At 42.0% G+C, this 121,896-nt stretch overlaps 1 protein-coding gene across 12 annotated transcripts; it reads right to left on the reverse strand.

Moving 5' to 3' along the window:
* Window positions 1-23,911: 23,911 nt before the first annotated feature.
* On the reverse strand, window positions 23,912-121,548 carry mlip (muscular LMNA-interacting protein). 12 transcript variants are annotated; one of them, XM_073056708.1, is made up of 16 exons: window positions 121,388-121,545; window positions 109,978-110,028; window positions 88,699-88,851; window positions 83,013-83,396; window positions 77,922-79,634; window positions 72,266-72,334; window positions 63,233-63,304; window positions 63,056-63,142; window positions 62,891-62,950; window positions 55,994-56,038; window positions 50,459-50,503; window positions 49,279-49,407; window positions 44,279-44,509; window positions 36,184-36,237; window positions 33,086-33,244; window positions 23,912-24,899 (listed from the first exon to the last, which is right to left on the reverse strand). In XM_073056708.1, the coding sequence occupies exons 1-15, from the start codon at window positions 121,502-121,504 to the stop codon at window positions 33,095-33,097; spliced, it is 3,360 nt and encodes a 1,119-aa protein (XP_072912809.1). In that variant the 5' UTR covers window positions 121,505-121,545; the 3' UTR covers window positions 23,912-24,899; window positions 33,086-33,094. The 12 variants fall into 12 exon arrangements, with proteins under 12 accessions (XP_072912809.1, XP_072912813.1, XP_072912814.1 ...); XM_073056712.1 differs by lacking the exon at window positions 121,388-121,545 and adding an exon at window positions 121,181-121,287; XM_073056713.1 differs by lacking the exon at window positions 121,388-121,545 and adding an exon at window positions 120,998-121,125.
* Window positions 121,549-121,896: the final 348 nt, after the last annotated feature.

Raw genomic sequence — 121,896 nt, forward strand, 5'->3', positions numbered from 1 at the left:
AAAATTTTATCATTTTTGATTTTGCCCTGCTGTTGGTTGCTGAACTTGAATGCAACTGAGCACTGGTCGGTCAGCAAGGTGAACCTTTTGCCGGCGAGATAGTGCCTCCAGTGCCTAATAGCTTCCACTATGGCCAGGGCTTCTTTCTCCACTGTGGAGTGCTGAATTTCAGGGCCCTGAAGGGTATGAGAGAAGAACACTACTGGCCTGCCTGCCTGATTGAGGGTAGCAGCCAGCACGAAATTGGAGGCGTCACTCTCTACTTGAAAGGGAATGGTCTCGTCCACCGCATGCATGGTTGCTTTGGCAATGTCCCCTTTAATGCGGCTGAAGGTCGCGCGGGCCTCGGCAGAGAGGGGAAATGTGGTAGACTTGACCAGGGGGCGGGCCTTGTCTGCGTAATGAGGGACCCATTGGGCGTAATAGGAAAAGAAGCCTAGGCACCATCTGAGGGCTTTGAGAGTGGTGGGAAGAGGGAGTTCTAACAGGGGGCGCATACAGTCGGGGTCAGGGCCAATGACCCCATTTTCCACGAGACACCCAAGGATAGCGAGTCGGGTGGTTCCGAACACGCACTTGTCCCTGTTATAAGTAAGGTTCAGGGCTTTAGCCACTTGGAAAAATCGTTGGAGGTTGGCGTTGTGATCCAGCCAGTCGTGACCACAGATGGTGATATTATCCAGATAGGGAAATGTGGCCTTCAGTTGGCACTGGTCCACCATCCGGTCCATTTCCCTCTGGAAGACAGAGACACCATTTGTGACACCGAAGGTGACGCGCAGGAAGTGATAGAGCCTGCCGCCTGCCTCGAAGGCGGTGTAGGGGCGGTCCTCTGGGCGGATGGGGAGCTGGTGATAAGCGGATTTCAGATCTATTGTCCAGTACACCGTGTACTGAGCTATCTGATTGACCATATCCGCGATGCGGGGTAGGGGGTACGCGTCAAGCTGCGTGAACCTATTGATGGTCTGGCTATAGTCCATGACCATCCTATTTTTCTGCCCGGTCCAAACAACAACCACCTGGGCCCTCCAAGGACTTGTGCTTGGCTCAATGATCCCCTCCCTGAGCAGCCGCTGCACCTCCGACTGAATGAAGGCCCTGTCCCCCACGCTGTACCTCCTGCTTTTAGTTGCCACAGGTTTACAGTCGGGGGTCAGGTTGGCGAACAGCGGTGGGGGAGGGATCTTGAGGGTGGAGAGGCCGCAAGTGGTGTCAGTAGCGCAGCTGTCGGCATGGTGCTGGGTGGGATGTATGGGTCGGTGTGTGTGTGTGGTCAGTAGCGGGGTATATGACGAAGTCCCACAAAACTGAGGATTCCTGACAGTGAGTGGTGGGAGGGGCCCGTCATATGCCATAGTCACACTTTTTAGGTGGCCCTGGAAGTCCAGACCCAATAGCACAGGCGCGCACAGTTGAGGCATGACCAGTAGTGCAAAGTCCCGATATTCTGTGCCCTGCACCACCAATGTCGCTACACAACCCACCCGGATGTCTGTGGAATGTGACCCAGAAGCCATGGTGACTCTCTGGCTTACCGGCCGTGTCACGAGTCCGCAGCGTTGCACCGTGTCCGGGTCAATAAAACTCTCAGTGCTGCCTGTGTCAAACAGGCAGCTAGTCCTGTGACTCTCCACCAGGATGTCCATCATTGACCTTGCAAGCTGGTGTGGGGCACTTTGGTCGAGGGTTACGGAGGCCAGAGTTGAACTGCCGTCTTGGTGCCCGGTAAGCACAGGTGGGTCGGGGGCGTGGCGAGGTGGCGCCGACAAAGATGGCCGCCCCCATGCCTTGCACGAGGCGGGCAGGCAAGATGGCGGCGACCAAGATGGCGGCCCCATGCCTCACACACAGCGCTGCCCGACCCCGCTCGTGGTTCAGACTTACAGACCTTGGCGAAATGGCCCTTCTTCCCGCAGCTGAAGCAGGTCGCTTCTCGGGCCGGGCAGCGTTTTCGGGGGTGCTTTTCGAGTCCGCAGAAGTAACACTGCACGGGCTTGCGACTGGCAGCAGCTGTGGTCGGTTTCGGGGAGTTCGTGGAATCGCGACTGGCAGCGGCATTGGTGAATTCGCTCGCGGGAACCGGCGGCGGCGGAGTCTGCAGTGTCCACGGAACTGGCAGGGAATCACGCGGCTGGACAGCGTCGGCGTTGTGCAGAGCAGCCTCCAGCGTGTCGGCCGTCTCGATCGCCGAGCGCAAGGTAAGATCAGCATTTTCCAGCAGCCGCTGGCGCACGTACACTGACCTGATCCCCGTAACGAAGGCGTCTTGTACCAGGAGCTCCGCATGCTGTTCCGCCGTCAGTCCCTTGCAGTCGCAGGCTCACATGAGTGTCTGTAGGGCTTGGAGAAACTGCCCGCTCGACTCGTTGGGTCGCTGTCGCCGTGTTGCTAAGCGATGTCTTGCGTAGATGGTGTTCACCGGCCGCAGGTACTGTCTTTTGAGGGTGTCCAGTGCCCCTTGATAGGTCGGTAAGTCCCTGATAAGGGAGAATACTTTCGGACTTACTCTAGATAGTAATATTTTGTACATTGTGGCAGGCTCAGTCACTGGAATCTGTTCCAAGTATGATTGGAAGCGTGCAAGCCAGAGTTCAAAGGCAAGAGCTGCTTCGGAGTCTTGAGGATCAAGGTCTAATTTTTCCAGACGTAAAATGCTTTTCATGTTTTAAACTTCCAGCCAATAAAATTGATGCACCATCAATAACTCTCCGAGACGTGAGGCGAGATAAAGGCTTTTATTGGCTGGAAGAAAGAACACGCCTCAATTGACCACCATACTACATCCTGGAGACTGAGACCAGTGCTCAGGCTCCAATCGCCTTTATACCGGGGTCCGTGGGAGGAGCCACAGGAGCAGTCAGCAGGGGGGCGTGTCCAGACAGGTATATGTAGTTCACCACAGCTATCACAAGAAAGCAGCATCTATCATCCAGAATTAGAATCAGGTTTAAAATCACTGGTATATGTTGTGAAACTTGTTGTTTTGCAACAGAAGTACATTGCAATACATAATAATAAAAAACTATAAGCCACAGTAAAAAGTATACAGAATATTAAAAAAAATTAAATTAAATAAGTAGTGAACGAGAGAGGAAAAAATAGTAAGGTAGTAAGGTAGTAAGGCTTTAAAAATCTCTGCTTCTTTCTCAATAAAAGAACCAAGCAGCATCCAGTGACACTGTGATCTCTGTCTCGGGCCAACATCAGACTGTCTTTCAAGAGGATGAATCCTCACAAGGCAACAAGTCCCATTGGTGTATCTGGTAAGGATCTGCAAACCTGTGCCAGCCAACTGACTGCTGTGTTCAAAGACATTTTCAATCTCTCATTGCTATAGTTGAGACTTCCCACCTGCTCCAAAAGGGCAACAATCGTTCCAGTGCCCAAGAAGAGCAGGGTGAGCTGCCGTCATCACTGTCATCCAGTAGCATTCACATCTATGGTGATGAAGTGTTTTCAGCGGTTGCTGATGGCTAGAATTTACTCCTGTCTCAACAAGGACCTGAACCTATTTCAATTTGCCTATGGCGGATATGATCTCATTGGCTCTTCACGCAGCTTTGGTTCATCTGGACAATACAAATATCTATGTCAGAATGCTGTTTATTGAATACAGCTCAGCATTTAACACAATCATTCCTACAGTCCTGATCAAAAAGCTTCAAAACTGGGCCTCTGTACCTTCCTCTGCAACTAAATTCTCTACTACCTAACCAGAAGACCATAATCTGTGTGGATCGGAAGTAACTTCTCCACCTCGCTAACAATCAACACTGGCACACCTCAGGGATGTGTGCTTAGCCCACAGCTCTAATCTCTCTACACCCATGACTGAGTAGCTAGGCACAGCTGAAATGCCATCTATAAATTTGCTGATGACACAACTGCTGTTGGCAGAATTTCAGATGGTGACGAGCGGGTGTACAGGAGCAAGATATATCAGCTAGTTGAGTGGTGTCACAACAACAACCGTGCACTTAACATCAGCAAAACCAAAGACCTAATTGTGGACTTCAGAAAGAGTAAGACAAGGGAACACACAACAGTCCTCATAGAGGGATCAGAAGTGGAAAGAGTGAGAAATTTCAAGTTGCTGGGTATCAATATCTCTGAGGATCTATTATGGCCCAACATATTAATGCAGGTATGACAACATCTATAATTTCACTCAGAGTTTGAGTAAATTTGGTAGGTCACCAAAGACGCTCAGAAATTTCTACAGATGTACTTTAGAGAGCATTCTAACTGCATCACTGCCGGGTATGGGGTGGGGGGTGGGTGCAGGCTACTGCACAGGATTGAAATAAGTTGCAAAGAATTATAAACTTAGTCAGTTTCATCATGGGCACTAGCTTCTGCAATATCCAGGATATCTTCAAGGCGATGCCTCAAAAAGGTGACATTCATCTTTAAGGAACTCCATCACCCAGGACATACTCTGTTCTCATTGCTACCCTCAGGAAGGAGGTACAGGAGACTGAAGGCACACACTCAGTGATTCCAGACAGCTTCTTCCCCTCTGCCATCTGATTTCTGAATGGACTTTGAACCCATGAACACTACTTCACTAATTATTTATTTTTAGTTTTGCACTACTTATTTAATTTAACGGTTTAATATAAACATACTCACTGTAATTCATGTTTTTTCTATTATCTATTGCATTGTACTGCTGCTGCGAAGACAACAGGTTTCATATGCCAGTGATATTAAACCTGATTCTGATTCTGATTCAAATGATGAGTGTGACACAGGACTGGCCAGCCTTGAGATTTACAAGATGAAAAATAATAATAGACAAGCAACATGGCTTATGTCAGATGTGAATGACAAAATAACTAAAATGGAGTTGTACACTGGTTTGGTTGTTTTGGTCATTCTACAAAATGAATCACAACTTTCACCTGCCAAACAGAGTGATCCTCCTTGTTAGGAAAGTCATTATACCATAAGAGTAAGAAATCCTCCACAGGGGTTAAATCTTTAGAACTGAATAGGACAATTTAAATTTTACTACGTTGTGGATGTGAGTATAATATATAATAGTTGTATTATATAGTATACTGTGTATATAGTTGAGATGCATTCTATATTGTTAAAGTTTATAGCTAAGCAGGAGGATGTGTTGTGTGTTTAATATTTCAGTGGTACTTAAGTAATATTGTAAATGTATTGTTTGAGAAAACATTCTTGTTCTTTAAATAATTCTTTACAGTTATATGTATAAATATGTGAATTCCATACATTATCACACTACCACATAATACATGTACACCTCACTTAAAGTAAGCACGAAGTTAAGCTCACACTTTGGACTCCCATGTCTTCCTTTGAATTAGTTTGATGAACTTGCAAAACCTAACAGGGAGCATCCTAACAAGCTGCATCACTGTGTGGTACAGAAACGGCACTGCAGTGAACCGGAACAGCCCAATGAATCACTGCTGCCAGCCTACCCACCAGCAGGGACTTATATACAGAAAGCTACTAGAAAGTGGTCAGTAACATCATGAAGGATCCCACCCACTATGCTCATAGACTGTCTGTCTCACCCATCAGGGAGGAGCGTATTTAGCATCCATGCCAGGACCACTAGACTCAAAAACATTTACTTTCACCAAGCAGTAAGTCTGATCAACACCTCCACCCACTAACTCCACCACTACTCTATTATTTTCCGTCAGTCACCTTGTATACAGTCTTACGTCACTTTATTGGCATACAATCAATCTGTGAATATAAGCTCTCTTATGTATTTATATTCATTGTGCTTTTTAAATTATTACTGTGCTCTTTACCTTTCCTGTTTTTTTGTGCTGCATCGGATCCGGAGTTACTAATTACTTTGCTCTCCTTATACTTGTGTACTGAAAATGACATTAAACAATCTTGAATCTTGTAAGATTGGGGTTCAATTCCCACTGCTATCTGTAAGGAGCCTATATGTTCTCCCTTGTATGTGACCACGTGGGTTTCTCTGAGTGCTCCAGATTTCTCCCACATTCAAAAGATTGGGGTTAGTAAGCTATGGACAGCTCCTTCGGCCTGCTCTCTGCACATTTATTTGGCCCTTCTGGCCCTTTGAGCCACACTGTCCAGCAATCCCTGACAACTCAAATTTAACCCCAACCTAATCAATTGACAATCTGAAATGACCTATTAACCAACCCAGTACATCTTTGGACTGTGAGAGGAAACCAAAAGACCCAAAGAAAATCCATGCATTCCATGGGGAGGACACACGTAGGCTCCTTACAGAGGATGCTGAGATTAAACTCTGAACTCCAGCACTCTGAGTTGTAATACAATCATGCTTACTGCTGCACTACTGTGGCACCCTATTCTCGATGCAAATAATGCACTTCACTGTATGTTTCAATATGCATGTGTCAAATAAAGCTGTTATCTTTGAAACTCTTTACACTTAAGAAGTATAAAACTGAGAAGGAGGCAGAGGGAGAAGGGGAGGGAGATGGGGAGACAAAAGGAAAGGGAGAGTGGGAGAGAGACAGACAGAGGGAGAACAGTCAACAGATGGAGGGAGAGGAGAAGGTGCGGAAAAGGGGGAGAGAGAAAGGGAGAGGAAGAAGTGGGAGAAGAGTGGAAATGGGAAAGCTGTTAGACAGGATAATTCTTTAGGCATGGAAGATGTTCACAGATCCTGAATAAATGTAGACCCCTCTGTTATACCCTCTGTCATGTCTCTCTATCGTAAGAGCTTGCTTAAAGTGATTTTGCTGTAATATTGCAGACTTGTCTTTGATTCAATGAAATCAGATGTTAACCAGGATGTACATCAAACCCTGAAATAAATGTAATTCTATTGGTCACTCAAGCCAGTGAGCCCTTGGGTTGTATAATAAAGATAATAATAAAGATTAGCTTTATTTGTCACATGTACAATGAACTATGTCATTTGCATCAACAACCAACACAGTCCAAGCTCTGAAGGGAGTGTATCCCACATGGGGAAAGAAAGCTATCGGAAGATAGAGAGAAGATTAAAGATCCACTTTATTTGTCACATGTACATCAGAACATCAAAATATACAGCAAAATGCGTCATTTGCATCAAAAACCAACACAGTCCAAGGATGTACGGGGCAGCCCGCAAAAGTCGCCATGCTTCTGCTGCCAACAACTCTCCGCCCTAGTTGTACATCTTTCAAATGTCAACAGAAACTGTAGCACCCAGAGGAAACCATGCCCATACAAACTCCTTACTGACAGTGACGGAAGTTGAACTCTGACCTTACAGCTGGCAATAGAGTAACGTTGTGCTAATGGCTACTCTACCATACCACCCATCAATGGGTCCACATTTACTCTGTACTTATTACTGAATGACAAATGAATTATCTGGCTTCTTGGCAATAATCCAATACCTGTAAAGAGAAGGCTCCATGTTCCATTTAGCTATTTTTCAAATATTTTATTGTTGCAAATCTCAGTGGAGGCTTTGATTCAGATCTGGAGACTTTCATCCTATGTGAAAGCCAAAATTGGTTTTGGTGCCTTTACTGTGTTAAGCTGATATTTCAATTGAAGTGCTTGAATCATGTTAAATAACCTTTTTTTCTCACCAATGCACTTGTTTAATGAGACGTCACAGAAAATTCAATCAATGCATTTCAGATGAAGACAGAAAATCTATCCACATAGCACAGTCATAAATGGGAGCAATCATTTGTCAGTGGAGTACCTCATACAATTCCCAATAATTATCATCTTAACAGAGGCACAAATGGGAAAAATCATTTGTCAGTGGGAGTATCTCATATGATTCCAATAATTGCCTTCAGGCTTAAAAAATTATGACCTTTCTCATCAGAGACATGGGAACTGTTAACCCTGAACCATTGATTCAAACTTAGTGAAAGTATATCGATGGACTTCAGTTCCATCAAGTCCATGGGTCAAAGACAAATGTTGCAAGTGATGCAGCTAGTGGAGATGCTGCTTCACATCTCCAGTAATCTGGACTCAAACCTGACCTTGGGTGCCATCCACATGGAGTCTGCACGTTCTCTTGAGAAGCTTCCACCCACTTCTCAAAACATGTGGGTTGGTAGGCTAATTGGCCACTGTAAATTGCCACTTCTGTGTTGTGGTGAGCTGTTCAATTGGGACCAGATTTACTACCACTGACTTGTACACTCCTTTAAGGTCTCTACAACACATGACCTCGGAATTATTTGTTTATTTATTGTTTGCATTTTTATTACTTACTTGCACAATTTGTCTTCATTTGCACATTAGTTTTGCACCTCCTCAGTGGTGGGGAGGGATGGAGTTGGCTGAGTTTGCAACCTGCTGCAGCATCTTCTGATCTTGCACGTTGGAGACCCTGTGCAGGCAGTAATGCAAGCAATCAGAATGCTCTCCACAATGCACCTATAGAAATATGGGGACAGCTGATGGGAAAGTAGAGAGAATTAAACAGGATTAGTGAAAATGGGTGTTTGAAAGCTGATGCAATGTTTGCTGAAGGGCCATTTTCTGTGCCATATGACTCAACAACTCTGAGGTAAACAAATTACTCTGACAAAAGGCTATCAGTCTGAAACATTAACCTTTTCTCTTTCCACAGATGATCCTTGACCTGCAACTACCACCAGTTAAATCCCCAATATCTGTATTATCTGTAATTTACAAACTTAAACTATTCTTGTGGGATCTATTGTCTACTGCTACTTGCAAGGTGATTGTACATATTTGATGGCCATTGGATATTAACAGCAGTTATCATTATAGAACATAGATCATAAAACATAGAACAGTACAGCACAGTGCAGGCCTTTCACCCTATGACGTTGTGCTGACCCTTTAATCTACATCCAACTCCAATTTAATCCTTCTCTCCCACATACCATCCATTTTTCTGTTCAGAGAAGTATATCCCGCAGTTGAATAGTTTATTGAAATGGTTGGCCTCACAATCTACCTTGTTATAACCTTACATCTTGTCGAAAAGGATCCAATGCTTTCCCAGTGTATATGACGAATAAACTCTTCTTGGGCTTCCAGCTAGATAAAGGTATCAGGGATGATGTCTGGGCATGTCTAGTCCGATGGTATTTATACCCCTGTAGTTCATAAGACCATAAGATCATAAGATATAGGAACAGAAGTAGGCCATTTGGCCCATTGAGTCTGCTCCGCCATTCAATCGTGGGCTGATCCAATTCTTTCAGTCATCCCCAATCCCCTGCTTTCACCTTTGATGCTCTGGCTAATTAAAAATCTATCTATCTCTGCCTTAAATACATCCAGTGACCTGGCCTCCACAGCCGCTTGTGGCAACAAATTCCACAGATTTACCACCTTCTGACTAAAGTAATTTCTCCACATCTCAGTTCTAAAAGGACATCCTTCAATCCTGAAGTCGTGCCCTCCTGTCCTAGAATCCTCCAACATGGGAAATAACTTTGCCATATCTAATCTGTTCAGGCCTTTTAACATTTAGAATGTTTCTATGAGATCCCCCATCATTCTCCTGAACTCCAGGGAATACAGCCCAAGAGCTGCCAGACGTTCCTAATATGTTAACCCTTTCATTCCTGGAATCATTCTTGTGAATCTTCTCTGAACCCTCTCCAATGTCAGTATATCCTTTCCAAAATAAAGAGCCCAAAACTGCACACAATACTCCAAGTTTGGTCTCACAAATGCCTTATAGGGCCTCAACATCACATCCCTGCTCTTATATTCTATACTTCTAGAAATGAATGCCAACATTCCATTAGCATTCTTTACAACCTGCTCAACCTGGAGGTTAACCTTTAGGGTATCTTGCACAAGGACTAACAAGTCCCTTTGCATCTCTGCATTTTGAATTCTCTCCCCACCTATATAATAGTCTGCCCATTTATTTCTCAAAAGTGCATGACCATACACTTTCCAACATTGTATTTCATTTGCCACTTCTTTGCCCATTCCCCTAAACTATCTAAGTCTCTCTTCAGGCCCTCTGTTTCCTCAGAACTACCTGCTTATCCACCTATCTTTGTATCATTGGCAAATTTAGCCACAAATCCATTAATACCATAGTCCAAATCATTGACATACATTGTAAAAAGCAACAGTCCCAACACCGACCCCTATGGAACTCCAATGCAAACCAGCAGCCAGCCAGAATAGGATCCCTTTATTCCCACTCTCTGTTTTCTGCCGACCAGCAAATGCTCCACCCACGCTAGTAACTTCCCTGTAATCCCATGGGCTCTTATCTTGCTAAGCAGCTTCATGTGTGGCACCTTGTCAAAGGCCTTCTGAAAATCCATGTACAACACGTTTACTGCATCTCGTTTGTCTACTCTGCTTGTAATTTCCTCAAAGAATTGCAGTAGGTTTGTCAGGCAAACTTTTCCTTTCAGGAAACCATGCTGGCTTTGGCCTATCTTGTCATGTGCCTCCAAGTACTACAAAATCTCATCCTTAACAATCGATTCCAACAACTTCCCAACCACTGATGTCAGGCTAACAGGTTTATAGTTTCCTTTCTGCTGCCTCCCACCCTTCTTAAGTAGCAGAGTAACGGATGCACCATCAATAACTCTGAGATGTGGGTTAAGGTAGGCTTTTATTGGCTGGAAGAAAGCACAAGCAGCAAATGACCATCACACAACATCCTGGAAACTGAGGAAGGGTCTGTGGCTCCAATTGCCTTTATACCGGGGTCTGTGGCAGAAGCCACGGTCTGTGGGAGGAGCCACAGGAGCAGTCAGCAGGGGGGCGTGTCCAGACAGGTATATGTAGTTCACTACAGTAACATTTGCAATTTTCCAGTTATCTGGTACAATGCCAGAATCTATCGATTCCTGAAAGATCATCGTTAATACCTCCGCAATCTCTCCAACTACTTCCTTCAGAACTCCTGGTGCATTCCATCAGGTCCAGGATTTATTCACCCTCAGACCATTAAGCTTCCTGAGCACCCTCTCAGTTGTAATTTTCACTGCACTAACTTCACTTCCCTGACACTCTTGAATGTCTAGTATACTGCGGATGTCTTCCACTGTGAAGACTGATGCAAAATATCCATTCAGTTCCTCTGCCATCTCTGCATCACACATTACAATATCTCCAGCATCATTTTATATTGGTCCTATACCTACCCTCAATTCTCTTTTACCTTTTATATACTTAAAAAAAGCTTTTAGTACCTTCTTTGATATTAGTCACCACCTTCCTCTCATAATTCATCAGTACGTCCCTCCTGATTGGTTATTCCTCATCCAATCAGGTGATACTCTCCCACTTTGTTTACAATCGAATTCCAGTTCTTAATTAGAGTGAAACTTTTGTTTTTATTAAAATTCTTTTCCTCTAGTTTCATTTCAGTAGTTACTTTTACCAGGCTGCCCCAAAAGCCATTGGCACGGCATAGAAGTTTTATGTTGAATGCAATATTCTGCTACCACTGATTTCTCCAGGTAACCCAAACAGATACACCTCCTGTGTTCCTTAATGTGAGTTTCTACCGTGTAGATAGATAGATAGATAGATAGATACTTTATTCATCCCCATGGGGAAATTCAACTTTTTTCCAATGTCCCATACACTTGTTGTAGCAAAACTAATTACATACAATACTTAACTCAGTAAAAAATATGATATGCATCTAAATCACTATCTCAAAAAGCATTAATAATAGCTTTTAAAAAGTTCTTAAGTCCTGGCGGTTGAATTGTAAAGCCTAATGGCATTGGGGAGTATTGACCTCTTCATCCTGTCTGAGGAGCATTGCATCGATAGTAACCTGTCGCTGAAACTGCTTCTCTGTCTCTGGATGGTGCTATGTAGAGGATGTTCAGAGTTTTCCATAATTGACCGTAGCCTACTCAGCGCCCTTCGCTCAGCTACCGATGTTAAACTCTCCAGTACTTTGCCCACGACAGAGCCCGCCTTCCTTACCAGCTTATTAAGACGTGAGGCGTCCCTCTTCTTAATGCTTCCTCCCCAACACGCCACCACAAAGAAGAGGGCGCTCTCCACAACTGACCTATAGAACATCTTCAGCATCTCACTACAGACATTGAATGACGCCAACCTTCTAAGGAAGTACAGTCGACTCTGTGCCTTCCTGCACAAGGCCTCTGTGTTGGCAGTCCAGTCTAGCTTCTCGTCTAACTGTACTCCCAGATACTTGTAGGTCTTAACCTGCTCCACACATTCTCCATTAATGATCACTGGCTCCATATGAGGCCTAGATCTCCTAAAGTCCACCACCATCTCCTTGGTCTTGGTGATATTGAGACGCAGGTAGTTTGAGTTGCACCATATCACAAAGTCCAGTATCAGTTTCCTATACTCCTCCTCCTGTCCATTCCTGACACACCCCACTGTATCCCATCTTGCTGATATATACAGCTCCATGTTCACAGGGAATCCTGTAAATACAGCTGACCCGGGTCCCAGGTCATCTTCGACCTGCATAATCTGTGACTTGAGCTTTCTTACGGGTTTGTGGATAATATTAATGTGGTACTTCTTCAGGATCCTGGTGATCATTCAAGAAACCAAGAAGATATAGGGAAGACTAGCAGTAGAAATGGGTTCCTCCTTGTTGTTAGGTTTCCTGGTTTTTCCATTGGGCCTTTTAAGGGCCTAATTAATTATCTTCACCTTATAGTCATTCTTTTGGAATGTCATGCGTTATCATCTTATTTTCTTGGGGAGACTGTCTGGGTCCGAAGTTTTCACCTGGCTAGTCGAAGTGGAAAGAACCACTCTATGTTGGGAGGTGTGATGGTGGCTGTTATTGCTGAGGTATAAGTCTGTGTGATTGGGTTTCCAATAGATGACATGTCCAAGGCTACTGTCTGGTTTCCATCATATTATAATGACCAGGGGACAGGAGGCAACCATTCTTTTCCATCTCTATCATAAATTGAATGTTTGGATGTTTACTGTTCAGATGCTCATGGAACTGTTGGAGTCTCTGGAATCCATGAGGCCACACGACGAAGGTGTCATTGACGTATCTGAAGAAGCATTTGGGGCATAAGGGCGATGAACTCAGAGCCCTCTCCTCAAAGTCCTCCATGTAGAAATTAGTAATAGCCAGTGACAAAGGCAATCCCATGGCCACTCCATCCACTAATTCATATTAGCTCCCCTTATAGAGGGAGTATGTCGATGTAAGGGGATGTTCAAAAAGGTCAATGGCACCCTTATCAAACTTGACGGCAGGAGGACCAAGCTGTCCTTAATGGTAACGTTCGTGAACAGGGACACCACGTCGAAACTGACCATTATGTCCTCTGGGTTCAGCTGGATGTTGGTTATCATTTTAACAAAGTTGTGATGTGATGCTCACAGCCCCCAATAAAGGGAGACATCATGGTCGTTAAATACTTAGCAAGGTAGTAAGTCAAAGAATCAATCCCACTGAATCTAAGCCACCTTGTGTATCTTAGGGAGCTCGTAAAGTCTTGGTGGTACTGGCGCCTGAATCTGAAGTGTCTTCAATATGTCTGCTGGCAGTCTGGACTTCTTCAGTAAAGCGGAGGTCATCCTCACAATCGAATCCATGGATTCCCACTGTAGAGCTTGTAGGCAGGGTCATCCAGAATCTGTTGTACTTTCTTGTGGTATTCCTCCAAGAACATTGCATTTTCTTTGTCCTCTGGTAAAATCCTGATGGCTGGATTTCGGAGTAATATTCTGTTTTGGCAAACAGCCCTTTTGAGGGCCATGCAGACCTCTATCCTTACCTCTTCCACAGTATCCGGTGGTAGATTTAAATTGCTTGCTCTACTCTGCCAATGTAGTCGTGATAAGGTACAACTCTAGAGACCGGAGCAAAGTTTAGCCCCTTGCGATGCCTGTTCCAATCATCTCATCGATGCTTTGCCCAGGTTGATTGATGATATCCTTCCTGGTCCAGTGGTGGAATGGCTGCACTTTGTTTCAATAGTTCGTTGTTTTTCCTGACCTGCCTTATGGTGTTCCTTTGTGAAACCTGTTCACCCTGGTCAGTGGTTGGCCTGTCGAGGTAGTCCCAATCACTAGGAGACAAGAGTGCTGAAAATTCCAGGTGAGGAGACAGTTGTCTGTTTGTATTGATGTCCAGAGAGGATATAATGTAATGGATACCCCTAATGAACATACATCCAAACATTCAATTTATGACAGAGATGGAGAAGAATAGTTGCCTTCCATTCCGGACATTCTAAAATGATAGAAACCAAATGGTAGCCTTGGACATGGTGTCACAAAACTACTGTGCCACGTCAGATCACCTTAAACCAGCCCACCAAGATCTGGAGGATTCTGTGGTCTAACGTGATGACATTGTTATGTAAAATTTTTTTAGCATACTTTTGTGTTTAGGTTTTGGAATTCAATAAAATGTGTTACATGTTTCATTAAATATAAAACACTCCACTTCATTTTATTTGCAGAAATCTACACAACTATTAGATGTGCCGTGATCTTATAACATGACAGGATAAGTCTGAAAAGCAGAATGGTGTATTCCTGCACCAATGTATATTCCTGTCTCCACTAATGTTGGCAGAATCTCATCGTACTCAGTGTCAGCAAATCAAAATAATTGACTGTGGACAGGGGAAGTCGAGAGAAACACACTAGTCCTCATTGATGGGCTGGGGTGAACAATGGCAAATTCCTGGCTGTCAGCATCGCAGAGCATCTATCCTGGCCCTACACACAGATGCAGTCACGAAGGAGGAACGTCAGCAGCTATATTTCATTAGCAGTTTGAGGTGATTCAGTATGTTGCCAAAGACTCTTACAGATTTTTATATATAAATGATGAAAAGCATTCTGACTGGTTGCATCACCACCTGATATGGAGCCTTCAATGCATCGGTTGGCAAGAGGCTGCAGAGGGCTGTAGACTCAACCAGCTCCATCACGAGCACAACCCTCCTCACTTTCAAGGACAACTTCAAGAGGCAGTAACTCAAGAAGAGGCATTCATCACTAAGGACCCTCACCATGCAGTTATATGACTACTTCTCGCTCCTACCATCTGAGAGGAGATACAGGAGCCAAACTATGTCTTTTGCTCCACCATCAGGTTTATGAACAGCCCTTGAAAACTACCTCAGTATTCCTCTTTTTCACTTTTGTCTTATAACTTGTCATAACTTTTATTTCTTGCACTGTACTGCTACCACAAAGCAGCAAAATTCAAAACATATCAAAGTTCAAAGTAAATGTATTATCAAAGTATATATATGAGATTCATTTTCTTGCAGGCATACTCCACCACACCAACTTGAATGTTTTAGCAGTGTGCAAAAGACAGCAAACTGCACAAAAAAAGTAATAAATAAATAAGCAATAAATATCGAGAACATGAGATGAAGAGTCCTTAAAAGTGACTCCATAGGTTGTAGGAACATTTCAGTGATGGGACAAGTGAAGCTGAGTGAAGTTCAAGAGCCCCTTGGTTCAAGAACCTGATGGTTAAGTAACTGTTCCTGAACCCAGTGGTGTGAGTTCTGAGGCTCCTGTACTTTATTCCTAATGGCAGCAAAGAGAAGACAGCATGGCCTGAGTGACTGCTGTCCCTGATGGTCAATGCTGCTTTCCTGCGAAAGTGCTCTGTTCAGATATCCTCAATGACGGGCAAGGCTTTACCTATGACGGATTGGGCTGAATCCACTTCTTTTTGTAGGATTTTCCATTCAAGGGCACTGGTGTTTAAATACCAGGCTCTGATGCAGCCACTCAACATACTCTCCAACATACACATATAGAAATCTGTCATATTTTTGATGTCATTCCAAATCTTTGCAAACTGCCAAGTAGAGGTGCTGCCATGGTTTCTTTGTAATTGCACTTCTGTGCTGGGACCAGAACAGGTCCTCTGAAAAGGTAACACTCAGGAATTCAAAGTTCCTGACCCTCTCCACCTTTGATCCTCCAATGAGGACTGCCTCATGGTTCCTCGTCCTAAAGTCAATAATCAGTTCCTTGGTCTTGCTGACATTGAGAAAGAGGTTGTTGCTGTGGCACCACTCAGCCAGATTTTCAATCTCCCTCATCTCTGCTCATTCATCACTACCTTTGATTCAGCCTATGATGTAGTGTCATCAACAAACTTGAATATCATATTGGAGTAGTGCTTGGCCACTCAATCATAAGTGTAAAACGAGCAAAACAAAGAGCTAAGCAGACAACCTTGTGATGCACCTGCATTGATGGAAACTATGGATGAGATGTTGTTGCCAACCTGAACTGACTGGGGTCTGCAAATGAGGAAATTGAGGATCCAGGGAGGTATTGAGGCCAAGGTCTTGAAGCTTATTGAATAATTTTGAGGGGATGATGGCATAGGATGCTGATCTGTAGTTAATAATGAGCATCCTGATGTATGTATCTTTGCTGTTCAAATGTTCCAGGGTTGAGTGAAGAGCTAAAGAGATGGCAAAGCAGTGGACTTGTTGTGCTAGTAGACAAATTGTAGTGGATCCAAGTCACTTCTCAGGCAAGAGTTGATATATTTCATCATCAACCTCTCAAAACACTTCATCACTGTGGATGTGAGTGCTGCTGGACAATATTCATTTAACCAGATTACCACATTTTTCTTAGGCACTGTTATAAGCAAAGCCTGCTTGAACCTCTAACTGCCAAAGAGTGAAGTTAAAGATCTCAGTGAACACTCCAGCCAGTTACTCAGCACAGGTGTTTAATGTTTGGCCAGGTGTCCTGTCTGGACTGGATGCTTTTCGTGGGTTCACCCTCCTGAAGACTGCTTGCATGTCAATCTCAGAGACTAAAATCACAGGATCATCAGGAGCTGTGGGAGTTTGTGATGATTTGACAGTCAAAGTGAACATAGAAGGCATTGTGATCATTTGGAAGCGAAGCCCTATGGTCACCTATGTCGCTTGATTTGAATTTATAAGAGGTGATAGTATTCAAGCCTTGCCACAACTGTCAAGCATCCTTCATTGATTCAAGTTTAGTCTGGAATTGCCACTTCACCCATGAGATGACTTTCTGGAGATTGCCATCTCTTGTAACTTTCTTGGCCACCAGACTTGAATGTCTCTGATCTGGCCCTCAGCAGATTGAAGATCTCATGGTTCATCCAGGGCTTCTGGTTGGGGAAGACTCTGAATGATTTGTGGGAGCACACTCATCAACAACTGTTTAATAAAGTCTATGAGAACTACTGTGTATTTGTTTAGATCCACAGATGACAGATTAAAGACAGCCCAGTCCACTGACTCAATGCAATCCAGTAGCCACTCCTCTGCCTCCCCTGACCATCTCTTTATTATCCTTATCTCTGGAGATTTGCTCTTTAGTTTCAGCCTATATGCAAGCAGAAGGACAGCCAAGTGGTCAAATTTCCCAAAGTGTGGTCTGGGCATGGAACGGAAGACATTCCTTATCTTAGTTTAACAGTAATCTAGTGTGTTGGGTGCTACAAGTTAGATGCTAATGGTAATTGGGCAGAGATTTCTTCAAACAAGCCTGATTGAAATCCTCGAATATGATTTGAAATGCATCGGGATGGACTAAGGTTTGTAGATGACATCATTCAGTATTTCAAGTGCTTGATTATAGTCGGCCACTAGTGTCATGTAAACTGTGGTGAATATCATGGATCAGAACCTCCTAGGTAAACAAAACATACAGCACTTTATCATCAGGTGTTCAAGGTTGGGGGAATGCAAGTGCAACAAAATCACCACATCAGAGCACCACTGAGAGTTTATCATGAAGCACATATCTCACCTTTTGCCTTATGTGTGTGGTAATAAATCTGATTGTTATTCTGATTACCTCTGAGTTTGGCAGACTGAGGAGCCTACCTGCTTCAAGGAGGCTTTAATTATACCAGAACCTCAGAAGAACGTGGTATCCAGCCTCAATTACTATTGTCCAGTAGCTCTTACATCCACTGTGATGATGTGCTTTGAGAAGTTGATGATGAAACATATCAACTTTTGCCTAAGAAGTGACTTAGATCTGCTCCTATTTGCCTCGTGTCACAACAGGTCCATAGAAGGTGCCATTTCATTGGCTCTTCACTCAACCCTGGAACATCTGGACAGCAAAGGTCCATTCATAAGGATGGTCTTCATCGACTTCAGTTCAGCAATCAATATTAACATAAAAACTAATCATTAAGCTGCAAGATTTTGGCCTCAATATCTCCTTGTGCAATTGGATCTTCAATTTCCTCACTTGCAGACCCAAGTCAGTCCATACTGGCAAAAATAGCTCCTCCACAATCTCCATCAGCACTGGTACAGCAAAAGGTGGTGCGCTTCATCCCTGCTCTATTCGCTTTACACTTAGGACTGTGTGGCTAAGTACAGCTCCAATGTCATATTTAATTTTGCTGATTATATTACTGTCATTGGCTGAATGAAAGGTGTTGATGAAGCAGCATGTAGGAGGGATATTGAAAATATGGCTGATTGGTGCCACAATAACTTCCTCTCTATCAATGTCAGCAAGACCAAGATTGGATTATTGACTTCAGGAAGAGGAAACCATAGGTCTTTTTGTCAGTCCTCATTGAGGCAGCAGAGGTGGAGAGGGTCAGCAACTTCAAATTCCTCAGTGTTACTATTTCAGAGGATCTGTCCTGGGTCCAGCATGTAAGTTCCATTATGAAGAAAGCATAGCAGCAACTTAGAAGTTTACATAGATTCGGAATGACATCTAAAACTTCTGTAGATGTATGGTGAAGAGTATATTAAGTGTTCACATCACATGCTGGTATGGAAACTACAATGCCTATGAATGGAAAAGCCTACAAGCTGCAGTGTATACAGCCCAATCCATCACGGACAAAGCTCTCCCCACCGCTGAATGCATCTACATGGAACACTGTCGCAGGAAAGCAGCATCCAACATCAACGACCCCCACTATCCAGATCATGTTCTCTTCTCACTGCTGCCATCAGGAAAAAGGTACAAGAGCTTCAGGACCCACACCACCAGATTCAGGAGCAGTTATTACCCCTCAACCATCAGGCTCTTGAACCAGAGGGGATAGTTTCACTCAACTTCATTTGTTCCATCACTGAACTGTTCCCACTGTTCTCAAACGCATCTCCTCCATTTCCCACACATCTGCTCTCACCCCATCCGCTCGCCACCCCACTCGGGATAGGGCTCCCCTTGTCCTCATCTACCACCCCACCAGCCTCCAGGTCCAACGTATAATTCTCCGTAACTTCCGCCATCTCCAATGGGATCCCACTACCAAGCTCATCTTTCCCTCCCCCCACTTCTGCTTTCCACAGGGATCGCTCCCTACGTGACTTCCTTACCCATTCATCCCCCCATCCCTTCCCAACGATCTCCCTCCTGGCACTTATCCTTGTAAGCGGAACAAGTGCTACACCTGCCCTTACACTTCCTCCCTCACCACCATTCAGGGCCCCAGACAGTCCTTCCAGGTGAGGTGACACTTCACCTGTGAGTCGGCTGGTGTGGTATACTGCATCCGGTGCTCCCGGTGTGGCCTTTTATATATCGGTGAGACCCGACGCAGACTGGGAGGCTGTTTTGCTGAACACTTACGCTCGGTCCGCCAGAGAAAGCAGGATCTCCCAGTGGCCACGCATTTTAATTCCATGTCCTATTCCCATTCTGATATGTCTATCCATGGCCTCCTCTCCTGTCAAGATGAATCCAAACTCAGGTTGGAGGAACAACACCTTATACACTGGCTGGGTAGCCTCCAACCTGATGGCATAAACACCCTGACTGTTCTCCATCTCCCTCTGGTGCTTCCCCCCTCCGCCTTTCTTTCTCCCGAGGCCTCCCATCCCATAATCCTTTCCCTTCTCCAGCTCTGTATCACTTTCGCCAATCACCTTTCCAGTTCTTAGCTTCATCCCACCCCCTCTGGTCTTCTCCTATCATTTCACATTTCCCCCTCCCCCCACTACTTTCAAATCTCTTAATATCTGTCCTTTCAGTTAGTCCTGACAAAGGGTCTCAGCCCGAAATGTCGACAGTGCTTCTCTTATAGATGCTGCCTGGCCTGCTGTGTTCCACCAGCATTTTGTGTGTGTTGTTTGAATTTCCAGCATCTGCAGATTTCCTCATATTCCCACTGTGGACACACTTTCAAAGACTCTACAACTTAATTTCTCGATATTTATCTGTTATTTATTTATTTATTTATTTTTTATTATTATTTTGGGGTTTCATTTTTTCATTTTGCATTTGCAGTTTGTTGTCTTTAGCACATTGGATCTCTGTCCATCCTGTTGGGACATCTTTCATTCATTCTATTGGTGTACCTTTTATTTCCTGTGAATGCCTATAATGAAATGAATCTTGGGGCTGTATATAGTGATATATATGTACTTTGATAGTAAATTTACTTTGAAAAATGAACTTTGAGTCCCATCCCTCTTCTCTATTACCCAACAAAGATTTCAGTCATCAGGATCTAACAGCTGAAATCCATTGATACCCACCATCTCATGACACTGTATCCATTCCACATTTGGACATCATCTCTAATATTTTGGTTTAGCAAACTATTGCTTCCACTCATACCCCACAACCACCATCCCCAGTGCTCCCTCCTTTGTCAGTATGCTTTGATATCCCAGGCAATTTATAAGTACAGCCTCCTGTTATCTTGTTATACTTTATCACATCAGACAGACAGAAACAAGACTGAAAATAGCATGCGGCGATTAGTCACAGCACCAACATAGACCTGAAAAAACTAATGAGGGACAATTACATTTTTAAAAAAGGCCAATAGCTCTTAAACAATTTTTACCAATTTTGTGAAGCAGATAGTTTTCAGGTTTCTATGCACCGACTATGTTGCGTAACTTCAATGATGAAGTATGCTTTACCACCATTTAAAAGAGAATAATTGATTACTTTGCATCCAATTCCTCACTGGTGCCTAGAACTATTTGGCTTTGTTTCAAGGTATCCACTGTGATTTTCATATTGTCTACCTCAAGTGCTGTATTGTAATCTCATTTTCCAGGCAAACATTCCACAGCCTGATTAACAAATGCAAGCGAAGAGGGAGGAGTGGTGGTTGGTGGCACTGGCTGTGAATGGTGTGGAGATGTTGGGCTATAGTGCAGCTGACAGGAAGGTGACAGTAACTCAAATAACCTTGCTTTACAACAGTGGAGTGCAGAAGAACATCTCTGAATGCACAAATTGCTGAACCTTGAAGTGGATATGCTACAGCAGAAGAAAACTATGAGCATGCCCTGAGTGGTTATTTTATTAGGTACGGGAGGTATCTAATAAAGTAGCCACTGAGTGTATGTACTGTATATGAAAAAATTTTATTTGGTTTGCTTGCATATAATATCTGCAGTCCTGAGACCATGCCCACTGGAGGCTTGAGGATTGTCCTGGAATTAAAGGACTGTGTATGTGAATAAGTGGGAGAGAGGAACGGGGCTTGCTTTTGCTGTTTGGTAGGTGATACAATTACTGAGAAATTCAACTATTGTCAATGGCACCGAACATGTTCTGTAATTAGAGTCATAGAGTAACCCAGGATGGAAACAGCCCCTTCAGTCTATTATTTCCATGATGCCACCAAGAATCAATACATACTGATATCATTTACCAGCACTTGGTCATAACCGTTATGCCCTGATGATACAAGTATTCATCAAGATACCTTTCAAATGCTGTGAGAGTGCCCTCCTCCACTATCTACTCAAGCAGTGTGTCCCAAATTGCAACAATCCTCTGGCTGAAAAGCAATCTTCACATTCCATCTAATCCTCTTACTCCTCACCTTCAATCCATGCCTTCTGTTTTAAGGCATCATCCTTACACAGAACATAGACTATTAGAGTCACAGTACTGTTCCTTCAGTCCATAATGTTGTGGCAACCTTTTAACTTACTCTAAGATCAATCTAGCCCTTCCCTCGAAATAACCCCTCATCTGTTCTTTCATCCATGTGCCTATCTAATAGTCTCTTAAATGTCCCTAATGTATCTGTCTCTCCTACCACCACAGGCAGCGCTTTCCATGTGCCCACCACTCTGTGTAAAGCATCTTTCTCTGACAGCTCCCTGAACTTCCTACCAAACACATTAAAATCATGCTCCCTGAAATAAACCACTTCCAGAAAAAGTCTCTGGCTGTCCATTTGATCTATGCACCTTATCATCTTGTACACCTCTATCAAGTTGTCTCTTGTCCTCCATACTCCAAAGACAATAGCCCTGCCTTGCTCAGGCTTTCCCCATAAGTCATGCTCTCTATTTCAGGCAGCATCCTGATAAATCTCCTCTGCATCTGCTCTACGTCCTTCCTATAATGAGGCAACCAGAACAGAACACAATATTTCAAGTGCGGTCTAAGTTTTATAGAGGGAGAGTTAAGGGGAAAAGTTTCTCATTATTTTCCCTATTGATGCCCATCTTGATTTTGTACACCTCTGTCAGGTAACCCCCCCTCCCCCCCACGCCTCCTCTGCTCTAGGGAAAACTAGTCGAATCTGTCCAGACACTTTGCTAATGAAGTGATCTATCAATCTATTGATAAGGCTCTTCTGCAGCCTCTCCAATGCATTCACATACTTCCTACATTGTGTCTATGCATTGTATTCTCCAAAATTCATTCCACTGTGGAATTTCAGGAGCAAAGTAAAAAGAATGACAGAAACTATACAGTCTCTTTATAACATTTTTATATAGAATAAATTTCATAGTAATTGTACCGCAGTGTAGCGATTAGTGTAACATTATTACAACGCCACGGCCTGGGTTCAACTCTGCCACTGTACATAAGCAGTTTTGTGCATTCATCCTGTGACCCTGTAGGTTTCCTCTGGGTGCTCCAGTTTCCTCCACGTTACAACAATATACATATTAGGGTTAGCAAGCTGTGGAAATGCTATAGAGGGCTGTGGAAAGGAAGATTAGATTATTCTTGGAGTAGGTTAAAGGGTTGGTACAATATTGTGGGCTGAAGGGCCTGTGCTGCATATTACTTCTTTCTTCTTTTTCCCATTCTCACTCTTCTTTTACACAATGGCTGTTTGCTTATATATAGTTTTCCATAAATTCTGTTGTATTATTTTCCTTTAAATGCCCACAAGAAAATGAATCTCATGGTAGTAGATGGTGACTTTGAAACTAAATTTATTTTGACTTGACTTCCTCTATGTTCTATCTCAGTGGCAACTTTATTAGATATCTCTTGTACCTAATAAAGTGGACACTGAATGTGCATATGTTCATGGTCTTCCTGTGCTGTAGCCCATCCACTTCAAGGTTCAACATGTTGTGCATTCAGAAATGCTCTTCTGCACACCACTTTTGTAACATATGATTATTTGTGTTACTGTTGCCTTCTTGTCAGCTTGAACCAGTCTGGCTATTTTCCTCCAACTTCTCACATTAACAAAGCATTTTTTCCCACAGAACTGCTGCTCACAGGATTTTTTTTTGTTTTATTTTTGCACTATCATGAAAATCCCAGGAGATCAGCAATTTCTGAGATACTCAAACCACCCCATCTGGCACCAACAATCACTTCATAGTCAAAGTCACTTAGATTATATTTCCTTCCCATTGTAATGTTTAGGCTGAACAACTGAACCTCTTGACCATGTCTGCATGCTCTTATGCATTGAGTTGCTGCCACTTGATTGACTGATTAGATTTTGCATTAATGAGCAGGTGCACCTAATAAAGTGGCCACTGAGAGTGCATTTTATGTTCTATGTTGGTGCTGGAAGCATGGTGACATCTGCAGTTGCATCAAGCGCATCCTTGGACTGTGTTGACCATTGACACAAACAACGCATTTCACTGTATGTTTCAATATACTGCATGTAATAGATGAAGCAAATCTAATCAACCCGTGTTTTTAGGATCTACATTGATAAAGCAATAACACAAATGCATAAAAAATTCAAAACTCTTAACCCCATTTTCAAATGTTGTGAGTAATATTCGACTTTATTTTCTTCAAAAGCATTAAAAATTCATACATAAAATAAGATGTAACATTTATTGAAAATTATCTGTAGATATCTATGCTGGAAATAGATTGAGAGTCATAGTTTCTAGTTTAGCCTCAGGTCAGACAGCACAACATCAAAAGCAAATATGCAGTGGAACATGTGACACAAATATATTGGATGGCCGAATAATTTCCCATTTACTGTACCTGATCTCCCCAGGAAATCAGCAGATGTAGAAAGTGACAACAAACAATGCTAATCTCCTGATACTGATCCTGGGAATGAAAGGGTAAACGTATGAGGAGCGTTTGATAGCTCTGGCCCTGTACTCGTTAGAGGGCAGATCTCATTGAAACCTATTGAATATTGAAAGTCCTAGATAGAGTAGACGTGGAGATGTTGTTTCCAATAGGGGGAGAGTCTGGGACCAGAGGACTCGTACTCAGAATACAATGTTGTCCCTTTAGGACAGAGATGAGGAGATATTTCTTCAGCCACAGGGTAGTTCATTGCCACAGACATTTGTGGAGACTAAGTCATTGAGTATACTTAAATTGAAATTTGATAGGTTCTCAATTAATAATAAATACAAGGTGATGGGGAGAAGTCAGGAGAATGGGGTTGAAATGGACAATAAATCAGTCATGATTGAATGTCCGAGCAGACTCAAATCTGCTTCTATGTCTTATGTTCTTATGGGCTTCATACAGAAAATGTGCAACTGATTACTTTTAACTAACAGCACTGAATGTTTATATTCTAAATGCCATCAGAGAGCTAATTTAAAAGGTTTTAGATTTACAAAATAAACAATGTTATCATCACCTGATTTTTGTGGCTGAAATGATGGCATTTCATAAACTGTTAGAATGCTTTAATACATATTTACAAGAAGCCCTTTTAGATGACATTCAGCTGAAACTTGGTAGTGGGAAATGAGTTGCAGCAAGTTATCAGTCTGCACCTGAGGGAGGAAAAAATCAGTGGTTAGTCACTAATAGCAAAACCAGCAATTCATTAAAGATTTCTCAAAGCTATCAGAATGATGCTTATTCACCTCCATAGATATTCCCTGACCTGCTGATTTCCTCCAGCATTTTTGTGTGTGTTTCTGTGGATTTCCAGCATCTGCAGAATTTTTTGTGTATATAAAGAAAGCCAAGCCAGCACCCTCTCCCCTCTGCACTATAAACATCTAGCACTGTGTCTTAGTTCCACATACTGTACATTCTTTCACAGCTGCATTTCTTGTTGATGTACAGTGTCTTGAAGGTTGAGATATGATGCGCTGGCATTGCAGAAGATTCATATTAATGAAGGAATGAAGGGTTAATGTATAAAGAGCATTTGATGGCTCTGGGCCTGTACTTTCTGGATTATAGGAGAAGGAGAGGGAATCTCATTGACCTTCCTCATCTCATGAGGAAGGAAATACTGGCTTTGGGGGCGGTGCAGAGGAGGTTCACCAGGTTGATTCCAGAGATGTGGGGGTTAGACTATAAGAGATGGAGTTGCCTGGGACTGTACTCGCTGGAATTCAGCAGAATGAGAGGAGATCTTATAGAAACATATAAAATTATGAAAGGACTAGTTAAGATAGAGGCAGTAAAGTTGTTTCCACTGGTAGCTAAGACTAGAACTAGGGGATATGGCCTCAAGATTCGGGGGAGTAGATTTAGGATGGAGATGAGGAGGAACTGCTTTTCCCAGAGGACAGTGAATCTGTGGAATTCTCTGCTCAATGAAGCTGTGGAGGCTACCTCAGTAAATATATTTAAGACAAGGTTGGACAGACATTTGCATAGTTGGGGAATTAGGGGTTATGGGTAAAAGGCAGGTAGGTGGAGTTGAGTCCATGGCCAGATTAGCCATGATCTTATTGATTGGCAGAGCAGCCTCGAGGGGCCAGTTGGCCGACTCCGGCTCCTATTTATTCTATTCTTATGTTCTTATAAACCTACTGAATACTGAAAGACCTAGACAGAGTTGATGTGGAGAGGTTATTTCCTATAGAGGGGGAGTCTAGGACCAGAGGGCACGGACTCTGAATAGAAGGATGTCCCTTTAGAACTGATATGAGGAGGAATTTCTTTAGCCGGAGGGTGCTGAATCTGTGGAATTTGTTACCACAGACGGCTGTGGAAGCTTGAGTATAATTAAAGTGGATAAAATAGGCTCTCGATATGTAAAGGTGTCAAAGGCACTGTTCCCTCTAAACTGCATGGGGTCGCGGCCATGAAGTAAAAGAAATGCTCCTGTGCTCATAGCCTTTTTTTGCCACACAGCTAGCATTGGTCACAGCTAGAATAAGTTTACGAAATGTAAAAGATTTTCCTTGTGGTACTGTATTTCATTATACCCTCAATGAATAAATTAAAACTATATGATGTTTCAATTTATATCCTAAATATTTATAGTATGAATATTACAAAAAAAACACTTAAGGTGTGACCCAGTTTTCAGACCGTGTAAACATTTCCTGCTCAGAGCAAGGTTAGTCTGCGTAGCCATGAAAAAAAAGTTAGAGAGACTGTTGGAAGGGTTATGGGGAGAAGGTTGGTGAAAATTGTTGAGAAGGAAAATAAATCTGTCATGATCAAAGAAACTCCAGCAAATACAGGGCCAGTATCACAACAGCATAGTGGTTAGCAGAACTCCATGACAGATCAGAGTGTCAGAGTTCAGAATTCAATTCCAGTATCCTCTGTAAGAAAGTTTGTATGTTCTCCCTGTGTATGCAGGGTTTCCTTTGGGTACTCTGGCTCTCTCCCACAGTCCAAAGACGTACTAGTTAGTAGTTACTAGTTAGTTATGAACCTCCTCTGGACCCTCCCCAATGTCAGTACTTCATTTCTTTAGATAAACTGCTCAGTTTGGAGGCCAAAGGCTAATTAGCAACTGTACATTGTCCCTGGTGTAAATTGGTGGCAGAAGAATCTGGGGTGGGGGGGATGAATGTGGAGAGTGTTATGGTTGTGAGAGATGCAAGTGGAAAACAGGATTAGTTTTGTTTACTAAAGGCCTGTTGTTTCGGTATGGTATGACTATATAACAAGGATAGCTCTGTAACAGCCTGCAAATGGAAAGACACATTCCTGCATTCCATCCACACATTCAGGCAATAGGACTGGCATCCAGTAAACCGGACCTATGTCGACCTTGTCACTTACATTTACACATTGTTATTTCACTAGTAATAATTGCAGAGCTTCCAGCAGGAGAACAGAATTTCAAATGAAAAGCATTGACATACACTGGCTGAAAATGACAAAATTGTTTTTCAAAGAACTGGGGTTGAAATCTCTTGGAGAGCGGGGCTGAGCAAGCGCTCTTGCATAAGAGGGAAGAATTTTTCCACCGTAAGAGAAAATGAATTAATGGATGCATGACAGCTTGGCACAGCAACTGCTCTGCCCGTAACCTCAAGAAACTGCAGAGAGTTGTGGACACAGCTCAGCAACCATGGAAACAGCCTCTCCTCCATGAACTCTGCCCAGACTAGAAAGTTTACAGATGCTGGAAATCCGAAGCAACACATACAAAATGCTGATGAAGGGTCTCAGTCCGAAACGTGGACTGTTTGCTCTTTTCCATAGAGGCTGCCTGGCCAGCTGAGTTCCTCCATTGTTTTGAGTGCATTGCTCTGTCTACATTTCTCATCTCCTCAGTAAATCAAAGACCCCATGCACCTTGGACATGCCCCCTTGCCCCACTCTCCCATCAGGCAGAAAATACAAAAGCCTGAAAGCACATACCAGTAGGGTCAAGGACAGTTTCTATCCATATTATAATAATCTTGTTTGTTAAAATGGACTCTTTTCCTTACAATCCACCTCGTTATGATCTTGCACAATATTTTTTAACTGCTCTGCATTTTCTGTGTAACTGTAACACTTTATTCTTTACTGTTATTGATTTACCTTGTTCTAGCTCAATGCACCATGTAATGATTTAATCTGTACAAATAGAATGCAAGACAGGCTTTTCACTGTATCACAGCACATGTGACAATAATAAACCAATTCCAATTCATTAGAACTAGACACGAGAATACTACAGCACAGTACAGGCCCTTCGGCCCTCGATGTTGTGCCGACCCATATATTCCTTAAAAAGTACTAAACCCACACTACCTCGTAACCCTCCATTTTTCTTTCATCCATGTGCCTGTCTAAGAGGCTCTTAAATACCCATAATGTTTTCACCTCCACCATCATCCCTGGCAAGTCATTCCAGGCACCCACAACACTCTGTGTAAAAAACTTACCCCTGATGTCTCCCCTTAACTTTGTACATATGCCCTCTGGTGTTTGCTATTGGTGCCCTGGGAAACAGGTACTGACTATCCACCCTATCTATGCCTCTCATAATCTTGTAGACCTCTATCAAGTCCCCTCTCATCCTTCTACGCTCCAAAGAGAAAAGTCCCAGCTCTGCTAACCTTGCCTTCATTGATTACTATATTTAAACTTAAGCTAGGAGTGCACAGACATAACTTACCTCACCATTGTAATCTAACTAATTATTTCATAGGCTGTTGTTCCAGAAATCCAGAAGAGAGCCTGAGTCAGACAGAGTACTGGCCATGACACTCGCCATGCTACACCATTGCCAGATGGAAGGAAACACCAAAATGGCATGAATGAGCCATGTAAAGTGTGGACAACTAACATTCTCTTCCCTTCCTGGTAAGAATCATAGAGAGAAACACATGGAAACAGGCTTTTCAGCCCAACTGACCATGGTGCCCACCAAACTTGTCTCATTTGCCTGCATTTGGCCCATATCCTTCTGAGCCTGGGGTTCGCAAGCTGGAGTCCACAGACACCTTGGTCAGTGGTAGGATCCATGACATAAAAGCATTTGGGAACCTCTGCTTTAAACCTTTCTGTGCATGTATTTATCCAAGTATCTTTTCACTCTTCTTGCCCCAGTCACTTTTTTGGCAGTCTCATCCATATGGGCTCCACCTTGTGCGTGAAGAAGTTGCTCTCAGATGTCTTTAAAATCTTCACCTCTCACTTTAAACCTATATCCTCCAGTTTCCCTTTCCCCGGGAAAAATACATTGTGTATTCTCTTTATTTATATCCCTCTGTAAGGCCACCCCTCAGTCTCCTCCGCTCAGAGGAAAATGACATAGGTAAAATATTTAAGGGAAACATGAGGGGAGCTTCTTCACTCAGAGAGTGGGGGGAGTGTGGAATAAGTTGCCAGAGAAATTATGTTTGTGGGTTTGATTGCAATGTTTAAGAGAAGTTTGGATAAGTACATGGATGGGAGGTGTATGGAGGGCTGTAATCCAGGTGCAGGTCGATGGGACTAGGCAGAATAATAGTCTGTCATGGACTAGATGGGATGAAGGGCCTTTTTCAGTGCTATAGTGCTCTATGACTTTCAGAATCTAAATCTTCTCTGCACTCTTTCCAGTGTAATGTTATCTTTCGCATGACACCAAAACTCTACATGATATTCCAGGTGCAGTCTCACCAATGTCTTGTACAATCTTAATGAAATGGATAGCAGCTTAGGAAAATCAGAATGATTTTTCTACTTGGAATTCATAGGTCAAATGTGTGCTGACATGGTGCTTCATTACTGAAGAAAAGTTGTGTTGCTAACGTCATCAGTGATGTGGCACTGATTGACATAACCTTACATCGACGGGGATATGATGGAGATAAGATGGTTACCATCCATTGTCATATACCCTCTACTATTTTGATGAACATGAGGAAACAGTGGGATGTTTGGTTACAGTATCAAAGACAGATGATATTCCATTGAAGACACCGTAATTTTTTTCCAGTAATGCTGCCAAGATCTGTTTCCCTCTTTCATGTGACTCATGTAGTTAATTCATGGAAAATATCTGAGAGTCAGGATTCTACAAGTCCACTGGAGGATGGAGGCCCAGAGTTGGGTTGGATGTGTGTGTGTGTGTGTGTGTGTGTGTGTGTGTGTGTGTGTGTGTGTGTGTGTGTGTGTGTGTGTGTGTGTGTGTGTGTGTGTGTGTGTGTGTGTGTGTGTGTGTGTGTGTGTGTGTGTGTGTGTGTGTGTAAAAAAAATAGCTTGTTTTGCTGTTGTTTTGTTGCTGCTTGTACTGTTCTGTTGAGCATTGTAGACGTGCTACATTGATGCTAGAATGTGTAGCTGTCCCCAGCACAGTCCTAGATTGTGTTGGTTATTAATGGAAATTATGCATTTTACTCTATGGTGTGGTGTGCAGAAGAGCATCTCTGACACACAACACATCAAACCTTAAAGTGATGGACTACAAAAGCAGAAGACCACAAACATCTTATTAGCTACAGGAGGTATGTAGTAAAGTGGCTATTGAGTCTATATGAAGTGAACATTATAATCTACTTAACCCTAGTCTAATCACAGGACATAAGAACATAAGGACAATTTACAATGACCACTTAACCTACAAACTGGTACGTCTTTGGACTATGGGCAGAAATCAGAGCAGCCGTGCTCGTGGAAAAGATGTTCAAACTTCTTACATTCAGCATCAGAATTGAATTCTGAACTCTGACACCCTGAGCAGTAATAGTGTCATGTCAACTGCTACGCTACTGTGACACACCCATCTTGGTGCAAGTTAAAAGGTGTGTACAACATCATGTGCCGCAGAGCCTGTGTTAGGCCGTAATGCTCCATGTTCTATGTTCTTTTATCATATGTGTATTCTGAACATGCCAGCCATTACACAGGCTAATAAGTTTCATGTGCTGGTAACGATCCCCATTATGCCATTTCAAATTGTCCTATCTCAGACATTCCATTTGTTCTACACATCACTGCCCCCACCTTCTCTGCCACTGAAAACTAACTTACATCTCTCATGCTCCCAGTTCTGATGAAGGTTCATGAACCTTCCACAGATATTTTCTGACCTCTAAGCATTTCCTGTTTCTGATTATAGGCAGACCATTCTCCGGGGCCCAGGCAGAACAATGTACCCCTTCTTTGAATTAAGAGTTGTGTTCCATTCATTGTCCTAAACACCCCACTATAGGAAACATATTCTCCGCTTTCACTCTATCTAAACCTTTCAATATTTGATAGGTTTCAATGAGGTCCCCCCACCCCCCCCCATTCCCCACTCCCCAGTCTTCTAATCTCCAGGGTGTACAGGCCCAGAGCCATTAAACACTCCTCATATGTTAACCATTTCATCTCTGGGATCATTCTCATGAACCTCCTCTGGACCTTCTCCAATGCCTCAAGTTAACCTTTTGGAAAAGCCAAGGAATCCTACAGAAGAACTCCAAGTCACTTTGCACGTCTAATATTTCTGTCAGAAGGTTGAGTGATGTATGCAGCTTATTATTTTATTCATTTATTCATTCATTTTTTAGAAATACATTGCAGAACAGGCCCCTCTGGCGCATTGAACTGCACTGCCCTGCAACCCACCAATTTAACACTAATCACAGGGCAATTTACAATGACCATTTAACCTCCTAACTGGAATGTCTTTGGACTGTGGCAGGAAACTCGAGCACTCGGAGGAAACCCATGCAGTCTCAGGGAGAACAGACAAACTTCTTATAGATGGCACTAGACTTGAACTCTGAACTCTGGTGCCCATGCTGTAATAGCACTGCACTAACCGCTACATTACATGGTGACTTCCTACATGTGGACACGGGTAAGATTTGATCATCTACCTCCCTCTAGCGGAAAAAAGATCTATTCTTTCCCTTCAGGATTGAAAAATAGGTCCAATTTATCGACTTTACACTCCATATCCATGGATTCATCAAAGATTCATCAGCAGCTGAAGGTATTTCTTTGAAATGCTACAACATGAACTCATTAGAGTTTTCACCCTTTCACTCTGAGGGAATATGTGAAGTTGGAAAAGGATAACTTTATCCCTGCTGATGAACTTTAAGGGTAGAGCAAGATAATTCGAGAGAAAGAAGGTTAATAGCAGAGCAGCTGAAGACCTTTGACACTGCAAAGTTTCCAAGCAGCTCTGCGGTACACACAGCCAATTAACATGAGAACTTTGTGGCAGATTCTGTTGAAGTCTCAGGTCAGACTAAAACACAAAAGGGCCTAGACAATTTCACTTCTGAACAGAACACCAGAGGCTTCAATACTTTGAGCAGATTGTCTATTATCTTACAATGGAAAAGTCTAGTAAGAACCTTCCACAGACCTTAGTCAAGTAGTCATACAGAAATAGGCTAGTCGGCCCACCATATTAATGCTGACCATTGTATCTACGTATACATATTTCATTTGTCTGCATTAGGACTGTACCTTTTGCACTTTACCTATTGAAATGACTATCAAAATGCCTCTTAATCTGCCTCCACCACTACTTCTGGCAGCCCACTCTACATATCTATCTCACTCCATATGAAAATCATTCCCTTCAAATCCCTGATAATTTTCCCCTCTCTCTCACCTTTTGTATTAAACACCCCTACTATCTGGGGGGGGGGGGGAGTCTGACCACCTAGCCTATCATAAAAACATGAAATATGAAATTCCTTTGACATTTTTGTTAATCATACAAACATGAGAAAATTTTCAGCTGCTGAAAATCCAAGCAACACACACAAAATGCTGGAAGAACTCAGCAGGCCAGGCAGCATCTATGGAAAAGAGTAAATAGTCAATGTTTTGAGATCAGACCTTGAACTGATGAAGGTCTCAGCCCGAAACATTGACTATTTACTCTTTTCCATAGATGCTGCCTGGCCTGCTGAGTTCTTCCAGCATTTTGTGTGTGTTAGTCATTAGTATGTTTCAGTAAAGGGTGGCATGGTAGCGCACCATGGTTTGCATAATGCTTTACAGCACCAGCAACACAGGGTCAATTTCCTCTGATATCTATAAGGAGTTAGTACATTCTTCCTGTGACTGCTTTGGTTTCCTCCTACAGTCCAAAGACGTACAGGTTAGGTTGAGCAGGTTGTAGACTTGCTAGGTGGCACTGGAAGCATAGTGACACTTGTGGGCTTCCACCAGCATATCCACGGACTGTGCCAGTTGTTGACACAAGGATGAATTTCACTGTACGTTCTGTTGGAAGAACCAGAACTTGTTTTCTCAGCCAGCATTCTTTTCAAATGATCAAGGGTACAAGTTCACCTTATAGCTTGCCGTGTCGAAGTACAAATCTCACCTTTGATCCTCATTTGACAGCTCGCTCTTTTCCTTTTTCCAAAGTCTCCAGGTCTTCCCGGCCACGTCCACCGTAATCCTTCACCAATTTCCCAGACCCTCTCTCAGTGCCAGGCCTCTGAAGCAGAACCTTATTTGGTTTCTCTGTTGCAGTCGGAAGCTACGGCAATCACAGTCAAAAGAAAAGAATTACTTTTCCCGCAGAATACACTAATTCAAAATGAGTGAGAGTGAAAGAAGATGAAGACTCTGCCGGCAATATTTAGGCTTTTCTTTCTTCCCTGCCAGCTTCAAGGATCAACTCCAGCCACCAGATTGTAAGGTGGCCTGAAGAGCGAATGAAGGAGGATCTCATTGAAAGCTATCGAATGTTGAAAGGCCTGGATAGAGTGGGAGTGGAGAGGATGGTTCCTATGGTGGGGGAGTCTAGGACCAGAGGTCACAGTCTCTGAATACAAGGTTACCCCTTTAGAACAGAGATAAAGAGGCATTTCTTTAGTCAGAGGGTGGTGAATCTATGGAATTCCTTGCTACAGATGGCCTTGGAGGCCAAGTCATTGGATATAGTTAAGATGATAGGTTCCTGATTAGTAAGGACATCAAAGGTTACAACAAGCAGGCAGGAGAATGGGGTTGAAAGGCATAATAAATCAACCATGATGGAGTGGCTGAGCAGACCTAATGGGTCAAATAGCCTAATTCAATCATCTTAAAATATTGCCCCCAGTACTAGTTATAATAACTTCCGATCAACAGGAAATGCTAGTCTTTCAAATGTTGCAGAGAGTATTTCAAAAGAATCAGGCTATTGTTCTCCTCTCTGTTCTGTCATTAATAGGCACCTGATCTTGTGAGAATGGTTATATGATTACGAAAGGTCTGTTTATATCACAGCCAATATGCGGAAGTTATCCGGATGAAAATTTGAAATTCTAGGATATTGACAATTCGATGAGTCCAGAGATAGAGGGTAAGTCCAGGCCTGAAACTGGAAGTTGGGGATCTGATATGTGTGAACCTTAGAGTCTGGTCCCAACAACTGTAGGCCCGAAGCTGGCCTGTCCTTGGGTTAGAGGCCTCTGTCTGTGAGGGGGTGGGAGCATTGAAAAGGGGCTCTTTTTTGCTGTTGTGTTGTTTTTGCTGTTGTTGTTGCTACTTGGGTTATTCTATATTGTGTGTTGTGTTGCATTGCTCTGCTAAGTATTGTGAGTATGCTATGTTGGCATTAGAATGTGTGGTGACACTTGCAGACTGTCCGCCAGCACATCCTTGGGTGTGTTGGCTGCTAATGCAAATGACACACATTTCACTGTATGTTTCTAAATCTGAATATCTTTCCACTTACATTACAATTAATGATTAGAAAGGAAATTGTGTTTAAAATGCCAACAGTGTTCAGAAAACAAATTGCTTTATAATTTCAACTCAAATTTATTTGAATATTGCCAAATTTAAATCCACCATGGACCAGTTGCGATGAAACAGTTACAGTACATGAAGGCTAAAGAAAATTTTTCCATTAAAAATAGTCCTTGATGTACTTAACAGTGGCTTAGTAGCCTTTCATTTGAGAGAATTAAATCTAATTCACCACCTGTAATGCAAGGTTCCAATCACCAAAGGTGATATTAAAATCTACACAGAATAATTTACCAGTTTCAAGTAGTCATTTTCTTTTAAAATCATAAGTAAAAACTTTTCAAACTCTGAAAGTTTAAATTTCAGAGCCTTCTCAAAGGTGCAGTTAGCAACAAATTCTCATGGAAATGATTTCTCTAGCCACTGTGCTCAGTTTGCAGGTAATCCTGGCTTCTAGTTGAATAATTTTGTAACTTAATACAAATTGCACAGAATCACACAGATTCTGCACCATGCATAATTAACAGTTAAAATTGCATTAAAAAGGCACAGAAACTCCAGTTTGGTTTCTCAAAAACCCATCTTAAATCCTTCATCAGAAAGGTGAAGCCGCTTTTGGGGTACTTTGTACATTTTTGGTCGCTCTGTTACAAGAAAGATGTTAGTAAACTAAGAAGCGTGTAGATTTACCAGGATATACACTAGAGATTCTGCAGATGCCGGAAATCCAGAGTAACACGCATTAAGTGCTGAAGGAACTCAGCAAGTTAGGCGACATCTATGGAGAGGAATAAAGAGATAAACATCGGCTCTGTATTCCTATCCAGCAATCTACCAAAATGTTGCCTGGACTTGGGGCCAGAGTTCTAAGGAGATGTTTCATAGTCTAGAATTTTATTCCGTGGACACTGGAGATTGAGAGGTTACCTGATAGAGGTTTTTTTGATCATGAGGGGCATAGACAGGGTGTACACACATTGTCATTTTCCCAGGGAGGGGGTGCTAAAAACAAAAGGCACAAGTTTAAGATCAGAGCAGATTGAACAAATTCAATCTTTTTCTAGATTCTCAAGTTCCGACAACATTTTTGTAAATGCTCTAGACTCTTTCAAGATTATTGATATCTTTCCTGTAGGTAGGTGTCCAAAAATGCACACATAACTCCAAATAAATCCTCACCAATGCCTTATAGAACTTTGACATAACATCCCAACTCCTGTACTCAATGCTCTGATTTAAAATGGCTGATGTGCCAAAATCACCCTTATCTCCCTTTGATACCACAATCAAGGAATTATGGATTATGCTTTTTTTTTAAACTACAAATGGTTGTAGAAAATGTTAACAGAGTAACTTACAGTAATCTGCTCATAGTAGTCTCTACTGATTTTTGAACCCTAGAGCAATAGGTCCAGGGTACAAGTTAATTGACTGAGCAGGAACAGGCTTCTTCACATAAGGTATTTGGAATGAGCTGTCAGAAACAGTGACTGAGGAGAGAAGATTGGAACATTTAAAAACCACCTGGATAAGTACATGGATAGGAGAGGTTTAGAGGGCCAAACACCAGCTCGCTGGGCAACAGTTGGCTGCACGGGTTGGTCTTAAGGGCCTGCTTGCATCCTGTCTGACTCAAAACCCTTAAAAAGTAACCCGAATGTTTGAGAATTAACTGAAAGCACTTCCAGACTGCCAAATAAAGTACAATTAATTTCTGTTCATACAGATCAGACACTTTACCTCAGTGTTGCCTAGAGCTTCATTCTCATGAATTGTTGTTATTGAGTGCCGCGGCTTCACCACATAAAAAGAGAAAAACACAGGGAAAGTTTTGAATACATTATTCACTGATGTGACTGTAGGGCACAGTAAAACTTTGTATATATTTACAAGGCAGTGTTGTGATTATTTAAAGTTACAGTTCATTCCTTTAAGGTTATTAGAACAGAGAGATTAACAAAACTCTGGGGGCGGGGGGGGGGTTCAAAGTAGGTTAGCAATGTTAAAACAGAAGGTAGAAAACATTAGTGAATAAGATTTCTACTAGCAGTCAACTGAATATTTCATTATTCTGTATAATATATCACTTGTGTTGCATAGTTTTAGCAAATTACTTTAAGCAGTGTGTATGCTGTCTGCTTTGGTGAGCTGAGATGTGGAATTGTTAATATATCCACAATAGTTAAGCAACTTGTCAAAAGAGTATCATATCATCACACAGTTCCCACTACAAATATATACATACATAGAATGACATCAAAGCTGCACAGTTTGCAAAATACTAACTTGTAATCTGGACCTGCTGTTCTAGGATACAAAAAACGATATGCACCACAACAGCATGCTGTTAAAGCTCAGGGTGTCGTAGTTTCAACACCTCCTGTCTGTAATGAGTTCCTCCCTGTGAACGTATGGGTTTCCTCAGGGTGCTCCAGTTTCCTCCCACATTCGAAAGACATAATGGTTAGTAGGTTAATTGGTCTTTGTAAATTATTCTGTTTTTAGGCTAGTGCTAAATAGGTGGGTTGCTGGGCAACATGGCTCATTGGGCCAGAAGGGCCTGTTCGGTGATGTATCTCGTAATAATTAAAAAATAAATTTAAAACTCTTCAGTCAAGACAGTGTTCTATGTTAAGAACGGACTAATTTACCCTGGAATCTTTTTCTTCTACCACTTGTAGTGTTTTTTAATGCACAGTCCATAATTCCTTGATAATGGCGTCACAAGTAGATAGGATCATAAGGAGAGATTTTGGCACATTGGCCATCAGAAATCTAAGTACTGAGTACAGGAATTGGGAAGCTATGTTGAAGTTGTATAAAATGTTGGTGAGTGCCAATTTGCAGTACTGTGCGCAGTTCTGTTCACCTACCTACAGGAAAGATATCAATAAGTCACAGAGTCATAGAGAAGTACATCACAGAAACAGGCGCTTCAGACTATCTAATCCAGGCTGAAACCATTTAAACTGTCTACTCCCATCAACCTGCACTGGGACCATAGCCCTCCATACCCCTATCCAAACCTTTCTTAAACTTTGAAATCAAGCTCACATGCACCACTTCAGCTGGTAGCTCATTCCACACACACACACGACCCTCAAGGTGAAGAAGTTTCCCCTCATGTTCCCCTTGAAATTTTCACCTTTCACCCTTAACCCATGATCTCTAGTTCCAGTCCTGCCCAACCTCAGTAAAAAAAGCCTGCATGCATGAATCCTATCTATACTCCTCATAGTTTTGAATACCTCTATCAAATCTCTTCTCAATCTTCTATATTCTAAGGAATACAGTCCTAACCTGTTCAATCTTTCCTTATAACTCAGGTCCTCCAGACCCAGCACTATCCTTGTCCATTTTCTCTGTACTCTTTCAACCTTGTTTACATCTTTCCTGCAGGTGACCAAAGCTGCACAGAATACTCCAAATTAGGCCTCACCAACAGCTTATAGAACTTCAACATAACATCCCATCTCCTGTACTCAGTACTTTGATTTATGAAAACCGATGTGCCAAAAGCATTTTTTTTTACAAACCTATCTATCTGTAATGCCACTTTTAATGAATTAGGGACTTGAATTCCCAGATCACTTTGTTTTACCACACTCCTCAGTGCCCTACCATTCACAGTGCAAGACTTACCCTAGCTGATCCTACTGTCATGCAAAACCTCATATTTGTCTGCATTCCATCTGGCATTTCTCAGCCCATTCTTCCAGCTGTTGCAGATCCCTCTGCCAGCCATGATGGCCTTCCTTACTGTACACCATACCCCCAATCTTGGAGTCATCCACAAAAAGGAGCTGGCACACCACTAGTCATAGGCCTCCAGTCAGAGAGGCAATCATCTATTGACACTCTCTGGCTTCTCCCACAAAACCAGTTGACTACCTCATCTTAAATGCCAAGCGGCTGAACCTTGTTGACCAGCCCCCCCATATGGAACCGTGTCAAATGCCTTGTTGCCACTTTCCACTGCCTTGCCTTCCTGGTAACTTCCTCAAAAAACTCTACAATATTGGTTAGACATACCTACCATGCATGAAGCCATGCTGACTATCCTTGATCAGTCCAGTTCTATATAAATACTGATATATCCAGTCCCAGGCTTAGAATACCTCTTAATAACTCCCACAACTGATATAATTTCCCTGGTTTCTGTTTAGAGCACCTGGTACATGTGCAGGTCATTAGCAGTAGGCAGTTTAAATGGTTTTGGCATGGACCAGATGGGCCAAAGGGCCTGTTTCTGAGCTGTACTTTTCTATGACTCTAAGTTACAGTGAAAAGCTTGTCTTGTGCACTGTTCTCACAGATCAAATCATTCCACAGTGCAGTGAGCTAGAAGAAGGTAAAACAATAACAATGCAGAATAAAGTGTAAAAGCGACAGAAAGAATGCAGTGCAGGAAAACAATAAAGTGTATGACTATTATAAACCAATTCCAATTTCAATTCACAGTCACAACACAGTATTACAGCAGGAATAGAGGCTGTTGCTTTGCTTCAGAGAAGCTCAGAAAATAGATTACACTCATATTATTGATTTAACTTGGGAACTTATTGAATTTAATGAATTGAATTGAATTAATGAATTTAATGCTGATGTGTAAATACATTGCCTGTCTGTAAAGTCAATTCCAAAATTTCAGATGTGTAGCTGAACTGTACTGAGCAACACACACAATGCTGGAGTAACTCAGCAGGTCAGGGAGTGTCTATGGAGGAGAATAAACAGTTGATGTTTCAGACCAAGACCCTTTATCTGGACTGCAGCTTATGAGCAGACAATGGTGCCAATGGTGACTCCTTTGCTTTCATCTTTGGAAACAGCTCTATTTCCATCTTCAATATCTCTATTTTCCCCTTCCAGGGTTCTTTTGAAGACCCTGACTTGAAGTTACACGCTGACTTTGGTTCTTTGCAAGAATGGGACCCACTCTCAGGGTTTCACAATTGGCCGTTATTCGATATGCCAAGGATGCGGCCTAAGAGATTAGCTCGCCTTCGGAGTTCTGGGATCTCATGGTTCTGGAGATGGGAGGACTGAAGGTCGGTGTCTCTGCAGGAATCCAGGGTGCTGTGGGAGATGGAAGATCGAAAGCAGCCAGCTGGCTGCTGGCTATGTGCCCAGAGACCGGAGTTCTTTGGGTACAGAGCTTGGAAAAAGCGACGCAATGGACTTTTAACATCGTAAATCTGCGAGTTGTTTGTCATGTTTCCCCTCTCGCTGTGAAATGGAGACATCTCTTTCTCCCTTATTAGGGAGCAAGAGAGCCTGTGGTATGTCAAATACCGGGTGAACGTGTAGTCTTTGGGTTACCACAAGTCTGTGTCTTTATTGATGCTTTGCTGCATGCTTGAGTGCTCGGTGGTGGGTGCCAATGCTGTTTTTTGGTAGAGGAAGGGGGATTGTTGCTTTGCTGCTGCTTACACGTGGGAGGGGGGAGCTGGGGGGGGGGGGCTTTGGGGTTCTAATGTTTAACTCTCATTCATTCTTTGGGGGTATTCCTCTGTTTTCATGGATGTTTGTGAAGAAAAAAAATTTCAGGATGTATATTGTTTACATTTCTCTAACATTAAATGTACTTTTGAAACCTTTGAAGGAAGAGAACAGAAGCCAGATTGTACTGCACTGCTGCCACAATACAACAGATTTCACATCATGTAAGATATTATAATAAAACTGATTCTGATTCTGAACTGGAACTATACATAATGGATGCGAGTGTTAGTCCTCAGATGCCCAGTGCCCAGGAAGATGATCAGGAACAGCTTACTTGTTACAGGACCTCAAAATATATATAGTGAGAATTTATATAGTGACAAGATGGGGCGGAGCTAAGATATTAACAGAGGGCAGCTTCTTCAAGCTCACCTGCAAAAACAGTTTAATTTCTGCACTTTAATGTTTCTTTTCTCCTTCTCAAGGTGGATGAGGTTCTGTTGGAATCTGTGATCTACAGCTGCACTCAAACTATGCTTCATTACAGTGATGGTTCCCATCATCGACTGGCCAATTTTTGATATCCCAAGATGTGGCCTGGAGACGTGCATCTTTGGAGTGAGGCCTTGTGGCCCAGTGGATAGGCCGAATTCATGCCTGTGTTGCCGACTGATGTCATGGGAGAAATGGAACATCATGAACAGTGGATCAACTGTCATAAGCCTCTGTAGTCGGGTGATATCTTGTTGGTGGGATCCCGTTTGGGTAACCTCCAACCTGATGGCATGAACATCGATTTCTCAAACTTCCGGTAATGCCCCCCACCTCCCCCTTCATGATTTTTCATCCCCTTTCCCCTCTCTCATATTATCTTCCTGGCCACCCATTGCCTCCCTCTTGTGCTCATCCCCTTTTTTCTTTCTTCCATGGCCTTCTGTCCCTTTCACCAATCAACTTCCCAGCTCTTTGCTTCAACCCCCCCCCCCCCTCCAGGTTTCACCTATCACTTGGTGTTTCTCTCTTCCCCCCTCCCCCCCACCTTTTAAATCTACTTCTCAGATTTTTTTCTCCGGACCTGCCAAAGTGTTTAGGTCAGAAATGTCGACTGTACTTTTTTCATAGATGATGCCTGGCCTGCTGAGTTCCTCCAGCATCTTGAGAGTGTTGCTCAGATTTCCAGCATCTGCAGATTTTCTCTTGTTTGTGATTTGATCCCCTCTGTTCTGAGGCTGTGTCCTCTGGTCTTAGACTCCTCCACCAAAGAAAACATCCTCTCCACATCCACTCTATCAAGACCCTTCAACGTTCACTGGGTTTCATTGAGGTCACCCTTCATTCTTCTGAATTCCAGTGAGTAAAGGCCCAAAGCCATCAAACGCTCTTCATATGACAAGCCTTTCAATCCTGGAATAACTTTCATGAACCTCCTTTGAACACTCTCCAATGTCAGCACATCCACTCTTAGATAAGGGGCCAAAAACTGCTCACAGTACTCCAGTGAGGCCTCACCAGTGCTTTATAAAGCCTCAAAATTATATCCATGCTTTTATATTCTAGTCCTCTTGAAATGACTGCTAACATCACATTTGCCTTCAGCACCAATGACTGAACTTGCAATTTAACATTTAAGGAATTCTGCACAAGGACTCCCAAAACCCTTTGAACCTCAGATTTTTGAATTTTCTCCCCATTTAGGAGATAGTCTATCCTTTTATTTCTTCTACCAAAGTGCATGACCGTACACTTCCTGACACTGTAATCCATTCACCATTTCTTTGCCCATTCTTCTAATCTGTCTAAATCCTTCTGTAGCAACTCTACTTCCTCAAAAATACTTGCCTCTCCACCTATCTTCATATTGGCCACAAACTTTGCCACAAAGCCATCAATTCTGTCATCCAAATTATTGACATATAACATAAAAAGAAGTGGTCACAGCACAAACCACTGTAGACTACTAGTCACCAGCAGTCAACAAGAAAAGACTCCCTTTACTACCACTCTTTGTCTCTTGTTTTATCTACGCTAGTATCTTTCCTGTAATACCATTGGCTCTTAACTTGTTAAACAATCTCATGTGTATCACCTTGTCAAAGGCTCTCTGAAAATCCAAGTACACAACTGCTTGATATTTCTTCAAAGTATTCCAACAGATTTGTCAAGCCATCTTCTCCCTTGAGGAAACCATGCTGACAACAGTATATTTTATCATGTGCCTCCAAGTACCCCAAAACCCACATCCTTAAAAATCAACCACTGAGGTCAGATTAACTGGCTTATAATTTCCTTTCGACCTCTCTTCCTTCTTGAAGCGTGGAGTGACATTTGCAATTTTCCATTTCTCTGGAACCATGTCAGAAACAATTGACTCTTAAAAGATCATTAGTGATCTTTCTGATTACTGGTTACTAATGTCTTCACAATCTCTTCAGCCACCTCTTTCAAAACCTGGGGTATACACCATCTGGTCCAGGTGACATATCTACCTTCAGACCTTTCAGCTTCCTGAGAACTTTCTTTCTACTATTGGCAATTTCATAACCTTCTGAACCCCTGACACTCTCGAACCTCCAGCATTCCTGTTGGTATCTGCCATAGTGAAGACTGATGCAAAATACTTATTCAGTTCATCCACCATTTTCTTGTCCACCATTACTACCTCTCTAGCATCATTTTCCAGCAGCGCGATATCCTCTCTCACCACTCTTTTACACTTTATGTTGGCTTTAACTTCTCATGTTAGCCATGGTTGTGTCTTCTTTCCTTTAGAATACTTATTCCAGTTAAAAAGTTAGTAAGTAGTGGGTATGCTGTGTTGGTACCACAAGCATGGTGACACTTGCAGGTTGCTGCTCTCCACATCTTCCAACTGTGTTGGTTGTTGATACAAACAATACATTTCACTGTATGTTTCGATGTTTTGATTTGCATGTGACAAATAAACCTAATCTTTAATCTCTAGTTGTTGTTGTCTCTTTCCTTTTATCTTTAAATAAGCTGCTCACTGAGAAAGTTAAGCATGTTTTGTTTCCTCCTGCCTTTGTAGAGCTTGTCTGGTCCTCTTTTTCCCTCCTACAACCCAAAGACAACTCAATTGCTTAATTGGCTTCAGTAATTTAACCCTTAACGTAGGGTAATGGCAAGAAGAGTGGGGAAGTTGATGAGCAAGTCTGAAAGAAACTTGCAGAGAAATTTGAAGAGGGTGAGTGGAATCATTGGGATTGCTCCTGTGGGTAGAGAGTACAGACTCAATGAGCCAAATGGCCTATCCTGGGCCTGTTATTAGCATGAAATGAGATAAGAATAATGCATCCCATCCCATCTCCAAATCTCTGGCTTTCACCGAGCTGTGAATAACCCTATATCAAAATAAGCAAGACAGCTGAGCTGGCAAATTTGGTCTCTTGGCTAAACTCAGCACAAGGAATTGTTTACCATGGGTTTATCCACTGAATGGGAAAGATAGTCTTCGGCTGATGTGGTCTGACAGTGGTGAATCGAGTTCATGCTTCAGTACGGTAACAGTTCAAGCCTTCCAAATTAAGATAGTGCCATAGAATCATAGAGCACTACAGTACAGAAACAGGCCCTTCAGTCATCCAGTCCATGCTGAACAGTTATATTGTCTAGTCCCATCAACCCATACTTAGGTCATAGTCCTCCACACCCTTCCCATCCATGTAGATACCCAAACGTCTCGTAAATGTTGAAATCAAACCCACATCCACCACTTCCTCAATCACAATATGCTCTGAGTGAAGAGGTTCCCCTCAGATTTCCCCTAAATATTTCACCTTTCACCCTTAACCTATGATCGCTAGTTCTGTTCTCACCCACCCTCAGTGGAAGAAATCTGCATGTATTCACCCAATCTATACCTTTTGTAATTTTGGATACGTTTCTATGATCTCCTCTCACCCTCCTATGCTCCAGAGCATAAAGTCCAAACCTATTCAATCTGTCCTTGTCACTCAGGTCCTCAAGTCCCAGCAACATCCTTGTAGATTTTCTCTGCACTCTTTCAAGCTTATTGGTATCCTTTGTGCAGGTAGGTAAAGAGAACTGAAAACAACATTCCAATTTGCGTCTTATACGGTATTCTCCTGAGTTTTCAACACACAAATTGTTTCATCGATATTGACAGAAAGAGGGAAACCTCTTTGTTATTTTTCAATGCCTCAATGCTGTAATTCAGTGACCAGTTATGAAGAAAGAAGTATCCCATATCAGCATGCAGTTGCCAAAGAACAAGGAAATTGAAACCTATCAACTAACACAACTGCAAGTATTTGAGAGGTGTTAAATCTCCACCTTAATCATAACCATGCATCAAAATCAAGTGAAAACAACACATCATAGCTTAATAAAGAATTATTGATCAGCATCTCACCTTTATATAGAGAGAATGAAGACTGCGGGAAAGGTTAGAGGTCATGTAGTAATTACATGGGGCAATGGGAGAGAAGCGAATGTGTGATCCAGAGGTTAGACAAGTGACAGGTGAGAGAGACAGAGGTACAGATTGGAGCATGTCCTGGGAGCACGACATTGTCTGGTACATTTCATAGCACACACTGGGACGCGAGACAGACGATAGGATGGCAGATAGTGGGAAGAGACACTGTTGAAGAAAAGCAGAGAGTAAAATAGATGGGTTAACATTACAAACAAAAAAAACTGCTGAGTTACATTCTGGAGGTGAAATTTCTACAGGAGGTAACTTTACCAAATGAAAAACAATGTGAAAATATTTTCATATCAATTTTATTAATTACCAACTGGAATACACTCAATGGCCACTGTACAGCTGCTCGTTAATGCAAATATCTAATCCGCCAATCTTGAGGCAACACCTTAACATAAAAGCATTCAGACATGGTCAGGAGATTCAGTTGTTGTTCAGACAAATCTCAGAACAGGGAAGAAATGTGGTTTTGACCATGGAACGATTGTTAGTCCCAGACGTTGTAGCTTGAGTATCTCAGAAACTGATCTCCTAGGAGGTCGGAAGGGAATGGACAGACTTTTTCAAACTGACAGGAAGGCAACAGTAACTTAAATAACCATGTGTTTCGACAGTGCGTTGCGGAAGAGTATCTCTGAATGCACAACATATTGTACATTGAAGTGGATGGATTACAGTGGCAGAAGACAGGTACAGGAGGTAACAAATAAAGTGGCCACTGAGTGTATGTTCTATGCCTATTCATCCATTTACAATGCTGATAGAGTTGAGAGTCAGATGTTAAATTGGGAAGAAATCTGATCTGTGACTTTGACCATGGAATGATTGTTGGTCCCACAAGGGTGGTTGAGTATCTCAGAAACTACTGAACTTCTAGGATTTTCACATACAACAGTCTCTAGAGTTTACAGAGAAAAATTAAAAAAATTAAAAAAACATCCAGTGAGCGAAAACACCTTGTTAATGAAAGAGGTCAGAAGAGAATGGATTGACTAGTTCATGTTGAAAGGAAGATGGCAATAACTCAAATAACTATGTTACTACAGTAGTGTGCAGAAGAGCACCTCTCAACACACAATACATCAACCTTTGAAGTGGAAGACCATATTGGGTTTTATTCCTGTACCTAATAAAGTGGCCACTGAGTGTATTTTTATGAAGAAAATGATGATGCAGTATAAAGACTGTCAATAGAGGTGTCAGTAGGCCTCCAAATGTAATTCAGAAAACAAATTGTAATGATAAACCTGAACCAGTGCACATAAGGACAAGAGATTCTACAGATGCTGGAAAACTAGAGCAACACACACAAAATGCAGGAGGAACTCAGCAGGTCAGGCAGCATCTATGGAGAGGAATAAACAGCCAACATTTCAGGACAAGACCCTTCATCAGGACAGGAAAGGAAAGGGGGCAGAAGCCAGAACAGGAAGTGCAAGGATTACAAGCTGGCAGGTGATAAGTGAGACCAGCTGACGGAGAAGATGGGTGCGTGGAGAGTGGCGGGGATGAAAAGAGAAGCTGGGAGGTTATAGGTGGAAAAAGTAAAGGACTGAAGAAGAAGGAATCTGACAGGAGACGAGAGTGGACCATGGGAGAAAGGGAAAGAGAAGAGGACCATGGGCAGGTGAGGGGAAGAAAAGGAGTAAGAGAAGAGCCAGAGTGGGGAATAGAAAAGGAGAGAAGGTGGAGGGGTGAGAAGTTAGTGAAATCGCTGTTCATATTGTCAGGTTGGAAGTACGTGAGGATATTGAGTGGAACACACAGTACATTAGAGTTCATTACACACTTCATTAGAGTTCCAAATTGACCACTGTTAAAACTATAGAGGCATGCAAAAAAGTTCAAATCTGACTACTTTGGAAGAGCATAATAAAGAGAAGCATGTTACACTGGAACCCCTTTAGTACTGCCAACAAAATTTGGATCTGCATAGCACACAGCAAGAGTGAAACGTGGTGCAGTTAATGGAGTCACTACTTCAGAGCAGCAGAAATCAGGGTTCAATCCTGTCCACCGACGCTGTCTGTGTGGAGCTTACACTCTGTCCCTCTGAACACATCTCTCTTCTCGCTGCTGGGTGGCACAGGAGCACAGCAGTTAGCATAACGCTTTACAGTGCTAGTGACCGAGGTTCAGCTCCCACCGCCGTCTGTAAGGAGTTTGTACATATTCCCCATGACTGTGTGGTTTCCTCTGGGCTGCTCTTAAAGAAGATCTTAAAATCTTCAGATTAAATCTAAAGATCTTAAGAATTTTTTAAAAATCGAAAAGAAGAGTAAAATCATTAATATTCACCAGCTTGCCAGCTTATCAACCATGGGCATGTTGATCACTTTGGCCAGCCAATCAGAGCACTTACATCACTAGTGCTCATCCAATGGGAGTGCAGTATAGGGAGCCCCACTTAGAGCCAATATGCTTAACAAACTTCATTCCTGGTAATTGTTGGATTAGACTGTATAAATGTAATTTTTTGTAGTTTTAACTTTTATTGCCTGCTTGTATTTTATATAACTACTGTACCTATGTACATGTGACTGTTTAGTATGTTTCCAAGTGGTCACAGCATGTATATGTAATTGTTCAGTGTGTCCCCCTAGTGGTTGCATTTGTATGATTCTGGAAGATTCTCTGGTGTTCCATTATTTGAATAGAGGGTATCTGATTGGTTTACTCTTATCTACAAATTTGAATGAAATGTTTATCATCTGTGGTATAAAAAGAGCTGAATAAGTAGGCTCATCATCTTTATTCTTCTTTAGTCTTTTCATACAGATTTTTTTTTAAACAGGGTATTCTCAAAGAGTGTGAACCTTTACAGAAGAGTCTACCATGGACATTGAATAAAAGTTACCAGGGTAGAACATAGAATGGTATAGTACAGTATAGGCCCTTCAACCCACAGTTTTCTGCCAACCTTTTAACCTGTTTCATGGTCTATCTAACACTTCCCTCCTACACAGCTATAACCCACCAGATTTCTTACGTCCATGTGCCTTTCTAAGAGTCTCTTAAATGTCCCTATTATATCAGCCTCTACCACCACCACCCCTGGCAGTGCGTTCCAGGAACCCAGTACATCCCCACTAAACCTTCCTGCACTCAACTTAAAAGAATGTCCTCTGGTATTGGCCACTGCCACCTTGGGGAAAATAAACATTGGCTGTCCATGTACTATTGTTCAGGGAAAACCCTGAACATCCTCTACATAGCACCATCCAGAGACAGAGAAGCAGTTTCAGCGACAGGTTACTGTCGATGCAATGCTCCTCAGACAGGATGAAGAGGTCAATACTCCCCAATGCCATTAGGCTTTACAATTCAACTGCCAGGACTTAAGAACTTTTTTTAAAGCTATTATTAATGCTTTTTGAGTTAGTGATTTAGATGCATATCATATTATTACTGAGTTAAGTATTGTATGTAATGAGTTTTTGCTACAACAAGTGTATGGGACATTGGAAAAAAATGTTGAATTTCCCCATGGGGATGAATAAAGTATCTATCTATCTATCTATCTATCATGCTATCTATTCCTCTTATAATCTTATACTCCTCTATCAACTCACCTCTCATCCAATTTGCTCCAAATATAAAAGCCCTAGCTCAGTCAACCTTCCTTCATAAAACATCAAGAATCAAGATTCAAGATTGTTTATTGTCATTCTTCTGTACACGAGTGTAAAGGAGAACAAAATGATTGATACTCCGATCTGATACAGCATTAAAGAAAAACACAATAAATAAACAAAAATGTACACAATAAATATATGCTCTTTAATTTAGCTTCTTCATAAGATATATTCTCTAATCCATGTTCTTAAGCTGTGGAGGCCAATTCTTTACGTATATTTAAGGCAGAGGTTGATAGATTCTTAATTGCTTAGGGCATGAAGGGATACTGGGAGAAGGCAGAAGCTTGGGGCTGAGAGGAAAATTGGATCAGCCATGATGAAATGGTGAAGCAGACTCAGTGGGCCAAATGGCCTAATTCTGTTCCTAATCTTATGGTCTTATGATCTTTTGGTAACTTCGTGAAGGATTCCACCTACCCTTCTTATGGACTGTTTGTCCCATTCCCATCAGGGAGGAAAGCTACATTCCATTCACACCAAGATCATCAGACTCAAAAACAGGTACTTTCCCCAGCAGTAAGGCTGATCAATACTTCCACCTACTAACTCATCCTCCTCACTCCAACTACATTACTTTATCATTTCCTGTCAGTCACCTTATGTACAGACACTCCCTGTACCTAGCATCAGTTTATGGGTATGCAATCAATCTCAGTAAGTAAGCTATCTTATGCATTTATATTTATTATGTTTTTTGTGCTGCATCAGATCTGGAATAACAAATATTTTGTTCTCCTTTACACTTGTGTACTGGGAATGACATTAAGCAATCTTGAACATACTATTTTTCGATCGCAGCACTTCTTTAAATCCGTCTTCAATTACATTGGGTTGAACTATAGATTTGAAGAACAATCCTTTCAATGTTTTTGCCATTCTGGTTTTGTATTGAGTTTTAAAATCACCAACAACATACAGTTAATAATACAGCAATAAATCTGAAGATGCAAGTTGGCTGTATGTCACCTTTGAGATGATGACAATTTAATGGCAAGAATTTTCAAAGGAAAGGGCAGTGATACAACACTTTTGACTGAGAACAAAGTTGTTACTGTTGAGTGAATAACAAATTCAACCATATAATCCATACTTTAACCACCCGGCTCCAATAAGGTTTGATTACTCTAATGCAGAATTTTGGATTCAAAATGCCTCCATGTGAAAGCAGGTGAAAAGCAGGGAAAATACGTGAATATTTTATACCTTCAAAAAGCAATTCAGAAAAATTTACCGTTAATAATGACTCAGGTTATCAAGAGACAATCTTGGCTTTTATAGGCTACCTACCTCTTTGATTTCACTATTATTGGTTTCATCGGTGTGTTGTCTGAAAGGATTGGAACAGATGTCGTCCACCTCGAGCATCGAAGGTACCTTCTGTAGAGCAGTGACTGGACGAATTACACCAGGTCTGGTCTAGGTAAAAGATTAGTACAACACCAGTGTACAGTTGCTTTGAAAAGAGTAATTGAAACCGGTAATAATTATGAGAACAAACTCTAAGATCTCACTTTCAATTTATTAAAGCATTTTCAACTCTATTTTAACAGAAACATTAACTGTCATTTGAGGAGGAAAAACAATTATATGTAAATTTTGAACCAAGACCATTAGGATAAACTTTACGATGAATACATGAACACCTTCATGTTCAGGAACAGTTCAGCCATCACTTCCTGAACCAAAGTGGATAAATACACTCACCTGAAAACTGAACTGATTTTACAACCTACAGACTCTCTTTCAAGGGCTCTACAACTCATGTTCTCAATACAATTCATTATTTATTGATTTATTATTATAATTATTTTCTTTTTCTTTTTCTATTTGCACAATTGGGTGTCTTTTGCACATTGGTTGTTTGTCTTTGTTGGTGAGTAGTTTTTCATTGATACAATTGTGTCTCTTTGTATCTGCTGGGAAAGCCCATAAGAAAATGAATTTCAGGATAGTATACAGTGACATATATGTATATATAAGATAAATTTACTTTCAACTTTGAATATGCAGGTCAGAAATTTTAGGACATAAAAGAACAGCTAGAACTTTTTTTTTGTCTTTGATTCCAATATCAGCAGTGCTACTTGTTTTTCAAAATGCTGGGTTGCGGACTGTATGTGGGTGGGGGAGGGGAGGAATGTGGCTTGTTTTGCTGTTGTTGTTTCGTTGCTTGTTGTGTTCTGTGTTGTTCTGCTGAGCATTGTGCACTATGCTGCTGCCAGAATGTGTGGTGACACTTCCAGGCTGTCCCTAGCACCCCTCTGGGTGTGTTGATTGTTAATGCAAAAAACACAATTCACCGGCATGTTTCCACATACATGTGATAAATAAATGAAATCTGAACCTGTATGCAATACATATTATGAGCTGCTGCTGCAGCTTATGATGCCAAATAATTATTTAATAGAGACTTACAGGACACAGTAAAACTTAAGCTGGCAGCTGTGGCTGCTATAGAAACACTTACAGGTTGATTCTCTGTGGTCTTGGGAGATGGTAGATGGAGATTAGCCTGAATGAGAAACACCAAAATATCCAATGAAGCCATGCCTGCTTGTAGAACAACACACTGCACAGAATAAATAAGAGACTGACTGAAACAAAACACTTGAATAAAAAAAAACTTTGTTTGACCAATCAAAAGGTTGCTGGCAACACTTCGAAAGTAATTCAGAGTTGCAATATAGAACTGGATGTACACCAGGAGATGAGCTGAAGTTGATCTACCTGAGTAGGAATTTGGCACAGATTTTACATTCTCAGTTCATGAGATTACCAGTGAAATTAAATTTTGATATTAGAATGGTGGCTACAGGAAAATTTAATTAGTAACAGACTAGGTTGTGATTACAGAACGAAATGATTACCTACAGGTCTAACAGCAATTAAAAATTTCTATTACAACAATGGGTGCATGCCTAGTGAAGTTCCTGGAACTTGGGTGTCATCACTGCTGCATTCCACTTTTCTACTTCTGTCTGCGCTTCCCTGTTATCACATTGCCACAATCCACATCTCTATTTACTAGTTATTGGCCCTCACTATTCCTTCCCTTACAACACAATTGGTATTAGTTTATTGTTGTCATATACCACCTATAATGCCATCTATAAATACCTTCTATAAATTTGCTGATGATACAACCATTTTTGGGAGAATCTCAGATGGAGATGAGAGGGCGTAAAAGAGCAAGATATACCAACTAGTGGAGTCGTATCGCAGCAATAACCTTGCACTCAACGTCAGTATGACAAAAGAGCTGATTGTGGACTTCAGGAAGGGTAAGACAAAGGAACACATACTAATCCTCATAGAGGGATCAGAAGCGGAGAGAATGAGCAGTTTCAAGTTCCTGAGTGTCAAGATCTCTGATGACCTAACCTGGTCCCAACATATCGATACAGTTATAAAGAAGGCAAGACAGTAACTGTACTTCATTAGGAGTTTGAAGAGATTTGGTATGCCAACAAAAACACTCAAAAACTTCTATAGATGTACTGTGGAGAGCATTCTGACAGGGTGCATCACTGTCTGCTATGTGGGGGGATGCACTATTGCACAGGACCGTAAGAAGCTGCAGAAAGTTGTAAATATAGTCAGCTCCATCTTGGGTACTAGCCTACAAAGTACCCAGGACATCTTCAGGGAGTGGTGTCTCAGAAAGGCAACGTCCGTTATTAAGGACACCCAGCTCCCAGGACATGCCCTTTTCTCATTGTTACCATCAGGTAGGAGGTACAGAAGCCTGAAGGCACACACTCAGCAATTCAGGAACAGCTTCTTCCCCTCTGCCATTCCGTTCCTAAATGGACATTGAACCTGTGAACACTACCTCACTTTTTAATATATATTATTTCTGTTTTTGCACAATTTTTAATCTATTCAATATATGTATACTGTAATTGATTTACATATTTTTCTTCTTCTTCCTCTTCTATATTATGTATTGCATTGAACTGCTGCCGCTAAGTTAACAAATTTCACGACACATGCTGGTGATAATAAACCTGATTCTGATTCTATTTCAACATTTAGTGAAAAGCTTGTCTTGCATATTGTTCATACAGATCAATTCAGTTCAGTGCTTTGCAGTAGTACAAAATAAAACTATAACAGAATGTAGACTGAATGTAGCAGCTACAGAGAAAGTGCTGTGCAGGCAAACAGTAAGGTGAAAGATCATAACAAAGTAGACTGTTTTGGTTTCATTTAATTTTATTTTATTTAGAGAGAGAGTGCAGAACAGGCCCTTCCGGCCCAGCAAGACACTGATTTAACCCAAGCCTAATCATAGGACAATTTACAATGACCAATTAACCTACTAACTGAACTGTTACAACCTGATTTACAGCTTGGAGATAGTTTGGCTGATTCAGCGCTCCACGGTCTCCGAGAGGATTTCAGGAGGCAGAGGCAGCGTGTGTGAACCTTTGGTGAGAAGACTATGGGACGGGGCATGAGCCAATGTTGTACTCGATTTTGCCAATTAAAGCTTCCATTGTTCGCTGGTTAAATCAACGAGAGAGACTGAAACATCGAGGTGAATGGGGAAGGTGGGCGCCAGATGCCTGCCTTTTGATCGCTTGTGGGATCACTCTACTGCTGGAGAGGAAAAGGCCTGCCACTGTGCCCAGACAATGTTACCCAGGTTTTCTGCATTTTAGATATGGACTTGGACTACAGACTTTTTTACAGTCTTATAATTTTTTTACATCGTGTGTTTTTCACCTTATCTTTCCTGTTCTTTTGTGTGCATGGAGGAGGAATTTGGGGGTTGATGATCATGCTCCCATTCTTTTTATTCTTGGTTTTGTGGCTATCAGGAGAAGAAGAATATCAGAGTTGTATCCTTTGATAATAAATTAACCTTTGAACTATAGGCGGAAAAGAGAGAACATGGAGGAAACCCACATATGCTTGGGAATAATCAGACAAGCTCCTTACAGATGGTGCTGGAATTGAACTCCAAATTCCAGTGCCCCAACTGGAATTTGGGGAATTACTACAACAGTGTTGTACTAATTGCTCCACCACCATGGCGTTTTGGTTTATTATTGTCACACGTACCAAATACAGTGAAAATTTGGTCTTCCAAACTGTTTATACATATCAAATCATACAGGTAGAATAAGGTAAAATGAGAGTCCATCCTATCATACAAGGACACTGCACATTCTGCCTGTGGCTGTGTTGGTTTCCTTGAGGTGCTCCACCTCCCCCCTCCGCATCCCAAAGACGTGCGGGTTTGCAGATTAATTGGATGCTGTTAATTGCCCCATGTATGTAAGTAAGAGATAGAATCCATGTGTGCACGAGAGGGGGGAGGTCTGTTTATAAGGCCATAAGACATAGGAGCCATTTGGTCCATCGAGTCTGTTCCACCTTCCATCACGGCTGATCCTTTCTTCCCCTCCTCAGCCCCGGTCCCTGGGCTTCTCCCTGTAACCTTGCCCAATCAAGAACCTATTAAGCTCTGCCTTAAATACACCCAATGACCTGGCCTACACAAATGCCTGTCATACCAAATTCCACAAATTCATCACCCCCTGGCTAAAGAAATTTCTCCACATCCCAGTTTTAAATGGACACCCCTCTATCCTGAGTATGTGCCCTCCTGTCCTAGACTCCAGCCACCATAGAAAACATCCTTTCCATATCTACTGTGTCTAGGCCTTTCAACATTCGAAACATTTCAATGATATCCCCTCTCATTCTTCTAAATTTCTGTGAGTACAGGCCCAGAACCATCAAACGTTCCTTGTATGATATACCTTTCATTCCCAGAATCATCCCTGTGAACCTCCTCTTGACCCTCTCCAATGCCAGCACATCTTTTCTAAGATGAGGAAGCCCAAAACTGTTCACAATACTCAAGGTGAAGCCTCACCAATGACTTATAAAGCCTCAGTATCACATTCCTGCTCTTGTATTCCAGACCTCTTGAAATGAATGCTACCATTGCATTTGCCTTCCTCACCACTGACTCATGCTGCAAGTTAACCTTTAGGGTGTACTGCACAAGGACTTCCAAGTCCCTTTGCATCTCAGATTTTAGGATTTTCTCCTTGTTTAGAAAACAGTCTGCACATTTATTTCCTCTACCAAAGTGCATGACAATGCATTTTCCAACATTATATTTCATTTGCCACTTTCTTGCCCATTCTCCTAATTTGATTAAGTCCTTCTGCAGTCTACTTGTTTCCTGAACACTACCTGCCCCTCCACCAGTCTTTGAATCATCTGCAAATTTGGCAATAAACCCATCTATTTCATTAGGTAAATCATTACTAATGGCTCTCCACCGCTACCTCTTTCAGACCCTAGGGTCTGGGTGACTTATGTACCCTTACCTCTTTCAACTTTTTGAGCACCTTCTCCCTTTTAATAGAACTGTGTTCATTTCTCTTCCCTCACACACTTCAACTTCTGGCACACTGCTAGTGTCTTCCACAGTTAACACTGATACAAAATACTTGATTAGTTCATTTGCTGTCCCCTTGTCCCCCATTACTATTTCTCTGGCCTCATTTTCTAGCAGTCCGATATCCACTCTCATCTCTCTTTTATTTTTCACATACTTGAAAAAACTTTTACTATCCACTTTGATATTGTTTGCTAGCTTGCTTTCATATTTCATCTCTTCTGATGATCCTTTTAGTTGCTCTCTGTAGCTTTTTAAAAGCTTCCCAATCCTCTACCTTCCCGCTAATTTTTATTTAATTACGTGTCCTCTCTTTTGTTTTTACATTAACTTAGACTGTCCTTGTCAGCCATGATTATACTATTTTGCCTTCCTCATTTTTTCCCAGAAACTCACAGCATTGCTGCTCTGCTGTCATCTCTGCTAGCATCCCCCTCCAACTTACTTTGGCCAACTCCTCCTCATACCACTGTAATTTCCCTTACTCCACTGAATTACTACTATGTCAGACTTTACTTTCTCCCTATCAAACTTCAAGTTGAACTCAATCTTATTGTGATCACTGTCTCCTTGGGGTTCTTTTACCTTAAGCTCCTAATCACATCTGGTTCATATGACACCAAATCCAGGATTGCTAATGCCCTAGTAGGCTCAACAACAAACTCTTCTAAAAAGCCATCTTGTAGGCATTCAATAAACTCACTCTCTTGAGATCCAATACCATTCTGATTTTCCAAATCAACCTGCATGTTAACATCTCCTATGACTATCATAATATTGCCCTTTTGACATGTCTTTTCTATTTCCCGTTGTAATCTATGGTCTACATCCCAGTTACTGTTGGGGGGCCTGTAAATAACTGCCATCAGGGTCCTTTTACCCTTGCCATTTCTTAACTCAACCCACAAGGATTCAACATCTTCTGATCCTATGGTACATCTTTCTACTGATTTGATGCCATTTTTTACCAACAGAGCCATGTCACCCCCTCTGCCTACCTTCCTATCCCTCCGAAACAATGTGTAACCCTGGATATTCAGCTCCCAACTACAACCATTCTTCAGCCACGATTCAGTGATGGCCACAACATCACACCTGACAATCTGTAATAGTACAACAAAATCATCCACCTTATTTCTTATACTTCATGCACTGAGTCATAACACTGAGTACTGTACTTGAGGGGAATGTGCGAAGAATAAATATTTGGAGATGCATTAGGCTCAGGGTATCAAAGTTCAGAGTTCATTTCCAGCATCCTCTGGAATAAACTTTACATCCTTCCTGTGAGCACTTGGCCTTCCTCCAGGTGCTCCCATTTCCTTTCACAGTCCTAAGACATACCAGTTAGTAGGTTAATTGGTCATTGTAAATTGTCCTGTGATTAGGCTAGGGTTAAATAGGTGGGTTGCTGGGCAGTGTCACTCTTTGGCTGGAAGGGCCTGTTCTGCGTTGTATCTCCAAATAAATTAATTAATTAATAAAATAGGATTGGTGCCGGTTTGCTTTGGAAGAATAAATATCCTGAATGACACAAAATTTGTCTGCTCACAGCATACACCCCATACAAAAAAAACTCACATATTTGGTTTCTCTTCCAGCTGACTTCGGTATGGGACTGATAGGCTGGAAAGGAAAAGGTATTCAAGAATTACTTCATGGCTGAAGTGGATAGTGGAGTACACACAAGAGATTCTACAGATGCTGAAAATCCTGATCAACACACACAAAATGCTGGAGGAACTCAGCAAGTCAGGCAGCATCTATGGAGGGGAATAAATAGCTGACATCCTGATGAAGGGTCTCAGCCTGGAACATTGACTGGTTATTCAGTTCCATAGATGCTGCCTGACTTACTGAGTTCCCTCAGCATTTCGTTCTTCTCTCTACGCCCATGACTGTGTGACTAGGCACAGCTCAAACATCGATAAATTTGCCAAATACACAATTGTTATAGGCAGAATCTCCAATGGTGACAAGAAAGTGTACAAGAGTGAGACAGTTCAGCTGGTCGAGTGGTATCACAACAACAACCTTGCTATCAATGTATATTTCAGGAAGGGAAAGTCGAGGGAACATACAGCAGTTCTCATCAGGGGATCAGCAGTGGAAAGGATGAGCAGTTCCAGGGTGTTAGCATCTCTGAAGATCTATCTTGGGTCCAACATATTGATGCAATTATGAAGGAGGCATGAGGTGATCTAGTATGTCACCAAAGACTCAGATTTCTACAGATGTAACATGGAGAGTATTGTAAATGGTTACATCACTGACTGGTATGGAGGGGCCAAGGCACAGGATTCGAAAAAGCTGCAGAGGGCTTCAAGCTCAGTCAGCCTCTTCAGCATTGAGGACATCTTCAAAATGTGATGCCTCAAAAAGCCAGCATCCATTGTTAACGATTCCCCTCACCCAGGACATGCCCTGTCATGACCTTGGCTCATCTGTAGAGTACTCTGAGGGCTCTGAGTTTTTTGCTGGCGTGTTTCTTTTGTATTCTCTGCATTTTATTTATTTTAATTATCTGGATTGTTGTGCTTCAGGTTTTTTATCTGTTATTGTTAGGTCTTCTCTAGCTTACACTTGAAATTGTCCTTGGATACTTCCAAATAATTCTCCAAGACTTTGCTGTTGTCCAATTAAGTATCCTTGGGTGTATATACCTTATTAAAATGGTCAGAGATAGATAGATAGGTAGATACTTTATTGATCACAAAGGAAATCAAAGTGTCACAGTAGCATTACAAGTACACAGATATAAATTTTGGAAACAAAGTAGAAAGAATAGAAAATAAGCTACCACTAACAGTCTAACAGGAGGGACGGGGCAGTTATCACTTCCCCAGCTACAGGTTGGCTCATTATAGAGCCTAACAGCCAAGGGTAAGAATGACCTAATATAGCGCTCTTTGGAGCAGCGCAGTTGTCTTACTCTATTACAAAGTGCTCCACTGTTCAGCCAAGGTGGCGTGCAGAGGGTGAGAAACATTTTCCAGGATTGCCAGGATTTTCTGTAGGGACCTTTATTCTACCACAGCCTCCAGTGTGTCCAGTTTGACTCCTATAACAGAGCCAGCCTTTCTAATCAGTTTATTGAGCCTGTTGGCATCACCTGTGTTGGTGCCATTGCCCCAGCACACCACCGCATAGAAGATTGTACTGGTGCCAACAGACTGGTAGAACATGTGAAGAAAAGGCCTGCATACTCCAAAGGACGTCAGTCTCCTCAGCAAGTAGACACAACTCTGGCCGTCCTTGTACACAGCCTGTGTTGGTGCTCCACTCAAGTTTGTCATCCAGATGCACCCCCCAAGTACTTGTAGGTCCTTACCACATCCTCATCCTCACCACCAATAGTAACAGGGAACACTGCAGACTTAGTCTTCCTAAAGTCCATCACCATCTCATTTGTCTTACTGATATTGAGCTGCAGATGATTCAGTTTGAACCATTCAAAATTTGAACCATGAAAAATTCAGAAAATTTTTGCAGATGACAAAACTCAGTGTTGTATCTAAAGTCCGAGGTATACAGGGTAAACAGAAAGGGAGCTAGTACAGTCCCCTGTGAGACCCCAGTGTTGCTTATAGCCATGTCTGACACACAGCTCTGAAACCACACAAACAGTGGTCTGTCAGTCAGGTAGTTCATTATCCTGGATACAATGGAAGTACCAACCTGCATTGAATGGAGCTTTCCCCCCAGCAATGAGGGCTGTACGGTATTGAAGGCACTTGAGAAATCAAAAAACATGATCCTCATAGTGCTGCCGTGCTGATCTAAGTGGGAGTAGGCTCTGTTCAGTAGGTAGATGGCAGCAACATCAACTCCAATGTATTCCTGCTAGGAAACTGCAGGGGATCAAGGACAGATCTGACCAGAGGTCAGAGGTGAGTCAGGACCAGCCTCTCGGGAGTCTTCATAATGTATGAGTACAAGTTATTTGTAACTTGTTATAATTCTGGGATTTTATCAGCGGAGCACAGATTCTTTCATGCCCTGTGTTGTCGATGCACAAATAAATATCGATTCAATCAAAGCACGCACAGGAGTGAAGGTTTTAACAGCTGTATTCACATTGCAACAAGAGAGACAAAGCTATACACATGTGTAGACAACAGATCAATACATGGTGCTAATAGGAGGATCATTGCTCTATTAGCATTGATCATTTACCTTGCCCCTTTAGATTAATGCAACATAAAACTGCATACGTAACAAAAACTTCAATTTCCCTTTCACAAACCATATTCTAAATAAACATGCTTTCACAATAACAGTCCGTAACTAACTTCACAGTTCTAAATGTTCAGTCTTTTGAGTGACACTGTTTCTTTCAGGATAGTGCCTCTGGGCCTGTGGAGTGGCATAAGGGTTGGCAAGCATCTTGTCAACGATAACTTTCTCATCGCGCCTCTGGACCTGTAGAGTGGCATGAGGTTTGGTAGGTGTCTTGCCTAAGACAATGTTTTCAGATTCCAGTGTCATGCTGCTGTCAGTGACATCATCACTGAGAGGTAAGTCCAGTAACTGTAATACATCCATCTTGTTGGATGTAATTGATTCAGGTGTGTTCTTCGGTTGAGTATCTAGTATCTGGTCCACATGACATCCCCATGTCTGATCTCCAACATCCAACATCCATCAGTGGTCCAGTTAATGAAGCTATCCTACCGGCTGTCCGCTTGCTTTCTTGGTAATCGTCCTGTCCAATCTCGAAGCTCCTTGCTGCTTCATTTAGCAAATGACTGAACTGTTTATTTTGTACTTCCCTCATGAGGTCTATGTGAGAACTTAGATTCCTGCTCATGAACAGCATTGCAGGTATTTGGCTTGTCATTGCAGGAACAGAGTTCTGACACACAAAAAGGAAGTTGTCCACCTTGTGCTGTAGAGAAAAGCCTTCGTTGTCCACTGCTTTAATGGCCTTACTGAAGGTTTGGATAAACCTTTCAACTAACCCATTCATAACACCTGTGTAGCACTGGCCTTGTCACATGTGACTAGTCACCGCACTCTTTGAGAAAATCAAACTACACTAGACCATCAGAAGAATCCAGGTAACGGAAGGAGGCAGTGAATAGAAACCACACACTTCTGGAAATAAAGTTTTGTTTATAAGAAAAATAAACAATATGTACAAAATATTCACATGAGTAAGAACAATTAAAAATTCAAACATTCTGTTCAGGTTCCAAATCTTAGCTATCAACAAAAGCCAAATTCATGTTTAGTTAGAATCCATGATATTCATTAGAATAACCTTTGTCACTCCAATTTCTCTAACTAATTAGATCTAGTGTTATTCCCTGTTTAAAAGTTTATAGACTAAACTTTCCTTTTTACTTATCCCTAGTTAGTTAGAAAACCAAATATAATTCCTATTCTCAAGCATTATAGTTAACTTGGCTCCTAAGGTAGTCATAGCCGAAGGGTGGTAGTGGGGACGAGCTCCCACTGCGAAACAAATGCTCTTCATGGTGTGCGTCTCAAACAGCCTCTGACAACTAAATCCAATTCCTGGCCTTCACGTGTGGAATAGTTCTTATGCCAGATGGAGCTGTTCTCACTGACAGGAGAAGGGGCAAAGGCGAGCAACTATCGCCTTAAAATCAGTTGCTCTGGGCAGATGGGGTTCATTAACCACGGATGGTAGCTCATATAGGAGAGGGAAAACTCCGATTACAAACCTCCGCTGCCTTGCGGTTATACCCGCTCACGGGAAAGGCTTTGGGAGTAAAGCCACAGCGATCAGAAACATGGAGTCCATGAATGGCCCAGCAAAATCGATATGCACTGTTTGCCATGGTGACGATGGCCACTCCCACGTGTGTAACAGTACCCATGGGGTGCATTTTGAACCTTTTGGCATCCGGAACAGCTTTTGACCAAGTTTTCAATTTGTTTTTCTATTCCTGGCCACCACACATAGCTCCAGACGAGACTCTTCATCTTGACTGTACCCAAGTGTCCTTCATGCCGATTTTCTAACACCCTGGTGCACAGTTTTGAGGGAACCACAACATGAGATCTACACATCAGCATTCTTTGACATACTGACAGTTGGTCTCGTCTCACTGAAAACTCTGGAAACATGGGGTTACAGTGAGCTGGCCATCTTTACATGGTGATGTCATACCTAGCCCTTTGACAAAGTCAGCTCATTCCTTGTTTCGCTTTGTATTTTGGAATTTGCTACTAGCAACTGGTCCACCAACGTGGTGTGGAACACTCTGCTTGGTCAGAGAATGAAGAACTTTTTCTTCAGTTGCCAGTAGCGAAAGATGTGACAATCCATCAGCATTGCCGTGTTGTTAGGTACCCTTGAACTCTATGTCATAAGAATGGGATTCTAGGAACTGTGCCCAACATTGTAACCGGGTAGCAGTCATCACTGGAATTCCCTTCCTGGGATTGAAAATGGACACAAGGGGCTGGTGATCTGTCACTAGCATAAACTTTTGTCCGTAGAAGTAGTGGTGGAACTTCTTTATTCCGCATAGAAGACTAAGGGCTTCTCAGTTGATCTTTGAGTTGTTGCATTCTGTGCTTGTCAGTGATCTTGAAGCAAATGTAATCAGGCATTCAGACTGATCTTTCATAACGTGACTCCAATGCCATAAGGGGATGCATCGCACACCAGTCTGATGGGCAGGGATGGGTTATAATGGGTAAGCAGTTCATTGGACATTATCTTCCTGTTTCCTTGAATGCCTTTCCACATCTTTCTGACCATTCCCACATTGCTCCTGTATGTAACAGTGCATCCAATGGTTGCAGCACTGTAGCATGGCCCAATCACTCCACTCAACCTTGGAGAGAATTCCAGATGCCTCCAAGCTCTGAAGTTTAGCGTTCATTTTAGGATGTAGTGAGTAAAGCACTGGACACACTTCATGGTATCTTGGTTTAGCTGTTTCTTCCAGTTCGATTCTAGCCTCGTACCTTTAAGGTTACCAGACCCCTTCTCAAACACCTTCTCATTAGTATAAAGCTGCCGTGCCAGTCTCTGATGAGTGTGCTACCATTTGGGCTGCCATTGCCTGTTGATGTCATGCTGAGAGCTTTGACTGGGTGCCAGTCTATTTTTCTCTGCCATTCATATCCAAAAAATTGCTGGCCCTCCACTTTTCAATACACGTGTGACTTTTTCTTTGAACTAACAATCATCTGCATCATGGGAGGATTTGCCCCATTGATAACATCTATGGCTTTTTGCACCATTCAGGGCCATTTTGTGCATTTCACATTCTAACCTCCTTTTCTGTAGTTCTGCTGCATCCTTTGCTGCAGTCTCTAATGATATTATAATGGTCAATGTCCATTCTAAGTTTAAGTCTCTTTCGGATAATAGCTTTGTTGAGTGCTTCGACTATATATGCCACATACAAGCCTGTCCCTTAATGCATCAGAAAGTCACAGTACTGTGAAAGTTTGTGCAGTTCTGCAATGTATTCAGAAATGCTTTCATCTTTTGACTGGTTCCTTTTGTAAAATCTAAACCTCAGCTATTACCAGCAGTTCAGGGCTCAAGTGACTTTGTAAAATTGTATAAATTTCATCTTTTGTCTTGCTTGCTGGCTTGCTATGTTGTATAAGAGACTGCACGTTCTTGGACCGATTAAACTAAGTGTAGGGGCTTTCTTTCACTCCTCCACATTGTTCACGTTACAATACAGTTCCACCCTCCCAATCTATTACTCCCAGCCTTCAATAGTTCTATCAAATTCATCAACTTTCCCAATTGAAGCCATCGGCATGTTATTTTCATTTTAAATTCAGCGTGTCTTTCGTCGTTACTCACGCGTTCCTTTGTTAATGTCTGTGACAGCTTTCTATTATCAAAATATTTATACTGCATAGAACTTTGAGGTTAGTCTTCTTGCAGGCAGCCACAAAATAAAGAAACACAATAGAGCCCATATAAAATAACCCACGCAACAAAGTCTGTTAAGCACCCAATGGGCAAAAGAAAAACAAATGGTGCAAACAATTGTAAAAAGTAAATAAATAACACAGAGAACATGAACTGCAGAGTTCACAAAAGTAGATCTACAGCCACAGAGCCAGGTTAATGAGTGAAAACTGTCCAGGAGCCAGATTTGTTGGCTGAAAACTCAACATGTTAGGAATAGCTTCTTCCTCTCCCAACATCAGATTTCTGAATGAACTTTGAACCAACCCATGAACACTATCTCACTATTTTTTGCTGTCTTTTTGAATTACTAATATATATATATAAAATATATGAATAAATAATATATGACATAATATATACTTCCAATTGCAAATATAGTGATTTTATGATTGCACTGTACTACCTCTGCAAAACAGCAAATCTTATGACATACGTATGCCAGTGATATTAAACCAGATTCTGATTCCAATTGTAATTTTCTGTAAATAATGTTTCAGTACAAAGCAACAGCTCAGCAGTTTTACCTCAGTTCTGTATATCATGCAATATCACTCACGTACTTTGTGGGCTTCAGAATCCAGTGGTCTCGGCGGGGATCTGAGACTGGAACCTGTGCAGTGCTGGAATAGAGTGAAATGGAAAGATATGGTTGAACAATCATGCAGATTTGATGAGGAGAGGACAGGAGAAAACAAAGTAGATGTTTGCTCAATTTATTATCTTACCGATGGCAATGGATCCTCCAGTACTTGCTCAATAGTGGCGTACAGTTCCTCAGACTGCTGCCTGAGACTTCCAGGCTCATAAAGGAACTGTGCAAAGATAATCAATGTTATACACAGTGACTGTAAAAGCAATAAAAATAAAGCAATTAATGGTGATTAACAGTCTATAAATCCTACTTGCGAATGCATTTCCTTTGATGTGCTTTGTGTTGTAGTTTCTCCCAAGTCATTGACTGCTTCATCGATGGCCTATAAAGATTCAGGATTGTTATTCTTCAGTATAAATGAGAACAAAATTATTGCTACTCCAGATCTGATAGAGCATGAAAAACACAATAAGCATAAAGAACTCAATAAAAGAATCACAATAAATAACCTGATTGAAGTTTCCTACAATTATGAAGAGATTGTCTAGATTCTTGTTTTGTATTGGGCTGATGATACGATAAAGCACTCCCAGTGAGTCCCAGCATTGAAAGGAAAAGTGGCATCTTCATCAATAACACTCAAAACAACCGTGAACATGAAGATCTATGCTGATAAAGATAATGCTGCATTTCAGTTGTTTCTTGAGCCAGAGAGTGGTGACTCTGGAGAATTCATTGCCACAGGCCAAGTCACTGGGTATATTTAAAGTGCAGGCTGATAGGTTCATGATTAGTAAGGGCGTCAAAGGTTATGGTGAAAAGGCAGGAGAATGAGTTTGAAAGGGATATTGATCAAATTTGGAACAGACTCAAGGGGCCGAATAGCCTAATTCTGCTTCTATGCTCTCACCCTCTCACCCACACAATGGGCACAATTTACAATCTCTCTATTTCCCTCCGCAGATGCCGCCTGACCCACTGAGTTCTTCCAATGTTTTATACATAGCTTGAGATTCCAGCACCTGCAGTCTCTTGTGTATCTATCTCAAAAAAATCTTCACTGGTATTGGTGTTGGGTTGTTATTGTCACACATTCTGAAATACAGTGAAAAGCTTTTAGCTGCATGCTCTTTACTATAGTGGACAATTCATGCACTAAATAGCATCAGTTCAAAGGTTTGGGGCATAGATAGAGTGAACAGACTTATTCTTTTTCCCAGCATTAGGGAATCTAGAGGACATAAGTTTAAGATGAGAGGGGAGAGGTTTATTTTCATTTTATTTTATTTATAAACGGTGTAGTATAGACCCTTCCAGCCCAATGAGCCACACCACCCAGTAACACACCTATTTAACACTAACCTAATCACAGGACAATTTACAATGACCAATTAGCCTTCTAACCAGTATGCCTTTGGACTTTAGGAGGAAACCAGAGCACGTAGTCACAGGGAGAACATACAAACACCCTACAGATGGTGCAGAATTGAATTCTGAAATCCAGAATGCCCCAGCTGTAATAATGTTGTACTAACCCCTACAGTGCCATACTGTCGCAAGTAATAGGAATAGGAACTTGAGGGGCAATGTTTTTACACAAAGTGTGGTATGTACATGGAATGAGCTGGTAAAGGAAATGGTTAAGAGAGGTACATTAACAACTTTTAAAAGTTAGTGGAATGATGCATGAATAGGAATGCCTAGTTTATGGGCCAAACCGACAAATGGGACCAGCTTAGATAGGCACCCGATGAAGAGTCTTGACCTGTAATCTTGACAGTTTATTCCTCTCCATAGATGCTGCCTGACCTGCTGAGTTCCTCCAGCATTTTGAGTGTGAGATTCTGGATTTTTAGCATCTGCAGATCCTCTTGTGTTTATATGCAGCATCTCGGTTGGTATGAATTGGTTGGGGAAAAAAGGGTTGGTTTCTGTGCTGTTTCACTCTATAACGTTGTTAACATGTGTGAATAAAAGATGCTTTCCCACAGCAGATTTGCTGTTGTTTTGGAAGAAGCCATTTAGTGGCAATAAACCTTTTAAAAGATCTCTTATGATACATCGACCTTATGTGCTTGCTTCACAAGCTCAATGCAATTGAGCCTACTAAATAACTATCTATCACAACGAACTGCATCATGTACTTTCCAAATACAGTGGATTCCAATTAACTGGGACACATCCAGACCAGTTAATGCAGCTGCCCCAATTAGCCCATGTTTCATGGAAATAGTTAAAAAGGTATAAAAAAGATAAACTATCATTTAAATGAGTAACAAATTGTGTATTTAAATGAAATACAGAACAATATAGAAACAATCAATACTACTACAGTACTAGTTCTGAACAGACTTATTCTTTTTCCCAACATTAGGGAATCTAGAATTACCTGGGGCAGATAATGAGCTGCCTTTATACAATGCTGTCAATGATTGCATCCTCCAAATCTTCATTTTCATTGCAACATTCAAGATGATTATCAATACCTTCAAATCCTTCATAGTTCCTAACTTGCTGAAATAGTTTCATTTTCATACCTGGCCATTTCTGGCATCACCAAGCCTGAATGCTTGAAATCACAGTGAGCAAAACAGTTCCGAATTATCTTAATTATTTTGTGTTTTATATTTATAATTAATTTAGATCACCTTGTAGAGATTTGTTTTCACTTTGACACAAGAGAGTCTTTTTCTGCTGAAAAAAGTCAAACTAAGTCCACTGTGAATTAGTGTTATAAAACAGTAAAACATGAAACCTTTCGGGGGGGGCGAATACATTTTATGGGCACAGTATAGTAGACACAGGGTGGTGATCGAAAGGACCAGTAGTTGAAGGTCTACGATTAGTGGTGTTCCACAGGGATCTATACTGGGTCCTCTGCTGTTCAAGATGTATAAATGATCTGGATAAGAATGTAGATGGGTGGGTTAGTGACTTTGCAGATGATACAGAAGGGTTTCAGCCCAAAACTCCAACTGCTTGTTCATTTCTGTGGATGTTGCCTGACCTGCTGAGTTTCTCCATCATTTTGGGTTTGTTGCCAGAGATTGGTGGAGTTGTGGATAGTGTAGAAGACTGGCAAATAATTCAGTGGGATATATATCAGTTGCAGATAAGGGTGGAGAATGCCAGATGGAGTTTAGCTCAGACAAATAAATGTGAAGTGGTGTACCTAGTAGGTCAAATGTAAAGAGACAGTACACCATTAATGGCTTTAAAAGTGTTGCTGAGGACAGGGACTTTGGGGTCCAAGTTTGTAGCTCCATGAACGCAGCTATACAGGTTGATAGGATGGTTAAGAAGGCTTATTGCCTTTACTAGCCGAGGCACTGAGTTCAACAGTCAGGAAGTTATATTGCAGCTTTATAATACTCTAGCTAGATCCATCTGGAGTTTTGCAAACATTTCTAGTCACCCCATTACGGGAAAGATGTGGAGTCTTTGGAGAGGGTGAAGGATGCAGCCTGGGTGATGTGTACTATAATGAGAGTTTGGACAAACTTGGGTTGTTTTCTCTGCAGCGGCAAAGGCTGAGGGGAGATAAGATAGAGCTTTATAACATTATGAGAGGTATAGATAGAGTTGACATTATTTTTTTCCCCGAGGTTGAAATGTTTAATACCATAGGGTATGTTTTTAAGGTGAGAGGGGATATAGTTAAAGGGATATGAGGGCAAGTTTTTTTTAAACAGAGTGTGGAGGGTGCCTGGGTCATAATAGAGGCAGATACATTGGGGAATTTTAAGAGACATTTAGATAGACACATGAATATGAAGGAAATGGGAGGATATGGACATTGCTTAGGCAGAGAGATTGGCTTAGTTAGCTATTTGATTAATTCAATTGGTTCTGCATTACATTGTGGGCCAAAGGGCTTGTTCCAGTGCTATACTATGTTCCATGTTCTATGTTCCATGTTCTGTATTCCACTTCATAGCAAATATGAAAGCAATATTGACAAATGCAGGAAACCAGAGGTCCATGAGCCACTTCTCATCAGGGGATCAGAGGAGGAGAGGGTCATCAACTTTAAACTTTAATAACAGTGTTATTATTTCATATCATTACACTCCCTACCACAACACTTACAAAACTCTCCTTCACTCCGCTTTTGGAAAATCAGATCACTCTTTGATCCTGCTTTTGCTGACGTACAGGCAGAGGCTGAACCAAGAGACAGCCATAGTTAAAACCATCAACTGTTGGTCTGGCCAATGGGTCTCCATGCTGCAGGACTGCTTCAATGACGTCAAGTGGAATGTCTTCCATGATGAGGACGTCACTGAGTTCACGGACGGAGTCATGTGCTTCGTCCAGAAGTGCATTGACGATGTTGCCACCAGAAGTTGGTCAGGGTCTTTCCGAACCAGAAACGCTGGATCAATAGTTCCGTGCCAGCAGCACTTACCGCGTGACATAAAGCTTACATCGCCAGCAATCAGCAGGAGTTCAAGAAAAGCAGCCACAATCTGCGCAAAGCTGTCAAGGCAGCGAAACAACAATACAGGGACAAGATTGAGTCAAGATTCACAATGAATAGCACACGTGACTTGTGGCAAGGGTTGCATACCATCACAGACTTCAAAGCCAAACATAGTGGTGTTGCTAACATTGCGGCCTCTCTCCCAGATGAGCTCAATCACTTTTACGCTCGGTTCGATGTCGCTAACTCTGAGCCTCCGAGGAAAACCTCCGCTACAACCTGCAACCTGGTCATCTCTGAGGCCGAGGTATGCAGATGTTTCCAATGAGAGGACAGTCGCAAGACTGCAAGACAGGATCCCATCCCAGGGTGAGTACTCAAGATGTGCGCAGCACAAGTGGCAGGTTAATCTCTCCCTCTCCCAGTGTAGAGTGCCCTCCTGCTTCAAATTATCCACCATTGTCCCTGTACCAAAAAAGATCAAGGCAACATGCCTGGAAGACTAGGGTCCTGTCACACTCACCTCAATAATAAGCAAATGCTTTGAGAGGCTAGTCAAGGATTACATCTGCAGCTTGCTATCACTCAAACTGGACCCCCTGAAATTCACCTACCGACACAACCGATCGACAGATGACACAATAGCCACTGCTCTACACACCGTCCTTACACATCTGGAGAAGAAGGATGCTTATGTGAGAATGCTGTTCTTGGACTACAGTTCAGCATTCAACACCATAGTTCCATCCAGGCTCAACAGGAAGCTCAGAGACCTCAGCCTTCACCCTGGCTTGTGTAGCTCGATCCTGGACTTACTGTCAGATCACTGGCAGGTGGTAAAAGTGGGCTCCCTCACCTCCACTCCTCTGACTTCCCTCACCTCCACTCCTCTGACTTCCCTCAGGGCTGTGTACTAAGTCCCCTCCTTTACTCCCTGTATACCCATGACTGTGTCACCACCCACAGCTCTAATCTGCTAATTAAATTTGTCAACAATACTACATTGTTTGGCCTTATCTTAAACAATAACGATGTGGCCTACAGGGAAGAAGTCATCTCCCTGACACAGTGGTGTCAAGAAAAGAACTTCTCCCTCAATGTTGCAAAAACGATAGAGCTGGTTGTGGACTACAGGAGGAATGGAGATGGGCTAACCCCTATTGACATCAATGGATCTGGGGTTGAGAGGGTAAACAGGTTTAAGTTCCTCGGCATCCACATCATCGAGGAACTCACGTGGTCTGTACACACTAGCTGTGTAGAGTAAAAGACACAATAGCACCTCTTTCACCTCAAATGGTTGAGAAAGTTTGGTATGGACCCCCAAATCCTAAGAACTTTCTACAGGGGCACAATTGACAGCATCCTGACCAGCTGCATCTCAATTAATCGCAGGATTCTGTAGAGAGTGGTGTGGACAGCCCAGCGCATCTGTAGTTGTGAACTTCCATAATTCAGGACATTTACAAAGACATGTGTGAAAGAAAGGCCCGTAGGATCATTGGGGACCCGAGTCACCCCAACTACAATCTATTCCAACTGCTAAACACAAAGTACACTGCAGATGCTGGGGTCAAAGCAACACGTACAACACGCTGGAGGAACTCAACAGGTCGGGCAGCAGGGCCCCTGCCCCCTCTCTCTTCAGCCCGAAACATTGACTGTTCGTTTCCAAAGATACTGCCCGACCCACTGAGTTCCTCCAGTGTGTTGTACATGTTGCTATTCCAGCTGCTGCTGTCCGGGAAACAGTACCGCAGCATAAAAACCAGGACCAACAGACTCCAGTGCCGCTTCTTCCACCAGGCCATTAGACTGATTAACTCACATTGACTTGAGTGTATTTCTATGTTACATTGACTGTTCTATTTATTATAATTTATTATAAATTACTATGATTGCTCATTGCACATTTAGACAGAGATGTAACATAAAGATTTTTGCTCCTCATGTATGTGAAGGATGTAAGAAATAAAGTCAATTCAATTCAATTATGCATGTCCTGGGCCCAGCATGTAAATGTATTTACGAAGAAAGTACATCAGCACCTCTACTTCTTTAGGGATTTGTAAAGACTCAGCTTCTAACTTCAATAGACTAACTTCTATAGATATGTGGTGGAGAGTACATCGACTGGATGCATCACAGCCTGGTATGCAAACCTCAATGCCTTTGAATGGAAAATCCTGTAAAAGGTAGTGAATAAAGCCTAGTCTATCACAGGTAAAGCCCTCCCCATCACTGAGCATTTCTACACAGAGCATTGTTGCAGGAAAGCAGCATCCATCATCAGGTCACCCCCACCACCCAGGTCATGCTCTCTTCTTGCTGCTACCATCAGGAAGAAGGTACTAAAGTCTCAGGACTCACACCACCAGATTCAGGAACATTCGTTACCCCTCAGCCATCAGGCTCCTGAACCAGAAGGGATAACTTCACTTGTCTAATCACTGAACTCTTCCACAACCTATGGGCTCACTTTCAAGGACTCTTCAACTCATGTTCTCAATATTTATTGTTTATTTATTATTATTATTATTATTATTATTATTATTACTTCTGCTTTCCTTTCTCTCTTTTTGTATTTGCCGATCTTCTTATCTTTTGTTCATTGGTTGTCCGTCCTATTGATGCAGTCTTTCATTGATTTTATTATGATTGCTGGATTTATTGAATATGTTCACAAGAAAATGTATGGTAGGGTTGTATATGGTGGCATATATATATTTTAATAATAAATTTATTTTGAACTTTCAGAAAATGAAGTATATTGAAAAGGTCAAACAATAGCACAAAATGAATGGCAAAAGACATCTCAATACGTGTTGACTTAATTAAGTATGCATCCCTCTATGTTCAACTCAAGAATATTTCTCCCTGGAAACTGCCGGCAACAAATGTAAACAATGGCAACCAACAATGGAATAAACTGGTAACGCTCAATTTAAGACAACTGTATATTTGAATGAGCTTCTGTAATACTAATAAACTCTCCTCTCTCTGTCTGTCTCTCTCTCTCATTCTCTCTCACTCTCTCTCTCCTCCTTCTCTCCCTTCCTCCTTTCTTGTCGATTTTGTGTGTTCTTGATTCCATTTGTAACAGCACTATGGAAAAGCACATAGGAAAAGTGTAGTTACTCTATCAAGTGATTTTGTGCATTTTCTGACTGATGAAAAAAACTGCCTTAAGGATGCCTGTACACATACATTATCCAGGGACAGACTTGTGTAACATCAGAGGGCGTGCTGAGGAGGACCACTATAATGCTACCTGGAGTGGAGGACTTTAGACATGGGGAGTGATCAGATAAGCTATGCTTGTTTTCTCTGAAGCATAAAAGGCTGAGGGGTGGCCTGTTAAAGAATATAAAGATAGCACTGTGGCATAATGGGCAGCTAGCATAATGCTGTACAATGCCAGCAATTAGGGTTCAGTTCCTGCTGAGATCTGTAAGGAGTTTGTAAGCTCTCCCTGTGACTATGTGTGTGTTTCCACTGGGAGCTTCAGTTTCCTCCCACACATACAGCTTAGGGTTAGAATATTGTGGCCATGTTATCCAGGCACCAGAAGCATTCTGACAATTGTGGGCTGCCCCCAGCACATCCTCGAACTGCACTGGTCACTGAGGCAAACGATGCATTTTGCTATATGTTTTGATGTACATGTGACAGGTAAACCAAATCTTTAATTATGAGAAGCATAGACAGGGTAGGCAATCACAATCTTTGCTAGGGATCTCAAAACTAAGAAGGCATATGTTTACGCTGAGAGGAAGGAGTTTTAAAGGAAATCTGGCAGATGAGCATTTTACACAGGGAGGGGTTGATATCTGGGATGTGGTGGAATTAGATACAATTAATAAGTTTGAGACATTTAGACAGACAGTTAAATAGACAAAGCACAGGTGGATATGGACCTGATGCCTTTCTCTATGGACTGAAGGAGGAGGAGGAGACATGATGGGTGTAAGAGGTGAGAAGAGGCATAGATCAAGTGGACAGTCAGCACATTTTTCTCAGGGTAGAAATGGCAAATACCAAGGGAGCATAATTTTAAAAGTGATTGGAGGCAAGTATAGGGGGGGGGGGGTGGATGTCAGAGGTAAGGTTTTTTTCTATGTAAGGATTAGGACCTGATGTCAGAGGTAAGGTAATGTTCTATGTAAGGATTAGGACCTGATGTCAGAGGTAAGGTAATGTTCTATGTAAGGATTAGGACCTGATGCAAGAGGAACGATCTGGAGTAGGAACCAGTGGGGAAGGGGAGTGCCACAGTATTGTAGTGGGTTGCACGATTCTATTACAGCTTGGGGCATTCTGGTGTTCAGCATTCAATTCCAGCGCCATTTGTAATGGAGTTTGTACGTTCTCCCCATAAATGTGTGAGTTTCCTCCGGGTCCAAACTACCAGTTAATAGGTTAACTGATCATTGTAAATTGTCCCTTGGTTAGGGTTGAATAGGTATGTTGCTGGGTGGTGCAGCTCATTGGGCCAGAGGGCCTGTTACATGCTGCATCTCTAAACAAATAAAAAGAATAAAAAGGTGAAAATGACCAAAATGCACACTCTCTCTTAAGACTTCAGCTACATGATTCAAGCTGCGACAAAACTAAAAGCAACTGAGTAATACATTTCCATCACTTTCTATTGAAGAATAAAGTGCTACCAGAAGAATTGGTGACTCAGATGAATCCAACTGAACAGATAAAATTGAGAGGATATTTAACTTAGCACAATTATTCATTCGCTAACAGTATTGTTCACTTTGATACTGGCTTAGTCATTTACTGTATGTCTGAAAGGTCCCCCCTTTGTTATCATCAGCCGTCATCAATTTGATTTACTACCTGTGCTTATAGAGTCATAGATATATATATAGCTTGTACTACAAAAGAGCGATTTTTGTGGCTGGCACTGACCTTCTGATCCAGTAGTAGTGTGTTGGTGGGTATTGCTGCAAAAACCTTGTAACTTGACTTGATCTTGTACTGTAGAAGCCAGGAAGAAAAGGATGAAAAGATGAAGTGGGCAGGGAAAGTAAGAGATACAGAAAAGGAAAACAGCAAAATAGGAATTACTGCAGAACAGAGACGATCATAGGTTATAGCACTAGATTTGAATGAAGTGCGGAGTACTGAGAGGGTTAATGCAAGCAGGCTTTTTCCAGTGGGGTTGGGTAAAACTGGAACTAAAGGTCATGGATTAAGGGTGTAAGTGGAACCTGAGAGGGATCTTCTTCACTCAGAAGGTGGTGAGAGTGTGGAACAAGCTGCCAGTGGAAGTAGTGGATGTAATATAGGTACAGTTTCAACATTTAAGAGAAGTTTGATAACTACATGAATGGAAAGGGTGGGGGCAGCTATGGTCCAGTTGCAGGTCAATGGTATTAGACAAAATAACATTTCAGCATGGACTAAATGGGCTAATGGGCCTGTTACTGTGCTGTACTATCTATGACTCTATGACAAAGGTCAAAAATGTTGTAGGCCTCAAATTCATTAACAGTAATCCCTGGAACAACAACACACACAAAATGCTGGTGGAACACAGCAGGCCAGGCAGCATCTATAGGAGAAGCACTGTTGACGTTTCGGGCCGAGACCCTTCGTCAGGACTAACCGAAAGGAAAGATAGTAAGAGATTTGAAAGTAGTGGGGGGAGGGGGAAATGCGAAATGATAGGGGAAGACCGAAGGGGGTGGGATGAAGCTAAGAGCTGGAAAGGTGATTGGCGAAAGTGATACAGAGCTGAAGAAGGGAAAGGATCATGGGAAAGGAGGCCTCGAGAGAAAGAAAGGTGGGGGGGAGCACCAGAGAGAGATGGAGAACAGGCAAACAGCTAAATATGTCAGGGATGGGGTAAGAAGATGAGGAGGGGCATTAACGGAAGTTAGAGAAGTCAATGTTCATGCCATCAGGTTGGAGGCTACCCAGCCGGTATATAAGGTGTTGTTCCTCCAGCCTGAGTTTGGATTCATTTTGACAGTAGAGGAGGCCATGGATAGACATATCAGAATGGGAATGGGACGTGGAATTAAAATGTGTGGCCACTGGGAGATCCTGCTTTTTCTGGCAGACCAAGCGTAGGTGTTCAGCGAAACGGTCTCCCAGTCTGCGTCGGGTCTCACCAATATATAAAAGGCCACACCAAGAGCACCGGACGCAGTATACCACACCAGCCGACTCACAGGTGAAGTGTCGCCTCACCTGGAAGGACTGTCTGGGGCCCTGAATGGTGGTGAGGGAGGAAGTGTAAGGGCAGGTGTAGCACTTGTTCCGCTTACAAGGATAAGTGCCAGGAGGGTGATCGGTGGGAAGGGATGGGGGGGAACGAGTGGACAACAGAGTCATGTAGGGAAAAATCCCTGCGAAAAGCAGAAAGGGGGGGGAGGGAAAGACGTGCTTGGTAGTGGAATCCCGTTGGAGGTGGCAGAAGTTACGGAGAATTATACGTTGGACCTGGAGGCTGGTGGGGTGGTAGGTAAGGACAAGGGGAACCCTATCCCGAGTGGGGTGGCGGGTGGATGGGGTGAGGGCAGATGTGCGGGAAATGGGAGAGATGCGTTTGAGAGCAGAGTTGATGGTGGACGAAGGGAAGCCCCTTTGTTTAAAAAAGGAAGACATCTCCTTCGTCCTGGAATGAAAAGCCTCATCCTGAGAGCAGATGCGGCAGAGACAGAGGAGTTGTGAGAAGGGGATAGCATTTTTGCAAGAGACAGGGTGGGAAGAGGAACAGTCCAGGTAGCTGTGAGAGTCTGCAGGCTTATAGTAGATATCTATAGTATAGACAGATAGGCTATCTCCAGAGATGGAGACAGAAAGATCAAGAAAGGGGAGGGAGGTGTTGGAAATGGACCAGGTAAATTTGAGGGCAGGGTGAAAGTTGGAGACAAAGTTAATGAAGTCGACGAGCTCAGCATGCATGCAGGAGGCAGCGCCAATGCAGTCGTCAATGTAGCGAAGGAAAAGAGGGGGATGGATACCCGTATAGACTTGGAACATGGATTGTTCCACAAAGCCAACAAAAAGGCAGGCATAACTGGGACCCATACGGGTGCCCATGGCTACACCCTTGGTTTGGAGGAAGTGGGAGGAGCCAAAGGAGAAATTATTGAGAGTAAGAACTAATTCCGCTAGACGGAGGAGAGTGGTGGTAGAGGGGAATTGGTTAGGTCTGGAATCCAAAAAAAAGCGAAGAGCTTCGAGACCATCTCGGTGGGTGATGGAGGTATATAGGGACTGGACGTCCATGGTGAAAATAAGACGGTGGGGGCCAGGGAACTTAAAATCATTGAAAAAATTCAAAGCATGAGAAGTGTCACGAACATAATTCTTTCTCCCGAGGCCTCCCGTCCCATGATCCTTTCCCTTCTCCAACTCTGTATCACTTTCACCAATCACCTTTCCAGCTCTTAGCTTCATCCCACCCCCTCCGGTCTTCTCCTATCATTTCGCATTTCCCCCTCCCCCCACTACTTTCAGATCTCTTACTATCTTTCCTTTCGGTTAGTCCTAACGAAGGGTCTCGGCCCAAAACGTCATCAGCGCTTCTCCCTATAGATGCTGCCTGGCCTGCTGTGTTCCACCAGCATTTTGTGTGTGTTGTTATTTGAATTTCCAGCATCTGCAGATTTCCTCGTGTTTGCACAGTAATTTCTGGTTTCATTCATGGCTTGGAATGGATGGCAGTGAATCAAGAGTCTGCACTACAGATTTATTTTACCATTACCATCAATGATGAACCTTTTTAAATGTCATATGAAATGAAGCAAGGGACCTTTCATTGAAATTTCCAAGAAAAACCTTAATATAGGAATCTCACTCATGTACTGAAGGGTGACAAGTCCAACATAGATCATCTATACCCCGTCTGCAAAAGGAGGAGGGTTGGACATGAAATGCCAACAGACTCTCCAAAGACCTCATCCCTGAGAGAGGAAGGATCTTCGAAGACTGGTTGCACCTGGGGACCACTTGCTAGGATAGAGGTCTCCATTGAGTTGCTGCTGATGGCCTGTGCCCAGTAGGGGTGAGGAACATTAGTAAGTATATACTGAAGATTAACGATAAACAATGTTGAAATGACTGAGACAAATTTTATGTTCATACTTAATTTGCGACCATCCCCAATGTAGGATTTTCTTTCAGGAGAAATCACCCTGTTTAACATGGGTAAAGATCCTAAAGTTTTTGCTCTCTCAGCTCTGTGAATAGACCTAGTTTCCCAAACAACTAAATGTCTCCTACAAATTACTCCAACGTTCTTCCACTCACTGTCAGCAAAAGCTCTGTCATAGAAAACACAAAACTTTCTTCAATGAAATTGTTTCAGTTATTTACAAGTCTTCTTTGGATTAAAACCTAAACTTTACCATTTCATTTTTGATATTATCTCCCTAGGAATCACATCATCTTGTTTCCTGTGCTCTCTCCACTGCCAGAAGATACCTGATGGTGTGATTATTTATTTCTCTAAGTTTCCCCCTCCCCCTGCTCTCTTTTCCCATTCCTCATTATGATTCCCCTTTTACCCTTTCTCTGCTCGTCACCCACCGATCACCTCCCACAAGTGTCCCTCCTCCTTCCTTTTCTCCCATGGCCCTCTCTCCTCTCCTGGCAGATTCCTTCTTCTTCAGCCCTTTACCTTCTCCACCAATCACCTCCCAGCTTCTTGCAGCATTTCCAACCTCCTAGCTTCCCCCATCCAGTTTCACTTAGCACCCGCCAGCTTGTCCTCCTTCCCCTCCCACAACTTCTTACCCTTCTTCCTTCCTTTCCAGTCCTAATGAAGGATCTCACCCCGATATGTCAACGGTCTATTTATAGATGCTGCCTGACCTGCTGAGTTCCTTCAGCATTTTCTCTGGATTTCCAGGATTTGCAGAACCTCTTGTGTTTATGGTACAATACAGAAACCACCTGCTATTTTGCTTCCTGCTGTATTATTGAAAGGGAATGTTCCAATCTCTTCATTTTTGCATAGTATTTTTTTCACAAAAAAACTCAGAGTTACTGGTCCAATTTGCCCATGCTGACTGTGTTGCCTAGCAATCTAGTTGCATTTGCCCGCATTTGGCCCATAATGATCTGACCCTCTCCTATCCATATACTTATACAGATGGCTTTTAAATGTTGCTAATGTACCCACCTCATCAATTGTTTCTGGCAGCTCATTCTAAATGCTGTACACACCACCCTTTCTGTGAAGAAGCTGCCCCTGATGTTCCTTTTTAAATCTCTCACCTCTGACCTTAAACCTCCAACCATTTGTTTTTAGCCTCCCCTCCCTGGGAAAAAGACTACATGAATTCACTGTGTCTATGCCACTCATGATCTTATGTACAGTACCTCTATAAGGTCACCCTGCAATCTCCAACATCCCAGAGAGTAAAGACATACACAACCACAACATTGCAATGATTGTTGTGAGGCACAGGGAAGAGTTTAGCTTTCTGAGTTTCACTGAGAGCAGTGTCACAGGGTGTTTGTCATGCTGGCCTTCATCAGTCAGAGCACTCAGCATGGGAGTTAGGAGGTTATTTTGGCATAATATATCAGAGGCCACACCTGAAGTATTGTGTGCAGTTTTGGTCACTCTGTTATAGGAAAGATTATCTTCAGCTAGAAGAGTGTAGAAAAGATTTTCCAGGATGTTACCTGTATTTAGAGTCCTGAGTTATAGGGAGAGGTTGTGTAGACTATGCGTTTATTCCCTGGAATGTAGAGGATTGCATCAGTAGGAGATTGATCATGAGTGGCATAGACACATAGAGGTGTAAAAAATCATGAGTGGCATAGAAACAATGTCAAAGTCTGCACTCTTTCTAGCTGAAGAGCATCTTTCCTGTAAGAGGTGACCAAATTGTACACAATACTCCAGGTGTGGCTCATCAATGTCTTACACATCAACACAACGTCCTAACTCCCACACTGACTGATGAAGGCCAATGTGCTTAACACCCTGTCTACCTGTGACATTCAGAAAGCTAAACTCTTCCCTATGTCTCAAAAAATCAATGCAGTGTAAAATGGTTCCTTGCTGGTTAATTAAAACATTTGAAGCACAATCAAAAGTAGTTTCAGGTGCTATTAGTGGTCAAATTGTGGGTTTTCTCCAGGTCGTCCAGTTTTCTCCCACAATTGAAAGACATACCATGGAGGTTAAATAGTCACTGTAAATTGTTCCATGATTAGGTTCATCGGGTTTATTGGGAGATGCTGGGGCGGCATGGCTCAAAGTGCCAGAAGGGCCTTCTACTAAATAAATAAATTAAGCACTGGATCTTGAAATAATAGCAATATTTAAATGCTGCCTTACAACAGATGAACACCAAACAATTCCAGATCATTAAATTCCTGAATTTAACACTGATAAGCATGACATCACAAGTGTCAAATATAAAATTCAGTGAGATTTCCATTTCTAAGAATTAGTTAAAAAGGAAACGTAGTTATTTAGTTTGAATTAAATCAGAACAAGACGAATTTATAGAATATTTCATGCAGGCAAGGCAGAAAAGGCCACTCAGTTTTCTTCATTATTTGTAACATGCAAAAGAAAGAGAGATGCAAGTACCTGTTGTTCTGGTTTCTTAGTCTCGGTGGGACGGGACAGAAATTGTGTTGGAGAAAACGTGCCCGATCTGGGAGTGGGTGATGATGGTGGAGGGGGTTTGACAGGATCAGGCAGTGGTGTGTGAGTGCTGGGGTTAAGGAAATGTCCTGCAGATTGAGCTGAAGTATTAACAGTGTCATTGAATTTAGCAGGAGGAGAAGGCTGGCAAGAAAGCTGTTGTGGAATAGGGGGTTTTGGTGAGCAAGAGTAATGCAAGGCGGTGGAATGGGAGCCAGGCTTCAACGGAGACAAATGAGGAGACGTCTGGTTTCGTGTGAGTGAAGCTGTAGAAGGATTAATATTTGAAGGAGTGGGCTTATTCGAAACAGAAGAGGAGGAAGATAACAAATTCACCAAAGTAGATGAAGAAGGTGAGGGTGGAGAAGGTGATGTAGACTGTTCTAAGGTAGGGAGAGTATTGAAGGGGCTGGTAGAAACAGAAACAGAAGAGCTTGTTGTACTCAGTGAAAGACGGTCAAACTTTCCAGGGCAGTAATTCAAGTTTGAGATTCGAGAGGTGGGAGGAGTCCTGAGAGATCTCCTAGAGGGCAGAGGGCATTCCTGTTCCTGTCGAATGGGAGGTCGGGGTGACAAAGAAGGTACTGGGCCAGGAGAAAGAACTCTGTGGAAAGAGGAGGGAGAGTGGGGTGAAATAGGGGGTTTTGAGTCATGACACAATGAAGATAGCATGGGAGTTGAGTTGGCTGCCTTCAAGGGACCAGCCTTGTGCTTTGCAGAAGGGCGAGGTGGCGGGGTCTGAGCTCTCTCTCTGGAACTATTTCGAGACCTTTTAGATAAAGGCGTAGAAGAGGAATGAAAGGAAGACGCTGCCAGCTTTGGGAACAGCGGAGAGGCAGAGGACCTTGGCAAGACCGAAGAAACATTTTCAGCCTCTCTGGAGGAGTCCTGGAAGGAAGCCCCTAGCTTTGGAGAAAATGTCCTGGCTCTTTGACAGGGAGGAGATGCATGTGAAGTTTGAGAAGTTGAAGATTTGATGGAAGATCCAGAGCCAATGGTGTGGACAGATGTGTTGGAGGAAACTATTGTTGATTGCCCTGAGGATTCTGATGATACTGGAGTTAGCTTTCCAGATCTTAAAATTGAAGTTAGCAATGACAACTGTGTTGGAGGAGAGGACACCTCACTAGATTTTGCAGAATTTGTGTGCAGACAAGAAGAGTCAGTCATTCTGGAACAGTGACAGGATGGCAAATGAGAGATGGGAGTAAGGAAATTCTGGCTGGAAGAACAGGGTGAAGGTTGAACGCATGTTGAGGAATCCACCGTGGACCTTGAAGAGGGCAGGGAAGAAGATGACCAGACCGGAGATGAATGCAAATCACTGCAGCTTGTAAAGTATGGTTGGGAAAGAGGGTAGGGAAGTGAAGCCGCTTTAGAGATTGTAACAGAGGGGTTGAAATGGGAGAGGGACTTGGTATGAAGTGCAGAAGGTAAAGAGCTAGAAGATAAAAAGGAGTTCTCAGTGGTGGACAAGAAACTGGACCGGGGCAAACTAGAAGATTTCTTTTCTGTGTTTTGACTGGAAATAAAATGAAGTGTAGCTTTATTCAATGCAGGTGGAAGGCAAGCGTGTCTCTTGTCAGTGGGAGTGCTATCTCCATTCTGAATTGTGGACGTTAGTAGATGGATACTGGCACTATGAGGAGAACAAGACTGTAAAGAGTGAGAAAAAGAAAGAAAATAAGTTACAGAAGTAATAATGATAATAAAAAGTATGCATATAAGACCATAAGATATAGGAGCAGAATTAGACCATTTGAGTCTGCTCTGCCATTCCATCATGGCTGACTTATTATCCCTCTCAACACTATTCTCCTGCCTTTTCCCCATAACCTTTGATGCCATGACTAATCAAGAACCTATCAATCACCGCTGTAAATATGCTCAATAACCTTGTCTCCACAGCTGTCTGTGGCGATGAATTCCACAGATTCACCACCAACTGGCTAAAGAAATTCCTCCGCATCTCTGTTCTAAACGGATATCACTCTATTCTGAGGCTGTGCCACTGGTCCTGGACTCACCCACTAAAGGAAACATCCTCACCATAACCATCTGTGTAGGCCTTTCAACATTCAATAGGTTTCTATGAGATCCAGTCAATTCTAAACTTCAGCAAGTACAGGCCCAGAGCCACAAACATTTCACTTATGTCATTCTCAGGATCATTTCCACCTACCTTCTCTGGACCCTCTGCAATGCCAGCACATCTTTTGCTTAGATAAGGGGCCCAAAATTGTTCATAATACTCCAAGTGCAGTCAGACCCATGCCTTACAAACTTACAGCATCTCATCCTCGCTCTAGTATTCTAGTCCTCTTGAAATGAATGCTAACATTGCACTTGCTTTCCTTATCACTCACTCAAACTGCAAGTTATCCTTTAGGGACTCTCGCACAAGAACTCCAAAGTTCCTTTGCATCTCTGATTTTTATTTTATTTTCTCTGCATTAGAAAATAATCTACACCTTTATTCCTTCTACAAAGTGCATGACCATGCAATGCCCTACACTACCCTCCATCTGTCACTTCCTTCCCCATTCTCCCAATCTGTCCAAGTCCTTCTGCAGACTCCGTGCTTCCTCAATTCTACCAGCCACTCCACCTATCATTATATTGTCTGCAAACCTGGCCACAAAGCCATCAATCCCGTCATGCAAATGGCGAAAAGAAGTGGTCCCAATACAGAGCCCTATATAACCTATATAACCAAATGCATTTCCACTCAGCTATCTCTTTTCAAAATGCCAGCTTTCTTTTCATAAGACCATAAGACAGGAGCAGAATTAGGCCGTTCGGTCCATTAAGTCTCTTTCGCTATTCCATCATGGCCGATTTTTTTATCCTTCTCAACCCCATTTACCTGCCTTCTCCCCGTAACCCTTGACATCCTTACTAATTAAGAACCTATCAAACGCCACTTTAAATAGACCCTATGTCTTGGCCTCCACAACCATCTATGGTAATGAATTCCACAGATAGGTCATCCCCTGGCTAAAGGTATTCCTCCTCATCACTGTTCTAAAAGGAATGTCCTTCTATTCTGAGGCTCTGTCCTCTCGTTCTAGATTCTTCCACAATTGGAAACATCATTTTCACATCCACTCTATCTAGGCCTTTCAATATTGGGTAGGTTTCAATGAGATTGCCCCTCATTCTTCTAACCTCCAGTGAGTACAGGCCCAGAGGTATTAAATGTTGCTCACATGTTAACCTTTTCATTCCTGGAGTCATTCTCATAAGCCTCCTCTGGATTCTTGCCAATGCCAGTACATCGTTTCTCAGATAAGGGGCCCAAAGCTGCTCCCCATATTCCAAGTTCGGTCCGACCAATTTCTCTAACTGCTTCTTACTTACATTTCTCGGCACAGTTCAAAACAGGGCTCATTAATGCCGTGTGAATTTCCTAAGTAAGCTCAATTACTGCACTGTCTGAAGGTGATTAATGGTGCATTGATCCAGAATTTCCAGTTTAACTCCTCCAACACTGCATTCCAAAGACAAATACTGCACACCAGGGGTGCCAGATTACTTGTGCTTGGAGGTCTTTTTTACAGGTATGAATAAAAAAATTAGTCTGAAATTGTTGGCAGAATTTCTAAGGGTAAGCAATGGAAAGAGTGAGCAGTTTCATGTTCCTGGATGTCAACATCAATGAAGATCGATCCTGGCCACAGCATATTGATGCAATTACAAAGAAGGCATGACAGCGGCTATATTTCATCAGGAGTCTGAGGAGATTTGGAATGTCACCAAAGACTCTAGCAAAATTTGACAAATGTACTGTGGAGAGCATTCTAGCTGGTTGCCTTACCATCTGGTATGGAGAGACCCACTGCACAGGATCGGAAAAGGCTGCAGAGGATTGTAAACTCAGCCAAAAGAATCATGGCCTCCCCACCATTGAATACATTTTTTAAAAGGTGATGTCTCAAGGTGGCATCCAACATTAAAGGCTCCCACCACCCAGGATATACCCTGTTCTCATTGTTACTATCAGAGATGGGCTACAGGAGCCTAAAGACAGACACTCAACATTTTAGGAACAGCTTCTTCCCCTCTGCCATCAGATATCTGATCAGACGATAAACCCATGAACACAGTCTCACTACTTTTGCTCTCTTTTTGCACCACTTACTTAATTTGAGCTTTATATATTTTTTATATTTATTATTATAATTTATATTTTAATTGCCCTGTGCTTCTGCCACAAAACAATATTTCACAGCATATGATAATAAATCTGATTTTGATTCTGAACCTACCAGTTCGTGAAGGCTGCTGGACATGCAGTGACATCAAATAACTTCCAAAACTTTATTAGACATAACTTGCAACCAGTGCCGTAACAAATCATACAAGCCCCATGAGAAATCAAATCACTCAGCAATTTTCATCTCACTAGTTTTCACTGATACAACATAGCAAGTGGTCATCATGGCTTGGCACGTCAACTGACCATAAGAAACGGCAGAGAGTTGTGAACACAGCCCAGCACCATGGAAACCTGCCTCCCTTCCATGGGAGTGAGAAGTCTACACTTCTCACTACGTTGGTAAAGCAGCTAGCGTAGTCAAAGACCCCATCCACCTCAGATATTCTCTCTTTTTCCCTCTTCACCAAGCAGAAGATACCAGAGCCAGAAAGTACATGTAATCAGATTCAAGGACAGCTTCTACCCTGTTATTATAAGACTATTGAATGGATCTCTTGTACAATAAGTCTACTTTATTATGGCCTTGCACCTTATTTTTGACATTTCAGCCTCGAGCCTTCTTCAGGACTGAAGGGTCTCAGCCTGAAATGTTAACAGTTTATTCCCGTCTATGGATGCTACCTGACCTGCTGACTTCCTCCATCATTTTGTGTGTGTTACTCTGGATTTCCAGCATCTGCAGAATCTCTTGTGTCATTGAAAGATTTCCTGTTGATTCACCGGTTTGGATCCCATTCTAGAATGAAGCAACCCAACACCAGATTCTCTTGAAAAGATTTGCACAGACCGAACAAATAAGAGAGCATTTCACCTACCTGAAAGAGTGATTCTTGCACAGCACCATCCAGCTTCTGCTCAGCATCTTGTAAGAAAGGGACCTTTGTTTTATCTTCAACAACATTTGGATGAACAAAACTGCCTTTGTCATCAGTGAAAGGATTCGGAGTCAAACTTGACAAAGACAATGCCGTGGCTGAGAGATCTACTCCATCTCCTTGAGAGAAACAATCACTGTCATTTCCATCTGAGTCTGTTAGTAAGACAAACTCGGCCTTGAAAATCCCCTGGATCTGTGAAGCCTCTTCAGCAGGCCCAAAGTTTCCTTCATTATTCAACCAGCTTCGGTTTGACGCTCCTTCTACAATGCCATCTTCCACTCTAAAACTTCCAGACTGTTCTTCTTCAGTAATACACAAGGGCTGCAAGGAAGATTTTCAAAAGGTCAGTTACCATCAACAATTAATTATACAATTAGGACACCATGGTGGGGTAGTGGTCAGCGTGACGTTGTTACAGCTCAGTGTGTTCCGGAGTTTTGAGTTCTGTCTATATTGAGTTCGTACGTTCTCCCGATGGCCATGTGGGGTTTCCTCCGATGCTTCAGTTATTAGGTTAATTGATCATTCTAAATTGTCTTGAGATTAGGCTAATGTTAAACAGGGGGGTTGCTGGGCGGTGCAGCTCATTTGGCTGGGTGGGCCTGTGATGAGCTATTTCTAAATAAAATAAAATAAAACTGTTCTCTGGGAAAATAACATCATGGTAATAGAACTTTTACGCACAAAAATGCAAACAGAGGAGACAAAATGCAGAGGGATCTCACTCAAGATTTCCAACATCTCTTGTGTAACTGCGGGGAAAAGATGACTCAGATAAAGCAAAGATACTTAGAGAGGGAGAGTGGTAGCATTATTAAATCCAATAGGCGAGACAGCATAAACACAAGAGAATCTGCAGATGCTGAAAATCCACAGCAACACACAAAAAATTGCTAGAGGAACTCGGCAGGTCAGGAAGCAACTACAGAGAGGAATAAACAGTCAACGTTTTAGGCCAAGGCTCTTCATTGGGACTGGAAATGAAGGGGGAAGATTCCAGAATAAGAAGATGGAGGGAGGGGAAGCTAGAAGGAGGGGGATGAAGTTGGAAGCTGTGAGGTGGTTGATGGAAAAGGTAAAGGCTGAAGAAGAAGCAATGTGATAGGAGCCGAGTGGACCATAGGAGAAACAGAAGGAGGAGGGGTGCCAGGAGTGGTGATAGGCAGGTAAGGAGATGAGGTAAGAGGCCAGAGTAGGGAATTGAAGAAGAGGGAAGGGAGGGGGAAAATAGCCTCCTATCCAATCAGTGCTAAATGTCAATGCATGGTCAGACATACCCACACTGGACTCATGATGCCCTTCTGCACCTCCCCTTTGATGGTAGTAATGAACAGAGGGCATGTCATGGTTGTTGAGGGTGCTTAGTGATGGACATGGTCACTTGAAGATGTCCTCAAAGGCGGGGAGTGTTGTCCCCTTGATGAAGTGGCTGAGCCTACAGACTCCTGCAGACTTGTAGGCAGAGGTGAAACAGACAACTTCCCAGCTGGTTGTATTAACAAGATGTCTTGAAAATTGTTTCCTAACAGATGATCTCCAGGATGGAATTGGAAATGTAGGAGGATGGCCACAAGGTGAAAATATCCTAGTTTAAATATCTTTATTCAAAGTGTCATTAGTCAAGACATCATTTCCAGTACACAAGTGTAAAGGAGAACAAAATAATTGTTACTCCAGATCTGATGTAGCCAAAGACTGCAATAAAATAAAGAAAACAATATTAAAAACATGATAAGTATAAATGCATGATAGCTTATATTCATAGATTGATCGTATATCCATAAAGTAACACTGGGCTGCACATAAGGTGATTGACGGGAAATGATAAAGTAGTGGTGCTGGGGGCTGTGGAGGGGCGAGTTAGTCGGTGAAGGTGTTGATCAGCCTTACTGCTTTGAAAGTAACAGTTTTTGAGTCTAGTGGTCCTGGAATGGAGGCTACATAACTCCTCCCTGATGCGAGTGGAACAAACAGTCCATGAGCAGGGTGGGTGGGTCTTTCATGATGTTACTAGCCCTTCGCCGGCAACTTTCTGTGTATTACAATATGTCCCCAATGGTGGGCAGGATAGTTCCAGTGATGGATCATCAGAGTGTTGGATAGTGTTCCAGCCCTGGGAATTGTTAGGCCGATATTCCAGTGTGTGGACATAAGTTATATTTAGCTGCTAGAGTCTGGAAATGGAATCTGACTCACCTACACTTACAGCTGATCACATGAATGGACCATTTTTAAACAGGAATGGCTTCCAAGAAGTGAAGGGCTTGCAGCCTTTTTTTTAAAGAGATTAGCTTTGTTTGTTACATGTACATCAAAACATCGAAACACAGTAAAATGGATCATTTGTGTCGATGACCAACACAGTCAGGGGATTGTGCTAGAGACAGTCTGCACATGTCACCATGCTACTGGTGCTAACAAAGCATGCTCACAATTCACTAACCCTAACCTTAATCCTACATCTTTCAAATGTGGTGCCCCCAGAGGAAACCCATGCAGTCATGGGGAGAACTCCTTACAAATCTTCAAAACATCTTCTCAAGACAATGTCTCAGAAAGGCTGCATCCATCACCCAGGGTGTACCCTCTTCTCACTGCTTCCATCAAGCAGGCGATACAGGAAACATAAGACACACACTTTACACTTTGCATTTCAGCAACAACTTCTTCCTCTCCGCCATCAGATTTCTGAATGGACAATGAATTCATGTATACTATCTCACTATTTTTTTCTTTTTTTAGCTCCCTTTTTGCACATATTTAATGTGTGTGTGTGTGTGTGTGTGTGTGTGTGTGTGTGTGTGTGTGTGTGTGTGTGTGTGTGTGTGTGTGTGTGTGTGTGTGTTTGTTTAATATGTAATTTGCTTCACAACATATGTCGCTTATATTAAACCTGACCCTCTGATTCTGAGGAATCAAACCCAATCATTGATTGTTGGCACTGTATGGTGATGCGCTAATCACTATGCTATCCCAGTGCCCTAAATTTATTCAGAGATGCAGTGAGGAACAGGCCTTTCTTGTGCACCGACCCAGACCACTCAGTAACCCACCTATTTAGCAGTAGCCTAATCGCAGGACAATTTACAATGACCAATGAACCTGTTAACTGGTACACCTTTAGACTGAGGGACAACCCGGAGGAACCTCATGCACTCATGGGAAAAGCGTACAAACGAATCAAACTCTGATCTCCGACACCCCATGTTGTAATAGCTTTGTGCTAACTGCTACCCCACAGGTTTTGAGAACTCTTCCTGGCAAAAGGTCATTTTGACAGCTTGTTGAAGTTAATTCAAAGGTCAAAATTCAAAGTCAATTTATCATCAAAGTACATACAAGTTACCATATACAACTCTGAGATTCATTTTCTAGCGGGTATATACAATAAACCCAAGAAACATACCAGAGAATCAGTGAAAGACTGTACGCAACAGGATGGACAAACAACCAATTTACAAAAAAAAATTTGAAGAGTAAAAAGCAACTCTTGTAAGCACCAACAAGAATATTTTGAAAGAAAGTTAAAACACGTAATTACCTTGGAAACTGCAGTCACTTGACTTCAAGCCTTAGGTGTTTGCAAAGATTCAGCATGACATCTAAAACTTTGACAAACTTCTATAGATATGTGATGGAGAGTATAGTTACTGGCTGCTTCACAGCCTTGTATAGAAGCACCAATATCTTTGAATTGAAAATCCTACAAAAAATGGTGGATACAGCCCAGTCCATCACTGAGCACATCCACACAAAGTGTTGTCACAGGAAAGTAGCATCCACCATCACAGACCCAGACCACCCAGGTCATGCTTTCTACTCACTGTTGCCAGAAGGCACAGAAGCCTCTGGACTCATACCACCAAACTCAGGAACAGTTATTACCCCTTAACCATCAGGCTCTTGAACCAAAAGGGATAACTTCACTCAATTTCATTTGCCCCATCAATGAAATGTTCCCACAACCTATGGAATACCCTCATGCCCTCGATATTTATTGTTTATTTAATTATTACTATTATTTCTTCCTTTTCACATTTGCACAATGTGTTGTCTTTTGTACACTGGTTGAATTCCCAAGTTGGCATGGTCTTTCATTGATTCTATTATGGTTATTATTCTATGATGGATTTATTGAGTATGGCCCCAAAAAAATGAATCTCAGGGTCGCAGATGGTGACATATATAGGTCCATCTAATGTCAGAGAAATGTATACAATATACATCCTAAAGTTCTTTTCCTTCGCAGACATCCACGAAAACAGAGGAGTGCCCCAGAGAATGCATGACAGTTAAATGTTAGAACCCCAAAGACCCCACAGCTTCCCCTCCCACACATAAGCAGCAGAAAGGCAATGACCACCTCCCCCACCAGTAAAAAATGCATCAGCACCCTCCACCAAGCACTCAAACATGCAGCAAGCGTCAATGAAGACACAGGCTTGCAGTACCCCAAAGATTACTCATTCACCCGGTAATTCGACATACCACAAAGCTCTCTCTCTCTCTCTCCCTAAAAAGGGAAAAAGAGGTCTCCCCTCTTATGTACATTGATAATAAATTTGGTTTGAATTTTGAATTGTATTCATATTAACTGGATATTTGGAGACAAAAGAGAGTACAGATGCTAGATTCTGGATGTTGAGGGAACTCAGATGCCATGGAGGGAAATGGACAGGTGACATTTTAGGTGCAGTTCAAATGAAGGATCTCAACCCAAAACATTAACTGTCCATTTCCTTCTACAGATGCTGCTCAGGCACTATCTTGTATTTTTGCTCATGTGAATATATAATGGTCACTAATCTTCCCATCATCGAGGACATCTTCAAATGTTGATACTTCAAGAAGACAACATCCATCGTGAAGGGCCCTCACTGCCCGGGACATGCCCTCTTCTCATTGCTACCATCAGAGAGGGGGGACAGGAGCCTGAAAACACACACTCAGTGTTTTAGGAACAGCTTCTTCCCCTCCGCCAACAGATTTATGAATGGTCCATGAAAGCATGAACACAACTTCATATTTGCTCTCGTTTTATACTACACTTACTTTTTTTTTAACATATCTCTTATTGTAACTGATAGTAATATTTTCAGTGCATTGCATTGTACTGCTGCAGCAAATCAGCAAATTTCAGGACATATACCTTTTATTTTTATTATTTAGAGATGCAGTGCAGAACAGGCCCTTCCGGCACAGTGAGCCACACCGCCAAGCAACAAACTTATTTAACGCAAGTCCAATCACAAGACAATCTACAATGACCAATTAGCCAATTAACTGGTACATCTTCAGACTGAGAGGAAACCAGAGTGGCCAGAGGAAGCCCATGCATACACAGGAAGAACCTACAAGATTTCTTCCAGAGGAAAGCGGAATTAATCCAATAACCTGAGCTGTAATAGCATCACACATACCGCTTGGTGCCGCAGTCATAGTAAACCTGATTCTGATTCTGATTTTTTTTCTGTGTTGGTAGGAGATCTCTAAAAGAGACGTACTGGTGTTGGGCAGAACTTTTTTTTCTAGTGACAACTGAAGGTCTTCTTAAAAATGATTTAATGAGCAAATCTTTAATGTGTAAAAAAAAACACAGCAGTGTTGAAAATGATGGCATTACCTCATTCAAGATGGAGGAACTGGCCATTGAGCTTTGCAGTTTACCAGGCTGATGCGAGAATCTGGTATCCATCACCTGAATGTGAGCAGGAAGCCTTCGAACAGTTGGCACAAATGTGAAGGCCAAAGGCTTGGCTGTTTCATTAATACGAACCTATATAATCAATAAATTTAAATACATTGGAAGTTAAGTTAGCTCATGTTTTAATCTCAGAATCATTGGTGTTAGGGATCACTCTGGGGTTATGAATATATGTTCAGCATAATTATGGATAAAGTTCAAAGTAAATGTATTATCAAAGTATATACACGTCACCACATACTACTCTGAGATTAATTTTCTTGTGGACATTCAAAGTGGATACAAAGAAACACAATTGAATCAATGATAAAACATACACAACAAAGATGGACAAACAACCAATATGTAAAAGACAACATATTGTGCAAATACAAAAAGCAAAATAATAATTAATAAATACATAATAGATAGATAGATAGATAGATAGATAGATAGATAGATAGATAGATAGATAGATAGATAGATAGATAGATATCAAGAACATGAGTTGAAGAGGGATTGAAAGAGAATCTATTTGCTGTGTGATCACTGTTGGGATGAGTGAAGTTTTCTACACTGGTTCAGGAGGCTGATGGTTGAGGGATAATAACTGTTCCTGATTCTGGTGGTGTTGGACCTGAAGCTCCTGCACCTCCTTCCTGAAGGCAGCAGTGAGAAGAGAGCATGACCTGAATGGTGAGAGTCCCTAATGATCGACGCTGCTTTCTTGTAACAGCGCTCCAGGTAGATGTGCTCAATAGTGAGGAGGGCGATACCCATGAAGGACTGGACAGTATCCACTAAAGTGATACCAACCTTCAGGAAATAATACCTGTACACAATTTATATTTTGTGTTATGTGCTGTGCATCATATATGTATTGTGGGTACACTGTGGTCTGGAGAAATGTGGTGTCATTTGATTTTATATTCAGTATCTGAAGTCATGTAACAATAAACTTGAACTTCGCAGCTTCCCTGTGGCTTAGTTTTAGTCAGTCATGACAGTTGGTGCCAAACACAAAGGCAATAATAGTAAAAATCTGTAAGTAAATGGTTTATTATTGACACACATACTGAGGTACAGTGTAAAACTTTGTTTTGCATGCCATCCAGACAGATCATTTGATCACATCTGCACATTGATGTAGAACAAGGTATAACAATAACAGAATGCAGAATAAAATACTCCATCAAGACAAGTTCAGTGCACGTAGACAATAGGGTGTAAGGTCATAGCAGAGTCGATTTTGAGGTCAAACGTCCATTGTATTGTAGTAGGGAACCATTCAATAATCTTACAACAGTAGGATAGGAGTTGTCCTTGAGCCTGGTGGTACGAGCTATTGGGTTTTTGCACCTTTCTGCCCGATAGGAGGGAGAGGAGAAAATGTCTGGCATGAGGCAAGAGACAATGGGTCGAGCAGCATCTGTGGAGGGAAAGTAATTGCCAACATTGTTGAAACACTGCATCAAGACTGAGTGTGGAGAGGGGAGATGGCTGTTATAAATAAGAAAGAGTGGGTGGTGAAGCAAAGTCCGAGGTGAGCGTAGGACTGAGGAAGGGGTGTAAGATGACAGGCAGGTTGAGGAGGAGATAAGGGCTGAAATTGCGAGATAATGGCAGAGAGAAGAGAGAGACAGAGACAGAGAGAAAGAGAGACAGACAGAGAAAGAGAATGACAGACAGATAAAAACATAGGGAGAAACAAACATAAAGGCAGTTAGAGACACAGTGAGAAAGAGAGAGAAACATAGAGAGAGGGAGATAGAGCAAGAAAGAAAGGAGAATGGATGAGAAAGAGAGGTCAGAAAGAAAGAGTTCTCTACCCACCAAAAAAACAAATCAGTACAACATGTGGTAAAAAGAAAACTGTTTCTACTTGCTTGGGCTCAACGGAATAGTGATTCATTACCAAACCAATTTTTGGACTGATGGACCACGCCTTATCAGTGGCAAGTCCTTACTCGCTTTTAAATGTTACATTTCATGAAGCTTACTAATTTTTCCTTTTCTGAATAGACAATTCCAACAATCAGGAAACTGACTAACAAGGAATATTAAACACTGCAGCCTCTGCCTTGGCCACCACTACTTCTTTCATCAAGGACAGATGTTTGCATTCATTGTAGGGTCCTTCTCCTCAGCCAAAAGCAATGCTATTCTTAAATGATTTTTAAAATAAAGATAAAGATTAGCTTTAGTTTTCACATGTGCATCGAAATATTGATAGGTATATAGATAAATAGTTAGATAATTTACTGATCCCAAAGGAAATAACTGTCACAGTAGGATTACAAGTGCAAATTTGCCCACTACTGTAGTCACTGCACTCGATGGAATAAATTATCACAAGGACTAGAAGGATTGTGAAAAAGTTCTTCAACTTCCAGAGAAGATATTAAGCTTGAACTAACTTATTTCATTCAACAGGATGAATTGCGACATAAAAGGTGGACAAAATTAAAATCGGTGAATACAGGACTGAAGGAGTTATATTTGAATGCATGCAGTACATGGAATAAGGTTGCAGCACAGTTGTAGATTGCCAGGTATGATGTTGTAGACATCACTGAAACATAGCTGAAAGAAGATTATAGCTGGGAGCTTAATGTCCACAGATACACATTGTATTCAAAGGACAGGCAGGAAGAGAAAGAGGACGGCGTTGTTCTGTTGGTAAAAAATGAAATCAAATTATTTAAAAGAGGTGATATAGTGTCACAGGGTGTTGAATCATTGTGGATAGAGCTAAGGAACTGAGAGGATAAAACAACCTTTATGGGAGTTGTATACAGACCGCTGAACAGTAGTAAGGATGTGATCTACAAATTTCAAAGGGAAAGAGAAAACGCATGCCAAAAGGGCAATGTTACAATAGTCAAGGGGGATTTCAATGTGTAGGTAGATTGGGAAAATGAGGTTCATGTTGGATTCCATGAGGGGAGTTTCTAGAGTGCTTACAAGATGGCCTTTTAGAGCAGCTTGTGGTTCAGCCCACTGGGGGATCAGCTATTCTGGATTGGGTGTTGTGTAATGAACTGGAACTGGATAGAAAGCTTAAGATGAAAGAACCTAAAGGAGAAAGCGACCATAGTATGATCAAATTCACACTTAAAAATGAGAATGAGAAGCTAAAGTCAGATGCATCAGTATTACAGTGGAGTAAAGGGAATTACAGAGACATGAGAGAGGAATTGATTGGAAAAGAACACTGGCAAGGATGATGGCAGTGGCTGGCATTTCTGGAAAGAATTCAGATGGCACAGAATATATACAACCCAAAGAGGAAGAAGTGTTCTAAAAGAAAGATGACACAACCGCAAATAACAAGAGAAGTCAAAGCCAACAGAAGGTAACAAGAAAAATCATTAAAGATGGAATATGAAAGTAAGCCAATAATATTAAAGAGGATACCAAAAGTTTCTTCAGATACATAAAGGGTAAAAGAGAGGTGAGAGTGGATATTGGACAGCTGGAAAACGATGTCGGAGAGGTAGTTATGGGGGACAACAAAATGGAAGACCAACTAAATAAGTATTTTGCATCAGTCTCCACTGTGGAAGACACTAGCAGTATGGTGGACATTCCAGGTGTCAAGGGTCATGAAGTGTATGAAGTTACCATAAATAGAGAGAAGTTGCTTGGGAAACTGAAAGCTCTGATGATAGATTAGTCATCTGAACTAGATGGTGTACACCCCATGGTTCTGAAAAAGGTGACCGAAGAGATCGTGGAGGCATCAGTAATGATCTTTCTAGAACCACTAGATTCTGAAATGGTTCCAGAATAACAAATGTCATTCCACTCTTCAAGAAGGGAGAGAGGCAGAAGAAAGGAAACTGTAGGCCAATTAGTCTAACCTCAGTGGTTGGGAAAATGTTGGAGTCAATTATAAAGGATGAGTACTCAGGGTACTTCAAGACACATGATAAAATAGGCCATAATCAGCATGGTTTCCTCAAGGGAAAATCTTGCCTGATGAATCTGTTGTAATTCTTTGAAGAAATAACAATCAAGATAGACAAAGGAAAATTGGTTAATGTTGTATACTTGGATTTTCAGAAGGCCTTTGACAAGATGCTACACATGAAGCTGCTTAAAAAGCCATGAGCCCATGGTATTACAGGAAAGATTCGAGCATGAATAAAGCAATGGCTGATTGGTGGGAGGCAAAGTGTGTATGGTCTTATACTCTCCATAGGAGTATAAGACCATAAGACATAGAAGCAGAAATAAGCCATTTGGCCCATCAAATTTTTCTGCCATTCCATCACGGCTGATTAATGATCCCACTCAACCTCATCTCCTGCCTTCCAGCTGTAACATTTGACACCCTGACCCCTGACTAATGAAGAACCTATCAACCTCCACCTTAAATGTACCGAATGACCTGGCCTCTACAGCCGCCTGTTGCAATGAATTCCACAGATTTATCACCCTCTGGTGAATTTCTCTTCATCTCTGTTCTAAAGGGATGTCCTTCTATTCTGAGGGTATAATCTCTGGTGCTATACTCTCCCACTATAGGAACTCTCCTCTTCATACCCATTCTGTCTAGGCCATTTACAATTCTATATGATTCAATGAGATTCTCCCCACCCCCCCCCCCCCCATTCTTCTAAACTTCATTGAGAACAGACCCAAAACCATCAAAGACACCTGATACATTAACCCTTTCATTTCAGGGATCATTCCGTAAACCTCCTCTGGACCCTATGCAATACCAGCACATTCTTTCTTAGATAAGGGGCCCAAAACTGCTCACGATACTCTAGTTGCAGACTAACCAATGTCTTGCGTCTTGCTGCTTTTCTAAGTTTGGGCTCATGCAGAGACTTCTTAATTCTTGTCATGGAAATGGTCTCTTTGCTTAACACTGGAAATCTTTTGTTCAAACCTCCATCATGTAAAGTTAAAGCAATAGGCTCTGACTACAGAATTCCTCAATTGCTTTTCAGTGTTCCTGGCAGCATGGGCTTATCTGACAGACAAAAATGCATCAGTATGCTGCATCACTTGTCTTTTTAAAACAATCTCTGGCATTGTCAGAGGAAGATTTTTCTTTCTATCAGCTGCAAAAACAGCTCCCGCATAACAATAACACTGAGTTAAATATTTTTCCTGACCAAGTTCACCCTCAGTGCCAGGTGACTTCATTGGCCTATAGATGCAGAGTGGCGAGTACCTGAACTCATTGCATCACAGCCTGGTATGGAAACTCTAACACCCAGGAATGGAAAAAATTACAGTAAGTGGTAGATACAGTCCAGCCAATCACAGGCAAAGCCCTGGCCTACCACCCTCCCAACTATTAATTGCATTTACAAGGAGCGCTGGCACAAGAAAACAGCATCTATCATCAAGAAACCCAATCATCTAAGCCAGGGATTCCCAGCCTGGGGCCTACAGACCTCTTACTTAATGATATTGGTCCATGGCATAAAAAAGGTTGGGAACCCCTGATCTAGGCCATGTTCTCTTCTCAGTACTACCATCGGTTAGGAGGTACAGGGGCCTTAGCTCCCGCACCACCAGGTTAACGAACAGTTATTACCCATCAACCGTCAAGTTCCTGAGCCAGTGTGGATAGCTTTACTCACCGCAACATCCTACAGATTCACTTTCAAGGACTCCACATGTTTTTTTTTGCTTTTATGTTTTGTTTTCTATTGCACTTTGGTTGTTTGTTAGTCTTTATTTTATGTATAGTTTTTCATAAATTATACTGTATTTCTTTGTTTTCTTGCAAGAAAATAAATCACAAAGTGGTAAAGGGTGACATACACTCTTGTACATAATAAAGTGGCCACTGAGCATAACACTGCAGCAAAGCACTCATTAAGCACCTCACTCACATTCTGTACTCACAGCAACAGAGAACTTTGAACATGCACTCAGTAGCCATGGGAGGTACCTAATAAAGTGGCCACTGAATGTAGTTACCCAGAGAAAGCTGATTAAGTAAATCAAGCCAGCTCAGATTAAAGAACAAACCATACATAACAAATCTGATGAAGGTTGGATGAATTAATAGAGAATGTCGATGAAGGTATTGCAGTGGGAGTGGTGTACATAGACATGTGAAGCCTGTACCACCAGGCTCCAGGACAGCTTCTAGTCCCTCTGTTATAAGATGACTGTACGTTATTATCTGCCTACACTGCATTTCTCTTTAACTCTAACCCTTTATCCTGCATTCTTTTTTGGTTTAATTTTTAACCTCCACACCCTATTGTACTGAATTGATCTGTGTGGAAGGTATGCGAGACACTGTTTTTCCACTGTACCTTGGTACATGTGACAATAATAGATCATCACTACTACCATCGGGCAGGAGGTGTAGAAGCCTTAGGTCCCACACAGTCAGGTTCAGGAACAGTCACTACCTTACAAGCATCAGGCTCCTGAACCAGTGGGGATGGCTTTACTCACCTCATCACTGAACTGATTCCACAACCTACTTGCACAGACTCCACAGCTCCCTATTATTTATTTACTTGCTTTTATTATTTACACAATTTGTCTTCTTTTACCCATTGGTTGTTGTCAGTTTTTGCTATTTATAGTTTCTCATAAATTTTATTGTATTTCCTTGTTTTCCTGTGAATGCCTGCAAGAAAATGAATTTCAAGGTGGAATGTGGTGACAAATATGTACTTTGATAATAAATTTGCTTTGAAGTCTGAAGCCAACTTACCAAATATAAGATAAAGACATAGATACTGAAGATACTAGAATCTAGAGTAATAAACAGGTAAAAATAAAGGGGAAGAGAATCATGGAAAAATATTTTTACACCACATCAAGTTGAAATCTGGAATGCACTGTACACAAACGTGATGGAAAAAGGTTCCATTGTGTCATTCAAACTGGAATTGGATAAATATATCGTGACAAGGGGTTGCAAGTCTGTAGGGATAGGGTCAGTGGGTGAAACTTGAAATAAGCCAGTTTGGACATGATAGGCTGAATGGCCTTTATGCTGTAATATTCCCTAATTCTCTGACACAAGAGATTCTGCAAATGTTGGAAATCTAGAGTAACACTCACAAAATGCTGGAGGAACTCAGTAGGTCAAGCAGCATCTATGGAAAGGAATAAACAGTCAACATTTCAGGCCAAGGCTGTTCATTAGGGCTCCTCCAGCATTTTGTGTGTGTTACCCTAATTCTTTGATTCTACAATCCATTATCTTCTACTGTAGTTACCGGAATACTTCCAAATGTGGACTTAACTAGTGATACTATGCAGGAACATCATTGTACGGATAATCGGTAAGGAGGAATCACTTACTGATTTATGATTTGAACAATCAGTCTTTCATTGCTCATTGTAAATGTGACACAGAAATGCACTGTCCAAGACACATCAACAGAACTCAGACCACAGAACACAAATCCATAAACTAGCGATTATACAGTCGTAGTTTCATAGAACACGACAGCTCAGAAATAGACCCTTCAGCCCATCTATTCCGTGTCGAACTGTTATTCTGCCTAGTCACATCAACTCGCAGCCAGACCATAGCCCTCCATACCCCTCCGTACTTATTCAAATTTCTCCTAAATGTTGAAATAGGATTCACATCCACCACTTCCTCTTCCAGCACGTTTTGCACTTGTACCACCCGCTGAGTGAAGACGATTCCCCAAGATTCCCCTTAAATATTTCACCTTTCAGCTTTAACCTATGAGCTCCAGTTCTAGTTTCACCCAACCTCAATGGAAAAAGCCTGCTTGCATTAACCCTATTTCCAACCCTCATAATTTTGTATATCTCTATCAGAACTCTCCTCATTCTCTTACGCTCTAACCTATTCTAACCTATTCAGCCTTCCTCTATAACTCAGGTCCTCAAGTCCCAGCAACATTCTCTCTACGTTCTTTCAATCTTACTGATATCTTTCTTGTAGGTAAGTAACCAGAATGCACACAATACTCTGAATTTAATCTCATGAATGTCTAATCCAATTTCCAAATAACATCCCAATTCCTGTACTCAATACTTTGATTTATGAGGGCCAATGTGCCAAAAGCTCTCTTTATGACCCTATCTGTAATTATAATGCAAGTTACATTAGATCCATAATTTATTCAAACTCACCTGCTGTGGGTCTTGGAGTTAACCTAACAATACACTCTTCATTCCTCAGTTCAGTGGAAGAAATGCGAGTGTTTGTGTGATCACACTAACGGTGCAAGGAATGATAATTTGAGTGCCAGGAATAGTGAGGCTGTATCAGAGAAATGTGCTGACAAATTTCTATTTATGTAAATTACTGAGTGGGCCTTAAGCAAGCCCTTAGGAATTTCTAGCCTTCAAATGTCATCATGAAGGGACAAATACCAATGACTTGAAACCGGCTGCCAGCTACACTAATTGTGTGAGGAAGCATTGTGCTTTTAACATGTGGTTTCACTGTCAGGTATATGGCGGTCGGTATAAAGTTAATGCCACGCTGAGACGTAGTCCTGATGAACGATCCCAATCAGGAACGTCTGGACCGAATCCTTTGAAGTTAGAACACAGAACAGTAAACAACAGGAACAGGCCCTTCGGCCCACAATATTGTGCCTATCCAATTAACTTAGTAATCAAATGGTCAAGCCTCTAGCTACACAATCTCCATATCCTTCCATTTTCCTCACATTCATGAGCCTGTCTAAATTCCCTTTAAAGTCTCTAATGTATATTAGGTTCAAAAACTAGGTAATGATTGACATCTTGAAGATTATCAGGCTAGCAGGAAGAAGCTTAAGAATGAAATTAGGAGAGCCAGAAGGGGCCATGAGAAGGCCTTGGTGGATAGAACTAAGGGAAACCCCAAGGTATTCCACAAGTATGTGAAGGGCAAGATGTGAGAGAATAGGACAAATCAAGTGTGACAGTGGAAAAGTGTGTATGGAACCAGAGGAGATAGCAGAGGTATTTAACAAATACTTTGCTTCACTACAGAAAAGGATCTTGGCGATTGTAGGGATGACTTAAAGCAGACTGAAAAGCATGAGCTTTTAGAAAGAGGATGTGCTGGAGCTTTTGAAAAGCTTCAAGTTGGATAAGTCACTGGGACTGGACGAGATGTACCCCAGGCTACTATGGGAGGGGAGGGAGGAAATTGCTGAGCCTCTGGTGATGATCTTTGCATCAACAGTGGGAACGGAAGAGGTTCCAGAGGATTGGAGGGTCGCAGATGTTGTTCCCTTATTCAAGAAAGGGAGTAGAGGTAGCCCAATAAATTGTAAACCAGTGAGTCTTACTTCAGTGGTTGGTAAATTGATGGAAAAGATCCTGAGGAGCAGGATTTATGAATGTTTGGAGAGGCATAATATGATTAGGAATAGTCAGCATGGCTTTGTCAATGGCAGGTCGTGCCTTATGATTTGAGGATGTGACTGAACACATTGATGAAGGTAGAGCAGTAAATGTAGTGTATATGGATTTCAGAAAGGAATTTAGTAAGGTATCCCAAGCAAGGCTAATTTAGAAAGTAAGGAGGCATGGGATCCAAAGGTGACATTGCTTTGTGGATCCGGAATTGGCTTGCCCACAGAAGGCAAAGTGTGGTTGTAGATGGGTCATCTTCTGCATGGAGGTCGGTCACCAGTGGTGTGCCTCAGGGATCTGTTCTGGGACCCTTACTCTTCGTGATTTTTATAAGTGACCTGGATGAGGAAGTGGAGGGATGGATTAGTAAATTTGCTGGTGACAAAAAGGTTGGGGGTGTTGTGGATATTGTGGAGGGCTGTCAGAGGTTACAGCGGGACATCGATAGGATGCAAAACTAAGCATAAAAGTGGCAGATGGAGTTCAACCCAGATAAGTGTGAAGTGGTTCATTTTGATAGGTCAAATATGATGGCAGAATATAGTATTAATGGTAAGACTCTTGGCAGTGTTGAGGATCAGAGGGATTTTGGGGTCTGAGTCCATAGGACGCTCAAAGCAGCTGTGCAGGTTGACTCTGTGGTTAAGAAGGTATACGGTGCATTGGCCTTCATCAATCGTGGGATTGAGATAAGGAGCCAAGACGTAATGTTGCAATTATATAGGACTCTGGTCAGACCCCACTTGGAGTACTGTGCTCAGTTCTGGTCACCTCACTACAGGAAGAATGTGGAAACCATAGAAAGGGTGCAGAAGAGATTTACAAGGATGTTGCCTGGATTGGGGAGCATGCCTTATGAGAATAGATTGAGTGAACTCGGCCTTTTCTCCTTGGAGCAACGGAGGATGAGAGATGACCTGATAAAGGTGTATAAGATGATGAGAGGCATTGATCGTGTAGATCATATATGTCAAACTCAAGGCCCGCGGGCCAAATCCGGCCCGCGGTGGAATTATCTTTGGCCCGCGAGATAATATCTAATTAATATTAAAGCTGGCCCCAGTAATCGAAGCGCCTATGGCGTATGATATGGCTAATGCTGAGTTTATTCAGGTACCAGGTTTTCAGGGTTTTTAGTGTTTATTCGGCAGTCTTGCTCGGCAGTCTTCTTCATAAGAGACGGAATTTGTAAAGTGAAACACTTTGTAGTTATAGCAGAGACTGAGACACATGAGAGCAGGCTGAAAAAACGGAGGCAACGAAAGCTGCGTTCGCACGCGTCCGACTGATCCGGCCCGCATGAAGCTGCATTTTGCTCAATCCGGCCCATGACCTAAAATGAGTTTGACACCCCTGGTTTAGATGGTTAGAGGCTTTTTCCCAGGGCTGAAATGGCTAACACGAGAGGGCACAATTTTAAGGTGCTTGAAGTAGGTACAGAGATGTCACAGTAAGTTTTTTTTTACACAGAAAGTGGTGAGTGTGTGGAATGGGCTGCCGGCGACGGTGGTGGAGGCGGATACGACAGGGTCTTTTAAGAGACTCCTGGATAGGTACAGGGAGCCTAGAAAAATAGAGGGCTATGGTTAACCATAGGTAATTTTTATAGTAAGGACATGTTTGGCACAGCTTTGTGTGCTGAAGAGCCTGTATTGTGCTGTAGGTTTTCTATGTTCTATGTTCTATACCTCCAGCATCTCTCCAGGGAGTGCACACTCACCACTCTCTGTGTCAGAAACTTGGCCCTCACATCTCATTTGAAATTAACCCCTCTCACCTTCAATGCATGCCCTTGGGTATTAGACATTTCAAGTTGATGACTGACAACAGATAATGTCTGTTGTCAATGACCATACAACACAGGAGCAGAATTAGGCAATTCGGACCATCGAGTCTGCTCTGCCATTCAATAATGGCTGATTTATTGTTCCTCTCAACCCCATTGTGCTGTCTATCCTCTCACATTTCTCAGCCTTACGCGCTCATTTTGGCCCTTCTCTTCAGCTTTCCACATTCCCTCCCACCAGTGCCCTCTTCTGGCCTCTCCCAGACACACCCTCAGAAATTAATTCACTGGAAAGGGAAAAGATTTCAAACTTTCAAGTTCAGCAATAGGAGAATAATTGAGGAACTCATTCAGAATTTTTGCAGAGGCAAGTTCAAATGACAAGTCCATAAGACAATAAAACATAGGAACAGAACAAGGCCACTCAGCCCATTGGTTCTGTTCCACCATTTCATCATGGGTGATTTATTTTCCATCTCAACACCACTCTCCTGCCTTCTCACCATAAGCCTTAATGCCCTTACCAATCAAGAACCTATCAACCTCCTCTTTAAATATACCCAATGAATCTACTGTGTGACTTCATCAAAGACAAACTATCTATATTATCAAAATATGTATATGTCACCTTGAGATTAATTTTTCTTGCAGTCCTTTACAGGAAAATAAATACAATAGAATTTATGAAAAGCTGTACATGAACAAAAACTGACAAACAGCCAATGGGCAAAAGAAGACAAATTGTGCAAAATAATATATAATACTGAGAATATGAGTTGTTGAGTCCTTGAAAGAGAATGTTTGAGGTGGAATTAGTTCAATGTTGAGGTGAGTGATGTTATCCACACCAGTTCAGGAGCCTGATGGTTGTTTGGTAATAACCGTTCCTGCATCTGGTGGGATGAGACGCAAGGCTTCTGTACCACCTTCTCGATGATAGTAACAAGAAGAGAACATATCTGTCTGGTAGTCAGATTCAGGTAGCACAGTGGTTAGCTTAACATCTTTCAGCACCAGTTACAAGGTCCATGGTTCATGGTTCAATTCCTGTCACTGTCTGCAGGGAGTTTATACATTGTCCCTTTGACCAAGTGTGTTTCCTCCACATCTTCCAGCTTCCTCACACATTCCAAAGTACGGGTTACAGTTAGTGAGCTGTGTGCATGTTATGTTGGCACCAGAAGTGCAGCAGCAGTTACGGATTGTCCCTAGCACAATCCTCACTGATATGATTTAACACAAAATGACCAATTTCACTGCATGTTTTGATGCACATATGTCAAGTAAAGCTAATCATTATCATTTAATCCTTCAGTCAGGAAAAGCATTTTCACAGGAGTCACAAGTCGCTTGCTTCAGAATCATTTCGTAAATATTTATTTCTTTTTTTAACCAGATGAAATAAATTAAATGTAGCTATCATACAGATGTTAGTGTCAATCTTATCATAACTTCGGGCCCAATTAAGCTGTTTACAGACACGAGTTATTAATAGGAGTTTGGTAGTCCTATAAATAATCACCAAAGTGAAAATAGGCTGACTATGTACAAACAAATAAAGTGAGTAAAATGAGTTCCCAACCCTTTTCATGCCCTGGAGCCTTATCATCAACCAAGGGCTCCATGGACCCAAGGTTGAGAACCCCTGGTTGGGACCACACTACATTATTTTCATTTATCTTGTTATTTTATTTTTGTTTCGAGAGACAACATGGTAACGAGCCTTTCAGGACCAATGAGCCCACACAATTACACCCATGTGTCCAATTAACCCCCTAACCCACATGTCTTTGGAATGTTGGGGGTAACCTGAAGGAAACCCAGGTGGTCATGGGGTGTACATACAAGCTCCTTATAGACAGCTGGCACTGTAAAGTGTTGCACTAACTGCTGCACTGTTCTACGTTCTATACAGGCAGCTGCCGGTACTGACCCAGTTAAAGACAAAATGGAATAGATTCAGGAATCCCATGGAAGTTGACTCCTTACAGATAGCAGTGGAATTGATCCCGGGTCACTGATACTGTAATAGTGTCGAGCTAACCGCTACGCTACCAATCTTTTCTCAAGTTGAATAAACAAGATGTTTATTTGAAATGAGCCGTTCATTGCTGAAGTCACACTACTTTTAATTTCAGCACCTATTTTTGGTTTCTTGGGTAGTATCTGGTCAAGGAAGGTCACATGTAGTATTATTAGGGCCTAAGAGTGGGGATCTCCTTCAACACCATTTGTTGAATAGGAAGGCAAGAGGTGGCAGAGAGTAGTGGACACAGCCCGGTCTATCACAGACACTGCCCTCCCTACTATTGAAGGTGTCTACATGATATCAAACGCCTTCATCATCTCCGTCCTTCCATCTTCTCACCATCAGCGAGGAGGTCAGAAACCTGAAGTCCCAACCCACCAGGTTCAGGAACAGCTACTTCCATACAACCAACAGGTTCTTGAATTGACCTGCACAAGCCTAACCCTACCTTTGTAACAAGGCACTACAGATAACCTCTTGCACTTCCATAGACTCGTCTTGAATTGTTTTTTTGCACTAATGTCTAGATTTGCATCCTTTTTTTCACTGACTTATATAAGTTATGTACTCTGTGCCTGTGCTGCTGCTGTAAGCAAGTTTTTCATTGTGCTACAACTCACCAGACCTGTGCAGATGACAACAAACACAACTGTGAAGATTGTGGAATGATGGTAAAGTTCAGAAAATTAAATGGGGGCGTCATGACTGTAATGGTCCCTCACTGAATGTCCCTGTCTGTCCTATGGTTTCTTTATCTTAAAACATAGAGCAGTACAGCACACTGTAGGTGAGCAGTGTGCTAACCTTTAAAAGGCTCCATGATCAATCTAATCTTTCCCTCCCTCATAGCCCTCCATTTTTCTATCACCCACACTCCAATCTAAGAGTGTTAAATGTCCCTAATGTGCCTATCTCTACCATCACAGGCCTCACTTGGAGTACTGTGAGCAGTTTTCTGCCCCTTATCTTACAAAGGATGTGCTGAAACTGGAGAGATTTCAAAGGAGGTTCACAAAAATGATTCCAGGATTAACCAGCTTGTTATATGAAGGGCATTAGATGGCTCTGTGCCTGTATACACTGGAATTCAGAAGAATGAGGGGTGCCCTGATTAAAACCTATCGAATGGTGAAAGGCCTTGATAGAGTGAATGTGGAAAGGATGTTTCCTATAGTGGGAGTGTCTAAGACCAAAGAACACAGCCTCAGAATAGAGGGGCGTCCTTTTAGAACAATGATGAGGAATGATTTCTTCAGCCAGAAAGCGGCTGTGGAGGCCAAGTCTTTATGTATTTAAGGCAGAGGTTGATAGATTCTTGATTGGTTGGAGCATGAAGGGATATGGGGGTGGTGGTTTTGAGGGGGAAGACAGGAGGTTGAAGCTGAGAGGAAATATGGGTCAACCATGTTGAAATGAAGGAGCAGACAATAGGCCAAGTGGCCTAATTCTGATCCTGTATTTTATGATCTTATGGTTTTATATCACCTCTGATAATGCATCCAGGCACCTACAGCTCTCTGTGTAAAACCCTTACTTCTACAGTCTCTCCTAAATCTTCCTCCACTCACCTTAAAGGGATGTCCTCCGATACTGGCCATTGCTGCTCTGGGAAAAAGGTGTTGGCTGGCTACTTGGTCTATGTCTCTTATAATCTTATACATAGAACATAGAATATCACAGCACAGTGCAGCCTACCTAAAGCTGCAACATTACGTCACTGTTCTTGAACTAGTGAAGCCCAGCACACTATACTCCTTTTTAACCACCCTATCAACTTGTGCAGCAACTTTGAGTGGTCTATGGACTTGGACTCCAAAGTCCCACTGCTCCTCCATATCCCTAATTATCATGTCATTAACCCTGGATTCTGCCTTTGAGTTCGACCTTCCAAAGTGAATCACTTCGCACTTTTCCAGATTGAATGCTACAGGTATATGCCACTTCTCAACCCAGCTTTTTATCCTATCAGTGTTCTGTTGTAACTTTTGAAAACCTTCTGCTCCATTCACAACACCACCAACATTCTGCTGTCCGAGAATGAAGGGATTAGGTCTACTCCAGTCAGTCTGTCACACTGTCCAATAAATGTTAGATTAGTCTAACGCCATCTGTATCTGGTAAGTGACAGAGCCTTGATTACTTTTGGAAGAGGAGCAAGAACAATGTACAGGAAGGAAGCAGTAATGTATCCTGCAAGCTGAAGGCATGTATTGGAGGGGGTGCTAACTTCAATATTAACAGCAGGAGTGAAGAATTAACATTGCAGAGACTGTCATGTTAATTTAATCTCTGGATTGGTTGAAATATTTCAGATTAATCTTAAGAAACAAATAATTCACATTTATGTAGCAACTTAAATTACACTAGGATATCTAAACTGTTAAATGGATTTATTATTGTCGTGTGTATCAAGATACAATGAAAATCTTTGTTTTGCATGCCATGCATACTGATCATTTCATCACATTGCTACATGGGGTAGTAGAAGGGAAAACTAACAATGTACAGTATAAATTGGTAAGTGGTTTATTATAACAAGATGTGCTGAGGTACATTGGAAGACTTGTTTTGTATGTCACCCATTTCATCACCTCAGTATGATGTGGTAGTACAAAGGAAAGCAATAACAATATATACATTTGTAAATTGCTTTATTATTGTTACGTACTGAGGTACAGTGAAAAAGATTGTTCTGCATACCATCCATACAGATCATTTCATCACATCAGTACAAATGCAAAGCAACAACAGAATGCAGAATAAAGTGTTCCTGTCACAGAGAATGTGATATATGGGCAGACAATAAGGTGCAAGGCCATGACAAGGTGGACTGTGAGGTCAGGAGTGCATCGTTTTGTACTATGGAACTGTACAGCAGTCTTATAACAGTGGGGTAGAAGCTATCATTGAGTCTGGTGGTACGTGCTTTCAAACTTTTGTATCTTCTGTCTGATGTGAGGGGGGAGCGAAGAGAGACTGTCTGGGGTAGGTGGTGTTTTTAATTATGTTGACTCAAAGTGTTCTCATGGCCAAAGAACTACCTAAAAACTATCCCAGCTAGAAAATAACACAAAACTTCACAATACAGGGACTGAGCTCTGAGAGGACTATGGCCACACCTCACTGTAATCATAACCAGAGATTGTTAGGGCAATACCTAGCCATCTTATCATTAATAATTTGCTCTCTTCTTACTTCATGTTGCCTTTGGCACATAGTCACGGAGTATACATGCATGAAAATTACCTTTTTATAACAGAAACACAGTACATCACAAACATGACAAGTATAATTCTAGGAGAGGAATTACACAATTTTCAACTTTCTTTCCCATAGCTCAATAATGAAGCAGCCCATGGCAGGATTTAAACAATATCCAGACTTGCACCCCTTCACCAGATCTCACCTATCACCTGCCAGCTTAAATTTTTCCTCTTCCCTCCACCTTCTTATTCTGTCTTCTAAAAAATTAAGATTAAAAATTAACTTTGTTTGTCACATGTACATTGAAGTATCGAAACTTACAGTGAAATGCATCATTGCATTATATCAAATCAGTGTGGACTATGCTGGGCAGACCACAGTATCACCATGCTTCCAGTATCAATATAGCATGCCCACAGCCCACTACTCTAATCTGTACTTACTTTGGAATGTGGGAGCTTTTCCAGACCTAATTAAAGATTAAAGATTAGCTTTATTTGTCACATGTACATCACAACGTACAGTGAAATACGTCATTTATGGCAATGCCCAAACACAGTCCGAGGATGTGTTGGGTGCAGCCTGTAAGCGTCATAATGGTTCCACTGCAGTCACAGCATGCTCAAAACTCACGAACCCCACCTGACCCATACCCGTTTGGAATGTGGGAGGAGACCAGAGCTCCTGGAGGGAGCCCATGTGGTCACGGGGAAAATGTACAAACCGAGTGGGAACGGAACCGGTTTGCTAGCGCTCTGAAGTGTTACACTAGCTGCTATGCCAAGTTGTTTGTTGTTCCAGGTCAACATTTCAGATTGATGACAGTTCATCAGACAGGAGAAACAAGAGATAAGTCAACCTTTTAGTTTCGGAGAAAGGGACTCAGACAAGAGGCAAGGATTTTGCACCTTGGCTCTCGAGGAACGATGTTTCATTTAGCTGTATACATGTGTATGGTTCAATGACCATTAAACTTCAACTTGAACTTGAGACATGAAGTGATCAAAAGAATAAAAGGAATAAAAAAGGAATAAAAAGAATAAAAGAGTAAGGTGAGGGGGGCACAGTAGAAGCTAAATGATGGTTTAAGGTTGAAGGAGGTACAGGGTAGCTGAGGGTGTGTTCTCAAGCAGGTGTAGGTGGGTAAAGAATGAAATACCAACTTGAAGGAAAAGCTGGGGAGAAAATGTGAATGCAAAACTTGATACAGACGCAAGATCCAGAACAAGAAGTTAACTTACATAAATAGCACACACAAAATGCTGGAGCTTCTTAACAAGTCAGGCAGCATCTAAGGAGGGAAGGTTTTGGGTTGAGACCCTTTAGTACACTTAATTAGCTCTTGGCCGGAACCATCAACTGTTCATTCCTCTCAACAAATGCTGCCCGACCTGCTGAGTTACATCGCTGAGTTGCTTTGTTGGTGTATATTTTTATCAATTCTGTTACATTTCTTTATTGTCATGTAAATTCCTCAAAGAAAATGAATTTCTTGATAGTATCTGGACTCTTTGGGTAGACAGTGTCTGTTACCCTACTGTATCTCTAAATGAATAAATAAAATCTACTGGAGGAACTCTGGGTGTCCAGCAACATCTGTTACAGGGAAGGAATTGTCAACATTTCTGGTCAAAACCCTGCATCAGGACTGAGGATGGAGAAGGGAGATGGCCAGTATAAAGAGGAGAAGGCAGTTGGCAGATTGATTAATTATGGTTGCATATACTGAGATAAGATGAAAAGCTTAGTTTTGCACTGTAGATCTTTCCAAGCACAAATACAACGGGGTGGGACAAATAGCAGAATGCAGCATACAGTGAACCTGTTACAGAGAAAGTGCAGTGCAGGTAGACAGTAAGGTGCAAGGACCATAACAAGATAGATTGAGAGATCAAAAGTTCACCTTTAGCATATAAGAAGTCAGGAAGGAAGTGGAATGCAAAAGTTTGGTCAGAAAGGTGAATGGTAAGAAAGTTTCTGAAAGGTGAAATGACAGCAAGATCAAGATCTGAATCAAAATGTTGTATTCTGAAAAAAATGCATGATTTACGTTTATGGCTTTCTTGTGAATGCTGCTTATCTGCTGCTGTGTGCCTATGAAACTGCTGTGATGTGGGGTGCCAGGGTGGCATTGCAGTTGGCACAATGCTTGAGGAGATGGCAACACCTATAAGCAAACTGGTACGTTCCTTCCCGTATGGGTGTGGGTTTTCTCTGAAAGCTCCAGTATCCTCCCAGTCCAAAGATGTACTGGTTAGTAGGTCATTGTAAATGGTCCTGCAATTATGCCAGGGTTAATCAGTGGGCTGCTGGGAGGACCGGAAGGGCCTGATCCACAGTGTATCTCTAAATAAATACAGAATAATAAAAACTAAGCTTTTCATTGGCCTCGTGCAAACATGTACTTCTGACAATACACCATTCAACTTTGACTTCTACGAGATGAAGGAGAAACTGTTCAGTCTTCGATACCTCCACTCTAGAACCATATTCACACATGGAACATAGAGGAGCACAGTACAGGCCCTTTGGCCCGTGATGTAGCACTAACCTTTTAACCTACCCTGAGATCCATCTAACCCTTCCTTCCTACACATGTCCTCCATTGTTCTATCATTGCTGTGCCTATTCAAGAGTTTTTTTAAATGCTCCTAGTGTATCTGCCTCTACCACCACCCCGGCAAAGCATTCCACACACACACCACTCTATGTTAAAAAAAAAACTGCCTCTGACGTCCCCTTATACTTTCCTCCAATCACCTTAAAATTATGCTCCTACATATTAGCCGCTTCTACCCTGGGAAGAAATCATTGGCTATCCACTCGACCATGCTTCTTATCATCTTGTAATTTATCGTCAAACATACAGGTAACACTTCTGTATCATGTTCGGTCATGGAGCTATGGTGCACAGGTGATACAATAAGATATTAAGACCATAAAACATAGGAGCAGAATTAGGCCATTCAAGTCTGCTTTGCCATTCAATCATGGCTGATTTATTATTCCTCAAAACCTGATTCTCTTGCCTTCTTCTCGTAACCTTTGACACCCTGACTAATCAAGCACCCATCAACCACCAATTTAAATATACCCAATGACTTGGCCTCCACAGTTAACTGTAGCAATGAATTCCATAGATTTACCATCTGCTGGCCAAAGATATTTCTCCTCATCTCTGTTCCAAAGGGATGTCTTTGTATTCTGAGACTGTACCCTCTGGACTTACATTCCCCTGCAATAGAAAACATCCTCTCCATGTACACTCTATCTTTCAATATGTGATAGGTTTCAATGAGATCCTCCCTCATTCTTCTATAGTCCGGTGAGTACAGGCCCAGAGCCATTATCTGTGTCTGTACTTGTGCATGTGACAATAAATTCGATTTTGGATACTTTGATGTTTGCTGAAGTTTCTTTCCTGTGTTTACTCAGATTTAAAGTACACACTGATCATTTCACTCAACTGACATTTGTACTAATCAAGGCTACAACATTCAAAAACTTAGAGAAGCTCTTAAAAAAGGCAAAGAGGAAATGCTCCAAAATCTGCTTTATTTCATCAACTATCATTTGAAGAGGTTTAGTGAAAAAGCTGGGTAAAATGGTCTAAAAAGGATGAATTACACCTTAATTTAGCAGTGTTATGGTGAGATGCAGTAATCGACATTAGTGGTCACTGAATTAGATACACCTCTACACCTGCTTGTTAATGCAAATACCTAATCTGCCAGTCACGTGGAAGCAACTTAATACATAACAGCATGCAGACATGGTCAAGAGGTTCAGTTGCTGTTCAGACCAAACATCAGAATGGGGAAGAAATGTGATCTAAGTGACTTTGACTGTGGAATGACTGTTGGTGCCAGGTGGAGTCATTTGAGTATCTCAGAAACTGCAGATCCTCTGGGATTTTCATGGACAAGAGTCTAGAAGTTACAGCAAAAAAATCAAATAAACATCCAGTGAGCAGTTCTGTGAGCTAAAATGCCTTGTTAATGAGAGAGGTCAGACAAGAATGACTAGACCGGTTTAAATTGACTGGAAGGTACAGCAGTTCAAATAGCCACGTGTTACAACAGTGGTGTGTAGGAGGACATCTCTGAATGCACAGCACTTTGAACCTTGATAATTTTAAGGAGATTTGAGGAAAGTATAAGGGGGATGTCATAGGGAGTGTTTTTTTAACATAGAGTGGTGTGTGTGTGGAATGCCTTGCCAGGGGTGGTGGTAGAGGCAGATACATTAGGGGCATTTTAAAAACTCTTGAATAGCAGAAGACCACAAACATACACTCAGTGGTACAAGAGGTACATATTTAATAAAGTGGCCACTGAGTATATATCCCATGTAGTGGAAATCTCTTGCAAAGATGAATTTATTTGCAGCCACTTTCTAATATAATCCGTCTGGAACATGATAAGCTGGCAAAGCAACGTTAATAGTATTTATGGAACAGCTGAACTGTCCAGATCAGCAACAGAAAACTCTGCTCAACATTACCCAAACCCAAGTTTCCAAGTAGTAGTCTACATTTAAAAAGAGAATGTCAGTTGACATAGAATTATTTCATTTAGTTTTTAATTAGAGGCACAGCACAGTAACAGGCCCCTCCAGTCTAACAAGCCTACAGTGCCAAATTATACACATGTGACCAATTAACCTACTAACCCGTACATCTTTGGAAGCAGGGAAGAAAGCAGAGCACCTGGAGGAAACCCATGCAGTCATGGGGAAAACATGCAAACTCCTTACAGACAGCACTGAGAACTGAACCCAGGCTGCTGGTGCTCTAATAGCTTCATGCTAACCACTACCTGTCTATGCCATCCTTATTAACCACCCAAGTTACATTAATTGTATTAACACTTACCATCGACTTCATCACAGAACACTGGCCTTTCTTCTCTTTAAGTAAAGGATTCTGTAAAGTGACAAACGAACAATGTTCAAAGGAGTCACTATGTTTGTAATTACCACTCACCAGTTGATATTACCCTGTGGGAGGTTTAACTGCATTGAATTTCACTAAGGCTGCCAGGCATCATGTTTCACAGGGGAGTTATAGAGTCATAGAACACTACAGCATAAAAGCAAGCTCCACAGCCCATCTAGTGCGTGCAGAACTATTATCTACCTAGTCCCATTGAGCTGCACCTTGACCATAACCCTCTATGCATCTCCCATCCCTGTTTTTATCCAAACATATCAAATTTCAGAGTTCAAAGTGAATTCATTATCAAAGTACATATATGTCACCACATACCACCCTAAGGTTAATTTCCTTGTGGGCTTTCACAGTTGATACAAAAAAAACCACAATAAAATCAATGAAAAAACTACACAAATATGGACAAAAAAATACAACCTATGTGCAAAAGATGACAAACTGTGCAAAGGCAAAAAGAAAAACAAATATTAAGTAAATAAATCAAGAAATGATATTGAGACATGATTTGTAGAGTCCTTGCAAATGAGTCCATCAGTTGTGGAAGCAGTTCAGTGTTGAGGCGAGTGAAGTTATCCATTCTGGTTCATCAGCTTAATGGCTGAAGGATAATAATAACTGTCCCTGAACCTGGTAGTGTAGGGCCTTGTATCCAATTCCTGATGGCAGCAACAAGAAGAGAACATGTCTGGATGGTGGTGCTCTTTGATGATGGATGTTGGATTCTTAAATGTTGAAATCGACCCCAAATCCACCACTTGTGCTGGCAGCTCATTTCACACACTCACCACCCTCTGAGTGAAGAAGTTCCTCCTCATGTTCCCCTTAAACATTTCACCTTTCACCCTTAACTCATGATCTCTAGTTGTAGTCTTACCCAACCTCGGGGAAAAAGCCTGCTTGCATTTGTCCTATCTATGCCCCTCATAATTTTGTATACCTCTGTCAAATCTCCCCTCTTTCCTCTAAACTACAGGGAATAAAATCCCAATCTATTCAACCTTTCCCTATAATTTAGTCCCTCAAGACCCATTAACATCCAGGTGGAAGTTTACCAAGGAAGAGGCTCAGTATCTCAACTGCTCAGCTCGGCAGCAAGACCTGTGATATTTCTGCCAGACACTATCATGTCCATGGGCAAGCACATCACACAGATACATTTTTCCAGCCAGGACACTGAAGACAGAAATGGGGAGGCTACACTGTAGATATACAAGATGCTGGTGAGGCTGCATTTGGAATACTGTGTTCAGTTTAGGTCACTTTGCTATGGAAAAGATGCCAAAACACTGGAAAGAGTACAGAGATAATTTATGAAGATGCCACCAGACTCAAGGGCTGGGTTATAAGGCCAGGCTAGGCAGGTTAGCACATTGTTCCTTGGAATCTAGGGGACATTCCAGAATCAGAAGAAGCTGCAGAGGGTTAAAAATTCAGCCTGCTCCATCATGGGTATAACCTCCCGACCATCAAGGATACCTTCAAAAAGCAATGCCCGAAAAAGGTGGCATCAATCATATAGGAACCCCACCACCCAGGAGCTTGAACTGTGGCCATTCAGTCGACAGGAGAGTAAAAGGAAGAGACAGCTTCACACGGGTCCACAACTGAAGATTAAAAAAAGCAGCATTTCACAGCAGTTTTCAGAGTTTAAATTATGGCCAATCAGTAAAGGTGAATAAAAATAAGGCAGGGGCAAGCAGACTGACCATTGTCGGAGTGGCTATTGTGTGAGTGGGCCAGTGTTAAAATGGAAAGATCTTAACGTTGGCTCATCGGGCTTGGGCAAGGTAAAAACATAGAAACACAAAAACGTAGAAAACCTACAGTACAATACAGGCCCTTCAGCCCACAAAGCTGTGCCGAACATGTCCCTACCTTAGAAGTTACCTAGGGTTACCCATAGCCCTCTATTTTTCTAAGCTCCATGTACCTATCCAGGAGCCTCTTAACAGACCCTATCATGTCTGCCGCCACCAGCATCACTGGCAGCCCATTCCACGTACTCACCACTGTCTATGTAAAAAATTTACCCCTGACATCTCCTCTGTACCTACTCCCAAGCACCTTAAAACTGTGCCCTCTCATGCTAGCCATTTCAGCCCTGGGAAAAAGCTCTGACCATCCACATGATCAATGCCTCTCATTGTCTTATACACCTCTATCAGGTCACCTCTCATCCTCCGTCGCTCCAAGCAGAAAAGGCTGAGTTCACTCAACCTATTCTCATAAGGCATGCTCCCCAATCCAGGCAACATCCTTGTAAATCTCCTTTGCACCCTTTCTATGGTTTCCACATCCTTCTTGTAGTGAGGCGATCAGAACTGAGCACAGTACTCCAAGTGAGGTCTGACCAGGGTACCATATAGCTGCAACATTATCTCTTGGCTCCTAAACTCAATCCCAAGATTGATGAAGGCCAATGCACTGTATGCCTTCTTAACCACAGAGTCAACCTGTGCAGGTGCTTTGAGTGTCCTATGGACTCAGACCCCAAGATCCCTCTGATCCTCCACACTGCCAAGAGTCTTACCATTAATACTATATTCTGCCATCATATTTGACCTACCAAAATGAACCACTTCACACTTATCTGGGTTGAACTCCATCTGCCACTTCTAACCCCAGTTTTGTATCTTATCAATGTCCTGTTGTAACCTCTGACAGCCCTCCACACTATCCACAGCATTCCCAACCTTTTATGTCATCAGCAAATTTACTAACCCATCCCTCCACATCCTCATCCAGGTCATTTATAAAAATCACAAAGAGTAGGGGTCCCAGAACAGATCCCTGAGGCACACCACTGGTCACTGACCTCCATGTAGAATATGACCCATCTACAACCACTCTTTGCCTTCTGTGGGCAAGCCATTTCTGGATCCACAAAGCAATAAACCCTTGGATCCCATGCCTCCTTACTTTCTCTATAAGTCTTGCATGGGATAAGCATCTAGTAAGTTTCTTCTTCTTCTTTATTCTTCATTCCTCATCTGCTAAGGCATAGCTAGAGCAGAGAGAATGACTCCATGGGCAGTGTTATGTTGTTTAGGTAAGGCGTGGGAATCCTGGGAGACTACAGCCTCCGAGGTAACCACATCTGCACCAGTTGCATCAAGCTGCAGCTCTTCAAACAACATGTTGAGGAACTGGAGCTGCAGCTCAATGACCTTTGGCTCATATGGGAGAATGAGGAAATAATAGAGAAGAGCTAATGATAGGGAGGTAGCCACTCCAAGCAGCCAGTATAGAGTACCCTGTGGCCATTCCCCTCAGTAATAAGTACACCACTTTGGATACTTGGATACTGGAGAGAGGGGTGACCTATCGTCTCTGGCACTGAGTTTGGAACTGTGGCTCAGAAGAGGAGAGAGGTGAAGAGGACTGCAGAAGTGAAGGAGATTCCGCAGTCTCTGGATCTCAGTCTCATCTCTGGATTGCTGCCTGTGCCACTTGCCAGTGAGGGTAAGAATAGGAGTATTTGACAGATAGATACGTGGCTGAGAAAATGGTGCAGAGGGCAGCGGTTCAGATTTCTGGATCATTGAGATCTCTTCTGGGGAAGGTACAACGTGTACGAAAGGGATGGGTTACACCTGAACCTGAGTGGACCAAAACATCGACTGTACTCTTATCCATAGATGCTGCCTGGCCTGCTGAGCTTCTCCAGCGTTTTGTGTGTGGACCAATATCCTTGCAGGTAGGTTTTCTAGCACTATTCAAGAGGGTCTAAAGTAATTTGGCATGCAGATGGGAACCAGAGTGATAGCGTGGTGGGTGGGGTATTTGATTTACAAACTGAGACTGCTAGCAAGGAGAAACAGATGATAGGGCAAAACTGCAGTCAACAGGATGAATTTCAAAGTAAAATAGGGACAAAATCAAAAAGGGTGATCAACACAGGACTAAAGATGTTATATTTGAATGCATGCATTATACAAAATAAGGTGAATGAACTTGGGGTGAATAAGGTGAATGGCAGAGTTAGATTGGCATGTATGAAGTTGAGGGCATCACTGAGTCATGGCTGACAAAAGATTTTAGCTGGGAGCTTAACATTCAAGAACACATATTGTATCGAAAGGACAAGGCAGATAGGTAGAGAGGGTGGGGTAGCTCTGGAGGTAAAAATGAAATCAAATCATTAAAAAGAGGTAACACAAGATTGGAAGGTGTAGAACTAAGATACTGCAAAGGTAAAAGGACCCTGATGAGAGTTATATACAGGCCCCTGAACTGTAGCAAAGATGTGGGCTACGAATTACAACAGGCATGTCAAAAGAGCAATGTTATGATAGGCATGGGGGGGTTTCAATATGCAGATAGATTGGGAAAACCAGGTGAGTACTGGATCCCAAGAGAAAATATTTATCGACTGCCTATAAAATGGCCCTTTACAGCAGCTCATGGTTGAGTCTGGATTGGCTAATCTGGATTAGGTGTGCAATGAACTGGAATTGATCAGAGAATTTAGAGTAAAGGAACCTTAAGATGTGATTGATCATAATATCATAGAATTCACTCTGCAATTTGAAAGGGAAAAGCTAAAGTCGGAATTGTCAATATTACAATGGAGTAAAGGGAATTACAGAGGCATAAAAGAGGAGCTAGCCAAAATTGATTGGAAGAGGTCACAGGAGTCTATGTTGGGACCAATTTTTTAATGTTATATGTCAGTGATTTGGGTGATGGAATTGATCTCTTTGTGGCCAAGTTTGCAGATGATATGAAGATAGGTGGAAGAACAGGTAGTGTTGAAGAAGCAAGGAGGCTGAATAAGGATTAAAATAGATTAGGAGAATGGGCAAAGAAGTGGCAGATAGAATACAGTGTATGGTCATGCACTTTGGTAGAAGAAATAAAAGCATAGACTATTTTCTAAATGGAGAGAAAATTTAAAAATCCAAAAGAACTTGGGAGCCCTCATGCAAGATTCTTTAAAGATTAATTTTCAGGTTGAGTCAGAAGGTAAATGCAAAGTCAGCATTCATTTCAAGAGGACTATAATATAAAAGCAGGGATGTAATGTTCAGGCTTTATACAGCACTGTTAAGTCCTTATTTGGAGTACTGTGAGCAGTTTTGGGCCCCTTATCTAAGAAAGGATGTGCTGACATTGGAGAGTGTTCAGAGAAGTTTCACAGGAATGATTTCAGGAGTAATAGGGCACTCCAATGAGGACCGATTGATGGCTCAAGGCCTGTATTCACTGGAATTCAGAAAAATGATAGGGGGTGGAATTTCATTGAAACCTATCGAATATTGAAAGATCTTGATAAAATGGACGTGGGAAGGATATTTTCTATGGCGAGGGAGCTTAGGACCAGAGGGCACAGTCTCAGAATAGAAGAATGAGCATTTAGAAAGGAGATGAGGAAGAATCTTTTTATCAAGAGAGTGGTGGATCTGTGAATGTTTTGCCACAGACAGCTGTGTAGGCCAAATCATTGGGCACATTTAAGGCAGAGATTGATAGATTCCTGATTGGTTAGGGCATGAAAGGTTACGGGGAGAAGGCAGGAGATTGGGGCTGGGAGGGAAATGGATCAGCCATGATAGAATGGTGGAGTGGCCTCAATGTGCTAAATGGCCTACCGTAATTATGCCCATATAACTTATGGTCTTATTGACGTGCCTTCTTCTCATTACTACCATTGAGGAGAGGAGGTACAGGAGCATATAGACACATATTTAATGCTTTAGGAATATTTCCCTCCACCATCAGACAAACAGTCCATGAACCCGTGAACACTACCTCAATATTTTTGCTGTCTTTTTGCTCTGCTTATATATACAGTATACTTCCTATTGTAATGTCTAGTATGTTTTATGTATTGCACTGTACTGCTGCTGCAAAACAACTAATTCCACAACATATGTCAGTGATAATAAACATGATTCTGATTCTGATTTAGGGATGACCTTTGAGAGTTGTATAAAATTATGAGGAGTATAGATGGTGAATGGCCGTACAGTAGTCTTTTTCCCCCAGGGAAGGGGAACTAATAACTAGAGTGCCTACTGTAGTTTTAAAGTGAGAGGTGAAAGATATAAAAGGGACCAGAGGAGTAACTTCGCAATACAGATGGTGGTGTCTGTATAGAATAAGGTGCAGAGGAAGAGACTGAGACATGTAAAATAACAGCATTTAAAATACCTTTGGATAAATGCATGGATAAGAGGGGTTTAGAGAATATGGGCCAAACACAGGCAAATGGGATTAGCTTGCTAAGCATCATGGTCGGCATGAATGAGTTGGGCTAAGCGACCTCTTTCCAAGCTGTTTACTCTGCTGAAACTACAACTTCCACTGGATACCTGTCATGATTCTTCTCTTCTCCTTACTTGCCCTCCTCCTTTCCTTTCTCCTGTGGCCCACTCTCCTCCTTATCCTCTTCAGTCACCTATTCCTTCCCAGCTTCTCACTTCATCCCTCCTTCTCCACACACCCACCTGGACTCACCTATCATTTACCAGCTTCCCCACGCCTCAATTTCTTATTCTGGCTTCTGCTCCCTTCTTTAACACTACTGACGCAATATCTCTGCCTGAAATGTTAACTGTTTATTTTTCTTGAATATTGAAACCTATCAAATTTTGAAAGGCCTAGATAGTGGGGATGTGGAGAAGACATTTCCTATTGTGAATGAGTTTAGGACCAATGGGCACTGCCACAGAACAGAGGGATGTCCATTTGGAGCAAAGATGAGAGGGACTTTCATTAACCAGGGTGTGGTAAATCTGTGAAATTCATTGCCACAAATGACTGTAGAGGCCATGTCATTGAGAATATTTAATGTGGAGGTTGATAGGTTCCTGATTAGTCAGGGTGCCAAAGGTTACAGGGAGAAGACGGGAGAATGGGGTTGAGAGGGATAGTAAATCAACCATGGTGGAGCAGACTTGATGGGCCAAATGGCCTGATTCTGCTCCTGTGTCTTTGGATTATAGATAATAGATGCTGCCTGACTTGCTAAATCCCTCCAGCATTGTTTGTGTGGTGCTCAAGATGTTCAGCATCTATAAAATCTCTTGTGTTTACGACTCTTCTCTGAATTGCTTTCAGAAATTAACAACTGATGATACCCCACACTATTTATTTATTTATTTCAGGAAACATTGCAGAATAGGCCTTTCATGCTGTGCCACCCAGCAATCCCCAGTTTAGCCCTAGCCTCATCATGGGTCAAGTTATAATGACCAATTAACTTATTAACCGATAAGTCTTTGCACTGTGGGAGGAAACCAGAGCTCTCGGAGAAAATCCACGCATTCCATGTCCAAACTCATTATATAGAATGCTATGACTGAGCCCTGATCTCCAATGCCCTGAGCTGTAATAAGGTCATGCTAACCACCAGAGTACTGTGGTGCCAATATTCAAGTTTCTATCTTAATGAAACATGACATAGATTGAGTAGGACTTCCTTAAAATCTTTCACTTTCCCCTGAAGCCATTTTAATTATCCAGAGATATTGGCTGCACATTGTTTTGTAGAAGAGTGCTGTGATCTCTGCCTTTTAATGTTATATGCTGTGACTGGTAGCAAACTTCAGCTGGGTATTTTCCCTCTCACCATGCAGATTCAACAATCAACGTTCCCTAGTGGAACAGTTGCCCATCGATAGAAACTTCCGGTCATGATAAACTCCTTTAAACTGCTAAATTTGAGGAGATTTAGAATGCCACCAAAGGCTCTTACAAATTTCCCTAGGTTTGTGGTGAACAGCATTAAGACTGGTTACATCACAGCCTTGTATGAAGGCTCCAAAGTACAGGATCACAAGAGATTGCACAGGGTCGTAGACACAGCCAGCTTCATCACGGGCACAACCTTGCCCACCACTGAAGATCTGGTGAAAATGCCCACCACATCTTCAAAAGACGACACCTCAAGAAGGTGGCATCCATTGTTAAGGACCCTTACTATCCAGAAAACATGTTCTTCTCATTGTTACCATCAGGGCAGTGGTATAGGAGCCTAAGGACCCACACTCAATAATTCAGGAAGTACTTCCCACACTCGCCCTCAGAGGCAATTCCTGCTATCGCAAACATCAAACATCCATCCAGGCCATGCTTCCTTCCCACTGCTGCCATCAGGAAGGACCTACAGGAGCCTCAGGACCCACAGCACCAGGTTCAGGAACAGTTATTACCCCTCAACCATCAGGCTCTTGAAGGGAATAACTTCATTCAACCTCGTTCAATCCAAAACTGAACTTTTCCCACACCCACAGACTCACTTTCAAGGACTTTTGTTCTCATGTTCTCACTATTTATTGATCTTTTTTTTTCTTCATTTTGTATTTGCACATTTTGCTGTCTTTTGTACATTGGTTGTTTTGTTGAGTGCAGTTTTTCATTGATACTATTGTGTTTCTTTGTATTTACTTGAATGCCCACAAGAAAGTGAATCTCAGGTGACATACATGTACTTCAATAATAAACTTACTTTGATCTTTGAATAAGCTGCATGATCCATCTGGTAGAGCTGTTATCTCGGAGTGACTTTGATTCAGTCCTGACCTCAAGTGCCATCTGACTGGTTTTGCCTGCTTTCTGTTTCACTGCGTGGGTTCCCTGGGATACTCTGGTTTCCTCCCACATCCCAAAGACATTAAAGAGAAATTTGATAGGGACATGGATGGGAGGGGTATGAAGGACTATGGTCTAGCTGCAAGTCGATGGGACTAGGCAAATTAATAGTTCAGCGCGACTGGATGGGCCAAAGGGCCCATTTGTGCGCTGTAGTGTTCTATGACTCTATGAGTTTGTGCAGATTTTCAAGTTAATTGGTCATTGTAAATTATATTTGATACATAGCTGAGGGGTAGAATATAAGACCACAAGACCACAAGATATAGGAGCAGAATTCTGTTATTTAGTCCATTGAGTCTGCTCCACCATTTGATCATGGCTGATTTAATTTCTTTCTCAACCCCAATTACCTGCTTTCTTCCCATAAACATTAATGCTTTTACTAATCAAGAACCAATGAACACCTACTTGTATATGCCCAATGACTTGACTTCTGCAGCTGTCTGTGGCAATGAATTTCACAGATTCACCACCCTCTGACTAAAGAAATTCCTGCACATCACTGTTTAAAGGGATGTCCTTCTATTCTGAGACTGTGCCCTCTGGTCCTCCACTCCAGGAAACATCCTCTCCATGTCCACTCTATCTAGACCTTTCAACATTCAAAATATTTCAATAATATCCTTGCTCATTCTTCTAAACTCCAGTGAGTACAGGCCCAGAGTCTTCAAACTCTCCTCAGTCATTAACCCTTTCATTCCCAGGATCTTTCCCTCCTCTGGACTCTCTCCAATGCCAACACATCTTTTCTAAGATGAAGGGCCCAAAATTGTTCACAATATTTCAAGTGTGGTCTGACCAATGTCTAATAAAACCTCAGCATTACATCCTTGCTCTTCTATTCTAGTCCTCTCGAAATGAATGCTAACAATGCATTTGCCTTCTGGCAGGGAAGTACGGACAATTAGGTGGGATCAGTGTGGGATTACTGCAAGAGTGTATTTGAAGGTCTAAACAGTGTCAGTAGCCGGAAAGGCCTGTTTCCATGATGTATGACTCCATGACAAACAAAGGTTAAACTCCATGAGGACATATCAAAAACTTAGTTTGCTTTTATGACCCATGATTGGTCATGAATTTTGAAAGGGGCCACTTAATAGCTAACAGAAGGGTACCACAGCTAGTGTGATGCTATTACAGATCAGGATGTTGGAGTTGGGAGTTCAATTTTATAAGGAGTTTGTACATTCTCCCAGTGAACACGTGGGTTTCCTCCAGGTGCTCAGTTTGGTCCAACATTCCAAAGACATACCAGTTAATAGGTTAATAGGTAAACTGTCCAGCGATTAAGATAGGGTTAAACAGGTTGCTGGGCAGTGACCTTTTGGGCCAAAAGAGTCTATTCTGTATCTCTAAATAAATAAACGAGAAAGTGAACAAAAACAATCTCAGCAGTGATTTGAGTTAAACTGTACATTAAATATAAGACAATGTCCCAAGGTACTTCCTATGAACTCCCTAGGTTAATGTTGTTCCATTAATGTCAGCCCTATTTATTATCAGTCAGTGGCCATTTTATTAGGGACACATGTACACCTGCTCATTAACGCAAATATCTAATCAGCCAATCAAGTGACACTCTAGAGTTAACAGAGAATGGTGCAAAAAACAAAAAAAAAATCCAGTGAGCAGTACCAGTGGACGAAATTGCCTTGTTAATGACAGAAGTCAGAGGAGAAAGGCCAGACTGTTTCACACTGGCAGAAAGATAACAGTAGCTCAAATGACCACGCATTACAACAGTGGTGTGCAGAAGAGCATCTCTGAACGTACAACTTGTTGAACCTTGAAGTGGATGGGCTACAGCAGTAGAAAACCACAACATTCCCTCAAGGGTCATTTTGTTAGGTACAAGAGGTATTTAATAAAATGGCCACTGAGTGTATAAATGGAAATGCCAAAAAACGAGGCAGAGAAAATCCCAAACTTCCTCTTCAGACAAGCTCCCAAAAAAACATGGGATGGGGTGATGGGAGTGGGGGGGGGGGGTGAGGGTGGTAGGCAGAAAAGGCAGCTACTGTCGCAGTTAAAATGCTGCATTGCACGTCTCAGTTTCCATTTGCAGACTGTTGCAGCTAGATAAATTCAGATGAATCAGCCTAACCTCCAATAGCTTCCAAAAACCTTCATCTGAGCAGAATACAGAAAACAAACTATGCAGTTCTTGGCCTGTCTGGCACAGTTTCAGAGAAATAACTAACAATTTGGCAAAATTTCATGACTACCAGACTTCCTAAAATAGATCATCTACCTCTATTGTAGTTTCTAAGTTCTAAAGCATTCATGTTCCGATGTGCAAAGCCTGTGGGACACCAGATTAATTCTATAACATTCAATCACTTACCTGAAAGAGGAAAAGTTCATCTATACAGATGGAGACTCATGCAGAGCACAGAGAACCAACCCAATCAAACTATCAATGTCAAAATGGCAGCAGATAATCCTTGAAGCTATTAAAGCTATTTCCCTATCTTAATTTAGTTAAATTATTTAAAGGGAGTATTAAATTATGTAGAGTTATTTTTACCTTTCAAAATGATAAAAGTCCACATAAAAACCCAGAACAAAACTCAAATGATCTTCAAGGGCACTGTGCAATGATGAATGACATCTAAGAGAACATAACAGCGTTACTCAAAGCAAGTTCTTTTTTAATTTAGCAACAGCTGCACTTACACCCAACACGGTCTTACAAATAGAACATGACTAATGGAGATGTGCTTTATTTTCTTACCATCAGCGTTTCCAAAATATCTAAAGTCCCGTTCTCCTGTTTGTTTATTTTCTGGGACACCAAAACAGTTACTGTGCTCTGGTCCAGACAGATGTGTGATTTTTTTTTAAAAACCATCCACTTATTGGAATTCACGGCACCGTGTAAGCTCTTGAGCAGAAGTTTCAGGCAGCTGGACTGATAACAGTCGTGTGGACTGACTTTCTATTTATATGTACAACAAACTTGTAAGAGAGATAGATGGAGACATCAAGCTACTGTGAACGCCACCATTCTGGTTTCTAGTTCACAACTTCATTGTCTTGCTTACGTCCAGAGAGTATTACTACTAGCTGTAAATCCCACTGGGATCATAGAGTCATAGAGTTACAGAGTCATAGATTCATAGAGTACTACAACACAGGAACAGGCCTTTCAGCCCATCCAATCCTTGCCGAGCTGTTATTCTGCCTAGTCCTATCAACCCTCACTTGGACTACAGCCTTCCATACCCCTCCTACCATGTACCT

The sequence above is a fragment of the Hemitrygon akajei genome, chromosome 9 (genome assembly GCF_048418815.1).
Source record: "Hemitrygon akajei chromosome 9, sHemAka1.3, whole genome shotgun sequence".
Classification (NCBI taxonomy): Eukaryota; Metazoa; Chordata; class Chondrichthyes; order Myliobatiformes; family Dasyatidae; genus Hemitrygon; species Hemitrygon akajei.

Coding starts and splice junctions, on each gene's coding strand:
- mlip (XM_073056708.1), bottom strand. CDS start 121,504: ATGGTTTTTAAAAAAAAATCACACATCTGTCTGGACCAGAGCACAGTA. Junction 83,397..88,698: donor GTTCCTCCATCTTGAATGAG/GTAATGCCATCA, acceptor TCTTCCTTGCAG/CCCTTGTGTATTACTGAAGA. Junction 49,408..50,458: donor AGACCACAGAGAATCAACCT/GTAAGTGTTTCT, acceptor TCTTTTACCTAG/ACCAGACCTGGTGTAATTCG.